We start from the raw sequence: 144,179 nt of genomic DNA on the forward strand, positions 1-144,179 counted from the left end.
GACCATGTAATGAGTGAGTGTGTGGTTTATGGGCCAGAATGAGTATTTGGTGAATGTTGTCTGCAGTTTGGTGTCTCGCTGGATCACAGCACAGCACAGCAAAGCAAGTAACCTTGCTGCACCGTTTGACAGGGAAAGAGCTGGAATGCACTGTATTTATGGCAATGCAATGTATTTCTTCTTTTTCTTCTGCACTGGCACCCTTTTGGCAACCTAGCTTTAACAAAGGCACCCTTACACCATGGTGCAAGGGAACCTGTGTTGGATGCAGGTTGTTTTTGTGCATGAAGGGGCACCTTCCTGCACAAAAACAATCATCGGAGGCATGTTCCTCCTTCTATGTGTGTTGTAGGATGCAGGACACATAGAAAGACGATGAACTGAGGAGAAATAGAGTCATTTCTCCTTGTTACGCCTCCCCTGGGAAGGCTTATATTTTTGGTACATTCACAGTTTTACCGGGCCTGTTAAATCTGGGATTGTATCAAAAACCAATGGAGTTGCCTGGGAACAACCATGGGACACCTTCCCAGGTCAGAATAACAGTGAATTGTGCTGCGTTCAGTACCTCCAGATTTATGAGGTCACTCAGGGCTGCTCAAAGTGGATTTGCTTGGCTTCATAAATCTTACTTAATGTTTCCGTGGTGCATTTATCAATTTGCATGGCGCAAATATGATGCAAACCTCCTCATAAATAGGCCACTAGGTATTCAGCAGTATTTTGGTTCTTGCTATGCGTGCATCAATTTTTAATGCAACATGTTCTCAGTTGCTAATACCTAAGCATGTTTTCAATTTGGGCCACTGTCTATTATTTCTCGACACAGATTGTTTTTTTATTCCTCATTAGCTGTTCACGACGTTGTGCTCTCCTATGTAAAGGGCAGACCTTTTTTTGTGATGTTGCATTCGAGCCCTCTTTGATACATGTCTTAGCGAGCAAGGGTAATTTCTATTTTTGCATAACTTAATGTGATGGTTATGGTTGAGTTTTTAATGTTTTCAATATTCTTTTACTGTGACAACGGTCTTTTCCACAATATTGGACTTTAGTGGTGTTTGCTATATGTAATAAAGACGTACTTTAAGATGGCCGTCGTCATCCAAAGTCTATAGGGCGAGTGAAGACACTCAGTGTGGCCGCCATATTAGTTGAGTACTGGATTTTTCTTTGGAACAACGACCGACCTACTAACATTCTGGAAGCTCATGCATACCAAAGGTTTATATTATATAACTATTGATGGCAGAGGTACAGGTGAAGTTACCTTTTCCTTTGGAACTGGAAACTGTATGAAGAGATGGGAACAAGAATAGGTATAAAACATCTGACATAAGATGGTACCAAACATACATGCCTATGTACACAAATCACAGGAGTACACTCCGAGCGTCTGAAGAATTTGGAATAAGGTACTATTTATTGGAGATATATGGATCAAGGGAATGTGCCATTTATCTCATAGTGGTGCATTTTAGATGGATTACAGAGTAGCTTTTACGTGAGAATGAGGATGGTATTTTGAGCTAAGTATTATGCAGTAAGAAGTAATAACTCTGATAAATGTGAAGCTAGACGGACTGTGATATATAACATTGGTCTAGGTACTTGAAGAGATGAAACACAGGGTCATATTGAATTAGAAACTGGCATAAACCATTCATGTTATGATACAGTGAGGTCACGTAACTAGTTATGTTTTGATTGCAGGGTGACACAACCGCCATAATCGGATTTCGGATGTACATAAAAAGATGGGGGACCTTTATAGTTTTGATTTGACTGATGGGCTACCTTAGAGGAATGATTATTAAGCTGTAGGAAATCTACTAGCATTGACTGATTACAGCCTTTATGCTCACTAACAGATGATTGTGGACCTTTTTAGGTCTCACCTACGCAGCGGGTATGAGCTACATAGGCAAAAAGACCTTTTGCAGTCGCTTAGGCTTTTCATCCAAAAAACGTGCACGCGTTCCATTGCCTTCAATGGCAACGCATGCACGTTTGCGGGAGCGAGCTTGAAACCATATGTTGGAAATTAACTTACAAACACATGGAGCCCCTGGCTCGCTCCCGCAAGGGAAATGCTTTGTGTGCTGACGGCCGCACTCCGCTCAACCCGGCAGCATCAAGTATTTCACATAAATGCTGCTTTGAAGTAGGAAGTGCAGTATTAACTATCCAGTAAGACTCCCCCCCTCTCCATGGAAAGAAACAACAAGTGATAACCGCCAGTCCCACGGTGAAGATGCCCTTGCGCCATAATTTGCTTTCCGTTAATTCCGTGAACAGGCGTGCAGATATTTCGGAAGGGTCCCCTGGCCTGAGAGACATGTATTCTGAGGTAAAGTACAACGCAAGCACTTCACACAAGGAAGCGGGCTTACAGAAGCAGAAATGAGGTACAGGCGGTCAACCAGAGCTGTGTCATGGAGGGGACCAGTCAGTGCCGGTTATCAGCCCCAAAACACTAAACAAACTTGGATGTGTAGTGCTGTTTCACTTCAAAGTTAGCACACGGACACGGGTCTGCTTAACAGCCCCACGTAGTTGCCAAATGCCCCGAACTGATCTGTTATATATTTAGCAGTTTGCCCCTTTGTGACCAACAAAAGCACGGTGCATGGCGTGGCGTGTAGGATCACGCAGGTTCCACAGTGCCAGATCTAGGCCCAGGTGTAGGTAATAGCTAATTACCGAATGGTAAATACCTTATTTTACCGATTCGATATTTACAATTCGGTAATTGCTATGTAGGTAAATAAATTGGTAAAAATACAGAATCGGTAATATTCGGTAATTACCTATTCGGTAATTACCGAATCGGTAATTGCCATTGATTCCTATGGGCCTTGAAGCCCATAGGATTCAATAGCAAATACCGATTTGGTAATTACCGAATCGGTAAAATTAACGAATTTACAAGGGGGACAGGGTGTCACCTTGACACCCTGTTGCACCCCTGTTTTTGGCTTGTGTGCCATGTGACACACATACATGCCCTTAGGACATGTCTGTGTGCCACTTGGCACAGGTGTACATGCACAGATGTGCATGTATGCAAGAATTTGTAGTTTACCATGCAATTGTATTGCATGGTAAATAACGAATTCTAAAGGCCCTGTAGCACTGTTAGAAGTGCTACCTACATAGGAAAATATAGATTCAGTAATTGTACTGATCGGTAAATTTACCGAATCAGTAAAGTTTACTGATTCTGTAATTTTACAGAATCTGTAATTTTACCGATTTGGTAAAATTACCGATTCGGTAAAATTACCGAATCTGTATGTTTTCAGTGCCCCTACATACCAATGTCAAAATATCAGTCGGAAACAGCAGAAAATCGGTATTTTCGGCCGATTCCGACCGGTATTTTGACACCTACATCTGGCCCTTGGTCCTTTAAAGAGTGCGGAGTGGATTTATGAGGAGTTGCATAAAGCATTACAGTGTCATACCAGCCCGGACAGTTTAATTAGATCCGTGTATAACTAACCTCTTAGTCCACGGTTTGTGTTGCTATGGCATTTAAAAAGCAGAAGGCTCAAATGAAGCTTTACTATAACATGGCGTAGGGGACAGGGTGACCAGAAAAACATTTGGAAAATGGCAGTTTAAAATACATTTGTGTTAAAAATATATATACAATGTATCACCTGTACGTTTGAGAAGGTGCAGAGCCCACGCAATGCAAGAAATCCACCCAGTTATGTTTTGCTGTTATCTTGTAGACCAAAGTGAAATATTTGCCCTACTTTCAATGGTAATTGGTACTCGCGAGTCATGTTTTGTTGGAGTAAACATAAAAATTCATTTTTCGCCGACCTCAACTCACAGGAGAAAAAAAGGAGACATACTTAGAAGGACGCAAAGAGGGGGTTCTTGTTATGTAGCCTCGAAAAAAGATGAAATTATTAGGCAAGAACTCAGTATGTATAGCACAAACATTCAGGTGCGAAATAAGACAAGCATGGGCATAGCCAATAGGTCTCCCCTTTGGGACCTTATAAGTGTTTAGTTATCCAGCACAATATTCTTGGTGCAACAACATTAACTGTTACATGGCTAAACACTTATAAGGTCCCAAAGGCGAGACCTATTGGCTATGCCAATGCTTGTTACTCAATGAGACTGAACAGAACAATCTACATATTATGTTATATTTTTTAACAGGTCAGCTGGTATGCATAAATCTAGACACACCACTAGCTATAAGGGTGATAAGGTGGCACCAAGGGTGGCTTTGTTCGGAAGCATTTTGGTTGTTGGTACAAATGAGTTTGGAACCTGTTTATAGGAAACTATAATTAGGACATTACACTAACGTCTAAATAGCATGCATATGGTTTCCTTAGGCACTTTGCTCCTTTCTCTGTTTTCTTAAATGAATATTAAAGGATCACAGCAAACTGGTGGTAACTTTAATTAGACATCAGGTTTCTGACTACTAACTCACCAGAGGTCTGGTTTGTTGTTAAAACAATATGGAGCTCGGTAGTTTAAGCTCTACATGGATAGAAGTATCTGACCATACTGTATTGATGTATTTTATGCAATTCGAACGTATGGTTTATTCTTTTGTACACTGATGAAGTCAATTTGATGTATGTACAAATGATGAAACATGTGTCGGCTACAGGATTGGCTTGAATAAATACTGAATTCCAGAAGTGACTTTATGTGGAGAAGGAAGAATAAAAAGACAAAGGAATACAGCTAAAGAACAAGAACTGTTTTTGTACTGACATTTGAATGTTGTGTTGCTCAGGGGTCTTATAATCTTGTCCATGTTAGGGGCTCTGTCCTCACACTATTTAAGGGAGTAGTTGGCCCACTTTCTCTTTGGAGAACCATAGAATTATTCTTGAGTTACATGGGGATACTGAAAAGTTTGCACAGTTGATACCAATGCCACTGGCGCCTTCTCCTGTTAAATATATATTAAGGCCTCAATGACTGTCTCGCCACTTCCCGCATGATTTAAAATGGGGCAGGGTCCAAAGGCAAGCCTGAATTAATCACAGTTAATATTTCCATAACTACTTTCTGAGATACACATTCGGAAAGCAGAAAGTTCCACCTCCGGATTCCTATTCACAGTGTTGTTAATTTTATTTTGAACATTATCCATGGTGAATGTGCTTGCTGAAACTGCCAAGGAGCAGTGGCCCAGGTTTCTTCCAAGAAAAAGAGTAGGGGGTGTGGAGAACCCACCCATGAGGTTCCTGCGGTCTGGGAGGAGGTTGATCTTGAAGGGGACACCGCGGTACCTACAGGGGAGCAGGTAGCTGAACTGGGTGACTTATCTGAGCTGACCCATCGGCAGCAAGATGGTGGTCCCACCAGAGAAGATTTCTGCAGGGAGCAGAAAGAGTGCCCTCTCTGAAAGTTTTGCGGCAGCAGGCTGCAAACCAGGTGCTGGTGATCAGTCGAGAACACACTAGATCTACTGGGAGAATGGTCTCTTGTACAGCGAGCCTAAGGGTACTAAGCCTGGCTCAGCCTGTGTGCTGGTGGTACCCCAGGGCTTCAGGACCTTCCTACTGGGTCTGGCTCACGGCTTGCTTTTGGCAAGACATTTGTGGTGGGACAAGACCTTTGACAGGCTCGTCGCCTACTTATTTTGGTCCCAAATGCAAAGGCAGTCAGATGGACATTGCAGGTCTTGTCAAACCTGCCAGGCAAATGGTAAGAGTGGGAGGAAGTGTAAGGCTCCTCACAAACCTTTTCTAGTTGTTGGAACCCCTTTTGAGAGGGTTGAGATGGATATTGTCGGGGCACTGGATCCCAAGACAGCCATGGGCAACAGGTACATCTTGGTCTTGGTGGACCATGCTACCCAGTACTCGGAGGCAATCCCTCTTAGGACAATGACAGCACCCGTGGTGGGCCAAGCATTAAGGAGGATCTTTTCCTGTGTGGGTTTCCCCAGAGAGGTGGTTTCTGACCATGGGACCTACTTCATATCTAGGTACATGAAATCCCTGTGGAAGGAGTGTGGTGCAAACTACTGGTTCAGCACTCCTTACCATCCACAAGGTAATGATTTGGTGGAGAGATTCAACCAAACCTAGAAGGGCATTATCAAGGGTCCAACAGAACCCATGAGACGAAAGTGGGATGTCCTCTTGCCATTCCTTTTCTTTACATACAGGGAGGTACCACAGAAGTCTCTAGGGTTCAGTCCCTCTGAGCTTCCGTATGGGCACCCTGTGAAAAGACGTCTTAGTTTGGTCAAGGAAGGCTGGAGAGCAGCTCCCAGGATAACTCCACAAGATGTATTTAGCTACATGCTGGCCTTAATCAACTAAAACTGCCTGATTCAGGAAAGTCGCTCAGGTGTACCTGGAAGCAAGCCAGGAGTAGATGAAATGCTCGTACCTCCAGAATGCCTCTCTGGTAGAGTTTCAGACTGGCCAGAAAGTGTAGCTCATAGTCCCTGTGGTACCTTGTGCTTTGCAGGACAAGTCGACTAGTCCTTTTGAGGTGGTGGTCTAGAAAAGTGGTCACCTACCTGGTGAATTTTCAAACACCCACAAACCCTTTGAGGGTCCTCCTTGTGAACCGCCTCAAGCCTCACTTTGAGAGGTCCAAAGTGAGCATGCTCCTGGTGACAGATGATAGGGTGAAAGACAAGAGGGAACCTCTCCCTGACCTCCTGTCCACCAAGGAGCAGAATGGGTCAGTGGAAAGTGTGATCCTCTCCCCTACACTAACTCCAGAGCAGCCGTGTGACTGTCACCAGTTGTAATAATAATAATAATTATCCACATTTGTAAAGCGCACAATCACCCGTAAGGGTCTCTAGGCGCTGGGGGCCGTTGGGAAGATTAAGCGAGCTATTGCCCAGAGTCACATGGTGCTGGGCTAACCTGCCGCCGGAGCCGGGGATCGAACCCTGATCCCCAGATTCCAGCGTCAGTCGCCCTGGCCGCGGCGCCACACCTCTGTATGGACAGTTCACCACACTGTTCATTTACAGGTTGACTGACTGGGTCAAGACCTACATCAAAGAGTAAGTCTCTAAAATGTTGGCATTAGGGGTAATAGAGCCCTCCAACAGTTCTTTGGCCAGCCCAGTGGTCTTGGTCCCAAAGGCTTCTCTACCCAGTGCCACTTCAGAACTACGGTTCTATGTGGACTGCCATGGGCTCAATGCTGCCACCAGGACTTTGCACACCCCATCCCCAGAGCTGATGAGATCATTGATCGATTGGGAGCTGACAAGTTCCTTTGCATATTTGATTTGATGTCTGGGTACTGGCAGATTGCCTCAACCGATGAGGCCACTGAGTGGTCTGTAGTCTTAACCCCAGAGGAGCATTACCCATCCTGAGTGATACTCTTTGGATTGAAGAATTCCCTTGACACCTTTCAGAGGTTTGTCAACCAGGTGCTTGCTGGACTGGAGGATTTCAGTGCTGCCTACCTGGATAACATTGCAGTGTTCAGTTCCAGCTGGGAACCTTTGCAGCACCTCTGGGAAGTGTTGAAGGCTCTGCAGAGGGCAGGCCTTACGATCAAGGCCAGTATGTGCCAGATCGGGCAGGGCTCTGTGGTGTACTTGAGACACCATGTAGGAAGCCACCAGGTGGCACCCCTACAGCCCAAGATTGACACCATTCTGGCTTGGGGGCCCCCGAGACCCAGTCAGAGGGGAGAGCCTTTTTAGGTCTCACAGGTTCCTACAGGAGATTGGTTAAGGGCTGTGGCACCATTGTTGTCCCCTTAACAGAACTTACTTCAAGGAAGCAGCCCAAGAAGGTGATCCGGACTAAGGCCTGCCAGAATACTGTTGATGCCGTGAAGGTAGCCATGTGCATGGTGCCCGTACTCAAGGCACCTGACTTCTCCAAGGAATTCGTAGTGCAGACTGATGCTTCAGAGCATGGTGTGGGAGCAGTGCTCTCACAATTGAACAAAGAAGGCCTAGACCAGCCTGTAGTCTTCTTTAGCAGAAGACTACTCCCCAGGGAGCATGGTGGAGCGCCATAGAAAGAGAAGCTTTTGCTGTGGTCGGGGCACTAATGAAGGTAAGACCCTACCGGTTTGGGAATCACTTCAGAGTTCAGAAAGACCACAGGCCCCTCAGATGGTTGATGCAAATGAGGGGTGAGAATCAAAATTCCTACAGGTAATGGACTTAATGATGGAACACCGCTCTGGCACAGGTTGACGCTGATGATCTGTAAGGGTTCTTCCGCCTTAGTGAAGAGAACTCCCAGGTAATCGGGTTGTTCACCCTACTTGCAGCTGGAGGGGACATGTGTTAAACCTGGCATCTTTTGGCATGTTACCCCGGTCTTTTTGATTTCTGATCTCCCTGTTTTGACTCTGTTTTGGCTGGTTTCGTGTCTTTGCACACTTTGTAACTGCTTTTTAGTGTTAAAGTGCAAGCGCTCCTATTGTAAATTGTTATTATGGATTGGTGTTTCCATGATTGGCATATTTGATTTACTGGTAAGCCCCTGGTAAAGTGCACTGTAAATTGAATGCTACTAGTGGGCCTGAAGCACTGGTTGTGCCACCCACATGAGTAGACTTGAAAGGGTATCTCAGAGCTGTCACTGCAGGGTCGGCACACAGTTTGTAACTGCCATGTTGACCTGGCAAGTGCGCCCACTTGACAGGCCTTAATCTTTCCTTTTCTTACATATATGTCACCCTTAAGGTCAGACCAAGGTACCTCTGAGGGCAGAGTGCTGTGTATGGTAAAGGTAGGACATGCATTGATGTGTGTTGCATTTCCTGGTAGTATGCCTGGACTCAGAATGCAAAAGTGCATCTTTTAGTAAAAATGATTTTTATGTTCTGTGGTTGAAAATACCACTTTTAGAAAGTAGGTATTTTCTTGCTTATCCATCCTGTGTGTCTCCGCTGGGTTTCTGGATTGACTGTCTGGCTTTGGAGTGGCAGAGGCTGGGGATGTGGATTCTCTTCAGACAGTCACTGGGGGTTCGAGGTGTGTCCTGTCTTTCCTGGATGAGTCAGGGATGGGCTGAATAAACCTGGGCTGCATTTAGGATAGTGGGAGGAGATTTCCTTGCACATGAATGGGCCTAGTCTGCCTTGAACATTGCTGTCTCCTCCTGCTAGGAAGCTGGGCCAGAGAGGACATAACTGGTTTGGACAAAGCATAGAAACTCCCTGCCTGAGAGAACAAAGGAATTTTGAATATAAATTAGGGGGCCCAGACCCCAGAACATTAGATCTTGCTGCTGGAAGCAAGGAACCTGCCAAAAAGAAGAGCTGGAAGACCTGACAGGAGGAGTGCTGCCCCTTTGCTGTGTTGTTGCTTTTTGGGTTAGCCTCTGCCTCTGCAGCTTCTGCCTTGGGCAATGAAAGGACTGAACTCAACTGTCTTTACTTGTGCTGAGTATCTCCAAGGGCTTGAAGTAGAGCTTGCCTCCTGTTCTGAAGTCTCAGGGACTGCTTAGACTTCACCAACCTCGGGGTACTGCTTCTGGAACTGCTGTTTCAGTTGTCAAAGAGAAGGGAAAGGCATGTGACCCGTCATCGACTCCTTCGCTGGCTCTGTGTCCTGGCGGCACCCCCGCATCTCACACTAAAGCTCTGGACTCACCAACGAAGACGACTGATGCTGCAGCCACCCAGCCACTGCTTGCACCATGACCTGTGGGCACTGCACTCCGCATCACCTCGCTGCACTTCGCCGCCCTGGTCTCACTGATGCCATCACTTTCTGCTGAATTCAACACCCGTGACCACATTGTGGCTGGGGGCACTGCTCGTAAATTTCACGATGCACACCACAGCCTGTACTATCTGACACCAACTTCCACTCTGTCGCCTGAATCGTGATGTGTCAGCATCGCACCGAGCACCACCTTCACTCTTCAACACAGCCCTGGTCTAACCAACGCTGCTGGGTGACTGTCACCGAACTGCTGCCTGCACCGTGCCTTGTGGGCACCACACTTTGCACCACTTCATTTCACATCACAACCAAGAGGGTTTGCTACGACCGGCTCACGCCAACGTGTCGGCCGCAACACAAAAGGTACTGTTAATGAGTTTGTCGAAAACCTCAGACTGACGCAGTCAGACAGAACTGTTGGATTCTGTTGTTTACAGCACCACGGTAGCCCCAGACCGAGCCATAGACTCTGAAGAAATTTGTTTTTAATGATATCTTGCAAAGTATATATTTCTAAGTACTGTATGTTGGATTCTCATTGTTTTGGATATATACTATTATTGGATATTTTTCTAAACTGGTGTAGTGTCCTTTTGTAGTGTTTTCACTGTATTATGGTTGGTAATGTGCAAATGCTTTACACAATACCCCTGAGATAAGACTGACTGCTAGTGCAAAGCTACCAAAGGGGTGATCAGGGGTTATTTTAGGAGTGTAACTCCCTTATCCTGACTAGATGGAAGGGTCCCTACTTGGACAAAGGTACAAACCATTGCCAACTGGAGAGAACCATTGCCAACAGTCTTCCAATAAAAGTGAGGTACCATTTTTATCAGGAGACTTGGAGGAATGCTGGTTGTGTGGGAGTTTGTGGCTCCTCACACAGATTCAAAAACGTTCCATCACAAAAATGTGAGAAAAATTATTTTTTTTTACAAAGTCTGAGGTTTGCAAAGGATTCTGGGTAACAGAACCAGGAGAGAGTCATACAAGTTACACCATCCTGGATTCCCCTGGGTGTCTAGTTTTAATAAAAGTACATGTTTTCTAGGTTTCTCTAGTTGCAAGCTGAGCTAGTGTCCAAAATCCACAGCTAGGCGCTTTGCAATAAAAGGGCCAGCTTTCACTAGAAAAATGAAATGGGTCCATGTTGTGTTTTGGGCCATTTTCTGTTGTTTGCACTAGGCCTAACCACACAAATGAGGTACCATTGTTATAGGGAGCCTTGGGGGAATGCTGGGTGGGTGGAAGTTTGCGGCTCCCCACAGATTCAAGACCTTTCCATCACAGACATGTGAGTAAAAAGTATTTTTTTTAATGTTTGAGTGATGCCGGGTAACAGAACGTGGTAAGAGCCACACAAGACGCCCCATCCTGGATTCCCCTGGATGTCAAGTTTTTATTACATGTACAGGTTTTATAGGTTTCCGTAGGTGCCGGCTGAGCTAGGTGCCAAAATCTACAGCTATTTTTTGAAGTAAAGGAGTTAGGTCCTTAAGATGTGGGACTGGCTGGACCTTATAATAAACTTAGAAAAAGAGAGAATACCAGCCCACCTTGTTTTGTTTGCTCCACAATTTAAGCAACAAATCAATCTTATTTAGATATGTTAGGTATATTTATTTTTACCTGTTATTTAAATTCAATTTTTTGAAAAAATCATTGGTTTATGTCAGAAAGACAACACTACACATATATCACATATATACAACAACCTGTACAAAACATTTACCAAAAAACATTAATACATAAATATATACATTCAATATACACAACATAGCTTGTACATTTCTTATCTGTTCCAAGGACAAATATCAACTCTTTGCCTTACTAACCATCAGTAATTATAGTAATGAGAACAGTAGTGAACAAAGTCACAATCAACCAGAGATATTAAACAATAATTCATAAATCAAAAATCATAAATAATTCAAATTTTTATCTCCGTTCTGCCGACGCGTTTCGAACACCAATAAACAATTATGGGTTCTCCTCAGGGCTTTGTCACTTTTATCTGCATGTGTGTAAAAGAAAGAGAAACACCAAAAAATATTTCAGTGTTATTTCTCATAGCCTCATATTTTTGCTTCCATGGTGGTATATGATAAAGCCATATTACCTTTTCTGTAGCCTTTATTCTCCTATATCTGAATCTTGGTCTTTGAGCTGCAATCTACAGGATATCAATGAAATCCTGTTAGAATCACACTCAAATTTGTCCAAAGCGGTTATTTTTACAAAAACACTGCATGACATACCTTTATAGTTCCGTGTATGGGCGTGCCCCTACAGCTCAGCTCCCTTATGACCTACGAATAATACAATGCTGGTTAACCACTTGAGGGCTTGTGTGAGTTAAAATATACTACAAGCGTTACCGGGGACATTCATACCTGGTTATGTCCATCGTTAACTTGGGGGCGTCTTACTTCAAATACTCGACATTTTAGGCATGCGGGTAATCTGTCAAGATATAACATACGGCAGATTCTTAGATTGGCGGGTTTAGATGCAAGTGGCTGCGTGCAAATTCACAGCACGTCCGTACTGACCTTGTTTGAATCAGTCTGCCGGACTCCCGCCATGCGCGCCACATTAGTCCATTCAGGTTGCTCTCGCAATCACGCACTGTTGGAAAAAACGGTGCACGGGTTTAATCCCTCGTCGCTTCACAATAACCGTCGGGTACCATACGTGTGCCCCACCGGCGCTCCTTACCTATTTACTGCAACGTCTCGCTCGCCTCTCTGTGGGTGACGGCGGCCCTGTCACCTGATAACTTAAAGCGATCATGTGACCTTTGTGATTCTGGGAAATGTAGTTTTAAAAAAAAAAAAATGTTTTGCGCACTCTAGCCTGAATGATGGGTTTGTATGTATTGTGTTGCCCACATTTTTGCCTCACTAGTGGATTACCGCTTTGAAGGAGGAATCAACAGTATCACATGGAGCTCCATGCAATTTTTCATTCTTCTGTACATTACAAACACGATACCTCAGAAAGCGTATTTAGTCCATGTTGTATACTATTGAATTTAAGGATCAAATATGCTTCTTTTCTGGGCAAGGTCTCATCAATGTCAATGGGACCTTTATTTCCCGATTGCATTATGGTACTCAATATGGTCCACCGAAAATCAGTTTCAGTATGATTTGAATCCAAGAAATGTTAGACCATTGGTGCGCTTAGCACCTTCTTTTTAATTCTGGACCTGTGTTGGGTAATCCTACTGTTAGCCTGCTGGGTGGTTTTGCCTATGTAAATTTTTCCACAAGTGCAAACCACTGCATACACCACATTACGTGTCCTGCAGTTCGAAAAACCATTCTTTCTCCGCTTTATCCCCCTGTGTTCAAAATCCACTCCCTCTATTGTTGAGTCGCAAGATATACAATTACCACATTTGTGGTGACCCTCAATGGGTTTAAAACCCCATTTTGAGAGTAGATCACTTTTTGGTTTGGGGATTAGTGCATCAGCTCTTATCACACATTGGCCAATACTCCTGTTTTTTTTGTAGGCGAATATCGGCCATGGAAAGGCACATTCAAGTTCTTCCAACAGATGCCAATTTTTAAGGACCATCTGTCGTACTCTGTGGGTATCCGGTCCAAATGTGGTGACACATACCAACCTATCCAGGTCATGTTTTACTTTTCGGTCGAGTAGGCACTCCCGTGGGGTGTAGTGTGCCCTTTTCCTTGAATGACTTAGCAGTTTCTTAGGATACCCTCGATCCTTCATCTCACCACAGAACATTGTTGCATGTTTTTCATAATCAGTTACTTCAGAACAGTTCCTTCGAATCCGAAGTAGCTGTCCATATGGTAAATTATCTTTCAGGTTTCTGGGGTGTGCACTTTAATGGTGGAGGATCGTGTTTTTATCCGTATTCTTTCTAAAAAGAGATGACTTTAAGTGACCATCTGTGCAGGTTATTTCAATGTCAAGAAACGTCATTTTTTCATTACTGGACTCCAAGGAAAATTTGATATCTGGTGCCTTCTATTAATCCACAGGTGAAAGTCCATCAACTCAGTGCGGCTCCCCTGCCACAGGATCCACACGTCATCGATGTACCTCAACCACTGTTTAATGTATTTGCTAAAGGGGTTGTTAGAATAGACGAATCTGTTTTCATACTCCGCCATATACAATATGGCCATTTCCGGCGCATAGGGACAGCCCATGGCCGTACCTTTGATCTGCATATAAAATTTGTCATTAAACCTGAAACAATTTTTCTTCAGTGTTACTTCTGCCAATTGCACAATAAATGAGGTTGGAACTCGATGTGGTCTTTCCCTGCTTTCGAGGTAGAGTTCTAATACCTCTAGCGCCTCATCCTGCGGGATTTGGGTGTATAGGGACGTAACGTCCATAGTCACCATCATTTCTTTCATTGGATCAAACTCCATTCCTTCAATTTTTAACAGGAAGTCGGTAGTGTCTTTCAAATATGATTTAACAGTGCCAACAAACGGTTTGAGAAAAAAGTCTATGTACTTTGAGAGTGGCTCTAGGCAAGACTCGCACCCTGAAACGATGGGTCGTTCTGGGGGCTCATCTGAGTTTTTGTGAATCTTTGGTAAGAAATATAAAATGGGCGTTCTAGGAAATTTCTTTATCAATAATTCACTCTCTTTTTGACCCACATACCCATTCTCCAGTCCAGTTTGTATAATTCCTGAGATTTGGCCCTGTATGGCCCTGACTGGGTCCTCAGGAAGTTCTCTATACCACTCGCAATTGTTAACCTGTGTTGCCCCTTCTTTGAGATATTTCTCTCGTGACCAAATTACCACTGCTCCGCCTTTGTCTGCGGGTTTGATAATAACCGATTGGTCATCCTTCAGATCTTTTAGGGCTGCACGTTGACCTTTTGTAATATTTTGTTTCACATATTTTTTATTCTTCTCCAGTTTGTTTATCGATGATAACATAATCTGTTCAAATGCAACAACCTGCTTGGGGATATTTTGATATGGGATAAACGTAGACTTGTTCCTCAAACCTGTTGTTTCCATATCAATCACTGGTGGTTTGTTAGCAAAAAAGGCTCTCAAACGAATTTTTCGACAAAAGGCAATAGTCTCCATTTTAAGTTTGGTGAAATCAGTTTGCTGACTGGGTACAAATTTTAAACCTAGGTTGAGGACAGATTCCTCATCCCTTGTCAGTACTTTCGTGGATAAATTGACCACTGTCGATGGTGGGTTTTCTATGATTTGTAAAAGTTTCTGCGCGTGCGCATTTCCCACGGAGGTTTGTATCGTGTTTTGGCCTGTTGACCTTTCTCTAAAAAAGGCACCTTCTTGTTGGAATTATCTCCCCTGTCCCCTGTACTTGACGAATTCGAAGAGGATGAAGTGTCAGAGAAGGTTTTGAAACGGTTTTTCGATCGACCTTGAAAATTATATAGGGCACCACGTGATTCCGTCTGAGTATAGTAGTCCTCCTTCAGGAACGGGTAAGTCCTCTCTAGGGTGAATGATTTTGAATCCCTCTCGTACTGTGCAGATTTGGTATTAATGGTAATGTCTTTAAATGTTAGGACGTCTTTTTCAATTTTTTCTAGCAGTGTTTTTGCATCAGTAATCGCAGGACTCTCTTGAAGACTTTTTGTTAAAGTCTCAATTTCTTCTAGTTCTTTTATACAGAGTCTCTGGGCTGTCTCGATCGTATGGATAATCAGATCCCGGCTACATTTGGTATTTATACCACTGAATCCTTTCTTATATTCTGTGTCCTCCGTAAATATGACAGGGACATTCTTAACCTGAAGCCCCCATGGGATGGTACCACCCCTAAGGTGCTTCAGGAGAAAATGCCCGTGGAGCTCTGTTCGAATATGCTTCTTCTTAAGTCTGATTAGTTTATCTGACTCGTTTTGTTGTTGTGCGGAGGTACTCAACGTGATGTTATCAAAGGCAGATGAGGCTATTAAACTTTGAATGTGTGATTCCGAAAAAGACAGTGTGTCTTTTTCCGACATTACCTCGGAGGGACCAAAGGACCCTCCGCGTTTCTAATACTGAGTGGTTAGGGCACACTATTTTAGTGCCTGTGTCTAACTCTCGCGGGTAAACACCCGCCCTAGACTTTTTGAAGTAAAGGAGTTAGGTCCTTAAGATGTGGGACTGGCTGGACCTTATAATAAACTTAGAAAAAGAGAGAATACCAGCCCACCTTGTTTTGTTTGCTCCACAATTTAAGCAACAAATCACTTATTTAGATATGTTAGGTATATTTATTTTTACCTGTTATTTAAATTCAATTTTTTGAAAAAATCATTGGTTTATGTCAGAAAGACAACACTACACATATATCACATATATACAACAACCTGTACAAAACATTTACCAAAAAACATTAATACATAAATATATACATTCAATATACACAACATAGCTTGTACATTTCTTATCTGTTCCAAGGACAAATATCAACTCTTTGCCTTACTAACCATCAGTAATTATAGTAATGAGAACAGTAGCGAACAAAGTCACAATCAACCAGAGATATTAAACAATAATTCATAAATCAAAAATCATAAATAATTCAAATTTGTATCTCCGTTCTGCCGACGCGTTTCGAACACCAATAAACAATTATGGGTTCTCCTCAGGGCTTTGTCACTTTTATCTGCATGTGTGTAAAAGAAAGAGAAACACCAAAAAATATTTTAGTGTTATTTCTCATAGCCTCATATTTTTGCTTCCATGGTGGTATATGATAAAGCCATATTACCTTTTCTGTAGCCTTTATTCTCCTATATCTGAATCTTGGTCTTTGAGCTGCAATCTACAGGATATCAATGAAATTCTGTTAGAATCACACTCAAATTTGTCCAAAGCGGTTATTTTTACTAAAACACTGCATGACATACCTTTATGGTTCCGTGTATGGGCGTGCCCCTACAGCTCAGCTCCCTTATGACCTACGAATAATACAATGCTGGTTAACCACTTGAGGGCTTGTGTGAGTTAAAATATACTACAAGCGTTACCGGGGACATTCATACCTGGTTATGTCCATCGTTAACTTGGGGGCGTCTTACTTCAAATACTCGACATATTAGGCATGCGGGTAATCTGTCAAGATATAACATACGTGAATTAGCGGATAGATGCACAGCTGTTTTTGTGTTGTTTCAGTGTTTATGAGTAAGGTTAGTTATAGTTTTATGGTGCCCCTAAAGGTGACGACGAGGGTCCAACGTCGTCTTGGATAATAGGATAGAAGTGAAACTAGAAGGCATCTAGTTTCATCCCTTTGAGGCACACATTTTTGTTGTCTTTCACATTAGAAAAAAGACTTCCACTCCGTTCATTATTTGTTACAGATGTGACTTTTTACTGGATTGAGTTTTTCTTTTCTGTGTATCAACTTCGTTGTGTTTTCATGATTCTATACATTTCAGGCAATGTCATTAAATGATATCCAATGCATTTCGGGCATTCTGTTCATGCCCTTCATCAGGGAATTGACACTCTAAGCATAATATGGTGACAATTATAATGTGGTTTATGATAGTTCTAAAGCATAATCACTGCTAGACATTTCATTCATTGATGGCTATACATTGTGGAAACGAAGGGGGTGCGATAATGTCGGGTAAGGGTCTACATATGTGTCTAATGTGGTTTCCAAAGCAAGGTGAACAAAATGATAGGGTGAGGCGCTAGAGGTATTAGAACTCTACCTAGAAAGCAGGTCCAGAATTAAAAAGAAGGTGCTAAGCGCACCAATGGTCCAACATTTCTTGGATTCAAATCATACTGAAACTGATTTTCGGTGGACCATATTGAGTACCATAGTGCAATCGGGAAATAAAGGTCCCATTGACATTGATGAGACCTTGCTCAGAAAAGAAGCATATTTGATCCTTAAATTCAATAGTATACAACATGGACTAAATACGCTTTCTGAGGTATCGAGGTTGTAATGTATAGAAGAATGAAAAATTGCATGGGGCTCCATGTGATACTGTTGATTCCTCCTTCAAAGCGGTAATCCACTAGTGAGGCAAAAATGTGGGCAACACAATACATACAAACACATCATTCAGGCTAGAGTGCGCAAAAAAATTTTTTTTTTTAAACTACATTTCCCAGAATCACAAAGGTCACATGATCGCTTTAAGTTATCAGGTGACAGGGCCGCCGTCACCCACAGAGAGGCGAGCGAGACGTTGCAGTAAATAGGTAAGGAGCCCCGGTGGGGCACACGTATGGTACCCGACGGTTATTGTGAAGCGACGAGGGATTAAACCCGTGCACCGTTTTTTCCAACAGTGCGTGATTGCGAGAGCAACCTGAATGGACTAATGTGGCGCGCATAGCGGGAGTCCGGCAGACTGATTCAAACAATGTCAGTACGGACGTGCTGTGAATTTGCACGCAGCCACTTGCATCTAAACCCGCCAATCTAAGAATCTGCCGTATGTTATATCTTGACAGATTACCCGCATGCCTAAAATGTCGAGTATTTGAAGTAAGACGCCCCCAAGTTAACGATGGACATAACCAGGTATGAATGTCCCCGGTAACGCTTGTAGTATATTTTAACTCACACAAGCCCTCAAGTGGTTAACCAGCATTGTATTATTCGTAGGTCATAAGGGAGCTGAGCTGTAGGGGCACGCCCATACACGGAACCATAAAGGTATGTCATGCAGTGTTTTTGTAAAAATAACCGCTTTGGACAAATTTGAGTGTGATTCTAACAGGATTTCATTGATATCCTGTAGATTGCAGCTCAAAGACCAAGATTCAGATATAGGAGAATAAAGGCTACAGAAAAGGTAATATGGCTTTATCATATACCACCAACGAAGCAAAAATATGAGGCTATGGGAAATAACACTAAAATATTTTTTGGTGTTTCTCTTTCTTTTACACACATGCAGATAAAAGTGACAAAGCCCTGAGGAGAACCCATAATTGTTTATTGGTGTTCGAAACGCGTCGGCAGAACGGAGATAAAAATTTGAATTATTTATGATTTTTGATTTATGAATTATTGTTTAATATCTCTGGTTGATTGTGACTTTGTTCACTACTGTTCTCATTACTATAATTACTGATGGTTAGTAAGGCAAAGAGTTGATATTTGTCCTTGGAACAGATAAGAAATGTACAAGCTATGTTGTGTATATTGAATGTATATATTTATGTATTAATGTTTTTTGGTAAATGTTTTGTACAGGTTGTTGTATATATGTGATATATGTGTAGTGTTGTCTTTCTGACATAAACCAATGATTTTTTCAAAAAATTGAATTTAAATAACAGGTAAAAATAAATATACCTAACATATCTAAATAAGATTGATTTGTTGCTTAAATTGTGGAGCAAACAAAACAAGGTGGGCTGGTATTCTCTCTTTTTCTAAAAAAATCTACAGCTAGGCACATTGCAAAAAAGGGTCTGTTTCCAGTGGAAAAATGTGATGTATCCAGGTTGTGTTTTAGGCAATTTCCTGTTGTGAACACTAAACGTTACCACACAAGTGAGGTACCATTTTTATTGGGAGACTTGTGGAAATGCTGGGTGGGTTAAAGTTGGTGGCTCCCCACAAAATCAAGACCTTTCCATCACAGACATGTGAGTACAAAGTATTATTTAAAACATTTGCAAGGGATTCTGGGCAACAGAACCTGGTGAGAACCACACAAGTTACCTCATCCTAGATTCCCCCGAGTGTCTCGTTTTCATAAATGTACAGGTTTTATAGGTTTCAGTAGGCGCTGGCTGAGTAAGGCTCGAGATCCACAGCAAGGCACTTTTTTTAAAAGGGTCTGTTTCCACTGGAAAAATTTAATGTGTCCATGTTGTGTTTTGGGCCATTTTCTGTTGTTTGCACTAGGCCTAACCACACAAGTACGGCACTATTTTTATCGGTAGACTTGGCGAAATGCTGGTTGGGTGTAAGTTAGAGGTTCCCCACAAATTCAAGACCTTTCCTTCACAGACATGTATGTAAAAAGTGTTCTTTTTTTGTACGTTCGCAAGGGATTCTGATTAATAGAACCTGGTAAAAGCAACACAAGTCATCCGTTCCTGGATACCACTGGGTGTCTTGTCTTCAGAAATGTACAGGTGTTCTAAGTTTCCCTAGAAGCCGGCTGTGGTAGGGCCCAAAATCCACAACTAGGCTCATTACAAAAAAGGGACAGTTTTTCAGTGGAAAAATGTGGTGGCCACTTTGTGTTTTGGGCCGTTACCTGTCACGACCACTAGGCCTACCCACACGTGTGAGGTACCATTTTTGGTGTTAGACTTGGAGGAATGCTGGGTGGCTGGAAGAATGTGGCTCTTCAGAGATTCCAGAACCTTCCATCACAGAAATATGAGGAGGCTTGGGGGAATGCTGGGTGGGTGGAAGTTTGTGGTGCCCCACAGTTTCCAGAACTTTCCATCACAGAAATTTGGGGAAAATGTGTTTTGTTGACAACGTTTGACATTTGCAAGGGATTCTGAGTAATGCAACATGGTAAAAGCCATACAAGTAACCCATCCTGGATTTAGCTGGGTGTCTTTTTTCACAAATGTATAGATTTTCTAGGTTTCCTTAGATGCCACCTGAGCTAAGGTCCAAAATTCACAGCTAGGCACATTGAAAAAATAGTGACCAGTTTTCACTGGAAAAATGTAAGGTGCCCATGTTGCATTTTGGACCATTTACTGTTGGGCCACTAAGCCTACGGACACAAGTAAGGTACCATTTTTATCGGAAGACTGCACAAGGCATCACACATGTAAACAGCAAAAACTAGAGAGAAATAAAGCATCTCTCCTTGTTTCGCAGGTTTAAGACCAGGTTTTCTCTGGTCTTAATTTTGGCACTGCCTCCTATTTACACCACCCTTGTAAATAGGGGGGAGCGTCAAAATCAATGGGTGTTGCGGCACCCATTGACCTCCCCTTTCACGCTATACACAGCTTGAAAACGTGCCTATAATACAAGGCAGCGTTAAGCCACTTTAAGTGGCTTAACACTGCCTTGTAAATAAGGCGAGGACCCAATCACTGAAAGTGTCTTTGTGATGGCGATAGGGGCTTGGGCTTGTAAATATGACCCCAAGTGTGTCTATCAGAATACAGTAGACAGCTATCTAGATTGGTGCTACCATGAGTGGGAGCAGTGGGTTATATGCTCAGCCCGTAGAAGGTAGAGCTGAGGATGAAATATATTTTTTTGTAGTGGTTCGGTAATCATTGATATTTTGATTGGTACTGATGGGTCACCATCTTGTTAAAATAGAGACTACCAGACAGGTAGAAAAAGAGTGAGAGACACCAGCAAAGAATGAAAATCATGCCCTTCCCTGTGGCAATGGCACTCAAATCGTTGCCTAGGGTGTTGGTCCTGTGTAGAAAAACCAGGACCAATTCCCTCCTAATGCCCTCCAGTGGCCTCCCCCACCCCATTGTCTGTTCAAACAACGTCTTTCTGTCTTCCTGTAGTCATGATCATCATATTGAAACTTTATTCTGGACTTAGACCATTAAAGTATAAATGCAGTAAATTACACACCAAGCAATTATAAAGCTATAAAAAATACAAACAAAAAAATCCAATTATGATATACCAATCCTGGCTATGTCTACAGTTCATAAGAGAATTTAACAGTTTTAAATATACACCTGGCACTATAGTGGCAAAATCCAATGACTATCCCCATTCGGACAGCATGGCCCATTATGCTGGCTTGTTCAGACTCTATTTACACACTCAACAGAGATCAAAAATTCTGAACTACATAGATCATACCAGCAATATTGGTTAAAAAGTACAATGTGGAGCTGTTCAATTAAAAAGTTTGACAGCCTATATAACAGTCTCAAGCTTTCAGCAAATGCCTTCTGATTGCCCACGTGTCCAAGAAGCTTGGATACAGAGCATATAATTGCAGAGCTAGTGTCTGATCTTAAGATGCGTAAATCTTTGGCGCAGTGTTGGGTGCCCAGTTGCTTGCAGATCAACCTCAACCATTCCATTTGTGGGCTGGAGTACTTGGGACAAACTAAAACAACACAGGTAATGGATTCTATTACAGTGGGACAGTTAGGGCAATGCTGGAAAGTAGTCGATATCTGTCACCATTAGCCAGTGAATGAATTACAAGGAAAGCAACCAAATCTAAACTGTATATAAAGCTTCCTATCCTGGGGTATGGTAATTATTTCAAAGTAGTATTCATATGAACCAGTCAATTTAAAGTTCATAAAAAGTAAGGTTGGGAAGCTTGATGAGGAACAGAGATTGGAGCCCTCTGGTACCCAGTCCCAATATTGCTTCTTAACTGTACCTTTGCTAGCCAGTACTGATGGATCCTTTGGGGCCCAGTAACTCTCAAGACCTATTGCACTTAACAAGGAAATCAGATTGCAAATCCATCCAATCTTCCTAGAATGATCAAGTGCTATGACTTCAATAAGACTGGCCATACAAAATTAATAATATCTCCGTATTTAGAGTAACAAATCAACTTTAGTTAAAGATTTGTTTGGTATTATTTATTCCCTTTTAGTTCATTTGTTTTTTAGGTAGAAATTAGTTTTAGACAAAAAGACATACCTTATAAATACAATTATTCAAAACGACAACATTTACATGACACATAATTTCACAATATTTAGAACAATATTTACATAAGACATAAATTCACCACATCTCAAATATACAATTGCACAATTATTTGTGTACCAACACAAATATTCATTCACAGTTGATTACCAATCAAAAACAGTTGATTTCCAATCGTAAGAATCAAGAAAAATCAAGAAAAAATCAGATGGAGAAAAGATAAATCAATATCATGCACAGTATAAATAAGACTGAAATGCTTAATCAAACTTTCAATCATTAAAGGGGAAATTTATTCCCAGATCTTTAAATGGTGCTTGTCTCCATGTGGCCGACGCGTTTCGAACTCGCTATAGTAATTTGCGTGTTCTCATCAGGGCTTTTTAATTTTCCTGCATGTTTTTGTGCAAAAAATAAATAAAAAAACAAACAAAAGTTTGTGTCAATTCCTCTAAAATAATACATAGCCTCTTTTTATCGCTCAGATATATGCGTTGAGAGCAAGGAGATTACCTTACTGAGGTGGTCGCAGTATGTTGGAGTTCAATTATTTTATAATGTTCCTGCCGGGGTGTCTGGAAGAGGAAAAACCTCATCAGTATAATGTTTCCAAAAGAAAGCGGATTATCCGGTGCCATCACGGTAAGCACCCGTACCTTGAGTCTTGTCTGTGTGTTCCCTTTTTAAAAGAATCCAAAGTCGGTAGGCATTCGATGTAATTTAGGTTTTCCCACACACCCAGGGGTCCCGTTTGTGAGCCTGAAAGAATTAGTAAAGGAGAGCTGTAACTCGTCCTCGTGGCATGGTAAAGTGCTGCTAGCATCCTTAACTGACGATCATTTTTACCTGTGCTCCAGGGCTCAGCTGGAATGTTCTCCCAGCTGCAGGCGGCGTAAAGCAGCGACGGCTCAATACAAGTTAGAGCGGTCCGCGATCTGTAACAAAGACAAGCGCTCAATTATTCTTCCATCTTATATTCCTGTGTAGAAATTCACTGCCCTCAATTTCTACACAGGAATATAAGATGGAAGAATGAGAATTTTAGTAATTGCAGAACCAAAAATGTGGTTTATGCAATCACGTGCAGTTGCGACAAACTGTATTTAGGAAAAACGAACCAGCAAATTAACACTCGCGTCACACAACACAGATCACGCATCAAAAATAAAGTTGCGTCTGCTCCCATGGTTCAACATTTTATTGAACAAGGACATTCAGAAATGGACTTTAAATGGACTGTTCTGTACACAATTGGGCATAACAAAAGAGTACAAGATGTTGATGATGTCCTTCTCAAAAAGGAAGCCTACCTGATATTGAGATTTAATAGCTTTCAGACTGGGTTAAATTCCATGTCTGAGATTTCCAGATTGTAAAATCCTCCTTAAAAATGAACTTGAACTCACCTAAAGCCCCATGAATATAGGTAGTGTAGGGGACTACATATCCCATAAACCCCACGCGTCAGGTGACTTGATAAAACAACCCCGCCTCCTTCCAACATGGCGCTTTGATGCCAGGTCGCCAGGAGTGAGAGTCACAGCCAAGTACTAGAGACATTGGGTAAGTGATTACTGCCCGGCAGCGCTGAAATTTGAACTCTGTCTCAGATGGCAAGCTGCTAGTAATTGAGCGCTTGTCTTTGTTACAGATCGCGGACCGCTCTAACTTGTATTGAGCCGTCGCTGCTTTACGCCGCCTGCAGCTGGGAGAACATTCCCGCTGAGCCCTGGAGCACAGGTAAAAATGATCGTCAGTTAAGGATGCTAGCAGCACTTTACCATGCCACGAGGACGAGTTACAGCTCTCCTTTACTAATTCTTTCAGGCTCACAAACGGGACCCCTGGGTGTGTGGGAAAACCTAAATTACATCGAATGCCTACCGACTTTGGATTCTTTTAAAAAGGGAACACACAGACAAGACTCAAGGTAGGGGTGCTTACCGTGATGGCACCGGAAAATCCGCTTTCTTTTGGAAACATTATACTGATGAGGTTTTTCCTCTTCCAGACACCCCGGCAGGAACATTATAAAATAATTGAACTCCAACATACTGCGACCACCTCAATAAGGTAATCTCCTTGCTCTCAACGCATATATCTGAGCGATAAAAAGAGGCTATGTATTATTTTAGAGGAATTGACACAAACTTTTGTTTGTTTTTTTATTTATTTTTTGCACAAAAACATGCAGGAAAATTAAAAAGCCCTGATGAGAACACGCAAATTAACATAGCGAGTTCGAAACGCGTCGGCCACATGGAGACAAGCACCGTTTAAAGATCTGGGAATAAATTGCCCCTTTAATGATTGAAAGTTTGATTAAGCATTTCAGTCTTATTTATACTGTGCATGATATTGATTTATCTTTTCTCCATCTGATTTCTTCTTGATTTTTCTTGATTCTTTCGATTGGAAATCAACTGTTTTTGATTGGTAATCAACTGTGAATGAATATTTGTGTTGGTACACAAATAATTGTGCAATTGTATATTTGAGATGTGGTGAATTTATGTCTTATGTAAATATTGTTCTAAATATTGTGGAATTATGTGTCATGTAAATGTTGTCGTTTTGAATAATTCTACCTAAAAAACAAATGAACTAAAAGGGTATAAATAAATAATATCAAACAAATCTTTAACTAAAGTTGATTTGTTACTCTAAATACGGTGATATTATTAATTTTTGTATGGCCAGTATTATTTTTTTCTAAGAATTTACTTAGGTCCAGCTGTCCTTACTCCCTAGGACCTATCTCCTTGTATACAAATGACTTCAATAAGGACATCAGCTTATGAGGACAGCTCTAGGGTAGACCTTATGTGCAGCCAAATCAGTAAGGGATGTAATTTAGCCTTCTCGGTGATGGTGGCTCTGCCCAGATCCAGCCTTAGTGGATGTAGCGGGGTGCTCCAGGGTAAAGAGACCAGGGACTTAAGGAACTTGTTCTTAGAGATCAAAAGGGAATCTAACTTCTCAAAAACCCCACAGTTTGCCTCCATTCAGTCCCGAGACTACTGCCTTGACCTCGTAGATCTGAAGTGGAGTAGCCACTGGTCTGCTAAAGGAAGAACTGTGTTCTTTTACAAAGGCCTCCACAGTTTGTCTGTGCTTTAGGATCTGTTTTGCTATGTGGGGCTTCATCAGCCTGCACGCCCTAGCCTCTCCAGAGTACATCCTCCTAGGGGATATGAACTTCCACCTGGAGAAAAACAACGACAGCAACACCACCACCCTGCTCTACAACCTCGCCAACCTCGGACTCAAGCAACTGGTGGACAAGCCCACCCACCTCGCCGGCCACACACTCGACCCAATCTTCTTCGCCAGCAACCACGTCTCCTTCAGCCACTCCTCCGGACTACACTGGACCGACCACAGCTGCATCCACTTCACCTTCAAAAAGACCACCTCCCACCACCAGACACCACAGATCCCCCGCAGATGCTGGAGCAAAGTCACCACAGACCAACTGACCACATCGCTGAGCCAGAACCCACCTGGCGACACCCCCGACACCAATGACGCAGCGCACAACCTCACACAGTGGATCACCAACTGCGCCGACGAACTCGCCCCTCTGAAGAAACCCCCAGGCAATACTAGCAACAGAAAAACCACATGGTTCACAGACTCCCTCAAAATCGCAAAGTATTTCGAAAAAGCCTGGCGCCACAAGCGGATACAAGAAAACATGACTACTCTCAAAAACGCCACCTGCGAATACCACCAGATGATCCGCACCACCAAAAGGACATCATTCAAAGAGCGGCTGGACAACAACGCCCACAACAGCAAGGAACTCTTCGATCATCAAAGAGCTCTCCAATCCCAGCGCCAGCAACAACGACATCTCACCGTTACAAGACCTCTGCAACTCCTCGCCACATTCTTCCACCGCAAGATCACAGACATACACGACAGCTTCGGACCCCAGACCCCGCCCCAACCACCAAACCAATGACCCCCACCTCCAGCCTCAACGCATGGACCCCCATCAGCACCGAAGACACCACCCGCGTCATGAACATCATCCACTCCGGCTCCCCCACCGACCCATGCCCTCATCATATCTTCAACAAAGCCGACACCTTCATCGCACCCCACCTCCGGAAAGTCATTAACAACTCCTTCATGTCAGCCACATTCCCTGAAAGCTGGAAATACGCAGAAATCAACGCCCTACTGAAGAAACCAACAACGGACCCCAAAGACCTCAAGAACTTCCGCCCCATCTCTCTCCTCCCCTTCCCGGCTAAAGTCATCGAGAAGACCGTCAACAAACAGCTGACAGCATTCCTCGAAGAAAACAACTCGCTCGACCCATCTCAGTCCGGATTTCGAGCCAACCACAGCACCGAGACCACCCTCATCGCAGCCACCGATGACATCAGGACCCTGATGGACAATGGAGAGACAGCCGCCCTCATCCTCCTCGACCTCTCAGCAGCCTTTGACACCGTCTGCCACCGCACCATAATAACCCGCCTCAACAACACTGGGATCCAAGGAAAGGACCTGGACTGGATCACATCATTCCTCTCGGAGAGTCCGCCTCCCACCCTTCCGCTCCCAGGCCTCCAAGATCATCTGCGGCGTACCCCGGGGCTCCTCACTCATCCCTACCCTCTTCAACATCTACATGAGCCCCCTCGCCGCCATCGCACGCAAAAGCAACATCAACATATTCTCTTACGCCGACGACACCCAACTGATACTCTCCCTCACCAAAGACCCCCTCACCGCCAAAGCCAACTTCCAGGACGGAATGAAACATGTCGCAGAATGGATGGAGCTCAGCCGTCTGAAGCTCAACTCGGACAAGACGGAAGTCCTCATCCTCGGACAATCCCCATCCGCCTGGGACGACTCCTGGTGGCCCACGATGCTGGGCACCCCACCGATACCCACGGAGCACGCATGCAACCTAGGATTCATCCTGGACTCCTCCTTCACAATGACCAAGCAAGTCAACGCAGTCTCATCCTCATGCTTCAATACCCTGTGCATGCTTCAAAAGATCTTCTGGTGGATCCCCACCGAAATCTGGAAGACAGTCATCCAGGCCCTCGTCATCAGCCGACTGGACTACGGAAACGCCCTGTATGCAGGAACCGCAGCCAAACTTCAGAAACGCCTGCAACACATACAGAATGCCTCCGCAAGACTCATCCTCGACATCCCTCGCCACAGCTACATATCTACCCACCTTAGAAACCTGCACTAGCTCCCCGTCAACAAGAGGATCACGTTCAGGCTGCTCACCCACGCACACAAAGCGTTCCACGACACGGGCCCCGAATACCTCAACAACCGCCTGTCGTTCTACACTTCCACCCGCCAGCTCCGCTCCACCAGCCTCCCCCTCGCCACCGTCCCTCGGATTCGCAGAACCACCACCGGAGGAAGATCGTTCTCTTACCTGGCAGCCAAGACATGGAACTCCCTCCCCGCACACCTACGACTGACCCAGGACCATCTCACCTTCAGGACACACCTCAGGACCTGGCTGTTCGAGCAGTAGCGGCACCCTCTCCCCCCTCCCTTCTACGCCTTAAGACCCTCATGGGTGATACCGCGATTTACAAATTGATTGATTGATTGATTGATTGATTGAACCACTCTGTGCCATAGTTTGAGGTCCACCAAAAAGTAATCTATATGGCTCATATTAACGGTCCTGTTGAAGGCGTTAGCACCCCTACTATCCAATTTAGTCCGTTTGCTGCCCTTAATCCGAACTCTAGTGTGAGGGCATTCAATTGGAGTGCCTTTTTTGACCATTTTTGTATACGGGGTAGTTCAAGAGGGGGATATGCCACATCACATCCTCCTCTCTAGCCCCCAAGGTTGCATTAAAGTCACTGGCTACAATCAATAGTGGCAGGGAGGCCCTATCATCCAAGTGTGCCTCAAACTTATCCAAAAGTGGTACAAAAGGGGGTGGTGATGGACGGAGCATCTGAATCAATCAAACACTCACACCCAGTCAAAAGACCTGGGTTTAATCCATCACCGTTCTTTAGCCCACTCTGCCACCCCAGTTCAGACATGGCTATATGCAAATCAGTCTGACCCTGTGCCTCATGGGAACAGTCCAGCCCAAACTGCCAAGCCATGTCTTCCCTGGACCGGAAACAAGCTTCTGAGGACCGAGGGATGCAAAGTTCGGCGAGGGGTTATGAGAGTGTTCAGAAATGTGAAGGCGCTCAACAGGTAGTGGTCAATGGGTAGTTTGTGAAGTTAGATGGTTGGTGCTACTTGATCTGAGATAACCCTTGTCTCAGAGAAAAGAAGGGGAGGAAATCTCAACCTTCTGTGTACATGAATGCAATGTCAAGCGCACACAACCTGCATCAGTATATCAATTAAGTAAGGTAGTCATATAATGAAAAGGATAAGATCCAACTCCAATGTTTTTGACTTGTAAGGGGGTTATTCATCCAATGTGAGTATTAGTTTCACAAGAAAAACCAGCCGACACGTGTTTCGTCAAAACCGGGGTAAACCCGTGACTCTTCAGGGCTGTGGAGTAAAATGATGTGAGCTGTGTCGTCGGACCGGTGATATTTCCAACCCGGTCCTAATCGGATGTGTACCCAGGAAGACGTGTGGAGGGTGTGCTTCTAGCGCGTCTTAGTGGTGTAGGGAGGTGGGAAAGACCGACGCCGGATAAGCGGTCGGAGGGAGCAGGGAAGCAAATCCGCTTGCCCTCGCTTATGAGCTTGTGGTCGTTGTATTGAGGTGAAAGGAAGTCCGTAAGTGTTCGGGTTTCTAAGATCTTACATGTAACTGGAGGGGAACTAAATCTGGCATCCATGGCTATCAGATTATGTGCCACCATCCCATCAATCAAAACGCAATTCAATGCAATCCATATGGCTGCTAAGATGGGTGAGCCTTCTAGCTCCTACTATATCTTCTCTTATGACTGAACAGCGGCCTCTCACATGGCAGATCCAATGGATGGATTTATTTATAAGTGAATCTTCCTCTTCATACCTTTGGTTGGATAAGAGTTTTGGAGCATTTATCATATAAATGCATTTAGGGGCCAATGCGGCGTCATTAACCTCCCTGTGGTATGTTTCTAGAGTGGGCATCCCTAGGATATATAGATGGATATTCGAAGGTGGAAGGAGGACTCCTCTGAGTTTGTGGGCCCCTCAAGGGTCGGGGCTAGTATCTTAGGGCCCCAGATGGATCATTAGGGGCAATTGCCTCTTTAGAAATATAACTGGAGTTAGCATTAGTAGCTCTTGGTTGAGACTAGAATACCGCTCATGTACAAATGACCATGACAGTTTTGTCATTACTCTCTATGAATACTTTAGTTAAGTCTGATTGCATTAGGGAGGATGGGGTAACACACTAGCGATAAGACAATGCGGGGGCTGCACTTTGCTAACACTTTTATCTAAAAGAAGATTGACCTGACCTGTAAGCTCTCTTATGGCTGATTTCAGCTCACTAACTTCCGCTCTCAGTTCGCAGAAGAGTCAAGCAGAACTGACTCTTCACAAGGGGGGACACTATCCTCGACCCTTGTTACCCTAACCCCAGGAGTCAAAGCCTCCCCCCCAGCAATCTCTCTCTTGCTCTTCCCTATGCTCTTGGTTGCCACTCTGATCTTGGAGTGGTGCAAACCTGTTGCTAAGTGGGAGGCCGGTGTCCCTAGACTTGAGGGCAAGTTGGGTTTCTTTTTGGGTTGCAGATGGAACTGAGTACCTGGTCACACTAATGTAGGTTTCAATAAGGATGGGTTGAGTCTGCTTCCTACTATGGGTGGCAAGCTTCTGAAACATTGAGGGGATATGTTTTGGGGGCTTTGGTTTAGAACCAAGTAGGGCCCCCTCCAAAAAGCGGGATGGGCCCGCCCCAGTAGGAGATAAACATTATTTGCATTCGACTAGTAAATTGTTGATGCAATCAATCACACAATTGCTCCAAGCATTCTTATGGGGCTGTTTTACTTCGTTGGATTTTGGATGCCACCCACAGTTCACAGATTTTCTTTTCCTCATAACATTTTTTCAGATGATTAGTGGTAGGGCTTGAGGTGATGATATACTATCTTCAGCCCTGTCGTTGGAAGCGTTCAAATGTTACCTTGGTATCAAGAGTAACCCCCTTCTAGGCGCCTCCCTCGCCCTCAACTCAAGACATAGACAAATTCTAAATAGCTTCAGGAAATGGCACATATTAGCAATAATTAGTCCCAGAAGGTTTGGTCATCAACATACGTATCTGCTTACAGTCTGATGATGAACAGTTTGGGGTGTCTTGACCTAGTAGAACACATCAAGAGGAGTACGGGTATACCCACAGAAGTCACATATTGCTTGGGGTAGGAATGGGAAACCCAGTACCTTGTGAAGGAGCAACAGCTGATCCCTGGCGGCTCGAAAATGCATAGTGCAATGGGGTGGCCCTGCCCTGCATCTTCCTGGCATGGACAGGCAAGGACAGGCCCGGGCACAGCCTACGCGTGTCCAGCACTGCGGGACCCATGACGATGTTTTATGCATCTCCGGCCACGGAGGAGATGGCAACCAGCAATCAGTGCAGTCTGGGCAATGAAGTATTGGCAATCCTGGCAGGCAACATGGAGCAGGTTCCCGGTTTGCAGGAGCCACAATGATGTTTTATGCGCCCTCAGGCGCGGCATTGGTGGCATTCAGCACTTAGTGCCATCTGGGTGGTGAAGTCTTGGCAGTCCTGGCAGGCAACTTGGAGCGGGTTGCACAATAGATTTTTTTCATAGATTAATTCTTTAAGACATGCAATCTCTCACACCATTTGTCATCATAGAATAGAACATAGGGCTCCAATCAGACCAAGCGGCATATTTACAATAAAGTGGCGAAGCATGTCGTTAAGCCAAGAAGGCTGACAACATGCTTCATCATTTTAGAAGTGCAGGGATACACCATATTTACTAGAATATGGTGCAGGCCTGTGTTTTCCCCCTACACTGGAGCTAAATTAAGCTGCCTAGAGCCAAAGCAAGCACCCTTTAATCATAATGCATGGGTTCCAGTTTTTAGGGGAAGATTGCTTATGTGCAGAAAGGCCCCCCCTTCCTGAACATAAAGAATCATTAAATGCTGTTTTGTAACTTCTTTGTGTGCTGCTTAATGCAGCACACAATGTAGTTGCAAAACTGAATTTTTTTCAAATGATTGCTGTTGGACTTGGCCCTTTTTGCAAGGTCATCCTGAACTTTTTGCCTTCCTCCTAGCCTTTTTTTCTGACAAGGAGTTAATGGTTTTAGTACTCTGGGCACTTTAGCACTGCTGTTCAGTGTAAAGTGTGCGTGCTTTCTGTGACAAACATGGTAAGATTGGTCTACACCTGTTAAGCATATTTAATTTACCTGTCAGTCCCTTGTAAAGTGGCATCTCAGATACCCATTTCCAGTACATTAAATGCTACTGGTAGGCCTGCAGCGCTGATTGCGCTACCCACCAAAGTAGCCTTTCAAACCTGTCCCAGGCCTCTGCCATTGCAGGGTCTGTGCGTGCAGTGTTACTGCCGCTTTGACATGGAACCTATAGTGTGTGTCATGTCTGTGACCCCCCTTTTACTGCATGTCAGTCACCCCGAAGATTGAAAAGCCCTTCAAAATAATTTGTCGTTCTAACCATCACCCACTCCTCCAGTGCATAACAACATTCATCCACAAACTCCCCCCAAGACTGGTGAGACAGTTTCTTACTGCCCCTGAATCTCAACCTGTACCTACCTCTCTTCCTGGGACCCAGGTACCATACCCAGGGAACTTGAAATGGAACTTTCTGCACTGGACTCCATATTGCTGCCACAACTGGACCCCATCCTTACTGGTGAATCCAGACTACTAAAACTGCACTCAGGGGGATAATCTACACTCCAGAGCTATGTTTCCCTCTGGCAAAGGCCCTCTCTTTCTCCGCCATCCTCTCCTGCGCTAGGACCCTCTCAGTCTCGAGCATTTTCACTTCAAGGCCCACTGCCCTGAAACGCAACTCCTGAGCCAACAATGCCTTTTTCTCCTCTGAGGCTCTGTGCTCTGCATCCAGCTGCACTAGCCCATGGCATGCATCCGTTGGAGCTTGTCTAAAGCCAGCTGATGCTCCCTCTTCTTCTGCCTGTCCACCAACTCCTCTGGGGGCCATGAAGAGGATTGGGCACTACCCCTGGCACTAGACCCAGCAAGGATTCCCTATCTATGGGGTCCTCAATCTCTACTGGCGTACCTGCCCTGTCATCTTCTTCCTCCTCTTCAGGGTTACCCTCAGACCCACTACCCTCTTGGTATGCAGACTGGGAACCCTCCTTCTCCTTGTCCTCTAATGCCCATTTTTTCTGTTGCCACCGGAGTAGGGTTTCCTGGAGATCTAGCAGGGTGTCTTACCCACTCACTGCTAAGTCTCTCTCCACACAGAACCCCCTCAACTCCAACATACAGAACCCCCTCTTCTCCAACATACAGTACTGCACAGATCTGTTATAATAAAGGCAGATCTAATTTTAGCGAGGCACCAAATACACAGGTGCAACACAGGAGATCCAGGCATAAGATCTAAAGCAACAGTACACAACTTGAAAATTGCACTTTCAGGAGAAAAAATAAATCAGGAAAAATAATCCCCAAAAATATGATTTCATTACAAGACCGGAGGCTACCATTATGCAAATACTTTTATTTGCTGCCCAAACATGCAGCCCTTTAAAGAATATCATTACATCACAATAAAATAGAACTTTAACAACATAACAACTCTGTTGAGCAGGCTCCTATCTTCCTCTTTTGTTCGCTGCTCTGACACAGATAAGTACTATTTTTTCTAGCATACCCTCTTGACTTTATTTATAGGTATTTTGGTATGTTTTAGATGTATTTTATGGCTCTACTATTATTAGATAACTAATGTTTACTTATTTATTTCAATTTATTGTAGAGTCTGCTTTAATATTGTTTAATTTAACATAATTGTAGATAACATTCCCCAGTCCAATTTATGGTCGGGTTTAGCCTTTCATTCCTGTTTGCTCTATGAGATCGGGAGAAATTAATTCATGGTAAGTATTTAAGTATTTTCTAACATTGACTTGTGTAACTGATTTGAGAACTTTCTAAGCATCAAGTGAAGACCTCTCGAGTGAGGACCCCTAAGAGATTAGAAGCGCTTCTCTTGTTCATAACAAAAAAACAAAAAAAAGAGAAAATTGAAGGAAAAGACGGAAACGCTGACATATTTATTTGATTTCCCGCGTCTCTTAGCAACATAGAGACGCGGGTACGTGCCAGCTTGACGACTGGCCTTGCGCATGCCCATTATGCTCCCTTGAAGCCTCACGCGTCTCCTAGCAACTAGCTGGGGGACGCGGAAATGTAGAACATCCTCGCGCGAACATCCTCGCGCTTCAATACACGTTTGAATACTGTCCTGGTCTCCATAGTTACACCTTTCTCGAGAGTGTAACGGAGACGGAGAGTACAGACCTTTTACAGAGCCTAAATCGGAAAGCTAACTGAAAAAGAATATTATTTACAGATTTAATACTGGAAGAAGATCGCCATCTACTGGCTTCTAAAAGAATCGGCACAGGAGTTTCTCCTTTTAAGATAAGTGAAGAACTCGCTATTACAAAGAAAGTCTTTTCCTGAAATTATTCTAAGGATACTTCCTTTATAATTAACCCTTGAGAAGGTTATTTAAACTTAAAATCTATCTGGAGTACAATTTTATTATAATTTACCTTAGTCGTCATGGAAGACAACACCAATGATGCAAATGTTTCCCCTAAGGAACCTTTGCCTGACAACATTAGAAACCTCTTTAGAGAAGAATTTAGATCTTCTATTAGAGAGGCTGTCGACGCTGCTCTCGCAAAGAGAAAGAGGGTATCACCTACGGAGGAGAATTACTTCTCACTCTCGGATGGGGAATCTCCTTCAATATCTGCAGGGCAGAAAAAAGGAGAAGTACTCCAAAAGAGAAATTATTCTATTAAAGCATCCAACAATGCATACGAGATTGGTGGCCCTCGTGCCACAAGAGTTATTGGTGCTCCTTGCAGCACAATAGATAGATCTCAATTACTTGAGGCAGGGAGAAGAGGTGTTCCTAGCGGCACAATAGAAGGCGGTACCCTCTACGGGACTAATGATTTTAATGATTATTTTGAAAGTCAACCAACAGACTATGATAATTTTGACGAATGTATCTTTGATCCTCAAGACTCATTTGAAGATATTGACGAACATTTAGAAAACCCTTCTACTTCTACCTCAGTCAAAGACCCATTTGGTGGGGAAATGTTTAATCCCACTACAATCCGTCTTCCCCGTATCACCGAATGGTGGCCTATGGATCATGTTGGTAAATATCTATCACAATGGGTTTGAAAACCCCTTGATATCAATACCCGTAATCTTTTAAGGAACGAATGCCCTCGTCCCTCTTCGGAGGACAAGATTTGTAATACACCTAACCTTGATCCTGACCTATCACCTTTCTGTTCAAATCTGGAAGGGATCCTAGAAAAGGAATCGAAAGATGTCTTAAACAAGCACAAGATAAGCTACTTGATGTAATGGGACCACTCTCTAAAATTCTGGATATGACCGAGGAAGCTAAAGCTAATGATTCACCTATAGACATCGAAGTACTTCGAGGATGGTCACAACGTGCTATTTGCCTTATTGGCAATGCTAACGCGAATTTAATCACTGAACGTAGAAAGGCTGTTCTCCTAAGGAGGAACCCGAAACTAGCTGATCTCTCAGCTACTGAAGATATGTCCAACACAAAAGGGCTCTTATTCGGAGACAACTTTGTTAAAATTCTCGGGAAGTATGTCTCCACCTTTAATGCCTTTAGTAGGGCACAGTCAAATATGCGTAGAGTCTTTGGAACTCGTTCACTTTTTGGAAGGGCTGACAGAAGGGGACAGTTTTATCAAGACAACAGAAGCTATCGTCCCTATAGAGTTTTCCGTGGAAACTCAAACTTCTATCCACAGAGAGGAAGGGGCTCAAGATCCCGTGGTGGCAGATCTCAATCGTCCAATCAAGGAAACTACGGTAAGGACAACCCCTTCTATCCCCTTAAAAGTGGCAGGATGATTGAGACACTTCGAAAAGAATTGGCTTCGAGTCACTCAAGATCCATGGGTTTTGGAGACTGTTGTGGGATTCAAAATAGAATTTTGGGAAGAACCCTTGCAGGAAAGAGCTCCCAGAGAACTCATTTTAGACAAGGAAAATTCGAAATTAATAGAGACAGAGATCTCCCAAATGTTAGAGAAAGGAGCTATTATAAAAATTCCACTTGCAGAGTTAACGAAAAGCTTTCTAAGTTCTATCTTTCAGGTCAAAAAGAAAGACAAGGGTTGGCGACCTGTTATAAATTTAAAAAATTTAAACAATTTTCTAATATACAGACATTTCAAGATGGAGGGTATCCATCTTTTGAGGGACATTCTTCAGAGCAAAGACTGGCTAGTGAAATTGGATCTGAAAGATGCCTATTTCACCATTCCCATGCACGAGGAATGTCGCAGATATCTCCGATTTACTTGGAAAGGAATTCTCTATCAGTTCCAATGTCTCCCCTTTGGCCTATCTTCAGCCCCTTGGTGTTTCACCAAGGTTCTTCGTCCGGTGGTCAGTTACCTAAGGGAAAGGGGGATTTGTCTTATAAAATATTTAGACGATATCCTCATCGTGTCTCAAGACAAGACAGAAATTTTGGAACACTTAGATATCACTATGAACCTCCTTTGGGACTTGGGTTTTATCATAAATTTGGAAAAATCTATTTTAACCCCAACTCAAGAAATAGAATTCTTGGGTTTCAAAGTCAATACTATTCTATCCAACCTGATCCTTCCCCACCAAAAGGTTACCAAGATCAGGAAACACGTTTCCTACGTCCTTTCAAAAGATATTATCCGTCTGAAAGACCTAGCCAGGGTTTTGGGTCTCCTTTCATCCTCTATACAGGCAATTTCTCCGGGCCCACTTCATTACAGGGGCTTGCAGAGATTAAAAGCTCAAGGCCTGAAGAAGGGTCTCTGGTACTAAGATTCCCTTCCCCCTTCAGAAGACGCTCGAGAAGACCTGCATTGGTGGTTAAACAACCTCCAAGCTTGGAATGGAAAATCTATATTTGGAAATGTACCAGATTTTGTCCTAGAATCAGATGGAAGCAACCGTGGTTGGGGTGCTCGTCTGAACAACTTAGAAACCGGTGGGAGATGGTCCTTTTTCGAACAATCCCTCCACATAAACTCTTTAGAAATGTTCGCAGCCTTAAATGCCCTTATGAGCTTCAGAGAAGTTCTGAAGAACTCCAATACTTTAATCCGTCTGGACAATTTTTCAGCTGTCTCTTACATAAATCGATTGGGTGGCACCAAACCAAAAAATCTCTCGGATATCGCAAAGAAAATATGGTATTTCTGTTGGGAACACAAAATCACCCTCAGAGCATATTATATTCCTGGTTCGTTAAATCTGAGGACAGACTGGAATTCACGTTTTCTTCACGATTCCAGCGATTGGATGCTGAATCCCAAATTCTTTAATCTAATTCAGGAAGTTTGGGGTCCAATTCTGATGGATTTGTTTGCCAGCCGATTGACGAACCAAGTTCCGAAATACTTCAGTTGGAGGCCAGACCCAAATGCGTCAGGAGTAGATGCCTTTCTCCAACCTTGGGAAGGGACGAAGGGCTACGCCTTCCCTCCCTTCTCAATGATTCAGAGATTATTATGGAAAGTGAGACTCGAATCATGCAACATAATTCTGGTGACTCCTTTCTGGAAATCCCAAGTATGGTTTCCCGGTGTAATGGAATTGGCGGTAGACTTCCCATCGTTGATCCCATCATGTTCGGGCCTACTACAAGGCCCAGACGGAGAAGAACATCTTTAGTCTTGGAGGGCAAAATGAACCTTCTTGTCTGGAGGATATCAGGGATTCAAGAAGATATTTTGAGCTTTCGGGAGAAGCTAAAAGCTTACTGGATGAATCATGGGCCCCTGGGACCAGAAAGAGATACAGAGGAATATGGAAGAAATGGTCTGGTTGGTGCCTTGAAAGGGATTTGGATCCCGTTCAACGTCCTTTACATTTTGTAGCTAATTACCTCGTACAGCTTTTTGAGTCAGGTCTTTCTTTTAGAACCATCAACTGCTACAGATCAGCTATCTCTTCAGGTCATTGTTTGATTAATAACTTTGCCATCGGTAGTAATCCACTTATCAAAAGGATCATGAAGGGTATTAGACTAAGGATACCTCCTAGGGCTCGTTATGAATCTCTTTGGGATGTTAATCTTATCTTTAATCTCTTCATGTCCTGGCCTGTCAATGAGTTACTTTCCCTTAAAAGGATTTCAATGAAATTAGCAACCTTATTATGTTTAATATCCTTCAGGAGGGTGTCTGATATTAAAGCTCTTGAACTTTCCTATAGATTTTATTCTTCTGAAGGTGTTCATTTCAATATCTGGAAAAGAACTAAAACGTTGTCAGAATCTATTTTCTACCCCTTTTTTCATGAATGTGAAAATGTATGTGTTGTTAATTGCATGAAGTGTTATGAAAATAATATTTCATTTTTTAGACCTGCTGGTTGTGATCAACTTCTTTTATCTTATGTTAGACCTTTTAGGCCTGTATCATCAGCTACTTTAGTGAGATGGATCCGTCTGATTATGCATGAAGCAGGTGTGGATCTATCTAGGTTTGGTGCTCACTCTTCTAGAGGTGCAATGGCTAGCAATGTATTTTGGGCTGGGGGTTCTCTGCCCGAAATACTTAAAGCTGCAGATTGGTCTAATGCAAGTACCTTCTCGAAGTTTTACTTGAGACCGATAGAACATGTTAGCGGTGCAGCTTTGCATGGCTTTAAACATGCATAATGGTAGCCTCGGGTCTTGTAATGAAATGACGATTCTCCAATTAATATGAAGAGAGAATCTTGATTTCATTAAAGACATACGGAGGCTAACATTATCCCACCCTCCTCTCCCTGAGAGGTTTGGGTTGATTGATGTCAAATGTTTTTCTTTTTATATCTGAAAAATGTGATTATTGTCTGTTGCCTTTTTTACCATATGGCATTTTCTTGTTCCTTCTCAGATAATAATCTTAAGGAATAACTTTTTGATGAAATTTCTTCACTGTTCTCCTGTGTCATCGCAGCCCACGAGGAAGATAGGAGCCTGCTCAACAGAGTTGTTATGTTGTTAAAGTTCTATTTTATTGTGATGTAATGATATTCTTTAAAGGGCTGCATGTTTGGGCAGCAAATAAAGGTATTTGCATAATGTTAGCCTCCGTATGTCTTTAATGAAATCAAGATTCTCTCTTCATATTAATTGGAGAATCGTCATTCTCTAAATGCAGAGTGTGGAGTGTAACTAGTTGTTGCTGTGGTACTTTACAAACGCAAATCCTTTCCTCACCGCTGACAACCAATGCTAGAAATGGGATTTCTGATTGGCTACGGCTTGCGCCTAAGCCAGGCAGAAACCACCACTCTAGTCAGGGCAAGGGAGTTACACGATGAAGATAACCCCTGTTGTCACCCTTGGTAGCTTGGCACGATCAGTCAGGCTTATCCCAGAGGCAATGTGTAAAGCGTTCGTGCATCACACACACACCACAGCAGCATACTACAAAAGAAACTCCACACAAGGTTATATAAAAGTAGCTTTTGTATTATCCAAAACACATTAGAATCATAATCACAAAATGTACACTGTACTAACTGGCACTAGGCAGTATTTACAAGGGGTTATATACAAATGACAGGGCAAATTGGGCCACTGTCAGAATCTTTAGAAAGTCCTAGTAACACATGTAAAACACAACCAGTAGCTACTGGCAGAATACTGTACTCAGCATTAGCATGAGTAACATAAACGCATTAGGTCTGTATCACAATTAGGCATACAACACATTGTGCATAAACTTACTAGGCATAAACACATTATGCAATAGGCATCATAAGCATAAACAGTGCACCACAGTAACACTGGAAAACTGGCCTTTCACTGGGTCTCAAAATGCCCTATGTACAGAAATATCATGCCTTGTATTGTAGGACCTTCCGAATGGCCCTCTGGCCTCCAAAGCAGCAAAAAGCAACAGCTCTGGGGGTGTGGGGTGCAACTCACACCTTCCTGGCACTAGAAACAACGTGCCCCCACCATTGCAATTGCCCCTGCTCTCGCGGTGCAGCTGAGCAAATAGACAAGTAACGGCACGTACTGTGCCTTTGTGAGCACCAACACGGCTCCAGGTACCAACAATGTGCCTCGGGGAGCCCCACTCCACAGAAGCTCTTCTGGGGCCGATCTCGGCACCAGCAAAGATCTCGGGGAGACCCCTCTTACCGGGGTTCCTCATAGGGATGGCACCGACAATGTGTTTTGATAGGTTCTCGCTCCCCAGCAAGTCACACTCATCGGGCTCCTCTGGGTTTCCTCCAGTCTTCCTGCGAGGGCTTCACCTCTCTCTCAGAGGCGGGGATAGGCCGAATAGAGCTCGCACTGCTCCGACTTCTCTGGCTCCCGCGGGGCTCTCTCCGACTCACTGGAGCCCTGCTCAAGTATCAGGCTACGACTTCGCCTCTCCTCACTGCCAGGTACCCCTTCCTGTGACCAGGACTTCAAAGTGGAGCCCCCGAGGCTCTGGACATCCGAGAGGCCATAGGCCCAACCCACAACCAGGCAACCTTTGCCTGTTTTCCGGCTCAGGCCGCGTCAGTGCTTCCCGGCTGCTCCTGCTAACTCAGTGGCATAAAAGCGGGGTGGGCTCCCGCTTTCAAAAGCACAGCACAAGGTGGGGTGAGCTCCCATCAGACAGGGCAAAACGGGGTTGGGCTCAGCTCACAGAACCCAAACGCGGGGTAGGCTCCCGCCTGCAATAAGGAGCGCAAAGTGTGGGGTGGGCTCCCGCCCGATTCCTGTGTCGTGAAGTGGAATCCACATGTCGGGATTTATTCAGGACACCTCTGACATGTCTTGGTAATGACAAACAGCAATTTTGGTTTCTCACTGCTGTGAGACTGCCCTCCCATAGGAATGCATTGGGGATTCCCTGATAAGTATTTCAGTAATAATTCCTGATATGAGAGGAGCAGCGTGGTCAAGTTTGGTATATTTGGAATAGTGATAATAAATGCTACGCAATGGTGTGCGCAGATGTATATACCTATTTTACAAATGCCACTTTTAGAAATTGGCATTTCTGTGGGCTATGTGTTTACCTGCCTGATGTGGATTGCATGTCTGGTTTTGGAGTGGCAATGGTTGGTGAGGAGTGTGTGGCTCCAGGGAGGGCAGCGTGAGCACTAGGCTGAATAGGGCATCTGCATTTGGAGTAGTGGGATGAGTAGCCCCTTGACCCTGAATAGGGCTGTGCCTCCCTATGTGGATGATGGTTCCGCCCCCTCAGGTGTGTCTGATGACGATCCCCCACCTGACAAAGGAGAAGAGGAGCCTTGTCAACAAAGTGCTCTAAAACCCCCCAGATCCAGTTTAGATGGGTACCCCCAAGCCCTGTGCCAGGGCAGACAAAGCAAATGTGGGTATAAATATTGGGGCTGTGACCCCATGAAAATGTTGTGCTTTTCCATGTGCTTATTTGGGGCCTTGTGCTGCTGGGCCCCTGGAGGAACCACCACGAGGACTGCCTCCCTGCTGGAGGCCTCTGTGTGCTGGCCTGCCTGCGACCAGCTGTGTCCCTGAACCCTAAGGACTCTTGCGCCTTGTGAGCACTTTACTTTTATTTACGTACACGAATGACGAAATGCACACCAAGTTTCTCCAGAGGGTTATAGTTTCATCAAATTTTGATCCTTTTGCGTGCAGTCCAGAAATAGTGGTTATTGCCCTGCAACCACTTTCCATGACAATTCGAACAAGAATGGAGCCTCTTTGCGCTCCTTTTCGGACGCACAGCTATGTACCTTAAAAAAGTTCCTTAATTTTTCACTTTTCTCTTTCTTTTTTATTGCCAAAATCCAATCCTTTAGACAGTACAGTTATGAGATGAAAATCACATGTGCAACAGTTCAATGTGTTCCCAATTTTTCAAATATTGCAGTTTGCCTAAACCGGCCTTTTCTTCCTGCAATACGACGGGTACATTTTAACTTCCTTAATCCAATGCATTTCGGATCATAATTTGATAAATCTATAACCCTCTGGAGAAACTTGGTGTGCATTTCATCATTCGTGTACGTAATTTGTTATATTTGCCTGCCGGACATATTGCACCTAGATACGGACAAAGAAACATTCAGATTAACCGCATGTCAGATAATAATGATATCCGTTTTTAAAGATTGGCATGGTTTTAAATGAACACGTACGCTCGTAATTTGTGGCCGCATGAACATCATGGTAATAAGTATTTGTTTTGTTGACATAGAAAGCGCTGAGGGTCCTATTTCATGTGTTGCAACATCTGCGGGAGGGTGGGGCAATAGATATGTTAAGCACCATTAGCATCATGGTTCATCGCATCGGAGAAGTGTTCAGGGGGATTCTGGGAAAAGTAGTTTGTTAGATAAGGGCAGTCAAATGATTGGATGATTAAGGGGGTGGAGAGAAGGTTCACGAAATAAAAAGGAAACGTTGTGAAGAGGTGGTTTACTAATTGGTAGAAAGGAAGAAAGGAAAACACTGTGAAGATTTGGATATGTAAGTACGAGATATCTTTTGACTGAGGGGGTGTGTAACAACATAGTAGGAAGGGAATAATCTAGAATCATGTTGTGATTTATAAGTGTTTTGGCGGGTGGGAGAAGTCTGCTGAAGTACATTTTTCGATGGAGAGCTGTGAAAAATAGAGGGAAAAAGTGCTATAGGAACTTAATATAAACTAGGCAGCGATAAGATTTGAAGTGAACTGATCAGTAGGCCATATGATGTAATGTTGTTTTTTTAAACATTTGCAGTGAAATTCCTGATGAATGGCAGATAAATTGCCCGAAATGCATTGGATTAAGGATGTTAAAATGTACCCGTCGTGTTGCAGGAAGAAAAGGCCGGTTTTGGCAAACTGCAATATTTGAAAATTGGGAAAACATTCAACTGTTGCACATGTGATTGTCATCTCATAACTGTATTGTCTAAAGGATTGGATTTTGGCAATAAAAAAGAAAGAGAAAAGTGAAAAATTAAGAAACCTTTTTTAAGGTACATAGCTGTGCGTCCGAAAAGGAGCACACTTTACTTTTATTGTCAGGAGAAGATGAGCGTCTGGCCTCTGCAGCACTTGGCTTCAGAGGCGTCCTGAAGGAATCCCAGCATGGGTATTCCCCAGCACGAAGCAGGAATCAGGCGTGAGCCCACCCGCACTTTGTGCACCTTATTGAAGGCGGGAGCCTTCCCTGCATTTTGGTTCTGTGAGAGAGAGCCCACCCCTTGTTTTGCGCTATCTGGCAGGAGCCAACCCTGCCTTGTGCTGTACTTTTAGAAGTGGGAGCCCATCCCGCTTTTATGTCACTGAGTTAGCAGGAGACGCCGAGAAGCACCACCGCTGCCCTAGCCAGAAGACAGGCAAAGTTTGCCTGGTTGTGGGCAGGGCCTGCGTCCGGAACCTTGCGGGCTCCATGTCGATGTCCCGGTCCTTGGAAGGGGGGCCAGGCGAAGTGAGATGAGGCAAAGTCGTGGCCTGATATTTGAGCGGGGCTCCTGTGAGTTGGAAAGAGCCCCGCAGGTGCCAGGGAAGTCGGAGCTGTGTGAGCTCCATTTTGGGCTTCCCCCACCTCTGCGAGCGAGGTGAAGCCCCGCAGGAAGACAGGAGGAAACCCAGAGGAGCCCAGTGAGTGGGGCAGGCTGCGGAGTGAGAACCTGTCGAGGCACATTGTCGGTGCCTTCTCTATGAAGAGCCCTGGTGAGAGGGGGCTCCCCCAGATCATTGTTGGTGCCGAGATCAGCCCCAGAAGAGCCTTCATGGAGTGGGGCTCCCAGAGGCACATTGTCGGGGCCTGGTGCCACGTTGTTGCTCACAAAGTCACAGTAAGTGCCAGTGCTTGTCTAGTTGCTCAGCTGCACTGCGAGAGCGTGGGCAGCTGCAATGGTGGGGGCAAGTTGTTTCTAGTGCCAGGAAGGGGTGAGTTGCACCCCACGCCCCCAGTGCTGTTGGGCACATTGCTTTTCGCTGCTTTGGCGGCCAGAGGGCCATTAAGGAAGGTCATACAATACAAGCGCTGACATTTCTGGACAAAGGAAATTTTGAACCAAAGTGAAAGGCCGGTTGGCCTGGGGGTACTTTTCTTGATGGTGCCAGGACGCAAGGCCCTAAGGTGCTGTGTGCACTTTTCCAGTGTTACTGTGGTGCACTGCTTATGCTTATGATGCCTATTGCGTAATGTGTTTAAGCCTAGGAAGTTTATGCAAAATGTGTTTTATGCCTAATTGTGATGCAGACCTAATGTGTTTATGTTACCCATGATAATGCTGATTACAGTATTCTGCCAGTAGTTACTGGTTGTGTTTTACATTTGTTACAATTACTTTCTAAAGGTTCTGACAGTGGCCCAGTTGGCCCTGTCATGTGTATATTAATCCCCTGTAAATATTGCCCAGTGCCAGTTGGCACAGTGCACAATGTGTGATTATGATTCTAATGTGTTTTGGCTAATACAAAGGCTATTTTTATATAACCTTGTGTGGAGTTTCTTTTGTAGTGTGCCTAGTGTGTTGCTGTGGTGTGTGTGTGTTCGACAAATGCTTTACTCATTGCCTCTGGGATAAGCCTGACTGCTCATGCCAAGCTACCAAGGAAGAGAACAGGGGTTATCTTCAGCGTGTAACTCCCCTGCCTTGACTTGACTGGTGGTTTCTGCCTGGCTTAGGCGCAAACCCTAGCAAACCAGAAATCCCATTTCCAACAATTGTTTATGTGCAGGAAGAGGGACCTCCCTGCACATAAACAATCATACGCAATTTGGCTTTTCCATGTGTGCTGCACAAGGCAGCACACTTAGAAACAACAAACCTTAGGAGAAATAGAGCATTTCTCTTTATTTTGCCTGTTTAAAACCAGGCTTTTCCTAGTCTTAATTTTGGTACTGCCTCCTAATTACACCACACTTGTAAATAGGGGGCAGCGTCAAAATGAATGGGTGTTGCAGTGAAACACCCACCACGGCACCCAGCACCCACTGCCCTCCCCTTTCATGCTAACCACAGTGTGAAAGGGTGCCTTTAATACAAGGCAGCATTAAGCCACGTTAAGTGGCTTAATGGTGCCTTGTAAATAAGGTGAGGCCCATATTGCCATCACAACGTCACTGAAAGTGACGTTCTGGCGGCGATTGGCGCTTATAAATATGAAAAAACACAGTTGATGGACAGAATGTAGAACAATGTCATACATTCACCCCAGTACAAGGATCTGGCCCTGAAGTCATCGGTTTTTTGCATTCCACACCACCCTGGGTTAGACACTGGCTATATGCAAATCAGCTCTGACCCTGTGCCTCATGGGAACAGTCCAGTCCGAACTACCAAGCCATGTCTTACCCAGACCGGAATAAAGCATCCAAGGACCGGTTTCCGGCTATCAGCCTTCATCAGCCTGGATAGCCTGACTCCAGTGGTGTGGAGAGCCTGGGACTCACGTCTGAGCATACCCAGCCCACTCGGGGTGAAAATTGCAAAAAAGACAGTTGATGGACAGAATGTAGAACAATGTCATACATTCACCCCAGTACAAGGATCTGGGCCTAAATCCATCGTTTTTTTGCACTCCACACCACCCTGGGTTAGACACTGGCTATATGCAAATCAGCTCTGACCCTGTGCCTCATGGGAACAGTCCAGTCCGAACTACCAAGCCATGTCTTTCCCAGACCGGAATCAAGCATCCAAGGACCGGTTTCTGGCTATCAGCCTTCATCAGCCTGGATAGCTTGACTCCAGTGGTGTGGAGAGCCTGGGACTCACGTCTGAGCATACCCAACCCACTCGGGGTGAAAATTGCAAAAAACACAGTTGATGGACAGAATGTAGAACAATGTCATACATTCACCCCAGTACAAGGATCTGGGCCTATATCCATCGTTTTTTTGCACTCCACACCACCCTGGGTTAGACACTGGCTATATGCAAGTCAGCTCTGACCCTGTGCCTCATGGGAACAGTCCAGTGCACACTACCAAGCCATGTCTTTCCCAGACCGGAATCAAGCATCCAAGGACCGGTTTCTGGTGATCAACCTTCATCAGCCTGGATAGCTTGACTCCAGTGGAGTGGAGAGCCTGGGACTCATGTCTGAGCATACCCAGCCCACTCGGGGTGAAAATTGCAAAAAAGACAGTTGATGGACAGAATGTAGAACAATGTCATACATTCACCCCAGTACAAGGATCTGGGCCTAAATCCATCGTTTTTTTGCACTCCACATCACCCTGGGTTAGACACTGGCTATATGCAAATCAGCTATGACCCTGTGCCTCATGGGAACAGTCCAGTCCGAACTACCAAGCCATGTCTTTCCCAGACCGGAATCAAGCATCCAAGGACCGGTTTCTGGCTATCATCCTTCATCAGCCTGGATAGCTTGACTCCAGTGGTGTGGAGAGCCTGGGACTCACATCTGAGCATACCCAGCCCACTCGGGGTGAAAATTGCAAAAAACACAGTTGATGGACAGAATGTAGAACAATGTCATACATTCACCCCAGTACAAGGATCTGGGCCTAAATCCATCGTTTTCTTGCACTCCACACCACCCTGGGTTTGACACTGGCTATATGCAAATCAGATCTGACCCTGTGCCTCATGGGAACAGTCCAGTCCAAACTACCAAGCCATGTCTTTCCCAGACCGGAATCAAGCATCCAAGGACCGGTTTCTGGCTATCAGCCTTCATCAGCCTGGATAGCTTGACTCCAGTGGTGTGGAGAGCCTGGGACTCACGTCTGAGCATACCCAGCCCACTCGGGGTGAAAATTGCAAAAAACACAGTTGATGGACAGAATGTAGAACAATGTCATACATTCACCCCAGTACAAGGATCTGGGCCTGAATCCATCGTTTTTTTTGCACTCCACACCACCCTGGGTTAGACACTGGCTATATGCAAATCAGCTCTGACCCTGTGCCTCATGGAAACAGTCCAGTCCGAACTACCAAGCCATGTCTTTCCCAGACCAGAATCAAGCATCCAAGGACCGGTTTCTGGCTATCAGCCTTCATCAGCCTGGATAGCTTGACTCCAGTGGTGTGGAGAGCCTGGGACTCACGTCTGAGCATACCCAGCCCAATCGGGGTGAAAATTGCAAAAAACACAGTTGATGGACAGAATGTAGAACAATGTCATACATTCACCCCAGTACAAGGATCTGGGCCTAAATCCATCGTTTTTTTGCACTCCACACCACCCTGGGTTAGACACTGGCTATATGCAAATCAGCTCTGACCCTGTGCCTCATGGGAACAGTCCAGTCCGAACTACCAAGCCATGTCTTTCCCGGACCTGAATCAAGCATCCAAGGACCGGTTTCTGGCTATCAGCCTTCATCAGCCTGGATAGCTTGACTCCAGTGGTGTGGAGAGCCTGGGACTCACGTCTGAGTAAACCCAGCCCACTCGGGGTGAAAATTGCAAAAAACACAGTTGATGGACAGAATGTAGAACAATGTCATACATTCACCCCAGTACAAGGATCTGGGCCTAAATCCATCGTTTTTTTGCACTCCACACCACCCTGGGTTAGACACTGGCTATATGCAAATCAGCTCTGACCCTGTGCCTCATGGGAACAGTCCAGTCCAAACTACCAAGCCATGTCTTTCCCAGACCGGAATCAAGCATCCAAGGACCGGTTTCTGGCTATCAGCCTTCATCAGCCTGGATAGCTTGACTCCAGTGGTGTGGAGAGCCTGGGACTCACGTCTGAGCATACCCAGCCCACTCGAGGTGAAAATTGCAAAAAACACAGTTGATGGACAGAATGTAGAACAATGTCATACATTCACCCCAGTACAAGGATCTGGGCCTAAATCCATCGTTTTTTTTGCACTCCACATCACCCTGGGTTAGACACTGGCTATATGCAAATCAGCTATGACCCTGTGCCTCATGGGAACAGTCCAGTCCGAACTACCAAGCCATGTCTTTCCCAGACCGGAATCAAGCATCCAAGAACCGGTTTCTGGCTATCAGCCTTCATCAGCCTGGATAGCTTGACTCCAGTGGTGTGGAGAGCCTGGGACTCACGTCTGAGCATACCCAGCCCAATCGGGGTGAAAATTGCAAAAAACACAGTGGATGGACAGAATGTAGAACAATGTCATACATTCACCCCAGTACAAGGATCTGGGCCTAAATCCATCGTTTTTTTGCACTCCACACCACCCTGGGTTAGACACTGGCTATATGCAAATCAGCTCTGACCCTGTGCCTCATGGGAACAGTCCAGTCCGAACTACCAAGCCATGTCTTTCCCTGACCTGAATCAAGCATCCAAGGACCGGTTTCTGGCTATCAGCCTTCATCAGCCTGGATAGCTTGACTCCAGTGGTGTGGAGAGCCTGGGACTCACGTCTGAGCATACCCAGCCCACTCTGGGTGAAAATTGCAAAAAACACAGTTGATGGACAGAATGTAGAACAATGTCATACATTCACCCCAGTACAAGGATCTGGGCCTAAATCCATCGTTTTTCTGCACTCCACACCACCCTGGGTTTGACACTGGCTATATGCAAATCAGCTCTGACCCTGTGCCTCATGGGAACAGTCCAGTCCGAACTACCAAGCCATGTCTTTCCCAGACCAGAATCAAGCATCCAAGGACCGGTTTCGGGCTATCAGCCTTCATCAGCCTGGATAGCTTGACTCCAGTGGTGTGGAGAGCCTGGGACTCACGTCTGAGCATACCCAGCCCAATCGGGGTGAAAATTGCAAAAAACACAGTTGATGGATAGAATGTAGAACAATGTCATACATTCACCCCAGTACAAGGATCTGGGCCTAAATCCATCGTTTTTTTGCACTCCACACCACCCTGGGTTAGACACTGGCTATATGCAAAGCAGCTCTGACCCTGTGCCTCATGGGAACAGTCGAGTCCGAACTACCAAGACATGTCTTTCCCAGACCGGAATCAAGCATCCAAGGACCGGTTTCTGGCTATCAGCCTTCATCAGCCTGGATAGCTTGACTCCAGTGGTGTGGAGAGCCTGGGACTCACGCCTGAGCATACCAGGCCCACTCTGGGTGAAAATTGCAAAAAACACAGTTGATGGACAGAATGTAGAACAATGTCATACATTCACCCCAGTACAAGGATCTGGGCCTAAATCCATAGTTTTTTTGCACTCCACACCACCCTGGGTTAGACACTGGCTATATGCAAATAAGCTCTGACCCTGTGCCTCATGGGAACAGTCCAGTCCGAACTACCAAGCCATGTCTTTCCCAGACCTGAATCAAGCATCCAAGGACCGGTTTCTGGCTATCAGCCTTCATCAGCCTGGATAGCTTGACTCCAGTGGTGTGGAGAGCCTGGGACTCACGTCTGAGCATACCCAGCCCACTCGGGTGAAAATTGCAAAAAACACAGTTGATGGACAGAATGTAGAACAATGTCATACATTCACCCCAGTACAAGGATCTGGGCCTAAATCCATCGTTTTTTTGCACTCCACACCACCCTGGGTTAGACACTGGCTATATGCAAATCAGCTCTGACCCTGTGCCTCATGGGAACAGTCCAGTCCGAACTACCAAGCCATGTCTTTCCCAGACCGGAATCAAGCATCCAAGGACCGGTTTCTGGCTATTAGCCTTCATCTGCCTGGATAGCTTGACTCCAGTGGTGTGGAGAGCCTGGGACTCACGTCTGAGCATACCCAGCCCACTCTGGGTGAAAATTGCAAAAAACACAGTTGATGGACAGAATGTAGAACAATGTCATACATTCACCCCAGTACAAGGATCTGGGCCTAAATCCATCGTTTTTTTGCACTCCATACCACCCTGGGTTTGACACTGGCTATATGCAAATCAGCTCTGACCCTGTGCCTCATGGGAACAGTCCAGTCCGAACTACCAAGCCATGTCTTTCCCAGACCAGAATCAAGCATCCAAGGACCGGTTTCGGGCTATCAGCCTTCATCAGCCTGGATAGCTTGACTCCAGTGGTGTGGAGAGCCTGGGACTCACGTCTGAGCATACCCAGCCCAATCGGGGTGAAAATTGCAAAAAACACAGTTGATGGATAGAATGTAGAACAATGTCATACATTCACCCCAGTACAAGGATCTGGGCCTAAATCCATCGTGTTTTTGCACTCCACACCACCCTGGGTTAGACACTGGCTATATGCAAAGCAGCTCTGACCCTGTGCCTCATGGGAACAGTCCAGTCCGAACTACCAAGACATGTCTTTCCCAGACCGGAATCAAGCATCCAAGGACCGGTTTCTGGCTATCAGCCTTCATCAGCCTGGATAGCTTGACTCCAGTGGTGTGGAGAGCCTGGGACTCACGCCTGAGCATACCAGGCCCACTCTGGGTGAAAATTGCAAAAAACACAGTTAATGGACAGAATGTAGAACAATGTCATACATTCACCCCAGTACAAGGATCTGGGCCTAAATCCATCGTTTTTTTGCACTCCACACCACCCTGGGTTAGACACTGGCTATAAATAAAACGATAAACGATAAACTATAAACTATAAACGATAAACTATAAATAGACACTGAGTAAATAAAACGAATTTCGTTGCGCGCACTGCATCACCAAATGCGATGCAGTGCGCACAACGAAATTTGTTTTATTTATTTATATGTTTACTTACCTGTTAAAGTCCGTAATCAATACATTACTACCCCCCACCCTGCCCCTCCTCCGCACGTCACCGCCCTGCAGTTACACCTACTACCGGCCGTGGCTGCAGACAGGTAGAAAGAGAGTGAGAGACTCCAGCAATTAATGAAAATCTTGATCCTCCCTGTGGCACTGGCACTCAAATCGGTGCCTAAGGTGTTGGTTTTGTGGAGAAGATACTGGTCGCTCCAGCCAGGAGCAATCCCCTCCTAATGTACTCCATTGGCCTCCCCCACCCCATTGTATGTTAACCACATGTCTTTCTACCTTCCTATAGTCGATGTCTTTCTACCATTCTATAGTCGGTGTAAGTGTTGTCTTCCCTGCTAAAGACAAATAAAATGTCTGCATAACCAACTGACTGCAAGTATTGGAGCCCCTGCTTCTTCCTGTTCCTGAATAATCACCATAACAATATGTCCCTTCCTAATCTCCGCTTATAAATATGCTCCGATGCTTTTCATCATCTGTCCTTCAAAATCTCCATGGAGGGTCGTCCCCTACCACCCTGTAATTGAGTATTTTATATATAAGCAGTTTTGGCCAATGTTAGTGGAATTCTGCTCTTTGACAACATTTGCACTGTATTTGTATCCATATGTATCCCGGGGACACCTCTTGAATTTGTAAGGTTCCCGTTAAATTTAGTACATTTGTTAGCCCCTTCATTGCATCATTTCCCTTCATGTCCGTTTTAATTAGAAAATGATGGCACGTACCAGGCGCGCCACAACTAATGCACTGCTTGAAATTGGGAACTTTTCCCTTTCTAATATTTCATTTTCATCCATATTTAATCGAAGTTTTGTCAATGTAATCACAAATTTCCTCCAACGTCTCAAATCACGTGACCGGGGACAGGTCACGCACAACGGTTTGCACGCTACTCAAGAATATGTATGATTACTTGGACTATATGCAAGGGAAGGAGTGCACCCTGGCCTAAACTTTTTTGCTCCGTTTTAATTAGCACATATGATTGAAACATGTAACAGAAGCATAACAGATTACATCTGTTGCGCAGGTTGTATTGTCTGACGATACATATGTTCAAATGTACTCTTTGTTAAAAAAAAAATACAGGCAATTAAGATAGCTCTGAAACACTTTAAAAAAATGTTTTCCGACTCTACTTTTCTGAAGATTTTCGGGCATACATCGTGAGATGCATCCTATAGTAGTTAAGTGTGCCTTCATAGAAAGTGCCAAATAAGTGTTCACCTTCGTCATCTTCCTCATCTTCCGTACTATATCGTGCTACAACGTACTGGAAGCAAAGTGTTGTTATGGATTCCTGGTGCTGTTTAATACAAAATGATTATATGTATATCTGGACATAGAACCAAAGTGGCGAAACTGGTATTTCACCGGACGGCTGGAGACCCTGTCACCTCTGTCACGTTCCTCTGTTCGCGAGAGGTTAGTGACAGCAGGCACGAGGAGTTCTCAAGAGACAGAGAAGCCGAGAGAGGGAGGCTAGAGAGAAAGCTATCAGAGAGAAGAGAGAGTGGAGAAAAAGAGAGAGCGAGAATAGATGAATGGAAAGACATTGCTCGAGGAGATGAAGGCAGCAGGCTATTTAGAGTATTTTTACCAGGGGTGCTTTGGTTTCCCAGTCCGGCACTGGCTGAGATGCCACCTATGGGAGTTGGACTTGTTAGTTACAGCCACAAGGATATTTTTCAAAATGAGCCAAGGCGATGTACCCCTTCCATAAACTGCCTTGGATATTTTACGAGTTTTATAAGTTTACGTTGCTTTCACTCCTGCCCTATGGGCTGAATATAGATGTTTGCTTAGGGCTGGAAAAGACTTGGGGGCAGATTTAAGTCGGACTTGCGCCACGTTTACGCCGCCGGTGCGTCACGCAACAGCGGCGTAAACGTGGCGCATCCCTGCGACCCATTTACAACGTGACGCATCTAGGCAGATACGTCACGTTGTAAAGCCCTGCGCCACCTGTGGGCGTTCCGGCGCAGGGTGGTCGTTCCGGGGCAGGTGCGCCTCGCAAAAGTGCCTGCGTGAAATCTACAAGATTTCACGCAGGAACTTTTAGGCCAATGCTGCGTCAAAACCCTGCGCCTGCTTCAAGCAGGCGTAAGGCTTGACGCAGCTTTGGACAGGTAGGGCCCCCCAGAGCATTGCTGGAGCTGCGTCGCGCTTGCGACGCAACTCCAGTAATGCGTCGCCTTTACGGCACAGATGCGTCACGCATCTGTGCTGGTTTTGCCCCACGGTGCGCCGCATTGTACATGCGGCACACCATGGGTGGCGGAGCTGCGGCGCACAATAACTGGCGCATCCCTGGGGATGCGCCAGTTATTGTAAATCTGCCCCATAGTTTGCATGAAAGTATATTTTCTTGCGTTATTGATAATTCAAAATGAACTCTCAATCTCGTGTGCTTCAAAGTCCCAAGTTTAATTTACTCATGTCTGCATGCAATTGAAGAACATGTGTCTCCTGCACGGGAGAGTTTACTTTAACATTTGAGTGGTTACATTGAGATTACGTTGCTGCAGTTAGAAGAAGACATTTGTAAATTCCTACATACTAATTCAAAACTAAGGGGCCAATTAGGATGGCGGACGGACTTGCATCCGTCCGCCATCCCAGAGGTGGAGGGACCGTCCGCATGGGCTGCGGCGGTCCCTCTGTGCAAATTAGGATGTGACCGCCACCCTGGCGGTCACATCCTGGATATTTAACATTGCGGCGGGTGCTGCTTCAAGCAGCACCCGCCGCAATGTTAAAAGTGCATGTTTAACATTTACATGCACAAAGCGGCAGGCACCGCGCGGTGCCTGCCGCTTTGTGCATGTAAATGCTGGGGGGTACCATAGGTACCCCCCATGTGCACCCCCCACCCGCCTACACCCTGGGGGCCCGCAACGGGCCCCCAAAATCAAAAGTACACATGCTTTTCCACGGCGGAAAAACCGCCGCGGAAAAGCATGTTTACAAATGTTTCCTAATTTGGCTGGCGGTGTCTGATAGACACTGCCAGCCAAATGAGAGCTTTTCCGCCGCGGTTGTAATCCGACCGCGGCAGAAAAGCAGCGGACAGAAACCAAGACCCACCAGCCATCGTAATGCAGCGGTGGGTCTTTGGTGACTCCGCAGAGGATTTTCCGCCTCCTCCGGGCCGGGGTGGCTTCCGCCGGCCCGGAGGAGGCGGAAAATCCTCCATCCTAATCGGCCCCTAACTGTAGTGATGTATGCTAACTAGGTTATAACTGGTATCAGCCAACCTGGCCGCAGTGACATAGTTAACACCTTTTCTTCTTTCCATGTTTGTGCTGGGTCATTCAACAGGTACCCTTCCACCTACTGGCCCCGCATTATGGCCCATTGATCTCTAAACACGAGTATCAATTTAACGCCACATCCGGCGTTGAGGGCCATTTTTTATGCCTTTTTCTTTCAGAGTGCATGTTTGCCCACCGGCCTGTGATTTTTAGGCCATTGGCTCTAGTACTAAAATATCCATTACAAACACCATTTGTTTGTTTGTCTAGTTATAAGCACTGCAAGCTGAGATCGGTCTTCTAAGAGAACTTATTAGACAGACTGAACTAATTGTGTGTTCTTGTCTTTTCTATATGTATGTATGTTACCTCTATTCTCTTTTCCAGACTATACAGGTCCCTCTGAATCTGAGGAAAATCCCCTTAACTTGTTGGTTTGTTCTCTTTTGTTTTGTCCTGCACTATTAGTTTTTACACTAATTTTAACTTTCACGTCCTCTGGTCAGGGTGGGCCTTAGCGTGTCCATACCGCCGAGGTACATTCCCCATGGTCCTGAAGAATGCACAGTAATCCACACATAAAGGGCAGAAACATGTCGACCCTACTATAAGTGGAAATATCCAGACAATTATTTTGGTAATTTCCTATCACATCGTTTTAATATGTCAGGTTGACCACCGAATAAAGTTTTTTATGTGGGATACAACCGGGACATTTTTAACCGCATGCGTGCGGCCGTGATTTTCGCGCTGTGCGGCTATTTACAAAAAGCCGCGTTACATGACGAGCTGAGCTCGTCATGAGCATGCGAGTGGCGCAACTCATGACGAGCTCAGCTCGTCATGCGCATGGAAGGGGTTAAACCTTTTTTCACACATCTTTCACAAAAACCAGCTCCGCAGTATCCTGGCGTAGTAGCACACCGGGGAGGCATTCGGCTTCTCCCGGTGGGCCCAATGATGAAGCATGTCACCAACCAGGGTGATGAGTGAGGGCTTCCAGAACGAGTTTTGTTCCTTTCACCTTTCTCCTTTTACGTGCTTATACACACCTATTGAATCACACTCTTTCGTTGTTTGAAATAGTTAACACCACATCACAGGTAACATTATGCCATCTGATGCAGTCGCTAACTATTTATGATCCACAAAATAATTATTTTTTCGTGTTCCAACGAATGTGTGGTTAGTGCATCTGTTCATGTTTGAAGTCGCTAATTCAAGAATGTGAAATCTTTGTAGAGACCAATGTTTTAGTGTTTTTTCTTTTGACTACATCTTTTGTGATGTGCTTATTGCCAAAGAGTATCCTGACCTTCTCTAATGTTTTTTAAAAATGTGAGACCTCAGAACGAATGCCCCTCTGCAGGCCCATTATGGCCGCCCCTCTTTACAAGTTACTAATACAGGGATTTGATCAAATCTTGGGGTGACATTGATTTAATAGGGATTACAAGTAGTATTCGGAGGGTCCCCTTAGTCGGAAGGTATTACCTGAGAAATCTGTAATTTCAAACCAGATTCTCTGGGTTATTCCTCAATACATGCCAATATTTTATAGGGGTTTTGGCAACTTCAATCACCAGCTAAAATCAGTAGTTGAAATACACAACAGTTTGATTTACCAAGGTTTCTGCAGGGCTGCAGTTATCAGGTGACCCACAGGGGCCCAGCCCACCTATATTTTTGTTTACCCCCATAGACAGCTACTGTTTCCTTAGTTTCCAGTTTCTTTTATTAGCTTAGCTGGCCCCAAGCGATCTCTCTGGGCATAGACTGTTATCTATTCAGGTCATTAACTGGATGGGGTAGGGCCAGTGGGTGAGGGCCCTGACTTATGTTTCAATGTCAGTATCAATTAAGCAGTGCCTGTGTGGTAGGCAGAATTGTTTTTGTGCCTAAGGGGCACCTTCCTGCCCATAAACATTGCCTGGAGGCATATTCCTCTATGTGTGCTGCAGAATGCAAGACACGCAGAAAGAGGAAGGAACGTGTACAAGTGAAGGAATTTCTCCTTGATATGCCTCCCTTTAGAAGGGGTAAGATTTTTGGCTCATTCCTAGGTTAACAAGCTCTTGTAAATCTGGGAATGCATCAAAATCCATGGGAGTTGTTGGGATCACCTATGCAATACCCATGGAATGTCTACACAGGGAAGAGTAGCGCAAGGAAGAGATTTGTGCTGCGCCACTCCAGGTTTATAAAGCCACTAAGAGTCAAGCAAAGTAGGTTAGCGTGGCTTCATTAATCTGTCTTAGAAGTTTGAGTTGTGCATTTATCACATTGCTTGCTGCAAATGCAACGCAACCCTCTTATAAATATGCCCCTAAGTGCGTATTTTAGGAGACGTGCTGCAGCTAATACTGCATTTGTATGTCTTACCCTTTTTTCCCCTTCCATATTTTGCTACCCATCCCTTCTGACTTGCTTTGAACTATTCTCTCCTCTACTTTGCTCAGCCCCTGCTCCTTGTCTTTGCTTCTCCATGTGCCTTTTCTAACCTGCTTTATTGCCATCCGAACCTTCTTTCTTTTCTGCTCTGCATGTGCCTATTAATTTACTAATCAGTCTCTCCTTGAACACATGGGCGATACTATGAGATACCTTTAAAGCCTACATTAGGGGGGTTTGTAGTGCAAAACATGCCTGAGCATTGAGAGACTTGTGGTCTACACTGTCCTGTCTCCAGCAGCAGCTGACAGAGCTGGACAGGTACTGCTTGACCCACCCTAGCCCAGAGAAGACTAAACAACAGATCACATTATTAACTGACTTCAGGGACGCGGCGGAGGGAGAATCCCATTTTTTGAGTAAATATGCGACTGCCCGCAGATACGGGGAGGGAGAGCACCCTGGTCGCATGCTGGCACTCAAGCTGAGGCCCCCATATAATAAAACCTACATTACTGAACTGAGGGCTTCCTCAGGACAGCTCCTCAATACCACTACTGAGATCCAGGATGAATTTTTGGACTATTACACTGATCTGTATTCCTCCAGGGCTGTGCAGGATTCCACTGCCCAATCTATCTGGCTGAGATAGCCGTGGTGTATTTGGAGAAATACATGCAGAATTTCTTGGCGGAACCCTTCTCGAAAGAGGAGGTCATTGGTGCAATGGAGGCATTGAAAGGCTCCACGGCACCTAGCCTGGATGGCTTCATGGGCATTTTTTATATGGTATGTAAGGATCTGCTGGCACCTAAGTTAATAGAAGTATATGCAAAATCGCTTGAGCGAAACATGCTGCCCCCTACGCTCAGAGATGCAGTCATTACACTTCTCCCTAAGCCAGGCAAAATTCCCCTTCATTGTGCCTCATCTCGGCTGCTATCCCTATTGAATTTGGGCTACAAAACTCTCGCAAAGATGATCGCACTCCGCCTCATCCTACTGATGGACAAGATCATTGCTCCTGTTTAATCAGGATTTGTTCCCCAAAGATCTTCCTAACTCAATCTCCACACCCTGTTTGCATTCCTACATAGAATAAACCCAGAGGTCCCTTCGGCGGCATTCTATTAGACACGGAGAAAGCTTTCAACTCCTTGGAGTGGACCTTCTTTGTGTCCGTAATGCTACTGATGGGTAAGCCCAAGGAATTCGTGGCCAATACGGCGATGCTATACAGTGGTCCCACTGCGAGATTGCAAAAAAATGGTTCCCTGTCACACCACTTCCCATTGTCGCTAGGCACCAGGCATGGCTGCCCCCTGTCACCGCTTTTATGTATACGTGCAATGGACCCATTAATACACCATTTTCAAGAGAAGCATTTATACTGGGGTCTGCAGTTTAATACTGGACCATTATTGGTTTCTTTATATGCGCATGATATTATTCTTTATGTGCGATAACCTCTGGAGAACCTAGACCTCTTGATACGGGAATTCATAGGTTCTGGACAATTTTTGTGGTTAGGTATAAATTGGCGCAAATCGGTAATATTTCCCCTAACATCCAGAATGGTACAGTGGGACTGTGAGTTCGCGCTGGGTTGGTGCACAGACAAATATTTGGGCGTGCACATTCATGTATATACTGCTCAAATGCTTAGGCTAAATTATGGTCAGCCGGCCCATAACTTGGAGGCGCAGGTGGAGAAGTGGCTGCACCTCCCCCTCTCCCTTGCGTGACAGGTTGCCCTGATCAAAATGATTGTGCTGCCAAAATCTTTATACCTCTTTAACAACATGCCAATCCCCTTACCGAATAGCTTCTTTTTAAATTGCGCTCTCATTTGATTAGACTGACATGGGTCAGGGTAGGCGAACGAGGATGAGATTGCAGGTATTGACATTGCCCTACGACACAGGTGGTATCAGCGTCCCGGATATTAAGCTTTATAACTTGGTCACCCAGTGCAGCTATGCCTATGCTTGGTATCATCCTGATGCTTGAATCCCTTATTTACGACACGAGGCAGACTTGGTTCTCCCAGACGCCTTACACGCTGTGTTGCCCAAGGGCCTGACCAGAGACCCCAAGGATATCCAAACTGTTTCCACCACTAGTTGTGCTTGGGACAAGCTGTGACGCACTGCTGGCGTCCCCTACCTATATTCCTCGGCACTGCCTATCCCTAATAATCGCTGGATACCGATCATGGAGGAGAAATTGGTACAGCGCACATTAGCCAAGTTTGACATTACTAAATTTGGGGACCTGTTCCCAGCGGGCATGTCTTCCAGGTGACAGAGGAAAAGGGTTTTCACACTGCCACCTTCATGGATAGATTTGTCATGGACTGGGTGGGATGTATGACGTTACAACGCATACTTTTACAACGACTACCTTTACAACGCATTTTTTACAACGCAGGATCCATTACAACGAAGTACCATTACAATGCATGTATTTACAACGCAGATACCTTTACAACGCATACTATTACAACGCAAGTATTAGTAAGTATATAATATTTTTTTTAAATATAAATTAATTAAAATTAATTTAATTTAATGTAATTTAATTAATTTATTTAATTTGAATAATTTAATTTAATGTAATTTAATATAATTAATTTATTTTAATTTAATTTAATTAATTTAATGTAATTTAATGTAATTTAATGTAATTTATTTAATTTAATTTAATTAATTTAATTTAATTTAATGTAATTTAATTAAATTAATTAATTTAAATAATTTAATTTAATTAATTTAATTTAATGTAATTTAATATAATTAATTTATTTTAATTTAATTTAATTAATTTAATGTAATTTAATGTAATGTAATTAAATTAATTAATTTAATTTAATTTAATTTATTTTAATTAATTTAATTTAATTAATTCTAATATAATTTAATTATTTAATTTAATTTAATTTAATTAATTTTAATGTAATTTAATTATTTAATTTAATTTAATGTAATTTTTTTTTTAAATTTAATTTAATTTAATTATTTAATTTAATTTAATTTATCCTGTACACCTTTACCCCAAAAACCCAAAACTGACCCTGAACCCTAAAAATACCCCTTTACCCAAAAACCCCAAACTGACCCTGAACCCTAAAAATACCCCATTACCCAAAAACCCAAAATTGACCCTAAACCCTAAAAATACCCCTTTACCCAAAAACTGAAAACTGACCCTGAACCCTAAAAATACCCCTTTACCCAAAAACTGAAAACTGACCCTGAACCCTGAAAATACCCCTTTACCCAAAAACTGAAAACTGACCCTGAACCCTAAAAATACCCCTTTTCCCAAAAACTGAAAACTGACCCTGAACCCTAAAAATACCCCTTTTCCCAAAAACTGAAAACTGACCCTGAACCCTAAAAATACCCCTTTACCCAAAAACTGAAAACTGACCCTGAACCCTACAAATACCCCTTTACCCAAAAACTGAAAACTGACCCTGAACCCTAAAAATACCCCTTTACCCAAAAACTGAAAACTGACCCTGAACCCTAAAAATACCCCTTAACAAAACCCAAACATATAACATTTTAAATATAATTATATACTTACCAATACTTACGTTGTAATGGTATGCGTTGTAAAGGTACCTGCGTTGTAAAAACAGGCGTTGTAAATACATGCGTTGTAATAGTTTTTGCGTTGTAAAAGTTTCGTTGTGATGGTACTGCGTTGTAAAAGTTGCGTTGTAAACGTTGTTTCCCACTGGGTGTGCTCGGCTCTTTGGGCGACATTACCCAGTTTCCCTATTGACCCAGATTAGTTCGCCCCACTCACAATGACAATAGAGAATGTCAAGGACGCGCACTTGACTTCTAAGCTATACCACGAATCCATGTCCATAATCCCAATCACAGATGATACACTCAGTAAGGCATGGGAGCTGTGGGTTAAATGCTGTTCCATGACAAAAACGGTTTCCTTAAATGGCCGCCATAAGCTAATTCGTTCTAAATTTCTACAAAGGCCATACGTTACCCCAGCGACAACCCACAGATTAGACCCGACTAGACCACACTCCTGCTCAATGCGGGGCTCCGCAGCACGACTATGCACACCTAACCTGGAATTATTGGGAAGAGGCACATAAGGCATTAGGGGACATGATAGAACTGGATGTGGTGCCCACACCAGAGGTGGCACTGCTGGGTTACAAAGCCTGCTTTCCAAATTCCGTCTGGAAATTTGTCGCCCTCAGCCTACTGCTGGCGAAAAGAGAGATTGCCCTACACTGGGGTGGTAAAGCAGCTCCTAAGTGTAAGAATTGGCTGATAAGCTTAACATATTGCAAAACAAATAGCGACTTATGCGCCACCACCTTGCCACGTTCTTCACGGGCTAAAGTCATCTGGTGTCCACTCAAGAACTATGAGGCCATTGAGAGACTGCACCCTTCTACACTACTTGAACAGTGCAGGGTTCCAACCTGGGTGGGTTAATGACATCAATGGGCTGGATAAGACAACTTCTTTAGTCCTCTAGAAATGGAACTGTAAAGCTGTACACAGGTATCATGATGGATCAGCAGCAAGTTATTGCATGGACTGCGACAATGTTGGGACGATTGCAAATAGCCTTTGGGATGATGTTTGATATTATTTTCCGGTGACTCTATATGCCATTATTGTTATGCTGACATATTGTGACAGTGAGATAAATGTTTTAATTTCTGATGCTGTAACATGCAAAATGTTAAATAAAGTTCTAGACACAAAAAACAGTCTCTCCTGGCACTTAGCCAACGTCTTCGAGACTACTTCAAACCTCACCAAGTCTTCTGTTTTCTTTTTTAATCTTCGGGCCCTGGATGAATGGATGGTTGACTTTTTCATGCCTTTAATAATTAGGGACAATTAGTCTCATGTCTTATCTGCTCCACTGGAAACACAATGCTGTACATGCACTGCTTCACGTGTTTGTATTTATGTGTGTTTGTATTTATATAGCGCCTTCTACCCAGAGGTCTCGTAGCGCTGTATTCATACCGCTGTGGAACCCTTCCTGGCTTTCCTGTGAGATGTCCACTCATGGGCACCCCCAAGGTGAAGCCAGGCATCCAAGCGCTGCTGGGGCCGTTGTGGAGATTAAGCAAACTATTGCCCGGAGTCACAGAGTGGGACCCATGGTTAGACTAGGCACCGAGGTGAGAATTATCAGGTCCGGGGTGATTGAGTCCAAGCGGGAATTGAACCCTGGTCCTGGACCAGACCTCTGCATCAGGGTCTGCCGCTCTAACCATTGAACCACGCTTCTCCACATGGGCCGGTTTCTGTGTTCTTATGTAGAGCTGCTGCATATTCAGCAGTTAAATGCCTCAGAGAGCCAGACACGTCTGTAAGAGTGACACTTTTCTTTTCTAAGTGCTGCAAATAACGTCACTGTTACCCAAAAAGAATGAAAGCTGATATGGCTTTGCTGTGAATTCAAAACAATCTCTTGAGATCACAAGGTGTCAGAGGAAAGTGTTTACCTCACTGAGCCGTCTTGCTGACTCAGTGATTTAAGCACAAGCCACTGTTAATGAACACGTTTAAATCCATGCACTGAAAACCTGACCTTTAGCTGTACAAAATTAGTAAATTGACTACCAATAAATTGGCTAGTAGTAACAATGACATTTACATGACATGTTTTTATACAGATAGTATATTTCGGCATACATCTGAGACCCTGGTGCATTTTGGCACTGTGCATTAATCAGATATTTTTGAAGTGGTTATTGTCTGGGGTGTAGTAAAAAGTATTTCTGATATTACTTAAGCAGATACCTATTCTCAATAAAATGATGTATTGTTGAACAATGCAGTGCTGTGTCATGTGTACTCTGCGTTTTTTACACACCTTATCCCAGATTTATGAAAAATTCATTCTTTTTGCTGCATTGCATGAAAGGAAAAGAGCAGAACAAAAAGGGCATTGTTTCCTCTCTCCCTGCACTAGTGCTGGTTAGGCTGCCATGAGAGAATGCACACACTCTTGCACCACAGTGTAAGGGTGTGTACGTTCTGTAAGGACAGTTTTTGTACACTCCCTCTGTTAGAACTGCTTCTAGTCAGGGTAACGAGGAAACACTCTTTAGATAACCTCTGCTCACCCCATTGGTAGCTTGGCACAAGCAGTCAGGCTTATCCAAAAGCAATGTGTAAAGTATTTGTACCAACACTCACAGTAACACAGTGAAAACACCACAAACTGACTCCACAACAGTTTAGAAAACTAAAGGTATTTAATCTAAACTACACAAGACCAAAACCACAAAAATCCATTATAAACAGTTCAAGAATATGGTTGCACAAGAGTTCTTAAGGTTAGCGATAAAATTATCCACAGTTGCATCACGTTTTAGCCACAGTACCTTAGTTAGCGATAAAAGGTTCCAAGCACAGAAGCTGTAGCGGTGAAAAACCAGTGATGCATTGCTCCTGAGACCCTGGGGAGGCGTTAGCAACAGCCCCGCTGCAGCAGCGGGCGTGTTGTGACAAATCCGGGCTGTATGGGGAGGAAGGCAACTTGTATGGATTCCGGTGCATAGGTTCTGTAGGAAGTTTTCTCCCACAAAGGCACGATGCGATGATTCTCGGGTGTTGCGACGATCTCCGGGGTGACGATGTGCGGTCCAGCGGCGATCTTTCTCTCGCAGCTCCTCGATGCAATGGCTCTGCGACGATTCTCGCAGCGACGTGATGCGATGATTTCACCCAGGGATGACAGGCTCTGCAACGATGTTCGCAGCGGCAGAAATCTTCCCGCTAACGAAGGGTGCGACGTCTTCAGGCAGCGGTGACAGGCGCTGCGACGATCTCGGTCTTCGTAGTGGCGGGAATTTTCTCGCTCGGACGGGATTGCGATAGATTTTCTGTAGCAAAGTCTTTAAAAGCTTGATTTCCAGCTCCCCGACACAGGTACAACTTCCAGAGGCACCAAACATGGGCCAAGCACTCCAGGAAGGACAGAGCTCTCTCAGCAGAGCTCAGGGAAGCTGGGGGTGAAGTTCTTTCATTCCTGGGAATTCAAAACAGGCAGCCAGCTCTTCTCAGGCCCTTGGAGATTCCTTCAAGCAAGTGGATACAGCACAAAGCAAAGTGCTTCCCCTCTCCTTGGCAGCAAAGCAACAGCAGGTCAGTCCAGCAAAGCAACAGCAGGACAGTCTACCTTCTTCAGTTTCAGATTTCTCCTTGGCATAGGTTCCTTCTTGATTCCAGGATGATCTAATTTTCTGTTTTCAGGGGTCCTGTACTTATAACCCTAAAAGTCTTTGTTCTCTTTGTGCAAGTGGGCCCGAGCCCGGTCTGAACCAGTTCTGGGTGTTCCTTTGCACTTTGTTTTCTTGGCTTCACCTTTCCTTTCAGAGAGAGGGGCAGGGTCATCAGCCGCTCAGCAGGAGGTGGAGCCAGCATTGTGGAAGGCAGGCACAGCCCTATTCAGGCCCAGGTGCTATTTCCTCCCACCACTCAAGTTGCAAATGCAGTAATTCAGTCTAGGGCTGACCCAGCCAGCCTCCTGGGGGCTCCCCAGTCTCTGTCACTCTCAAACCAGACAGTCAATTCACAAACAGACCAAGGCACACAGAAAGGTCAGACAAGAGAATAGCAACTTTCTAAAAGTGCTGTTCTCAAACACAGGATTTAAAAACAACCTTTCGCAAAAGATGTGTTATTAAATTCTGAGTTCAGGGATACCAGACTTGTATGTCCTATCTTGTTGCTATGGGAAGATTTGCTAGTAGCCACTGTAGCTAGCATCCCCCATGATAGCCATGAAGCAAGATAGCCTTGCAGCAGTGAAAAACGAAAATGGCTGTAATTCACTACCAGAGCATGTCACCTGCACAAGTACATGCTCTACCTTTCACATACACTGCACCCTGCCCAATGGGGTACCTTGGGCCTTCCATAGATGTGACCAATGTGCACAGAAAGGGAAGGGTTAGGATTGGTCAGTGGGGACACTGACCAGAGGACATGGCAGTTCACAGACTGCACACTGGCACTGCGGTGGCAGGCCTGAAACACCATTTTAGGGCTACTCATGTGGGTGGCACAATCAGTGCTGCAGGCCCACTAGTGGTACAAAAGGGGGTGGTGATGGACGGAGCATCCGAACCAATCAAACACTCACACCCAGGCAACAGATCTGGGTTTAAACCATCACCGTTCTTTAGCCCACTCTGCCACCCCAGTTCAGACATAGCCATATGCAAATCAGTCTGACTCTGTGCCTCATGGGAACAGTCCAGCCCAAACTTCCAAGCCATGCCTTCCCTGGACCGTATTCGAGCTTCCTAGGACCGGTTTCTGGCATTACAGCCGTCTTCACCCAGGCTTGCTTGAATCCAGTGGCAAAGTGAGCAAGGGCACTAGTAGCATTTGTCATCATCAGCCCTGGCACACTCAGTGCACTTTACTAGGGACTTCTTGGTAACACAAATATGCCAATCAGGGATAACCAATTACAATAACAATTTACACAGAGAGCATATGCACCTTAGCACTGATCAGCAGTGGTAAGAGTGCGCAGAGTCCTATTGCCAACAGCTACAGGTCAGGAAAAGTAAGGGAGGAAGAAGCAAAAATGTTTGGGGCTTCCCCTGCAAAAAGGGCCAGTTCTAACACCCTCTCTACTGCCTTTCTCAATTGAAGGTGGTCTTGGATGTTTCTAATCTTTGTGGAAAAATGTTTCCATAGTTCTAGTGCCTATGCTGAGAAGGAGGATTCACTGAGACACTGGTTCTTCTACATGGAATGATTGCCAGAGCTGCCAGTCTAGAGTGGAGGGTGTGGTTCTTGATTAAGTTTGCAGTTGATCTTCGATAAAAGATTGTCTCTTGTAAAGGATGACCCTGTGCACCAAGATGACTGCCTTGAGGGCATAGGGCCTGATTCCCAAAGGGCTTCTGCACTGGAGGTGGAGGCCTGTAGCTGTGGGGAGTCACTGCACCCAGGGTGGAATCTGCAATGAAAATTCTCATTGTGGAGATTCCGCCCCAAATGAGGAGACTCCACAACAACTGCAGGGCCTTCACCACAATTGGTGGGGAGGCCATTTGTGAATTCAGCAAGACATGTCTAGCCACAGGTACCAATTAAAGAGGTTGGCTGATTTGTGTAATGTGGCCCAATAGCTGAAGGTGTAGGTTTTGTCTTGTTGCCCCATAATGAAATGTTCAGAGTAGTAGGAGTGAGGCTGCTGAGCAATGTCTATTTATTAATTAAACAAATGGAGGAGTACCACCATAGAGAATTCGAAAAATTCCTAATGGGGTGTGTAGAAGACAAAAGGAAGGGATTTAACCTTTTTTAAAAAAAAACCTCACTCACCAACCTAGTTGTGACATGCTTCATCATCGGGGTCCACCCTGATGACCTAACCGCACCAGGGTGTGCTACAACACCTGAATTACAGTGGAGCAGGTTGTGGGTGTAAAGTGCAAAAAAGGGTGTTAAAAATTGTCCTGGTTTAACTTAGTGAGAAGATAACTTTTATTTACAAGTAACTGGACAATGTTCAAAAAAAGGTGATGAGATACTGTAAGGGTAGATTATGACCCAAAGTATCTATGTATGTGATCTGGTCTACATGTTTCAACCTTAAAGGAATGTGCCAGGTTTTCGTCAGGACCAAGAACAAGGAAGGTGGACGGTCTGCACCCATTAAGGCGCACCCAATCCTATCTCCTTGTGACCATGTAAGCAAAAAATCGCTAATGGTGAAAGCTCTAACCACACTGGGTGAGCGTGGTGAATAAAAGAAAAAATACCTGTAGGGAAAAGAGAACAGACATCCGTCAAAGGTGAACATTATTACATGCCTGTAACGTTGTGCAGTGTCGTATCTCGGTGTCAGCATGCTTCATGCCACTCCCATTAGGATGTAGTGTTAACCTGGCTCGTGGATTCAGAGCTCGTTAGCTTGTACTCGTGCCAGTTCAGCGTACAGTACAAGCTAACGAGCCCTGAATCCACAAGCCGGGTTAACACTACATCCTAATGGGAGTGGCATGAAGCATGCTGACACGGAGATACGACACTGCACAACGTTACAGGCATGTAATAATGTTCACCTTTGACGGATGTCTGTTCTCTTTTCCCTACAGGTATTTTTTCTTTTCTTCACCACGCTCACCCAATGTGGTTAGAGCTTTCACCATTAGCGATTTTTTGCTTACATGGTCACAAGGAGATAGGATTGGGTGCGCCTTATAGGGTCGCAGACCGTCCACCTTCCTTGTTCTTGGTCCTGACGAAAACCTGGCACATTCCTTTAAGGTTGAAACATGTAGACCAGATCACATACATAGATACTTTGGGTCATAATCTACCCTTACAGTATCTCATCACCTTTTTTTAACATTGTGCAGTTGCTTGTAAATAAAATGTATCTTCCCACTAAGTTAAACCAGGACAATTTTTAACACCATTTTTTGCACTTTACACCCACAACCTGCTCCACTGTAATTCAGGTGTTGTAGCACACCCTGGTGGTGTTAGGTCATCAGGGTGGACCCCGATGATGAAGCATGTCACCACTAGGTTGGTGAGTGAGGTTTTTTTTACAAAAGGATAAATCCCTTCCTTTTGTCTTCTACACACCCCATTAGGAATTTTTCGAATTCTCTATGGTGGTACTCCTCCATTTGTTTAATTAATTGATACTCAGGGGAACAGGAGTACTCTCCGTTCACTCAGTGTGAACACGATCCCTTGCTCTCTCTTTTGTTATTCAATGTCTATTTATGCAATCTAGATGAGACATGACAAAAACAATAGACTCTAGGAAAGACTATGGAAACATAGATGAGAGAAGATGCTTTAAAGAATTTGCATATTGATGGAATCATTTCTTGTTACTTGGTTTATTAGGAGGACAAATGAAAGATTGAGATTCTTGATCGCACTAACATTTCTTACTTCAGTTGATATCTGTGGTGTTCAGAAAAGTCTCTGAAGCCAGAAGATTGTGTGCTGGTAGTTCTTCTAGTCTATGCAGGTTAGGATCTCTTTTTTTCAATGAGTTAAGTTTAAGGTTGCTCCTCTGCATCCATAATTAAAAGCTTTGAGTCTGTAACCTAGTCCATTGTTATCTATCGGCCTAATTACGACTACGGTGGTCCGATGGACCCCCATAGCCACTGTGGTGGTGGAGGCACCACCGCATGGGCGGTCCGACCACCCTATTACAAGTTGGGTGGTCGGAACGCCATTGGACTGGCACAACAGTCAGGGATTCAGTGTTGCAGCAGTCTTGAGACTGAAATCTGCTTGAAGGTGCCACTGCAGCACCGCCAACCATATTATGAGTTCTCTTTCTGCTACTGTTTTCATGGCGTTGAGTCCGCCATGAAAAATGTGTTGGGGAGGAAACAAAGGCCAGAGCAAAGTAAGTGGTTTTATTTATTTATTTAACATTTCTTATCCCGTTGTGATTAGGTTTCCTAAAACCCCACCCCACCCCCACCCCGCCTCACTGCTCTAACCTGTGCAAGCCAGCACTGCAAATAGCTGCAAGTGGAGGTAGGAAGATGTCATTCCAGTGGTGGCTTGTACAAGTCCACATACATTGCACTCACAGGAAGTCATCAACTTATGTTTCGACACCGGTGACAGCCCATCTAATTCAGTGCCTCCAGGTGTTGTGAGTTATCTACAAATTTACAGTCGCTCTCTGCTCTCTGGAAGCTCACACCTGTGTCAGCAAAGGGAATGAGTGATGCTCAGCAGCCGCTTCAACCTGTGCAATTGATATGAAGGATATCAGCTGCAATGCAAGAAAGGGATTCGTTTCTACAGTGTAAAACTGTGAAAAATTCCTCTGGTCTGATCCAGCATGTGATTCATCAAATAAGCAGTGTTCGGAAGGAGGTAGAGTAAAATAGGTAATTGGCTGAATGCGACAGATCCAAACCCCACTTTTTGTGTATTGTTCAGACAATGCCTTAGCTGTACCAAATGTATTTATTGTTTTATCTTGCACTAGCACACACTTGAGGCCACTTTAGACTGTATTTGAATGTATATGAACAGTGGGTGTAGTTTTTAAAATGCCATCAAGTTGGAAATAGTACAATTGGCACAGACAGTTCCAGATTACATAGATATTTTGCAGTGACGTTCAAACTAACATTTATATTGACCAATAATTGGAAAACGTTGGACTTGTGGATGAATCAGTCAATATAAATGTTCAGGCATGTTTACAAAAAGTCAGGCAATGCAGTGCAGCAACCAGAGTTGATGTCCTGCATTGCATGAGAAGGAGAGACAGGACAATCCCAAAGCTTTAAAAATAAAAATGTGCGGCTCCCGTCCCTAGAGCTGGTGCACAATTAGTCTGCCTTGCCCCATGCACGCCTTTGCACCTTAGTACAAAGGTTGAACGTGATTGCTAGGATTGTTTTAATACTGAAAGGGTTGCATTCCCTTTAAAAAAAACTATGCTCCGACATACGTTTACACTTTTCATGTTTGCTATGCAGTGCAGAACACTTGCCGTGGGTAAAATGTTTGGAGGGAAATATTTTTCTCGCACTTAGGACCTGCCTAAATGTGGCATAGTTTTTTTTTCTTTTTTACAAAGACTGTGTCTACAAATATTAGCAGACGGGAATTTGTGTCAAAGTCCATGGGTAGTAGTGTGGGAACACCCATGTTCCACCCATGGGATGCCATCTTGACGCAAAGTAATGAAAAGTAGTAGATATCACTACTTTGCTGTACTTTTAGGCACAAATAAAGTTTTGCCCTGAAAAAAAAACAACAAAAAAAATCAACCCTTTGCTTCGGTTTCTATTACTATTGGTGACTTTGCACCGGCACAGAGTGTTGATAATTCTGTCGGTGCCATATTTTAGGACTACATTGCTCTCTATATGATCGTTTTTATCCAAATAGAAGTAGGTAAAGAAAGAGAAAACAGCACATTCGACGCGTTGCCCTGAAAAGCTAACATATTCTACATAATATCTTCAACTACACTATGAAAAAAGAAACACAGATAAACACACATACAACTGAACGTGCACTCTCGAGTAATAAGCTACCAATGACAGAAAATGTGGCCTCTCACCACATGTATAAAAAGCATTCGAATGGGAATGCAACTTGTGGGGCATAAGACAATGTTACCTCAAGTGCTTACATTTCCATATTAGTTGTCTACAGTACACGACAATTTTATTCACCACAAGTCCAGAAACAGTCAGAAAAATTAACCAACGCACGATCAAGCGCCCATATAAACCGTGCAGTTTATTCACTTCACAGACTGTATGCGACAGAGAAAACCTGCGAGGCATTTCATTAACGCCAGAGGTGGATAATTAAAAAAGTACAGCTCAATTATTCAAAGAGCACATACGCTACAACCCTGATAGTATACGTTGTGGAGCGAACCCGCACATTGATTATTCAGACTCAATCATGAAGATGCATTGCAACCACAAACTATTCGCTTCGATTCTAATTAATCTCCCTTTACCGACACATTCCTCCACTTTTCAACCAAAAATCGTGCACTGTTGTTCCGGTCCCGTCGCGTAGAAAAACACCTATAAAAGCCTGTGAGACCGAGTGAAGGAGGCCACCAGGGGCCCTGGAATTAATATGCGGCATAGAAAATGAAGTACACTAAGGCAAATAATAATTAAACCTGGGCTTTTATTAAAATTGAGAAATTTGAACAACAAAATACTAATTGAACCAAGCAGCGTCTGTAATCAGTGAAAATACTTTAGTAATTAATTTGAAAGGAAGTCTTAATGAGATGAGACATTTTTTCTTGTGGATACAGGAATCAGAAAGCGATTACCTGCCACTGTCATCGAAATAAAAATCATGTAAGTTTCCTGATCAGATGCTTTTGCTCAAAACCTTTATAACATTAGGGCTTTGAAGGTTGTTAACCGTAGACTGAAAGGGATGCGGCCACTCAGACCTGCTTGGTAGTTGGAGTCGCGTGTCACTCAGGCAGGGGCACTGTGCTACTGAATCCAGTTGCTTTAACCTCCTGTCGAGCGACTGATGTTTTAGACATTGATACATTTGGAAAATTATTTTGTATTCTTCTTTGACTTCGTAAAAATCAATGAAGAGCAGTTTTGTTTAACTTGCTGCAGATGGAAGCGACCAAACATCAGCTTTTGCACTTGTGGTTGCTGGGAAACATTGATTAACCGCACAATAGGAAACTGCGGAATAAAGGGATCATTTTCAATCATCTGATTACAAATGTGCTAAAACCATTTCCCCGTTCATGACATACGATTATCCATGTTCATGTTCAAACAAGCTTTATTCGACAATTGTCATAAAAGCATAAAATCCAGATAAAAAGTACAGGTTAAAACGAATAAAAATGAGCAAATTCTATATCTTTAAAAAAAAAAATTGGAGGTATAACATTGATATATTTACATAATGAATTAATTAGCATTACATCATAAGGGATTTAATAATCACCTGGAAAAAGTTAATCTATTAACAAATTACTTCTGATTGTCCATGCCCACCCCAAAAATGTTGCCACTGCCACAAATACAGTCATATTTGTGCAGGTACATATTATTCTAACTGCAGCCAGGCTACTATCCGTGCCCAGCATCCTGCATATTGGGCGTAGCCACATTCGTCGTGGGGCCGCATACGCTGGGCATTCAAATAATAAGTGACCAACAGTCTCAGAGAGCGCCGGACATGCTGGACAGCCGGCTTTGTCCCCCCTAGACCACTTACAGGTAAAAGCCCTAACAGGTAAGCTACCAATTCTCAATTGGAAATAAAGTTTGTGGTCTAAAGGTTTTGAGATAACATCCCAGAAATCTTCCAGGAGCGGTCCATCCTTAAAGTCCATAAACGCACCGGTCAGCGAACAAGGGGCTGTAGACTTGAAGGTCTTAACAGCCATAAGCTTCCAGTACTGGTCCTTTAAACACTTCTTCGGTGGGAACCTTGCATTTGTTGGATCTTCCCACAAATCTCTTAAACCTAGATCAGTCAGAACATCCCTGATGTGTACTAACCAATTAATTCCATGAAAAAACCACATCTAATTATATCTAACAGACCCCTTCTATACGTCTCTAGTTCTGGGGTAGTCCAAAGCCGTCTCCAATATAAAATTGGTCACAAAGAAGCAATGAGGGCTATTGGGGACAAACCCAGGTCATAGAGAAGGGGATTCAGGGGGGTACTCTGTTGTAGTTTTATCAAATTCCTAAAAAATACATTTTCCGAACTTGTCATCCCCCGTAGGTTCTCAGGTCCCCAAAGTTCTACCCCGTATAAAGTGGAACTAACCACTTTTCCATTGTAAACCGCTAATACGGGAGCTATTGGTTTAGTAAGGGACCTGGAATGCTCCAGACTCAGGGCACCAGAGAGTTGGCGATGTTTCAGAGTAGCCAGCTCAATCTGTTGTTTCCATTTCGAGTCGTGCTGGATACAAACGCCCAGATAGGTAAAAGCCTGGACCCTTTCTAAGGGACGCCTGTTCATAATCATAGTACCCTTAAAGGTTTTTGGGGCATTAAAAGTCATAAATTTGGATTTTGCTACATTAACTTCCAAACCCTGGGCGGAGCAGAAATCATCAAAAAGCACCAAGGCTTTCTGCAACCCGCTCGGAGTTTTTTACTACTAAGAGACAATCGTCAGCAAACATTAAAATAGGAACTTTTCCTCCAGCAAGGATAGGGGCATCAATGTTGGAATCAATTAACATTTTGGCCACATCGTTAATGTATAACGAAAAAAACGAGGCGCCAGGACACAGCCCTGACGGACTCCAGATTCCACTGGGAACTGGGGCGTAACACTGCCGAGACCACCCCACCTGATCTGTGCATAGTTTTGTTCATGGAGTCTTTTCAGAAGCGTAAGAAGGGGACCCGGAAGACCCATTTCATTAAGGACTTTCCACAGGGTAGCGTGCGGAACCAGGTCGAATGCCGCTCTTAAGTCTATAAACGCTACATACAAGCTACCATGCCCAATCAATACAGTCTTCCAGTGCAACATTGTAAAATGTAGCACCTGGTCGACCGTACTAACTGAGGTCCTGACGCCAGCCTGTAGATGGGATAAGATGTTGTTGTCCCGCTCCCACTCCAGTACTTTATTTAAAATCAGCCAGCCAAAATTTTTTGGGGAGGTGTCAATCAGGCTGATTGGGCGATAATTTCCTGGCTGGGACTTGTCCCCTTTTTTATACACGGGTATAATTTCGGCCCCGTTCCATGAACAAGGTATAGGGGCACCCCTGGCAATCATGTTTGCTAGAAGGAGTATGTAGGAACTCCAGGAGTTTTTGTCCTGTAAAAATAAGTCAGCGGGGATGCCATCAATACCAGGTGCTCTGCCAGGAACCACTAGATCTAAGGCACTGCAAACCTCTTTTAGGGAAAACATATCCTCAGTAGTAAAAGTGGTTAGCGTCTCTGTAATTGGTTCTGAGTCCTTACCCCTCGCGTATTGTGGCTGGAAATAGGCTACCGATTTATCTTTGGGGACCCAGTTCTGAGGCTTTTCTGGGTTTCCCTCCACCCCCCACCTGTACACATTCCAGAATCTCCGAGAGTCTTTATTGTAACCTGTCTCCTTTAACTCTTTCCACCTAGTCTCGTCCCAGTTACGTTTAGCTCTGTAGACAGTATTTTTGTACATGGATCTGGCTATCCGAATATCCTCACATGACTCACTTTTAATGGCTTTGCCCAGGTCCAAACGGGCCTGTCTACATTCCCCTGAATACCAACGAGGTGGTTCAGGTATACGTGGGGCCTTATTTGGACAGGACTTAACGAAAAGGCTTTTCAATTCACAAAAAAAGGCCTCATTGACCCTTGTTCCTTCCTCTTGAGAAGGAAGGACATTATCCTTTTCAACCAATTCCTCTAGATCACGAGTTGCTTGAGCAAGCTTTTGATTTATAAAATCAATATTAACTGGATTTATAGAAACTTTCGACCATCGGACATGTCGCATATCGTTCGATAGGACTGCGTCCGTAATGGGGGTCAGAGACACATCCTTACCGGGAGTACTCCAGTAGGAGAGAGTCAAGCACAGGGGATTATGGTCACTCTCTATCCTATCTATAATTAGCATGTCCTGGAGAAATCTCCATGTCCCCAGGTTGAGCAGAATATAATCTATTCTACTTTCTCTGGTGCCGCTTTTGAAAGTGTTAGCCCCGTCTTTATCACCCAGTGATCTTCCATTTGTAGCTCTTAGACCATTGTTTAGACAAATAGAATTCATTTGAATGACTATATCTGACCACTTTTTAATTGGTTTAAGCTCAAGTTTAGGTATCCACCATTCTCTATCTCATCGTCCGATATATTCCAGTTATCACATACAATGGGTTCGAAAGTAACATTAAAATCTCCTCCCAAAATTGAGTTTGAATAAGGAAGAGGAGAATGAAGCATCTCTTCCAGGAGGGCAAGTACTAATGACTTTTTCCCAGCTGTGCTTCGAGCATAGACATTATAGATGTTAATCGGCTCTTGGTTAGGGAACACAAGTCTTAGGACCTGTAGATCCCTATGAGTGGAGTGAATGACTTTAATAGTAACACCAAGGTCCTGTCTGATCCAGATAGTTAGGCCACCAGACGGACGACCCTTGCCTATCTTCTCTGCCGGAATGCTGTAATTTAAATAATTAGGTAGGTGTAATGGGTCCAGTAGCCAGGTTTCCTGGAATAGGCATATGTCATGCTGGCTAATAAATGACACCCACTCCGGGGATTCAGCTTTAGATTGAAGACCAGCTATATTCCAGGAAAGAACAGACCCAGATTTACCAATGGTAGACACGGTATATTCCTGCTTTGTTGACAAAGCAGCCATAGATGAGGGCGCAGCCATACATGTCGAGTACGGGAGCAAGGGTGGGACTTCAAGAGAGATGTCCAGATCATTAGATAGGTCGGGGCCTAGGGCTTTGTGGTTAGTTAAATCACTACTCACCCCGTTAGAAACTTTAAACTGGAGTCAATCATTATGATCCAAACTCGAGTTTGCCAAAAAATTGTCCTTACCAATATTTCTTCCTTTAGAGAGCCAGGCTTGAGGAGGAGTTGATCTCATCTGGATCCTTGAGTGATCCGGGGAACATGATCTAAATTCTAAATTTAATAATTCTCCGGCTATCGTCGGGGTTTTTAATATCTAGTTTTATGCAATCGTGTGCATCACCCTGGGAGAAAAGCCTCACTGCACGGGAAATGTCCTCCCTGACGACTGACCTACAGCCCCTCACGTACCTAATCCAGTGAATTGCTTTGTTGGTAAGTGCTTCAGGAGTTTCATGAGCCCTGCCAGTAGGCAGCTTGGGAATATTAATCAGGAACACAGGGGGAGATTTACCCAGATAAAAATTAGATGGCATAACATTTGGGCTTGGTGGAACAGGTCTTGGGTACTGTCGGCTTGACACAGGTTGCCGTACAGCCTGACTTGCTCGATAACCACTTTTATTCCCTGGGTTCCAAGATAACCCACTAGTTGGGGCAGTTAACACTGGACCAGTTCTTTGGGTGGCGTGGTTGGTTGTAATAGCTGCACTCCCTGTTCTACCCGTGTTTGTGGATATGTGGCTTGGATTCACAGGAGTGTCCTGAGCAGTGGACAAGTTGGACAAGGGGGGAACTTTCTCTAGGCTTCCTTCTGAATTTGCAGTTTTACATTTACAATCAGCAAGGTTAGCTACCGCAATGCCTTTGACAGAGCCCACCCTTAAATTACTTACAGCAATACTAAGTTGGTCGATCTTGGTTTGCATATTTACGACCAAGTCACACAAATGATTTACAATTTTAAACAGGGGGTTATTGGTTGGATCAGCTAGCCCAGGCGTCCCCAAAATAGTAGCCACATTCAGAATATTTTCTACTGGGGGTGGACCAGGCTCAAGCGCCTCAGATCTACTTTCAGCATTGCATTTTTCAATTTGTGCTAGAACAGAAAACCTGTTGCTGCAGGGTAATACGCTCATATCAACAGAACTATGATTGGGATGTGTGGGTATTTGAGACTGGTCTGTAATGAGCTCTCCCGACTCTACCAAAACCGTTTTAGACCTCGTGGCCCGCTTGTTGGTAAACATTTCTGGGATAACAGCAGCCCCTCGCTTTTTACTATTAGCTTCCGGGGCACTCACAGTACTACATCCCTCTAAGGCTCTTTCCCCATGATTGGGAGCAGATGTTAACAGATCTGTACAGTCTTGCACCAAGTCCTCAATTCTGTCAATGACACAATTAACTCCCGCGTCTGTCTGCCACTTTCTAACTGGTTTACACGTGGATCTCTTGGCTTGCTTCCCTCCCTTAGCCATCACGCCAGCACAGTCATTTAAATCCTCAGTGGATTTCCTCATCCCCATTATTGCAATAGATCAAGGCCACAAATAAGCAGGAGGTTGGAAATGAACAGTACCTTGTGGTCGAAATTCGAGGGGGGTGGCCCAGTCCAGTCTCCGTCAGGCCCCGGACGGCCACAGACGGCCCGCCCTTTGCCCGGGCAGCCCGGCACCGTCCCGTGCGCGTCCCGCGGTGCGGGTGGGTGTACACTATTTTATCCTTCCGGTGAGTGGAGGGAGGGGCAGGCTGGCTCCTGCTGCCCCGCTGGCCTCTGGGCTCCGCAGTCCGTGTCTGTGCAAAAACTGGGCTCCAAGTGCGAGTGTCTCAGTTAAATAGCACCTGGTGAGTGGAGGGAGGGGCAGGCTGGCTCCTGCTGCCCCGCTGGCCTCTGGGCTCCGTAGTCCGTGTCTGTGCAAAAACCCTTCGATTATCCATTTTTTTATGTTCCATCAAGCATTGCAGATATTCCAATTATACAGCTACACATGGTTTTAATGATTTTAACCAGTCAAAAGTTTGCAATTTGGGATTTTGGGCAGGTCCTTAGGAGGTATACTTTTGTAATCTGATCAGCAGAAATGCACTTGTATTCATTGTTACATTTATGTGGGCAATTCTATGCCACAATGGATGCAGCAGACTGATTTACAACTGCTCAACTGGAATTGACATATTGTATTCCAGACTAAAGATTTAAAATTAAGTATTGACCTTTCATTTATTAAAATCGTCTGTATTGTTTTATAGAATGTTTTGGTGCCTCTGAGTAAAGTAAAAATCTCTGGGGATCAGCGAGAAAAGGAAGAAGATTATCACTCAAGCTATTAATTTCAGATAATATGTAACCTCCAAGTGTACAAACTATATAATTTAGAAACACTGCAGTGGGGAACCAATCTGCAACACAAGATTTATAGGCAATAATGTGCCAAATTGCACACGGTCTTCTATCAAAATGTCATAAAGTATTGAAAAAATGATTTGGTGAACAAAATATTTCAAACAACACTCGAAATAATTATATTTGTTCTATGTATGTACGTTTATGGAATTTCTATTTTGCGAACATAGCCACAAGTCTGTGTAGCACTGTAAATGATCTAACTCAGGCACAAGATCAACGAGTCATAGGAGTGGAAGCTAGATTGTCAACGGTCAATGCATTGTGATGAGGAATTCTTTAAAGAGAGGAGCCTTCAACTTTTTCCTAAATTGGAGCTGCATTGTGCTAATCATGAAGGATAAAGGGATACCATCCAGATCCTGGATGCATAGCTGGAAAGGGTCTGTTGTCTTGTTTTATCAATTTTCACATGTCTTCATCTGCAGCTTGATGGTCCTGGCTATGGCCGTGATTCACGGGGTGCTGATTGTGATGGGTTTGTAAATGATACCGCTGCTTTTAAAGATGGTGCAGGCTGACAAGGGAAGCCAATTCACTGCCATTAGGAAAGGAGTGATGTAATCTAATTTTTTCAGGCCCTGGGTGAAACATGCTCCGGTGTGTAGGATGCACTTATGGAGAACCATTCTGGAAACTGGAAGGCCATGGAGGACAGCATTACCACCACCTCAAGGCAAAAGTACAAGGACATGAACAACAGTTCTAAAGTTGCTTTCCGGAAGAAACACTTTAAATTTCTTTCGACGAGAAATGTGACCAGGCCATCTGTGTTTTTTGACATTGAGTTCCTTAATGATGTGACTAGTTTCCAGGTAAATCCAAGTGACTTGGCAGTTGGTGAAAATTGGAGTTTGAAGTCATCAAGCATGTTTGTGCCATTGAGCCAGATTTTTTTTACTGTATCTAGTTTGTTGTTCTTGACATATAACAGGAATCCTGTCTTGATTTGCTGAGCTTAGGGTAGGACCTGAATATTTAGCTCTGGATGATGGTCAAGCAGTGTTTGAGGCATTGATGGATGAAACAGAGGAGAATTCCAAGTAGAGATTCAAGTAGTGTTGTGTATTCTATCTTTAGCTTTTAAGAATGAAAAAGGACGAATAATAGTAAAACCCATGGCAGGAAAAAAAAATATACTGATGGGCATGCTATGCTCTATTAAATACCTATAATATAACCATAAAACCATGAGGCAAGGAGATGCAGCAAAGTGGGGATTTGATTTGCACAGCAGGAGTTTGACAAAACATGAATTATTGTAATATTTTTCTAGACTACAGTAGGGATATTCACTGATCTCTCTCTTACATCCCCATGTGTTCATAATACTGCAAATCATGCTGGGAACTGAAGCTAATTTGCATGTCCATTTTTGTCTTTTCAGTGTGAATCTAGTGTACAACTTCTTCAATATTCAGCCTGAGACTCAATGCTGCTATTATGCTGACCTATGTTTAGTTACATCTCCTACACCCTCATTCATAATACAGACAGAAAGGCTGAGGCTGATTTTGAATTGAATGACATCTCTCATGCACACATCTTGTGAGCTTTTTAAACAGAGGGTCTCATTTATGAGGTTTTGGCACAGGGCAGCTCAGCAATTCTCTGTTCTGCCCTACTTCATAAAGAAAGGGCAGGAATGAGCTGTATTAATGAAATACTGCATATCTTCCTATCCTTTCTGCCTGCACCAGTGAACAAATTGGTGCCCATTTTTAAAGCAGGCACCATGCAAGGGCATCTGCAATGTTGCACAATTGTTTTTGTCTGCACAAAATCAATCAATGGAGCTATTTTCCTCTCTCTGTATGTGTGCTGCAGAATGCAGCGCACACCGAAAGATGAAAAAGCCAGGAGAAACAAAGTTATTTCTTCTTGTTACGCCTCCCTTGGGGAGGAGCTCAGTTTTGACACATTCCCAGGTTTACAGATCCTTGTAATCTGGGAATGTGTTAACATCCATGGGTTTTGTGTGGGAAAACCCATGGCAATGCCCATGGAACACTTTCTTGGCATGGAGCTTTGCTATTCAATGCTTTCCAACAATCCTAGCTTGGATTTGACTAAGTTTCTGAGTGGAATGTTGGCTGTTGCTGATTGCATGGCTGCTAATTGCCTGTGATTGAACTTTAGTACATCTGAATTTCTTCTTCTAGTAAAGATATCTATTCTTAGGGTGACCATTGGTGACCCTCTTCCCTGTGGTCTCATCCACAGCCTAAGTTGGTGGTAAAAAAACTAGGTGCCTTAGTGGACAGTGCTTTAACTTTTGAAGCATAGGTGAAATCGGTGGCAGGAACGTCCTTTGGGTTTCTACTTGGGCTGAAACCTATTCTTGGATTTTTAGATCCCCACACGTGACAAGTTATCTTTGAGGCTCATATTCTTTCCAGGTTATAGCATTGCAATATCTTATACCTGGGAACCAACAAGGTGATGATTAGAAGACTCCAGCTGGCCCAAAATGCTGCGGCAACGGTCATGTTTTCTCTACCTAAGTTTTTCAGTCTCTGGCCTTATTCTCAGATTACATTGACTCCCAGTGGATAAGCATGTTCACTTTAAGGCACGTGCATGGCTCACAAGATCTTCTTCTCCCTGACGACACATATTCTGGCCAATTTGTTACTTCCGTATCTACTCCCTTGGCCACTGAGCTCAGCCAACTTAAATTTGGCATGTGTTCCCTGCATTAAAAGTGTCAAAGATGGCGGCTGCTCTCTCCGTGCCAAAGCTCCTGCCCTCTCGAACCCACTGGTTTTAAATACCTGGTTGTTTTCCGCTTAAGTGCTCCTGTGGCAGTTTCATGTCTGGTCTTCTTTCCACAGTTTCTTCTTTTTGAGACTAGAGATGGGATGTCCCATTGCTGGGCTAGCCATGCGCCCTACAAACCTAACATTACATTTGCGCAGCCTTGCCTTACTCCATATCAATGAGGTCAAGCAAAGCCATGCAGGGTGGTTTTGCATCACCTCATAGATATGATTGAAAGGCTGGCGCCACCGGAGAGTCATACTCACAGGAGAGGTCATGCCTTGGACCTGGTCTTCGCAGACGCACAACTAGTAGTGGTCAATGATATCCTATGTCAATACTGGACTGACCACTCACTGGTTGCCTTCTCTCTCTGCCTGGGGGAATACTCCTCGGGGGAGGCCGGCGCCGGACAGGCTAAATTGGGCAGACCTTGGTCTCGACTTCTAAACTCATCGTCGCTGCCTACCTTACTACCAGATAATTTCTGTCTGAGTAATTCGGCGGAGGAAAGTTATATCACCTTGTGCCGGTCCATCACGAATACGTTGGACAAGGTTGCGCCTCTCCGTAAGTCTCGAGGTAGATTGAACCGGGCTTGTCCCTGGTATACGGAGGAGCTGCGGCAGCTGAAGTTGAGCTGCCAACGAGTCGAGAGAGCCTGGAGGAAGCAGTACTCGGACTCAGCGAGGGCTTCGTTTAGGCTGGCACTGCAGGAATACAAGGTGCAGATCAGGCTGGCTAAGGTGGCTTTTCTGGAAAACACCCTGAACCAGGCGCCCAACAAGTCACAAGCCCTGTTTAAAATCGTCAGGGACTTGACCCACCCCGTGTGCGTGGCCAACACTGTCCCTGCGTCGCAGGCCTTGTGCGACTCCCTGGCGAGTGCCTTTGAGGAGAAGATCGCTAAGATCATGGAAGGCTTAAAAAACCCAGTGCCTCCTGCTCTCGGCTTGGGAGTTCCGGCCAGCCTGTCCAATCGACCCCGGCCGGATGTCTCTGACTCCGGCTTGGGAGCTCCGGACGGGTCACCCAGTCGACCCCTGCTGAGTGGGAATGCCCTCGGTTTGGAGGCTTCGGGCGTCGTGGCCGGTCAAACCCCGGCCACGACGCCGGGTGGGCCTGCCTCTTGTCAGGCAGCCCGGGCAGCCCCGGACACTTCGCCCAGTCGATTCCAGCCGAGTGGTCATGCCTCCAGCTTGGGAGCTTCGGAAGCTGTGTCCAGTCGACCCCAACTAAGACACTTCTCCATTCCCTCCTTTGAGGAGTTTTGCAGCCTGGCACGAACGGTGTCATCGGGTTCTCCGCTTGATCCATTGCCACCCAAATTCTGGAAGACATTTCAGGCGGAACTCTTCCAGCCTCTGTACTCCATCTGCCTCCAGTCTTTGGACTCGGCAACAGTTCCCGAGTGCTGGAAGCTGGCAGTCGTGTCACCACTGCTTAAGAAACCGACTCTGGACCCCGCCTGTCTTTCCAACTATAGGCCGATCTCCTTGCTCCCTTTTCCTATTAAGATCGTGGAAAAGCTGGTGACCCGCTCCCTTTCGGGCTTCTTGGAAGAAATCGGGTGGCTCGATGAGACACAGTTTGGTTTCCGTCCAGCGCATGGGACAGAATCCGCACTGGTAACCGTACTTGACAATCTTCGTTCGCGTGTCGATAGTGGTCGGGCAGCCTTTCTGGTGCTGCTCGACATGTCGGCCGCGTTCGATACGGTTTGCCATCGGACCCTCATCAGGAGGCTGGAGGAGTGTGGGGTCACAGAGGGGGCAAGAGACTGGCTGGTATCCTACCTTAACAACCGGCAGCAGATGGTCGCGCTTCCTCCTTTTCGATCGGAGTTGCGGAAAGTAGGGCAGGGGGTCCCACAGGGCTCGGCCATCAGCCCTATACTTTCCAATCTTTACCTCCGCCCTCTGGTCCAGCTTATAAAATCTTTTGGTATCTCGGCTTTTAATTATGCTGATGATGCCCAGCTGGTCTTCTCCCTGGAAGGAAATAATGCGGTCCCACTGGAGACGTTCCATCGCTGCATGGCAGCTACAGTGGATTGGCTTCGGGCCAATTCCTTGCAATATAACAGCACAAAGACCGAGGTGCTCCATTGCTCCATGGACCGGATTCCTCGGGTACTTCCGGAGAACTTCTGGCCTTCTACTTTCCCCTAGACAGTGTCGGCCGCGGAGTCAGCTGGTAACTTGGGGGTGATTTTCGACCCAAATTTACAGCTGGACATGCATGTTAATAAGACCATCTCCTCGTGCATGATGCTGTTACGCATGCTGCGTAAAGTCTTGCCCCTTCTCCCTGTACAGGCCAGGCCGGAAGTAGTGCGCAGGACCATACTGAGTCGCTTAGACTACTGCAACGCGCTGCTTCTGGAGGCCCCAAAAAACCTGCTGGGGAAGTTACAACGGGTGCAGAACATGGCCGCTAAGCTGGCTCTCTCTCGCCCTAACCTTAGCTCCGCCACCTTAGCCTTAAGGGACCTACACTGGTTGCCGGTGCACTTGCGTGTATTGTATAAAGCGGCGTGCCTAGTGTTTAAGGCGGTACATCGACAGGGCCCAGTGCCACTGCAGAATATGTTCACTTGGTACTCTGCCTCGCGGCCCCTTCGCTCTTCTTCGGCACAATTGCTTGTGGTTCCGAGGTTCCAGAGAGTAAGGATGGGTGGCCGCTCGTTTAGTGTCGCAGCGGCCAAACTCTGGAACTCCCTGCCACTCCCTTCGAGAAGTCAAAGGGACTACTTCCCGTTTAGGAAAGCCCTAAAAACGCATCTTTTCCCTAGGAATGTTTGAGCAGTGGAAGTGTTGTTGACCGGATCTCAAGCGCCAGGATGCCCTTCGGGCGACAGGACCGCGCTATACAAGTATACCTACAATACACAACAATACAATACAATTGAAATGCACTAATTATGAACATCATAGCACTATACAATAAATATGGTATGTTCAAAATTTAATTTAGCGCTTATACAGGTGTCCTGGCGCTGAGAGAGGTGTAGAACTGAATTAGGAAGGAACAAAATGAACTCTAGTGCTCTATTAGCCAGGTGTTCAAGGCTCTCCAAAAGCACAAGAGTTCAAATGTTCTGATGAATTTCACAGTGTTTGCATTCCACAGTTTGACAGCTGATACTGAAAGGATCTATCACCCAAAAGAGACGATTACACGTTGAAACGTCCAATAATTATCCATTATTAGAGCGAAGAGTACTGTTGGTGACATTTGGAGTACATTTCTTTCTATAGTAGATGGGTCCAGTGTGATAAAAGGCTCTGTGGAAATGACAGAGGGATTTTTTGTAATCCTCTTATCCAAAGGAGGAAAATGAAGTGTATCCAATAAAGCAGAGACAGGTGTGTAAGCAGGTAAGCTTAGAGCTATTTTAGCTGCATTATTTTGAATGCACTGGAGACTTTTCTGCAGCCCTACAGAAGCTCCCCGAAAAAGTGAGTAGCAGTATGTCATGTGGCTCAGAATGGTTGCTGCTACCACCACCTGACATATGGAAAAGTAAAGGAGTGGCAACATTTTCCTCAAATCTTGAAGCAGAAGAAAGCAAGTGGATGAAAAAGTAGGTATCCGTTTTTCAAGGGATACATCTAACTCCAGATCCTACTTCTTAGTTGGACCAGAATGATCTGACCAAGATCGGGGCAAAAATGAGGAAGGAGATGCTGCACAGAATTAATCTGGTTCATCCACAGCTCCTCAGTTTTGTCAAAATAGATTACAGCAAAAAGAACAATTGATGGAGAGAATGCTGAACAATGTCAAACACCCACCCCAGTCAGACATCTGGACATAAATCCATTGTTTTGAAGCTCACCACGCCATTCCAGTTTGGACCCAGCCACATGCCTATCAGTCTCAACTCTGCTTCCCATGGGAGCATTCCAGTCTGAACTGCCAGTCCAAATCTGGGCATACCCATCCCAGTGGGGTAACAAAAGCAAAGTGAACAAATGATGCTCGGAGTGATGAACAATGTCAAACACTCACCCCAGTCAGATATCTGGGTCTAAATCCATTGATACCCCGAAACTGGTTCTAGAATGCTCATTTCCAATCCAGGGAGGACCTATTCTGGCAGTACGGGATGGGGTGTTCCTATGGGGAGCAGGGTCAAGACTGATGCCACATGCAAATGAGTCTTGACCCTGCTTCCCATGGAAAAAATCCAGCCCAAACTGCCATGCCAAGTCCTCAATGAACTGGAAGCAAGCATCCTAGGACTGGTTTCAGGGTATCACCCCTCTTCAGCAAGGATAGCTTAAATCCAGTGGCATGGTGAGCACGGGATACGTGTCTGGGCATTCCCATCTCACTTGGGATGACAAAAGCAAAAATAACAATTGATATATGGAATGCTGAACAATGTCAAATACTCACCCACAGTCAGAGATCTAGACATCATTGCATCATTTTTATTCTCAGCACGCCATCCCTGTTTGGACCCAGTCATATGTAAATCAGTCTTGACTCTACTTCTCATGGGAACAGTCTAGCATGAACTGCCAGACCAGGGACTCCTGTCAGACTTAACAATAGTTGACTGTAAAGGATACACAGGAACAGAGATGCTTGATCCCAAATCCACCCGGAGAGCAACTCAGAGCTTAATTCACAAGTCTCTAAGAATGCTATCAAGGGGGAAGGGGGAAAGTGGATAAAATAACAAAAGAGAGAAGAGACTGTTCTGATGGGTTCCTCTGGTTGGTCCGTCCCGCAGACTTCACCGTCGGTGCAACATGTAGGCAAGGGACAACATTAACATACCAAGTCTAATCTACTCTATGTTATTTGCTTCTCTTCTGATCTAATCTCCTTACCCTGAATTCTCAGAAACCTTGCTCCTCTTCTATTCACTTCAATTAGTTTTTTCTTCAATGTATTTTATTTGGTCTGGACTAGGTCTCTTTTCCTTTAAAATAAGAACTCTTATTATTAGTTTTAGTGTTTTCTATTTAATTTTCTACCCTACCTCTCCCTATTGAGTCCTACTCACTTTTTCCTTGACTTCTTTATTATTTTCAGCTACGTGTTTTTCCTGTATCTTCTTCGCAGCCCTTTTTCTGTTCTGCCTGTCCACTCCTATAAATCTATAATACAGACACACTAGCGTTAACCTCTTTGACCTAAGGAGATATACCACTTTATTAAATGAAGTAGTTCTAAACTTACTATGTAGTTGGTTATTCTCTTGTCTATTACATTCTTCACCTTTTTTCTCTCAATCTTCTTTTTGTTCCTTTATTTTACAGATTCTTCCTACTGCAGTTAAGCCAGTTGAATTGCCCTGTTCCTGAATGCTGGCTATTGCGGTAAGTATTGGCTTATTAACACTTGAACTGTTACTTAAAACTGAGGCATGAATTACTTCATGAAAATAACTTGTGACACTTAGCTTTCATCTGTTTTCTGCTTCACAGACGAGCCGAAGATTAATTGCCCTTCTTTCCGTCAGCAGCTGACACCACAGTCGAGTGAAGCCGAGAGGCGCCGTTCTCACCCTCACGCAGCACGTCACAAAAAAAACTCCGTCTTCCTTGCCGACTGTGAAAATCTCTTCTTGGAGGTAAATTATGCTCAAACGGTTAACTCGTAATTTAACTACCTTTGAGAAAGCCTAAATATGCGCTTACAAGCACAACTATGGACGTGAACCTCCAGTCACGAAAAACACTCCTGAACTCCGTAATTCTCTCGGTGAAGTGCGCAGTTCTAACAAGCGCGCACTTCACCTGGGCTCCGCCGTGTTTACGGCGGAAAGCTAGACTGCTGACTCTAACTCATTTTTGGCGACCATTCTAAGGCGCCATTGCCGAGTTAGCTCTGCCCTACTGCACTGTCTTTGTTGTAGAGTACTGTAACCTTCCTTCTTGTGCATCAAAACTCCGATTTGGAGTCTGGGAGTCCTGACAACTCCCTGGAGTGGAAACAAGCATCCTAGATTTGGTTTTTAGGCATTGCCCTTCATCATCCAGGATAACTTGAATCCAGCAGCATGACAAGGATGTGACCCACTTCTGAGCATATCCATCCCACTTGGGGTGATAAAAGCAAAAAGAACAAGTGATTGCCAGAATGCTGAACAATGTCAAATACTCACCCCCCTTTTAAGGGATCTGGACCTAAACCAATAGTTTTTTTATCACTACTCCAGTTTGGACCCAGCCATATGAAAATCAGTCTTGACGCCGCTCCCCATGCCAACAGTCCAGCCCGAATTGCCAGGCTATGTACTCCCTGGACTGGAAACAAGCATCCTAGGATCGGTTTCAAGGTATCACCCCTCATCAGCCAGGACAACTTGAGCCCAGTGGCATGGCAAGCACCGGACCAATGTCTGGAGCTACCAGGTAAATCCTGATACTGTGTTATAATGCAGTTCTACATTGTTTTCTGAAAACAATATACCACCATGGGGAAAACATACTCTAAGTTTTGGACTTGGCCCTAACTGCAGGGTCCTCCCATTCTTCACTCAAACTCCTGTTGTTGGCTTTTGGTGCACTTTACCACTGTTAACCAGTGCTGTAGTGCATGTGCTCTTACTCCTAAACATACAGAAATTTGCATAAACCAAATTGGCACATTCAATGTACTTTTAAGTCCCTAGTAAAGTGATGCTACATATACCTAGGGCCTGTAAATTAAATGCAACTAGTGGCACTGCAGCACTAATTGTGCCACACACTTAAGTAGCCTTTTAAACATACCATGTCTACCATTGCAGCATGTGTGTGCAATTTTATACTGTCATCTCGACCTGGCAAAATAAACCTTTGGCAAGGCCTAAACGTTCCTTTGTAATACATAAATCACCCCTAGGGTAGGGCCTAAGCAGTCCATAGTGTACGGTGCAGTGAATATAAAAAGTGGGACATCTACTATTAACTTTGACATGTCCTTGCAGTGACATCTCTCCGTTTTCCATTACTGTAGGGCCTACCTCTTGCATTGGATAGCATTGTTTTACCTTATTACATTTAACAAGTGCTAACTTTCAATTGGGAGCAGGCAGGAATATCGAGTTTGGGATCTAAATATTTATATTTTAAAGCCCTATTTAATGGTAAAGTTAGTATTTTGTTATCTCAACCATTTGGTGCCTGCTGTTTGTTCTTAGGTCACATGACTAGGTTTAGCTGGCAGTTGGTCATTGTGTATTACTCCAAGACAGTGAGACAAAGGGAGAATAGGTGTTGGCAGGATGGGCCATCTCTGACTTAAAAGGGGTTGGAGCTGTCACCAACCACACTTGCACATCACAAAGAATATGCCTCAGCACACTCACAAAGGGCTCCACACGAGTATTGTTTGCCCCCAGGATATTTCGGGCCAGGGCAGGAAAAAAGGAAACTCCAGACACCTTAGAATGTCCCCTTTTTAAAAGTGGGCACCAGCTATACATTGTGGACCCTCAGACCCAACTCATCAGTACACAGCTTCTTAATGTTCTATCTTTTAGGGAACATTAATTCACAATGTGCATTGTCCGTTATCTCTCTCTGTAGAATGAGGTGAGATATAACTGAAAATCTTATTAAAAATATTATATTGTAAGTGTGAGAAAATTGCCCTTTTGCATGGTTACACCCATTTTGTTGCTTTAATTTCATTGCTGCTTTTCAGAATGAGCACAAAGGAGTACTGCTGTTTAGTGTTGTGCTCAGACCCATACAAGATGTAAAAAATAGCTAATCCTTCATTGGAATATATAACTCTCCTGTAAAGTCATAGTATATGGTGTAAAAGCTACACCCCTGGCAGGAAAAGTTAAATGTCACCTGTGGACTGCAGCACTTATTGTACAGTCCACTACTGTGACGGGCAAAACATTGCTTCTGGCCTACAGTTGGAGCAGTTTAAACCTACAGCTTGACTTGTCAGAATTACCCTTTTGATATGGGATGACTTTTCTTTCAAATACTAATGTCACCACAATGCTGTCCTTTTAGCCCATAAGGTAGGTTGTATGGTATTAAAAAGAGGAATATGTAGACATGTAATGATACCAAGTCGCTGCAGTGACATGCCTAAAAGCTATTTTAACTGTGGAAGGCTTTAGCTGTTCCATGAGAAAACTTGAATACAGATTAAATATGAATGCAACCTACCTTATGGGCTAAAAGGCCAGCATTGTGGTGACATTAGTATTTGAAAGAAAAGTCTTTACATATCAAAAGGGTAATTCTGACAAGTCAAGCTGTAGGTTTTAACTGCTCCAACTGTAGGCCAGAAGCCATGTTTTCGCCGTTACAGTAGTGGACTGCACAATATGTGCTGTAGTCCACAGGTGACATTCAACTTTTCCTGCCAGGGGTGTAGCTTCTACACCATATACTATGACTTACAGTCGAGTTATATATTCCAATGAAGGATTAGCCTTTTTTTACATCTTTTATGGGTCTGAGCACAACACTAAACAGCAGTTCTCCTCTGTGCTCAGACTGAAAAGCAGCAATGAAATTAAAGCAAAAAAATGGGTGCGACCATGCAAAAGGGCAATTTTCTCACACTTACAATATAATGTTTTAAATAAGATTTGCAGTTATATCTCACCTCATAACGGACAATGCACATTGTGAATTAATGTTTCCTAAAAGATACAAGCAAACCATATGAAAACAATCAAGCAGATTTGAGAAAGGAAACTAATATTGAATTTATGCAGACTAGAACAGTAAACAAATGAACATCTATTTGCTTCCTGCTGAAACAAAATGATGTGAAACAATGTACTTGAGCCCATAAAGGCGAATGTGTAGAATGAAAGTTGCTTCCTGCCTATAACAGTGGCTGTTCAAGGTCATTCCTGCGGATAGGCAGTGAAATCCACCACAGTTATTGGCTGTTAATCAAGGCTATGACCGGCATCCTATAAAATGATTGAATGCCTCTCATATGTTCTACTGGGGTGTCTAAGTTAATCTTCTGCTGCTCACAGTGCTTTTGACTCTCATGCTTGCCCTTTTTCATTTGATTTCCTTCACATCATCAGACAATCCCTGAGCCATTCATACCGTGATCCCGTGCTTTCAAGGACATGACAGCAGTAAATGCTTTCACCATCAGTGCGTTTATGCACAGAACCATTTCAAGAGTTTCAAAAAAGAATAGTTACAAGTTGCCATAAAAACCTAAAAATGAAAAAGAATAGCGTAATAAACTCCACTTGCATTCCCTCAATTGTGAATATTAATGAGGTAAGTGACTCCTAGTACTGGTAAAACGTGGCAATGTGAATACTCTGAGAGTCAAGCCATCACTGCTGAGACCTACATGCAACTTGTCCGTCACAGGTATACATCACTCAAGAGCTGACTCTGTCTTTTATTCTTCTGAAGTTGATAAAATGAGTACCACTAACTTAAGAAATCTTCCTACCCGGTAGCAACAGCACTATACCAGCCAGATTCATCAAAGGAAAATCGGCTCGCAAATGGCCAGATTCTGAGAATCTGGCCCTTTGCGAGCGCTATTTTTGCATTTGGGATTCATCATCCCAAATGCAAAAATCGCATTTGTAGAAATCGCAAATTTGCGTATAATTGCATTTAAGGAATCTCAATTAGAGATTCCTTAAATGCAATTCATGAATCATTTAAAAATTGCGATTTCGCAATCTGGGGCCGCTATTTACCGCGAAGTCCGACTTCGTGGTAAATAGCGAAAACTTAGAAAAATGCACTTATGTGTATTTTTCTAAGTTGTATGTTACACACACACATGTCCTTTGGACATGTGTCTGCGCAACACCAGTGTACATGAGCATTTCCTTTGGACACCCTGGCACCCTTGAAATCGCTTCCTTATTTGCGATTCGCTAATTGCAAATCGCAAATAAGGAATGACTCCCCATTCATTCCTATGGATGGGCCTTTAGGCCCATAGGAATGCATGGGAATGCCATTCCTTATTTGCGATTAGCAATTAGCGAATCGCAAATAAGGAGGCAGTAGAAATCGCTATAATTATGCGATTACTACATGAATCCCGTTTTGCGAGTCTTTAATAGCGATTCCTTAATAATCGCTATTAAGGACTCGCAAAACAGGACTTTGATGAATCTGGGGGTTAATCTGCTAAATCCACAAAAGTAAATAAATGATAAGATAATAAATGGTTAAGTGCTACGAACTCATTAATAGGAAGGAGACGAAATCAGTTCATACAAAAAAATCTGTGAAATAAGATCTTCATAAACATGAGCAAGACAGGTGTGTAGAGCACTAGAATGTGCACCCCCATATGAGGTGGAGATTCATAAACAGTCGGGATTATTTAGGCCCTGTCCCAGGGTGCATGACACGCTTTCATATTGCTTCTATGTATCATCTTCCAGAGTGCAATACCTGTGTAGCTTCAGGAAGTAGCCAGGAAATCTTTATAAGCTGGGACTGCATATGACTGACAAGCAGGCATCATTCAATCATCCTCATACTTCAACATTATCTAAAGCTAACTTCATATTGTTGTGCTTCATACAAGTTCCACAATGCGGTTTCAAAACTGGGAACTGCACTAAAGTGGAGCCGAAAATCAACATCCTCAAAACTTACAACTCATCAGAAACTATGTTTTGATATCACAGATGAAAGCCTGCAGATGCCTGCTTCCCGTATACAGGATCCATATGACAATCTTAAAACTGGTGCGGTATCTATTCCCATGCACATCCAGAAAGTCAACTGTCCAAGAGAACACCGTTCTTCCTCACAGTCTCAGGTGAAATCTGCCAGGTCAGGTGTCATCTGCCATTTTTTCTTCCAACGCAATTACCAGCGTGCCAGAGATACTGAGGCAAGCAAAAAAGGCAATTATATCGGGTCAAATAAAGACAACTCCTTGATGAGAATTGAGTGCACCACAGCAACCTTAGCCCATGATGGACTGAAAATGTACTTGGAAATGATGCTCAGTTTCTGAACTGTCAGTGGATGAATTATATTGCTAGCAAATGCCAAAATACTGGAGTCTTTTGAGGATTTACAGTAGATATGTGTTAACACACTAGCTTTTGAAACCATAACACGTGAGGAAGTAAACAGTTTAGGATTATGGTAGTAGTGTTTAAATGTATCCCACAAAGTATAAGAACCAAGTGAGCATGTATGGCATGTCAAGAGCAAACTGAAAGATTTCAGGAAATAGGGAACAGAAAAAGGATAGATGGGGCGAAGGAGTAAAAATAAATGGAGGGCAGAAACCACAAAATTAGAGATGACTACGTGGGCATCAGAAGTGGAAATTTAGGGATTCTAATTCTCAAACAAATACAAAAAGAAGATAAGCATTGAGCGTGTGGTGCTAGAAGGGAGGAGATTGGAGTGAGGAAACAGAAAATAGTGTACAGAAGAAAGATCGATCATCCAGAGTCTTCTGTCAAGGAAAGGAAGAATAAAACACAGGGGACAACAGTGCAGTGGGTGAGAGAAAGGGTAGGCGAGTAGATTTATGTGAACATTTAAGAAAAACAAACTTGTAGAATGTAGTGCCGAGATACAGGCATTTCATATATTAGATTCTAAAATTTGGTGACTGCCAGTTATCTTGGAAATTTTTAGGAAATAATGTAATAGAAATTAATTATCACATTTAAAAATTTAAGTGAGATCTTCCAAAAGCAAATCATGTGTGTTGGTTATTTCAGAGGGGATGGGGCAACCATAATTTGCAACATGCCAATCATAAAAAAAAAACTTTTTTATTAGAATTTCCTCCATTTGACAACCGTGAAACATGGGACTGTGCTTGAGTAATAGTAAATTAAATCGTGATCATGAGGGCTGTTCGTACATATATGGCATGTCAACGTTTTAACCCCGAAAGTAGCGCAAATGTAAGGTGCATCAGAGCGGTTTTTTTTTTAGGACTATAGAGGGATGAGTGGACAGCCAAATGAGCTTTCGGAGTCGAAACGTCGACGTGCCATATATGTCTGCACAGCCCTCATGATCATGATTTCATTTACTATTGGATCTTGCAGCACATGTGCAAAAAGAAACAGGACAACACTATTTCAAAATGTCCCCTCCCCTTTTTATTCTACATGTATTTGTCTTGTATATCGTGTACTGTTCATATCACTTAATCACTATATGTCACTTTATTCACCGTGGACACTTATTGTTTGTTGATGCAATTGAATTTGTTATTTTGACAGCCATTAGTATTTGATACTCATTTAGAATATACTATTGATTTCTATTTCGTGTGTGTTTTTTCCTTTTGTGAATTATTTTTCCTTTTTGTGAATCAGTGAAAAAGTAATTGCTCTCTGTATCCATAAACAGTACCCTAAGCAATTGTTTATATCCCGACAGAACCAATTGTTTTTGTTTGATTTCACTTTGCATGAGCCAATCCAGCCTGAATTTACAAGGTGGGTTGAGAGTGACTCCACCGCCTGCAGGGGATATGTAGGAGATCCACAGGACCACATTTCCCTCCTTTCTAGGGGCGGGGGAATTTTCAGTGACCTCCCATCAGATACTTTGCATGTGCACTATTGTGTAATACAATGTGAGTGCAGGCAAAGGGATTGCTCACGTGCAGAGGATCATGCCTTTGAGATTGCATCAGTGCATATGTACAACGTTCGGTACAGAAGCGGCAGTGCAAGCATCAGCATCCCCAACTTTAATATCAAAGTATCAAGGGGTGGAAGAAAGCAGGAGCACATTCCTGTTAAGCCTCTTGGGCACTCAGGGGCCAGATGTATGAAGCATTTTACCAGTAGCATATGGCCCATCGGAGAGACGTTTTAAGGCATGGGCAAAGTGGGCTCTGGCCCAGGGCTCCAGCCTTTTAGGGTCCCCCCCCCCCCCCATAGAGCCAACTTGTTTCAGAAGAGAGTCTTGCCCTGAACACCTTTAATAATTCTCAAACAGATTGTTTTAAATACTGTCTTTGCAGAGAAATGTGTTTATTTCATGTAACAGGCATAAAACGTGTGTTTTAGATGACAATACGACCTCACAGATGAGAAATGGGAGGTTGTCACAGACATTATTCGCGGTAATATTGGTGAGCCGCTGCTCTGGTACAATTTAAAAACACATGTCGCTATCCCTGAACATTAGGTACAAACACATTTAGAAATTGTACCAGTGTGTCTTATCAGTTACTCAATAAGTGTCGAAGACAATACTTTTCCTGGCGGACAAAGATTTCAGAATAAAAACAGCTGTAAAAAAACACACATCCGGATCGTCAAGTGCAAATAAAAGCCTCATAGCAGTTTTGATAGTGAACACAGAATATTTTTTAAAAAGCGGCTTATGATAGGCAATACGGAGGTGCAAGTACAAAGGACAAATAAGTAAAAAGTGCTCAGTGCTCTGCTTCGAAATTCCAAAACATGGGCAGTGGATAGATGGGTGCTTTTTTATCGAGGGGAAAGCCACCAGTATATGTACGATACCTAGTCTTAACCTGGTAAGGACATACTGGTGGGCTTGCTTAGTAACCACCTTCAGATATTTTGAAAAGCCAGGGCTATTCAGATTGTAAGAATAGTAAAATTGATGGGTGGTGAGCTTGCTGGTGGCCTCACCCCGCAATACAGCTTTAGCCTCCAAATCAATATTTTTAAGTTCCTTTTGGAGATATCAGTTGCACTAGCGGGGTCTGCAGAGACATCCAGGTCAAATATGTCTCTGAATGAAGTTATGACATAATTAAGCCATGGGATCAGGTTACAGTTATCCAGGCGTAGGCAATCATTGATAATTCTCCTGGTAAAACCAGTTTCTTCCTTAGCCCAAATCGATCGCCAGGCCATTAGCGGTCTTAAACCAATAAGGTCTGTCAAAAAGACCAACCCAACTTCCTGGTGTACCAATCCATTAGGGGCAGATGTTGGGAGACAAAGAAGTCTTTTTAAGAAACTATTTCCCTCCACTTGCAGGTCCCCGTGCCGGCAATGGCCCCAGACACCTCAACCATAAAGTGCAACTGGGGCACATCTATGGCGATAGACGTGCAACATATTGCTTGTACGTCTACTTCCTAGTTTGGAGGCAAATTTGAAGACACCAAAAGCACTTTTGCCCATCTTGGCCTTATCATTGGATATTTCCTGAGCCCACATGCCATTGCTATGTAAAGTAATGCCAAGATAGCAGAATTTATCGACCACTTGCATTTTCTGGTCTTCAATCTGAAATGTTCGTAATTTCCTGACCTTTTTCCCGCACGCCATAATAAATGTTTTAGAATTATTAATCCTTAGTTTCCTCCCCCTAATGAAATCCGAGAATCTGTCCATTAGTCTCTGCAGACCAATAGGAGTTCTAGAGAGGAGGACCGTGTCGTCTGCATAAAGCAGCACGGGGGTCGCATGGCCCTCAACTAGCGGTGCATCAGAATTAACAGATTTCAGCTCGGAATGAATGGCATTGATGAAAAGGGAAAAAAGTAGTGGAGCAAAAACACATCCTTGTCTGATACATGATTTGACCTTGATGTCATTGGTGCATTCCCCCGCTTGACCAAATCGAATCCGGGCTGATAATTTGGAATACAATCTGGCCAAAAAGTTAATGATGGCGGTTGGGGCCACCAGTTCTAATAGTGTAGACCACAGTAACTCATGGTCCACCAGGTCGAATGCGCTAGACAGGTCCGCAAAGCAAAGAAACAACGAACCATGCTTGGCCCGTGTGTATTTGCCTATAATCAGGTCCAGATTAATGCACTGTTCAATAGTACCAAGGCCCTTGCGAAACCCGTACTGGGAATCTGCTAGGATACCATTGTCCTCGGCCCACTCCTCCAGACGCCCCAACAGAACCCTACTCATTATTTTCATGGAGGAGTCTAGAAGGGAGATAGGTCGATAGTACTTAGCCTCGCATCTATTTCCCTTCCTGTATATAGGGATAATTATAGACTCACCCCAGGTAGAGGGGATGCTTTCCATAACTGCCGCATTAAAAACTTTAGTCAAAAAGGGAGCCCATAGTGTTATATCGGCTTTATACAAGTCAACGGGCACCCCGTCTGGCCCCGGAGCCTTCCCTCCCTTACTATTACATATGGCTTTCTCCACCTCTGTGACTGTAATATCTAGGGGTAGTTTTTGGCTATAAACTTCAGGCCCAGGGTATAAGACAGCATCTCCCCCTGGGTTAAAAATGCCAGAAAAATGCAGGACCCAACTTTCCTCGCTAACCTGGGCTGTTAAAACAGGGAATTCCTCCATTTTAAGAAAGAGGCTATTCACAGTATCCCAAAAGAGCTTACTATCAGGAAGCTCTGCCACCTTAGAAAGGTTGTCCCCGGCTTCCTCACGTAGCTCTTGCTTCCTACGTTTCAAGTGGTTTTTATAGTTTGCCCTGAGAACTGTGATAGCTCCCTTGTCCCTAGTGCTACTTGTTAGAGCTTTCTTTAAATCTTGTAGGGACTTGGTGCAGGCTCCATCAAACCACCCTACGTTTACCCTCTTTCTACTGGCCTTGGCAGTTGTTAATATCTTTTTGTTTAACTCGTTAATGTTCTTAAAACCAGCAAGAATGCATGCAGGGCCTGCATTGACATCTAAACAACTCTGCAGCTCCTGTAAGCTAGCCGCCACAATTTTAATCAGCAGACTCTCTGAATTGTCGCTGCACCACTTAATCCTAAAACCATTTGGCCTACAAGGGGCTATTTCGGCAACAGTCCTTCGAGGAGCTTGGTCCTTCAGTCCCCAGATGAAAATGGACATGGTGATACAATTATGGTCGCTGTAGGCCAAGTCTAGAATAATCGGGACATCACAGTAAATACTAATAAGACTTATTATATACTAGCACTTATTGTATCAGGAACACCTGTCATGAGTGTTGTGTGAGGTCGGTATAGATAGGTATTTCCACACTTTTGTTTCGGTAAGCAACCTGCTAGGAAGGGAAGTAGCATTGTATTCTGCTAGTGTAGTTGGCAACGACCTTCTTTATATGAGTGTATTTTCTCACTCACATCGTCAGGTCTGGCTGGTGTAGAGCACTACCCAGCCTTGTTAGTGTGTTGATCTAGTATACTATTGGGAGTCATATTGGGGGTTGTCAATCAATTTAGTCTCTATGGTAGTGAGATATGTTCTTCAATCTGGAGAATTATTTATGTTTGGGCGGACCCGTGAGGAATCCCTGGTTTTCTCTAGTTCAGCTATTAGCACTAGGCATAGATCGTTAAGCCAGAGTGAGATTGGGGGAGATGGACGTGCCTTTCAGCACATGGGCAGTCTGTGTTTAGCAAGTACCAAGGTTAGATCTAAAATGTATTCATTGGTTTGTGTTTGGATGACTGTTCAGTGATTCCGAATAGAAAATGCTGCCCAACCAATTGTAGCGTCAAGCAAATGGCTTCTGTCAGTATATCAGCTATGTCTGACCAATATGTAGTTATTTTTAAACATGACCATACCATGTGTGTGAGTGTGGCCGCGGGGGTGTCGCATCGCAGTCAATTATCTGTGGCCCCTGGGTACATCTGGGCTTTCCTATGCTGGGGTAAGTATGTATGATGAAGGTAGTTAAACTGCATGTTTATAAGCCTTGCATTTATTGAGATGACTTTCAGGACTCCCAGACATTGTTCCCATTGCTTGCCTGTCGGTGTAATTTCTAACTCTGCATCCCAATAAGCCCATAGTGTCATTAATGAGGGAGTTCCATTTTGGTGTATTGAGGTATAAAGCTTGTGGAAAGATAATCCATGAATAGAATACCTCTGTCTGCCGATATTCATGTGCCTCTATGATGAAAATTACCCTACCACCTCTTGCTGATAGTCCATTTTCTATCAGCTTTATAGCTATTATTTTCCACACATTTTCTGGGATGGTTATAGCATCCACATCATCATGTCGGAAACCTGTAGTGTCAAAACCTGGTTGGTTTGCATTTACTGCAGTTCCACTGCCCCCGGTTTGTCATTGTCTGACATTTTGTTAAGAAGTTTTGCAGAGCAAGTTTCAAGAAAATAAAGATAAGGTGCACAATATTTTAGAACACTGTACCCTTCAATGTGGAACAAACCAAAAATTAATAAATAGGATTTTTCGTCCTACTCAGTTGTGGCGGATATTTTATCCTTTTAACCCACTCCAGACGTCTATTGGAATATTTGAAGGGAAAAAGGGGTCTCTGTGAAAAGCACGACTGAGTTACTCTAGTATCTAGTGTTAAATTAGTGCCTTACCAAACGTTGGGTGCCATGTAGTGTAGTTCCTATATTCCCAATAGGCTCTGTGCATTGGAATAATATATCCTATAGATGTGAGGTAGGACTTATGTCTACTAGGTCTTTATCGAGTATATTATACTTAATTGTGAGTGCCAGCTAGCTCAGAGTTCACTAGAAAGGTTCTCGAGTTCACAAGAAGGGATTTAGTTTCTGACAACCGCATAAACATTAAAGCTTTGTTTCCCCAAGATAAAACTGATCTTCAGAGTCGTGGAAACAATAGATAGATATTTTACTCAGTCATTGGTGCATGCTTTGTTTCACCTGAGTTTGCAGAGAAGTAGATAGACGGGCATTTTCAATAAAAGTATTTATTGAACAGTCTTCTTTCTCAAGCAAAAGAAATGAACTGCTACAAATCGTAATACTGGTTGCAAAGTATAATGCGTACAGTAAAAAGAGTAGGATAAAATAATACTGTAAAAGCATTGTATGGCTCCTAGACCATAGATGAATACATACATAAATAACAGAGGCTAAAAAGTACTCAACTAGTGCGTCTAAAATATGCCTACCCCAATGTATCTAACCTAAGCCTAGTACGAGGGAGGAGTAAGTGAGGTGTAGCATAAATGTAGTACTTTATGCCAAGAATCTATCCAAGATTTCTCTAAGAGTCTAATCAGCTCCGTACCTTGGTTTAGAATGAAGAAGGTCAGTTTCAGGGCTCGATTTCCCAACAACCCCCAAGGGTAGCTTGGAAACACTGGAGCTGGATTTCTCGGCAATAGAAAAGACAGGGTCTCGCTCAGTGAGTCTGCTGGAGGGTCGGCTTCCTTCAGCACTTGCTGTAGCAGGATGCGTCGGGCAAGTAGACAGTCGAACTGCTCCAAACCACCGTGTGTTTGTTACGGCAAGTGTGAGCATATTTATACCTTGAAGGTGCCGAGTTTGACGTAAAGGTGGACATAATAACGTCATCAAAGAGTCTCAGTTCTTTGAAAACTCCATGAGTTCTTGTACAAGTCAGTGTTCGAGCAAGGACAAGTCCCTAGCTGCTGAAGCCGAGTTTTCAAAGAAATCGTTGTGGATTTTCGGAACTAGTTGAAGTAGCCCTGCCGTATTTGGAGTGCATGACCTATGTCTAAATATGGTTATGATTTCTATGCCTATATAAGGATATGGTGATTTATACCTATGTAAGGGCATGAATCAGGAAAATTACAGTAGGGCCCTAAAATGCTATACAACAGGCCAGGATGCTACCAACTTTATCTCTTTCCGTGTGTGGTCTGGCCATGCCTTCTATAGTCTATGGCTCCCAGGAAGTCTAGTGTTTCCTTGAAATTTAATTTAACTTCTGTCAGTTGTACTGCCTTTTTTGAAGTACCAGGGATCTCTTGTTCTATTAGATCTATCTCTAGTTCCAATTGTGTTAGTTCTTTATGGAGGGTTATTTTAGTACCATAGACCGTCTTGAGCATATGGCCTTGAAATACCACCCTAAATACGACCCATTTAGTCCCTAAGTCTGATGCAGTTCCTTCGTTGTCTTGGAAGTAAATGTCTCTGGATGTAGAGAGAGAAGTGCTTTGAGCGTCTCTGTAGCAATTGCCATGTGGGAATTCTGGGCCTACTTGTGCCCCATATCAGTCTTTACTGTAATGGACTATGATCTGACAGAGTGTGCCCCAGATACTTGGGACACACTAATAAGAGCTTTTTACGAGCCATATACCATATCTCTGCTGGTGTGTAGGTCATGTTTTCCGAAATAATAGGAGTATTCCCTAGGATTTGCATACAGTTCCCTCCAGGCCTCTCATACCTGTAAAATTGTAGCCCATTGTTGTAGACCCTGGGCCAGTGTGACTGATTGTGCGCCCGAAAGTGAAGGACTTGAACAATCTTTTTCAAGATTGGGCGTCCAATTAAAAACTCCTACCAAGAAAGCGGTGGCCATTGTGTCATGTAGCAGAGTGGGCATGAGAGTATGTAAAAAAGCAGTCTAATTGGTGAAGTAAAGTTATACCAATGATACCCAGAGTTCATTTAATTTACCCCACACCACTACATAGTGGCCAACTGTGTCAATGCGAATGTACTGGATCTCTAGGGGGTCTCAGAGGCAACCCAAATCAATACCACCCTGGCACAACTAGAGTATGTAGTTCCAATAAGATTACCTCTCCAGCGCTTATGCATAGCTACCAATGTTTGTGCTGTTAGATGAAATTGCTGTATCAGGGCTATATTTATCTTGAGTCTCCAATGGTATTTGTATATTCTATATCTTTTATTGTACCCTGATAACACACTGACATTCCAAGATGACAGTAGTATTTCAGATTTCAGATTATAAGTCGGAGGTTGCATTGTGACATTAACAAATGTTTGATCCCCTGGTGGGATCCTTCTATTACCGAGTCATTATGTGTTCCCTCCTGAGATAATGGTGCATACATTCTCCCCCTTCATGTGCATAGAGTCAACCTCTGTAAATTTAACAAACATCTTAACAGCAAGACCCAACTCCCACTCCCGGGCCATTTCACCAACGGGCAGCCCGCCATTAGCACTGTAATGCAATAATAACTAAAAAAGATAAGGGTAAATAAGTGACAAATTGTCTTTATAGATGTGAGTGTGTGTTACTTTGTGGCAGCCATCGGCCCATGCTGTAAGATATAGTCCCCAGTTCTTAGGTGAAGAGTATATTTTGGTGCCATCATCTTGCCAACAATTAATCTTAACTATCCTACCACCCAACCTGACTCAAAACCTGCTCAGGGCTATGTCACATCAATTCATGGGCTGTTTGAGGTGTGACCGCTGAGCCATCTGACATTGCTGTGGCAAGCTGGGTGCGAGATACCCTTAGGATGTCATCTTTTTATGCTTCTGAGGGAGAGGAGGCAGTTACATGTTCTTCCACATCTTTCACCGCCCTGGCTTTCCATTCTGCAGCCTGTTCCTTAGTGGGGCCCTGCCACTGTTTCTTAAGTCGCATCCGTCGTTGCCGCTGTGTCTGCAATGGTGGAGCAGAGCCAGTTCCCTCCCCCTTAAAGGGGATAGGCCCTTTTGTTTGAGCCAAGATCAAGCCGCTTCTGGAGTCCTCCAAAACAGTGTGGAGCCGTCATATTGGACTTGTAGTGTAGTGGAAAATTGCATTGCATGTTTCATACCATGGTCCTGTAGCGATTTCTTTACTACAAAGTAAGAAGACCTGTGCTTTTGAACTGATTTATATTCTGTATGATATATACTGTTGCCTTGAAGGCACACTTACCCAACCATTATTTAATTTAGGCCTCATTATGGTGGTTTGGACGATGCAGACAATAGCTATAAGTTTCTCCCTGTGTCAATTTATCGCAGGAGAGAGAAGTGGTAACAGAGATAAATCCGGTGCAACAGTTAACGGCATAAATACTCTTGTTCCTCATAGTGGTGATTTCATCTCAACCCGTTCCTCGCTTCTAATGTTGAAGAAAGCATATCCACTCTTCTATGGTCTGTTATTACAGCGAGAAGGGAAGTTTGGTTTCTGTTTCTAGGCCATATGTCCCATGGAGGAGAGAGGGAAGGCAACAGGGTTCAATAGATTGGTGAGGTTTCCCAGACTCCAGTGGTGAAAGGCATGCCCTCAGCAGCTCACCAGTTCAAACACTCTCAGACTGTTCTTCCAGCCTGATCACTGCCTACCCACAGGGACCAGGAACTCACTCGGCTGTATGGGTAAGCAAATACCCAGGGAGCATTCAACCACTGACCATCCGTGCTGTCTGATCGGCCTCTCGTGTTGGGCCTTTTCAAAGGTTCAGCCGGTTTATTCCCTGCCTCTCCGCTGAGGTGTCCACGATTGTAAGGGGGGAGGAGGGCTGCCCAGGCCCCCCCACTTCACTGGTTTGGCCGGTGAAAGTACAGGCCTCCATGCCCAGCGCATTCAATTCCCCAGTGTTTATCCATTGCACCTCAGTCAAGATGTGTGAGAGGAGGGGAGAGAAATGGAGAAGAACCCCTATGTCCTCTACCCCCACCCGCCATCTGGCATGCAAACCAAGCAGCACGGCCTCACCTGTTCTCTCGGTCTGTTCCCCCTAGTGATCAGTCACACCACGTCCCTCTGCAGTTTTGCTGGATTCTAGAGGAGGTGGAATCTATGGCTCAGCTGGGAATCAATCTGGCCCTTGGTTTCCACAATCATCTCCGTCCATGTGCCGTTTCTCACTCCTCCTCAGCTACTCACCTACGCCGGAGCCGTCTGATCCACAGGGTTGGCGGGTACCCAAGAGGATCTAGGGCCCCTCCCCCTCAACACAAGAGTCGAGATACTCTTTAGGTTGTCCACTCTGGCAATCTGTTGATGGAGTTGTGCTTGGTGCTGCACCCCCCCTCTGCAGCCCAGCAGCGCTCCGTCGCTGAGTGGGTATGCTCTCTGACTTCTGGGCACCAGAGTCTTCCCAGCACTTTGCTTTTCAGAGGTTCTCCACTGCCACCATTCGTCTTAGGGCCTCAGCGATGTTTCAGGCAGGGTGAGTAGGGCTTTCAATAAATCTCTGAGCTTGGGAGGCAGGATTAATGGGGTATTATTTAGGGCCTGGCGTGGAACTTTTCAAAGCGCGTTCATCCCGACCGCCATCTTGCCCACACCCCCTTGGGCACAAATATGTAGCCAAATATTTGCATAAAACGGATGGAATTGTGATGCATGATGAACTTTGAATGCACAATCCTGAAATAACATTGTTGAAGCTTTTCAAATGAAAAAAGAAAATGCTTTGTTTAAGTGTTCTGGTTGGACATTTGTAGAATGTTCAGAACAGAAGGTGTAGTGTACAACCATTAAAACACACATTTGGTGCCACCTCTTAATACAGCATTTCTAATTAGAAAGATTGGTAGGAATTTGTTGAAAGTTATTTAATTTAAAACATCTTATATAAAACACCACATTTCATGAAATGCCACCTATTTTGAATAAAGGGGACTATATAACACTGTCAAAGAATGCAGAGACTGTTCAGTGTTTTGTGAAAGACTGAAAACGAATCTTGAGAGCTGGCTTTGTGGTAGTTAAAAACCAGATACTTTTGTCTTAATTTCTAGCAACACCATGTGGGACTCAGATTTCATATTAGAGAATTTTGGAAACTTTTACGAAGTCTCAGCAGAAGTATATTTTGTGTTCAACCCACTGTAACATTCATTTTGTGGTAAACAGCATGACACATTTTATTTACATTTGCATAAAAAACCTCTCAAATGTTGTAAGTTTCTCAAGTAGCTAGCTGATGCCCGGCCACAAAGTACTTCTGTAACTCATGAGGAGTAGAAATTACTAAGTCAAAACATAACAGGGGGCAAGACTTCAAGAACCAAGACAGCGGGCAATCCATAATTGTGCTCTGCACCAAATCCAGTAATCTGACTTAATTTACACTGCTCAGGCTGCCATAAGCCCTCCTGCTGCATTGGACATCACTTCCCTGGTAGTGGTGGAGCTGGGTTGTTGTCCGAGGCTCCTTGGGAAGCAGCAGAGGAGCGCAAGGACTGTGGATTCACTCCTCCTGCCCGCTGGTGTTTCTGCGGCCTGGTGGTGGGGAGGGCTGCCTCCTTCCCTGAGGGGAGAGCAAGGCTGGGACATCCTGCTGCTCCAGCAGCAGTGTCTCTAGGGAGGCACTGGCGGCGCCCCCCTAGCCACAATGTAGAAAGGTGTGGACCAACTCCTTACCTTCCTTCCGCTAAGTGCTCTGAAGAACTGCGGCATAGGAGCCTGTCTCGTCTCCTGTGAGATTGCGCGGGCCATGGGAGCTGGTGAGTGCAGCTGTACTTCTTCATGGTGGGGGCCTTACAAGGCCCTTTTACTCAGGCAATATGCTGTTCTGTACTGGACGTGTTGATCCTGAACCTGATGCTAGCCTTCCTGGGGGGCTCTGCAACTTGGCCCTCCTCGCACTGCAGCCAGTCTCTGGAGACTGTGCCCTTGCCCATCAGTCCTGGCTAGACAGGGCCTCACTTAGCGGCATGTCCTGGGGCCTACAGCTGTGGTGCTGCCTGCATTGGCACATGCAAGGTCCCCTGCCCTGGCAAGCCCACCTCCTCGGACTTGAGGGCTGGAGCAGACTGAAGGATCCCAGCAGTGTTGACAATGGTAGGGGCAAGAGACGGGACCTATGGGGCTCTGGACGCAACCTGCAGTGGAGTTGCCCAATCCTGAAGAACCTGGATTTTGCTCCTTGACGGCCCTTGAAGTGAAGAGATGCCCTGGTCCCTAAAAACAGCCCCACGAGAGGTATTGTAAGCTGGCCTCGTTTTATTCTGTTGGACCGGGATTGCACTGCACTATCTAGTAACACTTTTAACTCTGCCACCTGGGTGTGTTCACATTTCCCCGGGATATTTGCGTATTTTTCTCCCCTGAGGCGGAAGCCGGGGGATCTCTGCTCTTTTCTGTGCCATACTTGAAAACTGATTGTATGCCCGTTATTGATTTAATAATAACGAAGTTTTAAAAATTGTAAATATTTTAGCCAGCAAGTTTTAAATTTCACTCCCCACCTCGGCGCGAGACTTGCGTCGCTCCGAGGCTGCTCACCGAATTGCCCTGCCACAGCGCTGCTGTTACTAGGCGCTGTCAACCTCACTTGATCCACCTTAGCCGCCATCTTGCTCAGGGTAAGGCTGACGGTCTAGTTGTTCGTCCCTCCCACCCTCCTCCAGCTTCCTTTGAACATGTATAAAAATAGTATACCTCCCCGTCCGCGCAGCGGGCGGGCGCAGCGGGCGCGCCGGCGGCGCACCGAAGGCGCGCCAAAGGCGGGCCCGTCTGAGCCCGTCCGCGCCTGGACCGGGCCGAGGGCTACTCCCCCTGGCCCAGGCGACCCAGCCTCACGACGTACCTATTCACCGACTAAGCTCTTACAAATGCGTCCCCATAACTATCAGGAATGCCAAATATTTGATCCATCATCCCGTCTTGGCAACCCTGTTCAGTTCTGCTCTCACTGTAAGACTTCATTGCCTCCCCACATTAAATCCTCCTCCGGTAATGTAAATGTAAATGTAGTTGAGCTTATATAGCGCACAGCTACCCGCAGTGGGTTTCCCGGCGCTTGCTTAGGGAACCCGTCCTGATATTCCCCTGTGAGATAGCAGGGTATCCATAAGGTGAAAGTCAGGCATCCCGCCGCGAGGGGCCGTTGTGGAGATTAAGCAAGCTATTGCCCAGAGTCGCAGAATGTGAACCCGTGAGTCGAGGAGGCACCGGGGCGAGAATTATCGAGTCCGTGGAATTTTTAGCCCAAGACCCGCCGAGGCGGGGAATTGAACCCTGGTCCAGGACCGATCTCAGCTTCCGGGTCTGCCGCCTCTAACCCCTGAGCCACACTTCTCCACGGTACCAATAACAATTCACCTAAGTCTATCTCTATAGCCCTCTCTAATGTCCGCTCGCTTGGTAAACACCGACAGGACATAGCTGATCTTATAGAGGACAGAAAATTAGATATTTTATTCATGACCGAAACCTGGATGGACAACTCATCCGATCCAGACCTAGTGATTGCTGTCCCAAAAGGTTTCTCCATCTACAGATTAGACAGACAGCGTAAAAATGGCGGCGGCGTAGCAATTATCGCCCGTGACTCATTTATCGTAAGAACTAATGTGATCCCGTCACCGTCCTGGAAGCCCTACAATTCACCATTAAGTTAACTCCCTCTTACAACTTTAGATGGATTCTCTTGTATCGACCACCGGGCTCAACAGCTGGTTTTATCTCTGACTTTAGTTCCATTTTTCAATCATCTGCCCTCGATAATTCCCTTACAATCCTCGGTGACTTCACTTTTCACTTAGATAAAATAGAAGATAAAGACACTGCATCCCTCATAGCGGATATGACAACCTTCGGTCTCCCACTATTGGTCAATTCTTCTACGCATGACGGAGGCCACATATTGGATGGCATCTTCTCCAACTTAGATGAAATACACATATCTCAAATCCTTCCCCTTACTTGGTCGGACCACCATGCAATTCTGGCCTCACTGACTGTTTACAACTCTGTCTGCCCCACATTACCTGCTAAACCCCGACAGTCGTTTCTTGCTTGAAACGACATTGACAGCTCTAGTTTGAAATCGATCCTGATTAGTTCTTCTCCCTCTCTTTCTGCTGACCCTAATATCGCCACAACACAATTTCATGATTGGTTGGGTTCTGCTGCCACCCCACTTGCCCCTGTCAAACAGATGACCCGTAATAGACTTGCCCCCTCGGCTCCCTGGTTTTCTGAGGAGTTAAGAACCCAGAAACAACTCTGCAGGAATAAGGAGAGGCACAGGCGGAAGGACTATACTGAAGATGCCAAAAGTCGCTACAAGGAAACGGTGGCTTTATATAAAACCATGATTAGTGATGCCAAGAAAAAGTTTTTTAGCAAAAGGATTGAATCAGCCAAAAATTCTACTAAGGAACTTTACGATACTACCAAGCAGCTAGCCGGCCACTCTTTTAACTTGTCCCCACCCCCCTCCCAATCCCTCTGTGACGCTTTGGCCAACTTCTTCTTCAGTAAGGTCAATGACATCTTTCTGGCTTTCTCAAATAACACCAACTCCCTCCCCATAATCACCACTCCAAACCGCACTGGTCCTACATTTACCCAGTTTACAGACATCTCCACTACTCAGACGGCGGACATCATCTCCACGATCAAATCAGGTTCTGCACTCGACCCTTGTCCTTTTAAAATACTTCCACCTATCATTGATGTTCTCATTCCTGCTATCACCTCAATATGTAACTCCATGTTTAGAACAGGTATTTATCCAGCCGCCCTAAAAAAAACTCTCCTCAAACCGCTACTAAAGAAGCCACATCTTGACATGGACGAACTGAAAAACTATCGCCCAATTGCCACCCTTCCATTCTTGGCAAAAATCGTCAAAAAAGCAATGAACCAACAACTGTCTGCTTTTATAGAGGAACACCATCTACTCGATGAAACCCAATTTGGCTTCCGTCGATTTCACGGTACAGAGACGGCTCTAATAAAAGCAGAGGATGACATCAGATCCATCCGAGACGATAGTGGAACAGCAGTATTAATACTGCTAGATCTGTCGGCTGCTTTCGACACGGTCAATCATTCTACTCTGATCGATCGTGTCGAAAACATGGGTTTCCAACACACAGCCAAGCAACTGCTGGCATCTTTTCTGGCTGACAGGACTCAGGCTGTCACACTGGGCTCCTTTCAATCAACCAATCTGTCGCTGCCATGTGGGGTACATCAAGGTTCATCCTTAAGTCCGACACTTTTTAACATCTATGTGTCGGACCTAGCCAATATCATTCGAGCATACGGGATGAGCCTTACCTCCTACGCAGACGACACGCAGTTGGTCCTCGCCATTAAAAACAACGGCCACAAAATAGCCGAAGACTTCAAAGAGGGCATGTTGGCAATTGGGGACTGGATGGCCTCCCATTGTCTAAAACTTAATTTCCGACAAGACGGAAGTGGTCATCTTTGGACAACTGACTCCAGATTGGTCCTCTGTTTGGTGGCCGATGTCCCTTGGACCCCCCCTTAACCTGTCAGTAAAGTGAGGAACTTGGGAGTGATCTTTGAAGACCGCCTCAACTTTCTCCCACATGCCAATCAAATTGCTTCCTCCGCCTTTCACAAACTAAGACTTATAAAGAAAATCCTTCCCTTCCTCCCCGAAATGGCCGGTAAAATCTTGGTAACTTCGCTGGTATTGTCCACTTTGGACTATTGCAATGCTTTGTTCATAAATGCACAAGAAAGGGTTATAAACAAAATGCAAGTTATCCAGAATTCAGCAGCCAGGCTCCTGGGGAGAATTCCTAAATATCAATCTGCTACAGAAACCATTAGACATCTTCATTGGTTACCTATTAGAAATAGGATTAAGTTCAAAACCCTCTGTATTGTGTACAAGGCGCTGCAGAACCAAGGACCTGCTTTCCTCACACAAAATCTGACTCCTTACTGTCCTCCCAGATTGTTACGCTCTTCCACTCTAAATGACCTAATGGTTTCCCGAACCAAATCGGTTTCTTGGGGGGATCGAAGGTTCCTGGTATCAGCCCCAAAACTATGGAACACTTTGCCTCATTCGATAAAAATCAGCCCTTCACTCTGGTCATTTCGCAAACAGCTAAAAACTTGGCTGTTTAATCAGTAAATTCAGATCCTCCCCTCCTTGGAGTAAATACCTGCAGATAATCAGCGCCGAGACGCCCTAGGGCCATTGTTCACGCTTTATAAATATTATTAATAAATAAATAAATAATAAATACATGATGCGGTGGATCTCTGAGATAGTGCTTACTTGCCCATGGGACAATCCAATCCCCTAGGATCTTTGCCTCCACTGCAATTGAGTGCCTCTGTCCTATGCACTGCGGTGCTACTACACTTTGAGGAACATTTATAGGCATAATAAAGAGATCTGATTTCTCTGACCCTCTGCAAAAGGGTCCATTGACTGCATAGGTGAACTCTTTAGATTGCAGCTAAGCTCCCTCATGGTCACTACCTTGCGCTCTTTGGTGGCTGTCTGGTGTACCCTGTACTGCAGCCTCCAAGTTGTCACTGCCTCTGTTAGACCTGTCATCCTTATGGTGGTCTTCCCCAAATATGTTGCCTGCTTTCCTTCACTTTTTGCCACATCTTTTGGTTGGCCTTAAAACTCTGATCACTTTACCACTGTTGACCAGTCCTAAAGTGCAAGTGCTTCTCCCCAAAACATGATAATATTGGTGTTAACCTGATGGGTATAATTAGTTTACCTGTAAGTACCTTGTAAAGTGGTATACCATGTACCCAGGGCCTGTAACTAAATGATGCTAGTGGGCTTGCAGCACTGGTTTTGCCACCCACACATGCAGCCCTTCAACCTTTTTTCAGGCCAGCCATTGCAGGGCCTGTGTTTGCAATTTACTGCCACATTAACTTGGCATTTAAACACATCGGTCACCTCTAAGGTAGGCCCTAAGTGACCTTAAGGTCGGGGTGCTGTGTAACTAAAAGTCAGGACATATACTTTTAGGTTTTACATGTCCTGGCAGTGACAAACAGCTAAATTCATTTTTCACTGCTATGATGTCCACTCCTCTCATAGGCTAGCATTAGGGATTATTTAAAAACCTTTTTAAGATGTAATTCCTAATCAGAAAGGATTAGCTACAGCATGTTCCATATCTTTGGAGTGGTGGTGATAAATCCTCTTCAGTGGTAAAGTTAGATTTGACATTACCATTTTAGAAAGGCCACTTTTAAGAAAGTGGACATTTCTCTGCTGTTAACTTTGCTCTGTGTGCCTGCAGCCTGTCTCCAATACACATCTGGGCTGGGTGACAGCTACACTTTGTGCATTCCCTCTAGAAAGCCACAAACACAGGAAGGGCTGAGTGTGACAGAGGACTCATCTGAATTCATTTGTATTCTGTTAGCCTTTCTGAGCAGAAAGGGGGACACTTACATCTAAATATGCTATGTCCTGTCCTCACACAAAGAACTGATTATACCCCACAGATAGCCTGGTAGAATGGGATCATTGTGCATTTCAGAGAACTCCTCCAATGTTACCCTCTACCGCAAAGGCACTTTTGGTTATAAGTACTAGGGCTCCGACCCTACCAAATCACTACACTACTGAACCTGGGAAGAACTCTGCTGACGTAAAGACTGCTATGCTGTACGGATTGCCATACTGCCTTCACTGACTGTTCCAAGGAACTTCTTCTCTGCTTTGCTGAGCTGCCCTGCTGCCTGCTGATCTTTGCTCTGCTGAGGACTGCATCTGAGCCCATCTCACTGAAACTTGAGTGTCTCCTAGGGAAGGCTTGGTTGCCTCCTGTTCTTCTGAAGTCTCAGAGTTATCAATGACTTTGCCTTCCTATCACTGCCATGAGACTCTGGAAACAGTGAGTCTGGCAGTTGAAACCAAAAAGGACCAGCAGTTCGCTCTACAAATGCATTCTCTGAGGATCAGACCTTCACTCTAGAAATGATAAGCATTCCATTCTGTGAGGATCAGTGCTTTGTTCTACAAATGATAAGCGTTCCATTCTGTAAAAGCCAGCACTTCAGCCTTCAAAATACCAGCGCTCTCTGCCCCACCTGTAAGTGCCTCATATCGAACCTGTAGCAGAGTTTCAACTTGAGCAATGCCTCAGGCTGTCTGAAGAGCAAACTGGTCAAATTCCTTTCAGACGTGTTGCCTGGGCAATGGGAGGGGCACCGACAGCATCAGCGCCACCTCAGCTCATCTTTGGGAAATCAAGGGACACGTGGTGCTACCACATCAGCCATTCTCTACAATTCAGAGGTGAGAGCCCAGTGAAGAGAAAGATCACTGCCCCAAACCATGAGGTGGCCACCCAGCTACTTCAGCCAGAGAAAAGGTACTGTGTTTGGGAATCGGAACTGCTGTCATATGGCCACATTAAGGGTCCGGGTAGAAACACCGCCATTTAACATACTCTCATTTTTAAGTTGCCTTTTTTTCTTAAACACAATGAATTCTTACACACAGTTGCTTGCATGCCTGTGCAGTATAATATTCTCTGAAACAGCTTTACTTACATTTCTAGTTTAAAGGCATATTCTCAAATACCTTGCACATTCTGTACAAGGGCGAAGTTCAATGCACAAAATATTGTTGTTTATTCTTGTCCATTCTGCGACTGAGCTATCTCCATAGAATGAACAATAGCGGCCTGACTGAGACTTTGGCATGACCATATGTGCAATGTTTATTATATAAACAACATACCTCGCTTGTTTACCTAGAGAAGCATTTTGCTGGCAAAGGCAGTTCGCCCAGTTGATTTCTCTTTACTTCCTGCGAGGGATGAAGCCCATCTCTCTACCAAGATGGGCTTCCTGATAACACTTACCCTCAGGTAATGAGGGAGTTAAATCATCCTACAGGGATTTGGCCTATGCACCCACCCTGGCCACTCTAAGATAGGTTGCACTAGGTAGGAGAAAAATATAAGACTATTTATATATTTGTGCATATTCTCTGTAAACAGCACGATGGTTGAATTATTCCTGTACCAACTAAATTAATTGAGAAAGTGCTGAATAGGCAATTGGTTGAATATACTCAGACCAATATTTGTCTGGATTCTGCTTAGTTCAGTTTCCGTGCTTATCATAGCACAGAGACAGCTTTATCTAAGCCTCTGAAGAGATTAGGAGTGCTCTGGATCAGGGAGGTAGGGCTGCCCTTATTCTACTTGTTCTAACAAAGGCCTTTGACACAGTCAATCATGAGCTACTGATGGATCATTTGAGGGGTTTTAGGAGCAGCTGAAAATTGATGAACTCTTTTCTTAATGACTGGCAACAAACGGTGAACTTGGAGTATTACTCCTCCACTGCTTATTCCCTTCCTTGTGGGGTCACCCAGGAATCGTTACCCAGTTTGACACTTTTCAATGTAAATGTTACACTCCTGGCTGAGCTTATAAGATCATTTGATTTCTCCTGAATATCATATGCAGATTTCACACAAATTGTTATGTCTCTAGGTCCAAGGGACTCAGGAAATGACTCCAGATTCAATGATTGCATTCAGGAAGTAAGTCGGTGGATGGCCAGTAACTGTCTTCAACTGACCTCAGCTGAGACTGAGATTTTGATCTTCTGGGCTAAACCTTATTTTGGTCCCCATCTGGCTGGCCATCCAATTTTGGCCCACCCCCAACTCCAGTTAGGACAGTAAAGAACCTGGGAGTCATTTTTAATGACTTACTAACATTCTCGGATCAAGACAATGCAGTTACATTAGCAGCGTATTACAAGCTCAGGCTGCTGAAAAAGATTTTGCCATTTATTCCTGGCCATTTGCAGAAACTTGCTGTTAACTCATTGATGATGGCAAAGATTAATTATTACAATTGACTATATCTTAATGCTCATCAGCATGGATTAAACAAGCTGCAAGCACTGCAAAACACAACAGCTTGGCTTTTGTTCAAAATTCCAGTCCATCTCTGGGTTTGCAAGGAAACTAGACTGGCTGCCAATCAGACACAGACTTAGCTTCAAACACTTTGTATTATTTTCCAAGCCCTGCATGGACAAGGTCCTGACTTTCTTAGGAAAAGCTTCAATTTGTATACCCCCTGGAGGCCTCTTCGATCAGCATGGGCAAAATTAGTAGTAGTGCCTAGCTTTCATCGATTGTCCTAGGGATGCAGAAGCTTTGTGCTGGAGGCCGCAAAAGACTGGAATATGCATCCATTAGATATTAAAGCCTTGCCTAAAGTGCTGGCCTTTAGGAAGGTTTTGAAAATGTGTTTTTTCTTAATAATAATCGCTTTATTGGATCCAATATCTGACTGTAAACTTAGCTAGTGCCAAGATGCCTTTTAGGTAATCAAGCACTTAAAAGAAAAATAACATAGCATCTTCTCCATCACTCTTGTATTGCTGATCACACTATTCTTTTTCCTTCTATCGATTATTGCAGTGCACGTATTTTATTCAAGAATCCCAATGCTTAAATAAATATTAAAACATCATGTTGTGTATTTTTTGTGCATCTCTTTGGGTATGCACTCTTTGCTGTAGTATATAACAGAACACACGGTACACGCTCATTAACTGTTTTTTAGCAGTGCTTTCACACGTCCAAAACGAGTACAGGGCAGCCCCTGCCCCGAATTTCGGGGATAAAGCTGATGGGCAACTTTGCCACAGTATCCCCCATAATTGTAGGTAACATTAAAGAGGAATCAGAAGCATTGGCTAAATGCCAACGACTCATAAATTTAGCTCCGGAAGGCCAGGAGCTCGAATTACCAAAAATTATTGAGGATACCCATTTAACAATAGGTAGAGATAATTTGGGAGCCAGACCAAGTAAACCACAGATTAAGGGTAATCCTAAAAAAGATATCTCGAAACAGGAACAGAGTCTTCTAAAAATAAGTGAGATGATAAGAAAAATAATGACAAGGCTAAAACATGGAGTGGATCTCCTCAACAGGAGTCCTCAGAGTACCGCTACAATGGGTGCAACTGTGATACAATTAAAATGCCTGATAGGTATCAGGATACTGATACATGTTCCTCTCGTTCCTTTCAGGATTCATCTGAAAAATGCTCAGAGAAAGCGAATGATTGGAGCACAGATCATAGGAGTACATGAAACCATCAGAGGACTCAAAACACTTGTCTGAGTATGTAATAGAACAGGAAGACAAACCTAAACAGTTCCACCCTCAATTCAGGAAGAAGAAGGAAGCTGGCATTAAAGTCAAGCATTTTTTGAATGGAAGGTGCGAGACATATTGTCACGACCTGACCCAATGCACAGCTCAAATTAATTTCGTCTACTTTTCACAGTTCAGCTTGATATCACTAAATAAATATATGACTCAATGTGCTTATATCATTTGATGCTTGTATTTCAGCATTTTCTCATAGTCATACATACATACTTCGAACCAATGTACATATAAATCTTGTATTTACACCATACAGATTTTTTTCATAACATAATTCTTTAAGCTTTGTTTATCATTACCAGTGTATCAAAATCCACCTCTTTGGAGAAAATCCACCGAAGAATGCGATGGTTTCTTGACTGGCATGATGCATTTTGGGACATATGGACCCTTCTTCGGGGGCCTCTGTTAATAAAGAACATAATCAGAACCAACTGAATTCTGTTGCTTAATCACATATTTCTTTTAAATACACTTAACATAGCCACTAACTGTCAGATCTCTCACTGTGTGTAATAATGGAATCCGTTAAAAAATCAGTATTGCACATGCATTCTGTTATTAATACACACAAAATACTGCTTGAAGTGTGATATATCATCCGTGTCAAAAACGGGTGAAGGTGCTATCTTCTCATGCTGTTAAAAGACTATCAGGTGCTTACTGTGCTCGTTAAAGGGCAGACATACTATGCTGTGGTGGAGACCGGGTGCTAACGGTGCTCGTGGGTGAGACCACAAGACAACGAGGCGAACAATGCTGAAGTCGGTGCTCAGTGCAGACAGTGTTAATACATGAGTCCGAATACAGCTAAACGAACGGCACTGAGGTCAATGCTCGGTGTGTGATATTAGACAGGCTAACCTTTGTCTCGGTACCAGGAGGACTGAAGTAAGATGGCACTGCGTGAAATGTACAGCTGCCGCGTTCTATAACGTAAAAAATAAGCGGTATACAAAATTAGGGACCTGCGTGATAATCGAACGAAAATAAAGTGCCACGTAAAAACAAACTGACCTGAAATTAACTATCCTTTAGGCTGATGCCGAAGCCTGCAATGGGAAAATAATGCACTCTCCGTTAAACCTGAAATACTCGTATTTCATCCGTTACAAAACGAAAAAAAGAGTGCTTCTGATCAAAGTCAGGCCTCGATTCTGGCTTACCTAATCACAAAGAGGAGCTGCCGTAATCTTCCTTTCCACTGTTTGCCGATGCGTACAATGAAGTTGCAAGCAGCAAATTAGTTCCGTTGGCTATTTGAATCAGTTCGGGGGTGGCGATCATGTGGTTCGCCATAGGCATAGAAACGACTGCACAGTGCTGAGAGTCCCAAAACTGGCGGCCATGTTGGACGAGGCTGAGAGAACTTAGTTTACACTTCGGAGGTGCAAACAGGTTAACAAGAAGGCTTGCGAAAAGGTGCCAAACGAACATGGTAATGGAGAAAAAACAAAAACATGTTCTCAAGCTCATATCCATCGAGAATAAATGAATTATGCTCAATGCGATTTGTTGAAGGGTGATGGAAAACACAACAATGACCCTTGCACACTAAAATGGTACCCGAGATTCTGATTCACATTCAGTTGTGCTGACAGGTAAACAAGAGGGTTTGCAAAAAGGTGCCAAACGGAAATGGTGGCAGTAAACAAACAAAAACATGTTCTCAAGCTCACATGCTTCATGAATAACTGGATAATGCCTAATAAGATCTGTTGATGTGTGATACAAAATACGACAATAAAATTTGCACAATACAATTATGTCCTGAATTCTGATTCACATGTATGATATATCTAAACACTTAAATGCATGTATATGCTTCATATTGTGTGTGCATCTTGTTCTTTACAGAAAACAACTCAGGTCTATTTTGTCATTAAACCCTTGGGGTTCCATAGTTTGGAATTTCTTAATTAAACGCACTTCTCTTTGTGATAAATGCTGGCTGGCATTTTTACCTTCTATGTTAATTATTTTTCAATAACCATGAATCTGATTTGGGCAATGTTGTGTTGGTGTTTAAGCCAATGGACAACAAGATTTGAATTGGTATTTTTATTGCGGATCATGCTTTTGTGTTCACCTATCCTGACTTTTATTTTTCTTTCTGTTTTTCCTATGTAGAGGAGTCCGCATGGGCATTTAAAACTGTAAATAACAAAATTAGAAGTGCAGTCAGCTGTGAAACGTAGTATGGTTTTCTCTCCAGTTCTGGGATGTGTTATGAAGTTTTATTGCATAACATTGTTGCAGTGTGTACAATTGTTGCATTTTCTCATGCCTTTGTGTTGTACTGTGTCGGTGGATTTGGATGAAGATAACATTTCTTTAAGGTTCCTGCTTCTTGTATATGCGAATACTGGACGTTCATCAAAAATGTGATTAAAATCATTTTCCTTTTGCAGTAATTCCCATCTTCTTATAATCATTGTTTTGATGCTCTGTGCCCTAGTGGAGAATTTGGATACAAATACATTTCGATTGCTGGTAACCTGTTGGAGTTTGGGTTTGAGTAAGTCTGTCCTCCTTGTGATTTCTGTTATGGCTTCTGCTTCATCAATGCATTCTTTGGGATAACATCTGTCTAGAAATCTTTTTCGTAAGCCTGCAAGATCTTGTTGGTACGCCTCAGTAGTAGATGCTATTCTTTTACTTCTCAACATTTGTGAAAACGGAAGGTTGTTTATGAGTTGTGCTGAATGAAAACTTTGCTACATTAAAGCATTGTTGCGTTATGTTGGTTTAACAAATGTTTGAGTGTAGATCATGTTGTTCTCTTATTTGATCATTACATCCAGAAACAATATTTCTTTATGATTGATGTGGTATGTGAATTTAATCCTGCTATTTTGATTGTTGAGAATCCTGATGTTTTCTTCCAAAGATGTTTCGGTACCCGACCATATAAGGAAAATATCATCAAGGAATCTACTGCACATTACCAACTCTTGGATCCATTCTTGGACGCTCAGGATGTGTTTCTGTTTGAAGGCTGCCATAAAAATGTTGGCGTATGTTGGAGCTCCCCCAAATCCCATACTGGTGCCACTTATTTGTAAATAAAAATCTTCTTCAAAATGAAAGTAACAGTGTTGAAAACAACACAATAAAAGTTCAAGTAGAAAAAATGTATTGGCTCCCATCTGATCCATTTTTAACAAAGCCCATTTGATGGCTTCCATTCCTTCTTTGAGGGGGATACAGGTATAGAGAGACGTGAAGTCAATAGTGCATAGAATCCACCGATGGCTGTTTTCTGTGTTCATATTATTTAAAAAGTTCAGAAACTCTGTTGTGTCTTTGATGTACGTCTTCCATGTTGTTACAAACTTTTGTAAAAAACGGTTGATGTATTTACCTATTGTTTCAAATATAGATCCTACTCCTGACAAGATAGGTCTGAACGGAGGGTCTGTTGGATTCTTATGAATTTTGGGTAACATGTATAGCCTGGGTCGTTTCGGGTTACTGTTAGTCAAGTATAGTTTTTTTTTTCTGAAATCCAGTCCATAGTTTGAGCGTGTTCTCATATAGATGTTAGTGTTTTTGCTATTTCTTGTGTGGGATCAGAATCCAATTTCAAATAGGTAGATTAATCGGCAAGGTGTTCCGCTACTTTTCGTTGATAGTATGACGTGTCCATAATAATGAGGGCACCACTCTTGTCAGCGTGCTGAAATGTAAGTTCTTTAGTTTTGGACAACATTTGCAGTGTATTTCTTTCTTCCTTTGTTATGTTGGGTTTTCATGATGTTTGAATGTTTAACGTTTGGTGGTCTTGAAGAACTAAATTCTCAAAGAGATCAATGGTCTTGCGGGAGGTAGGTGCCATGAAGTACTTTTGGGTTTGAATTCAATGTATTCTGTTACCTCTTTCGGATTCTGTTCAGGAATGCTGTTTTTAAAAATATGCCGTAATTTAATTGTGCGTCTGAACTGAAGAACACTATTTCCGTTTCTGGTAGATTGGTATTGTAGGTGGTTATGAAAGATGTGCCTTTATTCAAAACGTTCATTTGTTTGTCTGTTAGTTGTTTGGAGGATATGTTGATCACTATGTTCTTTGACTCCTCAAGTTTGGTTTCCCCTTTTCTTTTTCTTTTGGTTTGTCCTCGCCTTGTTTTGGCGCGCTTCCACTGACTTTTTGGGCTGTTAAGTCTGGTGGTTGTGCTGGTGTTTGTCCTTTCGATAAAAAAGATCCTGTGTTTGTTGTGGATCATTGTTGTGAGGTGTCACTTTTCTCTTGTCGACTAGTCGATGGTGCTTCAATGTCATCAGTTTGTAATGGTGGTCTAGCTGCTGATAGTTCTTGATCTGATACCACACGTTCTTCTGATGAGGTAAATTGTTTCTTCTAGGGTCGACGTTGAGCATACATTTCGGCCCCAGTGTAAACCTCGTTCAGGCGGTAGTCTATTGTATCCCTTTTGAATTTTCTAAGTTTTCGTTCTTGTAATTCATTTCCATAGCTTTCAAGTTTAATGTTGATGTCTTCCAAGTATTTGATCCATTCGTCGTTATCCATTCTTGCAGATAGGTCTTGTTGGGTGTTGAAGATTTCTTCCTCTAGATCTTTCATAGATTTGGACAGTTCCTCAATAATTAAAAGAATAAGATCAAGGGAACATTTATTGAGAACCGCATGCCATTTGTCCATGAATTGCTTGTTATATTGTAACCAAAAAAGAAGGGGTTTAATTGCCAGCCGTAAGCCTCTGGGGATTCGTTGGTGTTTGTGATATTGAATAAGTGTTCTTGCATGGAGTCTCTAATTAAGCTCGTGGCACATTATGAATTCCAAGTGTTTTAATTGTTGGATTGTGGAACCTTGGTGAGATTCGAAAAGTTTAGTGGCTTTGATAAGCGCGTAAATCTCCGTTGCTTGTTCGTTGGTATATGCCTTTGTTTCTGCACGATTTTCTGTAGTGCCCGCTATGCTTTCAAAAGATGCTATTACCAGGGTTGGTGGGTGCTTGTGAAAAAGTGGGGCAGTTAGAAGTATCTATAATTGGATAGTTTTTATCACTAGCACACCTAAATATTTTGAAATTGAACTCTTTGATTGTGATATGAACACTTTTTTAATCCTACTGTTGGTGCTATTGGGTGTCATAGGGCTGCCTGTCCCTAGATTTACTCAATTTTTTTAATGGAAGGTGCGAGACATATTGTCACGACCTGATCCAATGCACAGCTCAAACCAATTTCTTCTACTTTTCACAGTTCAACTTGATATCACTAAATAAACATATGAATCAATGTGCTTATATCATTTGATGCTTGTATATCAGCATTTTCTGATAGTCATACATACATACTTCGAACCAATGTACATATAAATCTTGTATTTACACCATACAGATTTTTTCATAACATAATTCTTTAAGCTTTGTTTATCATTAACAGTGTATCAAAATCCACCTCTTTGGAGAAAATCCACCGAAGAATGCGATGGTTTCTTGACTGGCACAATGCATTTCGGGACATATGGTGAATATGTGATTAAGCAACAGAATTCAGTTGGTTCTGATTATGTTCTTTATTAACAGAGGCCCCCGAAGAAGGGACCGTATGTCCCGAAATGCATCGGGCCAGTTACAGTAGGCCTTAAGGGCTCCTGGGTAGTTACCTTTCTCCTCTCACTATCCTACAGGAGGTCCCATTGGAAGCTTTGATTGATAATGGAGCTTCTTTTCCCTAGCTGGAGATGGCTAACTTCTTTCCATTACACCCACAAAAGCCATACAATCTACATGTACAGAAGAATAAATTTCACTTCGGCAAACAGACAAAGATGTTATCTACCTCAACGTACCACCATTAGACTCTGCTACCAGTTCTACACAGCCTCCAGAACTACCTAAACTGGATCGAACTGCCTCTGGCTACTTCATTGACTTTGATGACTTCCTTTCAGATTTATCTGGCCCACCTCTATTGCCCAAAGGTAGACTGCATGAATTTTATATTTGGCTTAAAAAACATACTTTATCACTTCATGGATATACTTCTGGATTACATTTGCATCACTTTTCCTCTTAGTCTGGATTGGTTTTGGGACTGTCTTTTTTTCTGCTACTGAATGGACACTGTCTTCCATAATGCTCTGCTATTGAACTGGTGAATGTGGTTTTAACACCTCATTTTTCATCACACATAGTGTGAAGAGACTATTTCCTGGTGAACATTTCTGCTGTTCCGGTTACTGATGGAATTGTTTGGGGTAAGGTATCATATGATATATTTGGACCAACTGAAACCCTACAGTTTCCATATGTAGTTAGAATTTCTTTGCATGATGTTATCACTCCTAGTAAACTCTGTGCTCATTGGGACATTGATACAGTGCATGAAATGCTAGATGATCTATGGTATTCAACTGGTTTTAATACTGAAGAAATGCATGATGGTAGCTCCAATTGTGATGAATGCTCTGCTTTCAATATCATGGTCACAACTTTATGCATTAAGCAATACTCCATGTCTAGTATTTAATTACACACAATGTGAAAACTGGCATACACTACCACAGGACAGTACACAGTCATTTGTACTGACGTTTGCATATTATTCCAACCACAAACCAGCTGACGCAGAGCCATTATTATTATTAATATTATAAACTAACACCTTCAAGGGCTAAGAAAACTATACTCTTTAACACCAAGCTGATTTATTCTGCATCTTTCATTTCCCAGCTGTCTTTACAAGGATTTGACTATCGGAAAGACAATGTCGATTCAAAATCTTTATGGGGAACCAGAGATCGGCAGGTTCAGGTGAATGAGGCTTTATTTAGAGCATGCCTTATACCACACCAAATGATTTTCCTGACCAAAATTGTGCACCAAACATCCTGTCTTAGCCTTGTCAAGATAAAAAAATTAAACACACCAAATAGTTTCACATTTGTGCAATTTGTGAATTGGTAAGGATCCACAAATTACACAGAGCAAACATTAGACAACATAAAAAGTTTCATGAACCAATCAGGACAGATGGTTAGTGTGGCCGTTAGATACTAACGGATGTCAGGCACATTTTCTTGACAATACCAAAGCTACTGACCCATGCTACATGCAGACATATCACTCGCGTTGGTAACAATATATAGTGGTGAAAAGATGTTCCTTGATTGGTTTAAACATTCAATGTTGTCTTAGGTGAAACAACACTTGCCCCTTCTTTCTGATCACATGGGATTACAGGACTTCTTGTTGGGTCCTTGAAGACCACTTCAAAAGCAGTTTGTGTATGCTGTATACATTGAAGTGTGAAAGGCTTCACAGCAGGAAGCTGCTGTGGGACTATGTAAGATTGACAGGGCAAATTTAGAAGGGGCTCTATCAGTAGTCAACAAAGGTATGACTACTTTATCCACAGGATATACTCTCTGGGTAATATTGTGTCATCTGCAATCAACATCATACAGAGTGACATTTCTTCTTCACGGCATGGGCAGTCACTGCTTAGGGCTATCATATCAATGATTTGGACTTTACAGACACTTTGTGTTGGTCAAGTTTCATGGAAGCACCTCAATGTCACTAGCTTGTTTTTACCATACAATCTTACTAAACAACAGACCATCATGGTAAAAAAGGATGCAACATACACTACATATCACATAGAGATGCCAGAAAAACTACCATTTACTGTTGCCAAAATACCTTTTGTAGATTGGATAATCCAGTGCTTTATTTCTCTGCCAATTTCAATGTTTCACTTCCAATACTGCTTTCAACAACATTAAGTGGGCAGATATGAAGCACTAGGAGATGGGTATGTACCCAAGTCATGAAACTTACCATTCAGGTACCAATGTAGGAATGGTGAAACTGAGGTTTTTCTTTGTAGGACTGACTGTGAGAGTACTTTGAGACATTCTTTGGTTTACAGGGAGGTTTCCCTCCATGGTGCATGTTATGTCTCTAAATAAAACTTTTTGTGTTATCTGAAGGGTTCTCCAGCTGCTTTGATTTGTCTGGCATTCCTATTGCTCTAGAATGATAGCTATTTGATGTTGAAGAATCAGGGTTGCTGCAGTATGGTTTCTGCAGTCGTGACTTGTTATGCGCAAGACATGTTTCAACTGCCTGGACAGTTAGGGATGCAACGCTTTCACCTTCAATAAAGCTTTTGAATGTGCACTTTGATGCTTTGAGCAGACTGAAAGCCTTATTGTTTCAGAAGGATGTGGCCTTAACATCTGCAAGATAGATATTTTATCTTCAAGTTTCAAGTTCTTCTTCTGAGATACGGTTGATACTCTGCACTCATTTCCCACACCTTTTTCTGGAGCTTGTACACCACTTTTTTAACATGTATATTACTGTTGGGGTAGTGCTCCTTTTTAACTCAATTGACTCTGGGTTGGTTAGTACCTTCCAGACAGTCTTCTGAACTATTCCATCTTTCATGCACTCCATGAGGGGAAGCATTTTTGGGGGCTTACCGCTGGTCCTGTTTCCAATTGCAGGACTCTGATTTTATTTTTTTTGTTCATCAATGGATGTTCTATCACGTGGCCAAATGGGGATGACACTGCCATACGTTCTCCTGTGTTGTCAAAGAATAATATAGTCCTCTGGCTCACCTTTGATCAAAGAATGTATAACCGATTGGATCTTATACTTTCGGCCTGTCTGTCTACAATGTGTGCAGCCCGTCTCCTGCTGTCTGCTGTGCACTTTTGAGTGTGCCCTGGACATATGCTTTTTATGCAACTTGTTCAATCTACAGCAGAGGTCTTCAAACTTTTGGATGCCAAGACCCACCTGTCAACATTTTGAGGTGTAAGGACCCCCTCCTGACAAAATGTTCTAAACCTGTAGGCAGGGCTAATGGAATTATGAGGAAGATGAGGACCAAATTACGTGACATGCTAGACTAAATTTTGTGGGAAGAAAATGAAATTGATGTTATGTGATGCCGCGTATTTTGGGCTAGCATTGCTTCATTATTTTGAAATTTTTTTTTTTACACACAGTAACACTGAGGAAAGATGTTACCCCATCAGTACCTGTTTATAACCAATATACAGCAATTAACAAAAGAAAGATTTCTTGTCCACCTTTGTGAAGGGCCTTCCACTCTGCAAGAATACGTGCTGCCACATTAGAAGCTCACCTGGCCCTGTCCGGGAGAAGCAGGGGTCCCTTAAAACCCTGGCCGTTTTGTGCAGAGTTAAGCAGTTTACCGATGCCGCTTTACTCTCACCCCCTCCCTTCCATCCCTCTCTCCTCTCCCAACCCCGTATTCCTATCTTACTTTGCAGGCCATTTTCTTTCACCCCTTTTTAAAACTTCTGAACGCTCTCCATTCAACCTCTCACTTCACCTTCAATCACCTCTTGCCATTCTATCTTTTCACTGCCCTCATCTCTCTCACATTTATCTCATGCCCTCTCTGGCCCCGTCACCTCTTGTGCCCCTCAGCACTTCTCATTCACCTTAAGTCTCTCCATTTAAATGTTTGTCTATTTGTATCTTACACCTCTCTAGTCCCCCATTCATCTTTCATATCTCCCCTTTGTTCTAACAGAAGCCCCCACATTTGGCTCACACTCACTTCTTGTGTGTCCACACTTCTCTTATGCACTTCACATTTCCCCTCATCCCTGACCTCTTCAATCAAATTCTGTCACTCCTTTGCCGTCCTCTCTTATCCTCTCATCTCTCCTCACCAAGCATATGGGTCAGATCCGTATGCTCCTCTCGGCCTGTGCCACTCTGCTTATTGTACCCTAATTCAAGAAAGCATGAGTTGTCTGTCTCGCTGTTTTGGTGCAGGCGGCGCAGATATGGACCTTGCACCCTCCTTTGCTTCACCAAGAATCTATTATCCTTTAGGAAGACATAAAAACCTTTCTCTATGCTCTGTAGGTTACCCCATTTGGCTGGTTCTCCTTCTCCTTCTGTGTGTTTCTCATTTGCCTTCAGGCAGCGGGTGGCTATTACCCACAGGACACCTTTTGGTAACAGTAGCACACTATAAATGTAAATATTATTAATAGGCAGAAGCAGGGGAGCCACTAGACCAGACCTTTGGGGGGAGCTAACACTCCCACCCAGGTCTGGCCCTAATAATGGTTGCACCCGGTGCAACAGTCTTTTTTGGTGCCCCACCCCCATTTCCTTCTTCTCCATCAATTCCCTCACTACCTCTCACCAACAATGCACATCATCTCTCTGTGCACCTCTCTGACAAACATTTCATTTTATGTAGCGCTACTCATAGTTTACTCAAACTCATTTCTGTGATCTGCATGGTACATATTCTTTGTAGCAGGCCCATTAACCCTCTGCACTGTGTGGGTGACAAGAGTGTCCATTTGAGTGCACGGTGAGGGATGCAACAGTGTGAGAGGAGGGACTGCAGGGTGAATGAGGTGGCCGTACAAATTTGGGTGCAGATGCAATTTCAGAATGGGACGAATGAATGTATGATTACTGATGGGCTTGTTTGAGTGAGTTGCATATTGTGCAGTGAGGGGGACTGGTGAATGAAGTGTCACATGAGTGCAGGATAAGTAGTGCACTTGTGTGACTGCAGGGTGAGGTATAGGGTGAATAGCACAAGTGAATTGTGAGTGCAGAGTGATTACTGTAAGTGCAGGGTGAGCGGGTGAATGGTGTGAGTGCATGGTGATCAGTGTGAGTGCATTGTGATCGCTGTGAGTGCAGGATGAAAGTGAAGGGCGGGAATGATGAGTGAGTTATCTGAATGCAGGATGCATTCCCAGACACTTGAAGTAACTCAGCATGTTATTGACGGAGGTGTAGGGTTTAAGATCTAAGTTAAACTATTGCTATCATTGGCATTAATCGGGGCTCCAGGGTGGAGGAAATAAATATTGTGCTGATCTGCAACAATCTTCCTGTCCTATGGTTAGGGTTGCCAGCAGATTAATTTGATGGCCCATTCAGTACAAAAATAAGCAGTCACCTAAAGCTGTATTTTAAGCACTTATCTGTGCATACTTTGAACAGCAAATATAAATAGAAAGCCCTGTTAATTGTGTTCTAGGGCTGCCCCAATGATCCATGACTGATAATTAAAGAGAACAAAGACAGGAAAGTCACATAATGAATGAATACATATTGTTTTATTTATAAGTCTATTTAGTGCCAAGAAGAGGTCTTTGCAGGCTCTTTAAACAACACATGGCAGGCATTTTTGTTTTGGCAGTCCTACTTTATATTCCTTTTCATGAAATGTATTCTCACACTACAGCAGTAAATGGAAGTGAATGTAAAATACAAGTGTAAAGAATAGGCAGAGTGGGGACCCAGGGGGTACTGGAACCAGGAAAAAACACTAAGCCTCTGTAACTAGTTTACAAAGGCATGTAAATACGCAAATGATCTTTAAATACCCATGAAAAACTTGGACGGGGGTGCCAGAGATAAGACTCCAGACACTGCCCAGCTGAACTTCCAGCAGCTCGAGTTGTACTGCAGCACCCGGGCTGAGACACAGGACAGGGGAAGAGGGGGGCTGAAGCCCTTGGGCCTGGGCAGAAGTGTGACTGGGAATGCGCAACTCCCTTTACATTGCTCCCCGCCCCCCCTGGGGTTCGCTCCCCACAGTTTGAAGACCCTTGATCTACAGGCATAGAACTGCTAGTGGGTTCCCCAAAGACCCACTTGTATTGATGCCCTTCGCGATTGCACTATCCCAATATGGTGCTTACAAGATACGGTGCTACAGGATCCTCCATTTCAGGCTTACCTCAGTAATAGCATATCAGAGTACTTTGACAGTAATAATGACGCTGCTTCATCCTGTCTAATCGAGTGGGATGCATTCAATGTGGTGACCAGGGGGCATTTTCTGGGAAGTGCCCTTAATATGCACCACCCGCTCGATAGTGAAATCTCCAAAGTGGAGAAGGCATTGTTCAGCTATGTGACACAGGAGCAATCTTCCGCATAGCGCAAGGAGGGCCTAAACCTAGCAACTTGTGAACATGCTGCACTGCGGAAGATATTTTGCTGTCTCAATCACGTCTCATTCTGCAAAGACACATTCTGAGGCATAGAAATTGGGAGTGCTGCTTGCCTTACTTGTCCGGCAATATCTGCTACAACATCCCATTATCACCATATGAGCATATTCTGGGCCTCTCATTCATGCACAGAGGGATATACATGCTGCATTCATGCAGCATTATATTTCCCTGTACAGGTTGGCATCCGGTACATCAGTGGTAGAGTTTGAGTCCTTCCTAACTAATGCACCTCTTTCCCAAGCGCTACCTGATCTGTGGGAGGAACTTAACAGCGACATCTTACTATGCAAGATCAACTAGGGTATACGTGAGCTTACATATGGCAAGACTTCAGGCCCTTATAGGCTACCACCTGAGATCTATAAACTATACACTTCTCTTCTCACACCTTGCCTGAAGGTGCTCTATGATGAGTACATGACAACTGCTTGTCTTCCACTGTCGCTTCACAAGGCTCTTCTTATCTCTATACCTACACCTGGCAGAGATCTGACCGTGCTGGAGTCTTATCGACCACTTGCAATCATCATTGCAGAATACAAAATACTTGCTACGATGTTGGTCCATCATCTGGCCCCTCTGGTTCCACATATGGTCAACTCCCAAACAGAGGTCCATGGATCCAGAGGTGTTACGAGAGGGAACGAAGAACCCACAAAGACCCCACGCAGAAGCCAGCCTGACTTGACTTGATTAGCTTTATTCGATTTCAGTATAAAAATCATAAAAGCAACAGCAACAGCAGTACATAAATATACACCAATACATTAATACATTTCATTTCATAAAAATTTGCGTCTGTTAAGAAAAGATTAAATCAATGGAATAATTCAGCTAATCAATGAGCAGCAGGAAGAGTGGACAGATTAATTAAAAGCAGGGGAGAGATGGCCACTCAGTACAAGACCACTTCTGGCCGCCCGGAAATTACTCTGTGTTGCTTGACATTGCGACGGGACAAATAATATTCTGGGGTAGAGTTCACTTAGACTCCACACAGATATAGGTCCATCACCTATTTGTGGCTGTCAAGATTGGAGATATGGGACGACATATTTGTTATTAAATTTTACGAGTACCAAATCGCCCGTAGTATTTTTTGGGAGAGGTCCTAACCAGCCCACCCTTCTAACGCTTAATATAGTGCCTCAATTTCCATCTTGATGAGGTCCACGCTAAGGATACGTCATCACTGGTTGAATCGCTTGGGGCCTGCGATCTTATTCAGCTTGTTTCCAAGGCTACTCATACAGCAGGTCATATTCTTGATGGGGTTTTCTCTAATGATCTTAAACTCTCCTGCGGGACACCTCTACCGCTGGTGTGGACTGATCATCTTGCGGTCCCCCTCAAACTAGCCTTTTCCACCTCTAATTTGAGCAAGAAGGGGACTAATCCCTTTGTGTCTAGGAGAAATTTTAGAGCTCTCACCAATGAGGCCATTGCTCCTCTTATTTCTACACCAGAGGCCCTCTCCCTAAAAGATGCGGATGAGGCAGCACAAGATCTGCAGGACTCCATTACTAAAGCTGTAGAAAATCTTGCCCCCGCATCCCTACAATATGTAGCCCGGCTGAAACCATCGGTGCCATGGTTTTCTGACCGTCTTAGACTACTTAGACAGGGCTGCAGAAGTAGTGAGAGGAGATGGAGGAAATCCTGGGATCCCATAGACAGGGAGGCACATAAGTCTGCTCTGCGGGAGTATAAGCAAGAAGTGGTAATAGAGAAGCAGAAATACTTCTCTAATTTGACCAGCTCACTCACTTCTTCCAGGGAGCTGTTTAAAATTGCGGATTCATTATGTTCCCTTCAACTCCCTGATCCCGTAGTCAGTTCTCAACGGCTATGTGACGACATCGCAGACTTCTTTCATAAAAAGATCTTTGATATACATACTTCCTTAGAGGCTCAACGTCTTTCTCTGGATGAAGATAGTCTATTGGATATTCGCTCCTCCGAGTCACTGGCTACCACTCCTCCTAGCCTCCTCTCTGATTTTCCCCCTATGTCCCGGGAAGGATTGAATCTTCTCCTTGACAAAACGAAGTCCTCCTCTCCATTGGATCCACTGCCTCTAAAAAAGTTAAAGGAGTGCAGGGACAGTCTCCTGCCCCCTCTACTTGAGGTGATGAATAAGGCCATAGCCCAGGGCATTTTTCCATCAATTTGGAAGAAGGCCATCGTGAGGCCGCTTCTTAAGAAGCCCTCCCTTGATCCTGGTCTCTTGAAAAATTTTAGACCGATTTCTCTGCTCCCTGCACCGGCTAAAATTTTGGAAGCACACTTGAATTGCCACCTTTCTTCCTTTCTCGAAGCTGCGGAGTATCTGGATATTACCCAGCATGGATTCCGAAAACATCACAGCACAGAATCTGCTCTCACCTCTGTAGTCGATAACATCCGACGCAAGGTGGATGCGGGACAGACCACTGTTCTTGTGCTATTGGACCTCACGGCCGCATTTGACACCTTGTCTCCTGCCATCTTAACATCTCGGCTTGGGGAGGCAGGTGTCACGGGCTCGGCCCTGAGTCTCCTTCATTCCTTTCTCCTTGATAGGGAACAGAGAGTGATGCTCGGCAACCACCTCTCCCCAGCCACATCCTTGCAATGTGGGGTGCCACAGGGGTCGGCATTAAGTCCGACCCTGTTCAACATCTATGTGGCCCCCCTTGCTAGGCTGGTAAGATCTCAGGGGATGGAGGTGGTATCATACGCCGATGACACCCAGATTATGGTTTCATTTACTCAGTCTTCGGTCGTATCATCTGCCTCTAGCTTCAGGTCCTGTATGCAATACGTTGCTGATTGGATGGTTGCCAACTCCCTGAAGCTAAATGGCGACAAGACTGAGGTCTTGGTCTTTGGAAAGGACCAAGATATTTGGTCGAGTGAGTGGTGGCCCACTTCTCTTGGCACCTGCCCCACTCCCTCACAATCTGCCAGAAATCTGGGTGTGATATTCGACACTTCACTCTCGATGTCCCTACAGGTGAACCGGACCGTCTCGACCTGCTGGGGCGTGATTAAGACGCTCAACAGAATCCGCAGCTATCTGTCACTCCAAGCACGCAAGCAGATTGCAGTTGCCCTTGTTGGTTCCAGGTTAGATTATTGCAACTCTCTCTACATGGAATCCAACAAGGGCCTCATACATCGTCTGCAAATTGTGCAGAATGCTGCTGCACGTTTTGTCCTGGATCTTTCCAGGGCCTCTTCTGCTACTGCTGCGAGGAGAGATTTGCATTGGCTTCCTATTCAGCACAGAATTGATTTTAAAATTCTGTGTCTAACTTATAGAGCTCTCGAGGAAGGTTCTAAGAACGCTATCAGTCATCTGCTGACTCGCTATCACCCTACAAGGTGTTTGCGTTCATCGGGACTTTTTCAACTTGTTGTCCCTCGTTTCAAGCTTACCAGATGGGGAGCCAGGGCCTTCTCCATCGTTGCGCCACAGCTCTGGAACATCTTGCCGATGGAGCTGAAGGTCCTCCCCTCTATAGCGCTCTTTAAAAAGGCTTTAAAAACGTGGTGCTTTGCGAGAGCTTACACAGGTTGAGCTGCCTGGTTTTGGTCGTGAGCTGGATTTGGAATTAGGCGCCTTGATGCCCATTGGGCTAAGTCCGCGCATTATAAGATCCCCTTTATTAATATTATTATTATTATCTATATTGGGTGGCAAAGGTCTATTTTTAGTAAGCCAGAACACTACCTTGTTCCTTAGGTTCTGCTGTGTTTCATGTTTCCCCTTTGGGAGTTCTGGTATTCCTGAGAGGACACACACGATAGGAGCTGCCTCTGGTGGCAAATGTAGATGGTTAGTTTTATGTGGTATAGTGTCATAACTAGCCGCTATTATTTTTTGAGATGATGTTTCTTTATTCTGCCCAGCCCTAGGGTAGGAACTCTGTGATGTTGTGGCGGCTTTCGAGATATTTAAGGTTTTCATGTATGGGGCAGCGGATTGGTTACGGATGGTCTTGCTTTGTATAATGGAATTAGGCATTTCTATGGGGGCTGGGCGCTGTAATTGTACGGATCCTCCCATGGTTTTTGTAACTATCGACTTAGCTTTTATTGCTTCCTCGACACCCATGAGCCTGTCCCCTAAACTAGTCATTTTATCGATCAACGGGGATATAATTGACTTCATCATATTTTCGAGCACGGGCAGTAGAGAAGTCTGTGTAGATGCTTTCGGTGTAGCAGTGCTAGGAGTATTGGGTAATGATGGGTTTCGGTTTAATTTTTGTTGCTTGGCCTGACTGCCCGTTTGTTTAACCTCATCTCTCTTCCTTTTGGCAGAGAGCACCTGGGTGGAGACTGTGGGAAGAGAATTTGCTATTGGTTGTATTGTGAGGGGCGTAACCTGTAGAATTTGAGTTAGGTGGGAAGAACAACTAGACCCAGGATTAGTCGTAACTATAGGGGAGATTGGAACGGTAGTTTGTGCAATTTCTAATTCCACAGGGGCATACGAGGAATTACACATATGATTTAGTTCTTCCAATAATGATATCGCTGAGACTGTATCAGCAGTCTGTGGAGAAGAACCCATAGTGAGAGAACTGTCCATGGCTGGAGATCGTTCAATTATCTCTAATTCACTAGCAATGGGCAGTATTGCACTCTTGATAAAATAGTCCATTGTTCCCCTAAACAAGTCACCCTGGGAAGAAAGTTTACTAGTGCCCCCCTTGCAAGACATAGCGTGACAGCTTATACCAGTAAAAGACTAAGTCAATATTGGCTACCGAACTATAGTGAACCTGTAGAATGAACCGGAAAAAGTCAGTGGGTAGCGGTACCTTAAGTCAGTGTTCTTCGATTCTTGGTTCGGAAACAAGGGAGGTACCCCGACCCGGCCTCCTCTGGCCTACGATGGCCTTAGATGGTCCCGCCCTTGATGGCCTTAGATGGTCCCGCCCTTGTCCTGGGCTTCTCCTGGCGCCGACCCGCACGAGGTCCCGCGACGCGGGGGCTGGTCTGCTTATCTAGCGCCTCCTGGCGCGGGATTCGTGTGTGGCATTGCGTTGCGCCGCTAGGGCATCTGGGTATTGGAGTCCGTGTCCTCTGTGCTCCCCTCACACTGCGCCCGCTGTGATGGACTTGTGGCGGCAGTTAGGAGCTGCGCGCTGGCGTTGGGTAAGTCCCCCACAAGTGTTCAGCTGTCCCCCCCACTCCACCGGGGCTGGTCTGCTTATCTAGCGCCTCCTGGCGCGGGATTCGTGTGTGGCATCGCGTTGCGCCACTAGGGAGTCTGGGGATTGGAGTCCGTGTCCTCTGTGCTCCCCTCACACTGCGGCCGCAGGGATGGACTTGCGGCGGCAGTTAGGAGCTGGGCGCTGGCGTTGGGTAAGTCCCCCACAAGTGTTCAGCTGTCCCCCTCGCTCCCCTGGGGCTGGTCTGCTTATCTAGCGACTCCTGGCGCGGGATTCGTGTGTGGCATTGCGTTGCGCCGCTAGGGCGTCTAAGGTTTGGAGTCCGTGTCCTCTGTGCTCCCCTCACACTGCGGCCGTGGGGATGGACTTGCGGCGGCAGTTAGGAGCTGGGCGCTGGCGTTGGGTAAGTCCCCCACAAGTGTTCAGCTGTCCCCCCAGAAGCCAGCCATGTTCCTGGAGGACCTTGGCCCTCATAGGTACTAGAGCATTTACGGGGCTTATGATGAAGGCGGACCTCAAACACCATGTAAGATTAGTCAGGATAAACTTCCCTGTGTATAGGGATTCCCACTGACTGGTGACGGTCTCCTAGTAAGGTGGAGATTATCCCAACACTACCCTTCCTTTCTGCCTTTGTACATCCGCAATATAGGCCACTGATTCGGGTTCCCCGGTTTTCTTGTTTTCTGTCTATTTTCCTGCGGCACTAACCAAACTAAGGTCCAAGGAGACTTCACAAGACAACAATCCTGTGACAAGGAGAGACCGGAAGACTTGAAATTGACTTTTCCTTTGAGAGAATATAATAAATATCCTTCAAAGAACCGCACTGTGCTGTCAGTCCTCCCTTATTCAAGAGCCAATTCCCTACATGCTCGTTTTAAACAAATTCAATACTACATATTAAACAGGGCGCTACCAAAGGGGATGATGGATGGAGCGTTTGAGCAAATCAAACACTCACCCCCAGTCAACTGATCTGGGTTTAATCCATCATCATTCTTTAGCTTACTCCACCACCCCAGTTCAGACATGGCCATATGCAAATCAGTCTGACCCTGTGCCTCATGTGAACAGTCCAGACTGAACTGCCAAGCCATGTCTTCCCTGGACCGGAAACAAGCATCCTGGTACCGGTTTTGGGTTCATAACCCTCATCAGCCAGGCTATCTTGAATCCAGTGGCCGAATATTAAACAGGGCCTACCTCAAACCACACAAAATTAACCTCTGCTTTCACCGTAAAGACGCAGTTTGCTCCACGCCTCTTGCCAGATGCTGATGTCCTGCATCTCTTGTGGACATGCCCGCACTCTCCTACTGCTGCTTGGGTATCGCAACTCTCTTAACTCGCTATACAGTGAACCCTTGCAGCACACATGGGAGGTGTGCCTGCTGGGTATTTACCGATGCACCCGAAAAGAACAAAGTAACTGTGCAGTTTTTGTACTGGCTCATCTGCTAGCTAATGTTTGATTACTCGGAGATTGGAGGTTATCCACCCCTCCTCAACTGTCCAACTTGACTCACTCCTTGGATGCCTTGGCTCAGGCTGAGAGCACTGTGTTACACCGAGAGGATACTAAGGGCCTGCACAAGTACCCTATCTCTGATGGCTGTGACACTCCGCTGACAGAGCTACAGAATTCCTTGAAGGATTACAACCTTCCTCCTTGATTTGAATGCATCTCATGCCCTGCCCGGTTCTTAGTTTTCCCGATTGACACATTTATTTTTGAGAGATGATGTCCAACGCTCCATTTCTGGTCAAATGTGTTTCTGCGCTTTATATTGTGTGTATGTATGGGCTAGTTCTGTCGCATGAAGTTGAGATCTGTCCTATCCTTTTACAATTCTAGCAAGTATTCGCCCTCTTTGCTCGGATACTGTAGTCTGCACACTACTATTACCTACTGTACTGCAAATCCTGGTATTTTTTGTTCTGCCATTAACGGAAGTGTATTGCTTGATGACGTTGTTACCTATATGTTATACTTGTAGACCACATACTACACAGTATAAGTAAGGTCTGAAAATGCTTAATTAAAAGAGTTTTCTCTAAATCAGTGCAAGACAATACAATATAAAAGTTCCAATTGGTTTTTAAGCATCCTAGGTAAGCACAGAACGTTAACCTCCATATAAATAAATTACCCAATACATTTGCTTGAAATACGTATTACACAATGCATGGCATGTCATGCTTGCAGTGTGACGAACTCTAATCCTTATATATGCCTAAATATATACCACTGGGATCCCAGCAAGCAGAATGCTGCCTGTCCTCAAAGTGCTTCAGCGCTTCCTTGGGGATAGTAGATGCAACATAAATGCTAATATAATACCGTGCAAATGTAGAACACATAATTGTTCCACTCATGTTAGGGATCACTAATTGGGATCCTTTGCAGCTGGGAATATTTACAAATCCATGGGGCCTTTTGGCATCGTTATTTGAGACCTGGCAGATGCACTGTAGATAGAGCACAATGTTAGGCTTCACCAATGTGACAAGTAGAGCAAGCAAGTGCTTTCAACAAAGATGGCTGTCAAAGCTGCACCCTGGCATAATGAAACAAGAGGCAACTTGAACAGCAAATAACTACCAGTAGAGAGTTATACTATTCTCTACTTGACCAGAGTGGTAGTGGAGGATACTGATTTGATGCCAAGATGGCGGTGACAAAACAGCGCACTATGGTGTTATGGAGCTGGTGCGTTCTATCTTACTCATGAAAGTGCCAACAAATAACCAGTTAGCTAGTAAATGCAATACAACATGTTCATAGACTAAGAGCAACTTGCTAAAGCATAATTGCCATATATAACACAAAGGGGTATATTATCAAGGGGTTTATCTCCGCTTTTTTGGCTTTAAAAGCCAAGAAAGCGGAGATAAAATTATCTCCCTATTACCAAGCTGTCGCTAACACCAGTTAGTGACAGCTAATAGGAGATAGCGACCATCTTGGGCCCTGCTTTGCATGTCAGTGATATTTATCACTAATGACATGCAAAGTGGGCGTGCCAAGATGTTAGCGACTGGAAACAGTCGCTAACATCGCTATCTCCTATTACCAACTTTTGGAGATATTCGCGCTAAGCGCGAATATCTCCAAAAGCTAACACCTGCCCTGAGCAGTTCTTCACCATGTTATCCAATGGGAGGTGGATAACATGGCTAAGAGCATTTGCTCGATAATGCATGAATATCGCTGACTTTTCAGCGATATTCATGCATTGCGGCCGTTTTTTATCGCATTTGCGATAAACCTTGCTAATAGCAAGGTTTATCTGCGATAAAAATCGCCGATGTGCGGTGATAATTTTTGTCTCTAAACAAGTTAGAGACAAAAATTATCGCTAGTTGTTGGTAATATGCCCCAAAATGTCTTATTGTGAGTAAAAGTAGATATGTATACTTTTATCGCACGGTTATGAAAGGTAGCATGGTTAGAGGTTTACAAAAAGTCTCAACTACCCTTTTGTTAGAAGCTGAAAATTAGGAATCTCTTTTAGCTTTTAAAATGTTCTTTATAAAAGGCATACAAAACACACACAGTTCCTGATTTAGTTCAATGCAGTTGCCACCTGCAAAACACATGTGTGGGATGCTTAAATCAATTACAAGACTTAAAATGACAAAACTGTGGGTCTTTTTCAACAATATATATTCATTACAAAACAATCTGTAACTCTAGGCGCATTCCAAAAATAATTCTTTATTTATTGGCAACAAGAAACACCTGTTGTTTTTCAAATGTGTCCCCAGCTGACAACAATGCGCTCAATTTTCTCCCAAGAAGCTCTCTGCTGAGCAACCAACACTGATATAATGGGAACAGTTTGATCCCATTCTGCAGCTCAAACCAATTTACAGCACGGATCTGCTGAAGTGCAGACACCTACCGTAGCGCTCTGTTCCATCTGGCCATTCCCCATCACCTTTACACTCTTTCTTAAAACTCTCTATTCCACATTTTAAATTGTGCATTAACAAAGTCACATTTTTTACCGATGAAATCATTAGGTGTTCCTGCTGATGACATTAGGCTTGTTAGCACCACACGCTATAAGTAGCAAGGCTCAAATGTCGGAGCCCAGCTGAACCTTTTCTTTAACCATTTCTGTGGGCAGAAAGGCTGTATGGTTCCCGGTGGAAGCATAGCACCCTAGGTTCCTCATTAAAGGTACTTTGGTTGCATCATGATGATCTTGCTGGTGGTTCTTATGTACATTCAATTCATTTAACCTGAATTTTCTCTGAGTTAGTGCTCCATATTCTACTGCAGATTGGAAATAGGGAACAAGATTTGCCTCTTCATGTTTTTGAGCTCTGCTGTTTAAAGTATGCGCTAACTCCAAGAAATATCATATTCAATTAACAGCCGCACTGCGCCCATTCCAGGAACTGTTCCATACTTATGTATCTGTATTACTACACACAGCCAACAGTCATTGTTTTTGTGGTGGTTGTTGGCCGCAGTTTTATTACTCATTCTATACGTCATATTTGTACAACTCCCCTGGACACATTCTCGGAGCCGGGGTCATAAATCATTATCACACATTATCACAAAATTGGCTATCATTCAATGTCATTTGGACATTATAAATCTGGGGTCATAAATCATCGAGTATCATAAATCGTTCGGTCACAAATCTGTCATCATTTTGTTGTCATAAATCATTCTGCATGGGCATCATAAATCATCAGCCATATATCATCGATTGGCCATAAATCACTGGTTAGTCGTTTGCTCATTTGCATATCCTAGGGTCGTAAGTCACCCTGATAGCTTGTAGATTGTTCTTTGTTGTTTTCCACATCCCTTTGCATGTGTGGGGTAGCCTTTCCCCGGAGCCAGGCCCCAACTCGTTACCTTGCTAGTCTCTCCTACGCCCTGCCATCTGACCGGGGCTGGGCTGCGAGTGCCGTCTCCCTTTTCTACCATGATTTTTTTTGTTAGGCACATTCACCCAGCCGTGAGGCATCCCAGAGTGAGTAGCCCTCCTTCTACACACCGCCCTGTTGGTGTGTTTCCATAATCAAACCAATACACCTTTTGTTTCCGCTACGCCGCCAGGGAGGCTTACGTCTTCCTGCATCTCCCCCTAACCTGTGTCGTCCCTTTGCACCTCCTGGTGCTCTTTCTGTAGACCTACCCATGCCATCGCTCCACTCGAGCGCTAGGATACCCACCTCTAGCTGTAACTCCAGGAGGCTGACATCTGGTAAGCTCTGACGGCAATCCTCCCACCAATGCCATGGTGTGCTCTGCTCCGTCCTTGCCTTGTCATTATGTTGTGGAACGCTTGTGTCCTGTTCAGAGTCTTACAGCACTGTCTTCTCTCACCATGGGTCATACATGAAATCGAAAATTGGGAGACAGTCAGATACTGCTCGTGGATGCATGACACAAAGTACATTGCTTTAAATAACATCCTCAATCTTTTCCTCTTCTTGTATTGGCAAGTCGTAACTTTTTTTGGCATATTTATATGGCGCAAACTTGACCCACAGGTATTGGAGCGCTTTACCTGAGCACCATTTACGTCACTCAAGGACACATCCATACTTTTTGTTGGCCCGGGAAAATAAAGTGATTTTCCCAGAATCACAGGATGTGGCCAACATGTGTGTGACATGACCGAACCCCAATGATGGTGTTGGCAGCATAAGAGCAGGGCTCCTTGCACTCTGCTTCTCTGCTATAAACAGTGTGTGTTTCTCCCTGTTCTTTTTGGTACTTTTATCTGTGAAATCTTTCTCGAGCAAACTACCACACCCTGCCAACTGAGAATAATGACTGTGCCGCTCCATTGGTTCACACTGCACCCTGAGCCCACACCAGAGACTCAAAAACACCACCTGCCCTATCAGACAAACTCTTTATGAAGGTGATTGGATTTGCTTCCAGTTTGGATCACAGTCCATCGAGAGTTGTGCAGTAGATGCTCAACCCCCAATCTTCTGTAGCACTCTTGCTAATTGCTCACCAGCTGGTGAAACAATTGGTTGCGTTATTTATTTATTATTTATTATTTATGTATTTATATATTTTTTTAACTAGTGGCATGATGAACAAAGCAGGTCGTGCTGCTGGTCCCTCATTCTGTGATTTACGATAGCAACCCTTTGAGCCAGTGTAGTGCCCATACTTTTCGGCTGAACATTTGCACTCAAAAAAGGGGGCTGGGAAATTTGCAAGGTACCTGGGGGCATATTACCAACAACTAGCGATAATTTTTGTCTCTAACTTGTTTAGAGACAAAAATTATCACCGCACATCGGCGATTTTTATCGCAGATAAACCTTGCTATTAGCAAGGTTTATCGCAAATGCGATAAAAAACGGCCGCAATGCATGAATATCGCTGAAAAGTCAGCGATATTCATGCATTATCGAGCAAATGCTCTTAGCCATGTTATCCACCTCCCATTGGATAACATGGTGAAGAACTGCTCAGGGCAGGTGTTAGCTTTTGGAGATATTCGCGCTTAGCGCGAATATCTCCAAAAGTTGGTAATAGGAGATAGCGATGTTAGCGACTGTTTCCAGTCGCTAACATCTTGGCACGCCCACTTTGCATGTCATTAGTGATAAATATCACTGACATGCAAAGCAGGGCCCAAGATGGTCGCTATCTCCTATTAGCTGTCACTAACTGGTGTTAGCGACAGCTTGGTAATAGGGAGATAATTTTATCTCCGCTTTCTTGGCTTTTAAAGCCAAAAAAGCGGAGATAAACCCCTTGATAATATACCCCCTGGTTTTGCTGTCTGGCTCGCACATACCCCGAAGGTACAGGAGTGTTTTACACTAGCACCAGTTTTATTACATGAGGGAATTATATCATGGGGTCAATTGATGAGCCCAGCAACCCGGGATGTTCAGCATCAATACCTCTTTAGATGGGCCCCAGTTACCTCGCGCAAGGACACCTTCATTTTTAGTTTTTTTGTTTTTGATCCGCGTGGGGAGATGAAGTAAATTGCCCAAAATCACTGGTCCGTTAGCAAAATTGGAACAAAGCGGGGCGCTCCCACCCCTCCTGACTTTCTTTCCCACAATTTTATATATCGCAAACTCAACCCGCAGGCATCAGACAGCTTTACCCTAGTCTCGGTTGGCCGAATTTTGAACGCAGTGCCCCTGTATTGAGGTGGATTGCTCTAGCTGTATGCGATGGCCCCTTGTGGGCAACACTGGGAATGATTCTCCACTGAGAAGACGTAGCATGGGGGCATTAACCAGTGTATACTTTTGTTCCTGAGGGACCAGCCAACGCTCAACAATCCAGGCAAGTATTAGGTTATTTGGCACGTAGTCAATTGTGGTACCATGTGCAATGTGTGGGTCACCATTTCAAACCAATTTGTGTGCATTGGCGGTAGACCAGGTCCAAAACCCATAGCGGTCCTCACGGAACTTCGTAAGTCCCACCATCATGGGGAAGATCTATTATAATACCAATCTACAAGAAAGGCAACAAATCTGAAGCAAAGAATTACCGTCCAATATCGCTTTTGAACTCCTCAGTAAAGGTGATGAGTAAAGTGTTACTCATGAGACAGGAAGATTGGGCGAATAAACACTTGTTACTCTCAGCGGCACAATTTTGGTTTAGAAAAGGAGTGTCAACCCTAGAGCAATGTGTAAACCAAGATTTATTGATAGGTAAATATACTCAAAGGTGGTAGATTGTATCTGCTTTGCGTATTTCAGCAGTGCTTTTGACTTAGTCGATCACACGATTCTATGGTCAACCCTGCTTGCCATTGGTGCCCCGTTGATCATTTATTACATTTCTTGCCAGGCTATATGAGAAATTATCGAGTACTGTCCGCTCTGGCCCCCAAGGCAAATGTACTGATAATTTCAAGGTCAAGAGAGATATTCGACAGGGCTCTGTTCTTGAACCTTTGTTGTCTTCTTTATTCATTATTGGGGTGGACAAGGGCCGAAAGGCTAAAAATGCAGATGCCCCCCAAGTCGACGGGAGTCCAGTACCAGGCCTACTGTATGCGGACGATGCACTTTTGCTGGCTAGGACCATGGTGGGCCTACATTGTCTAATGAATGCTTTTGGCAAATTCATAGCTGCAAGAAAACTAGTGGTCAAAAAGAACATAACCTATACTGTGATCTGTGGAGCCAAGCAAAAGAAGTGGCAAACTTTTTTTATTGATAACACCCCTGTAACTACAATCGACACTTTTTGCTATTTGGCTATTACCTTTGCAGGAAATGGCTTATGGTCACACAAAATTAATAATGTTAAGAGTAAGATGAGTAGTAGTGCTCATGGAATTTTCAGGTTTTCAGCAAAGTTATCCACCCGGCCCATAGAAGATATGCTTGGGTAGGGTATTAGCTATTACCTCATATGGGGCGGGAGTATGGGGCCACACAAGAGCACGGCCCTACAGATCAAGGAAAATAGTTTCTTTGAATGCTTGTTGTGCCTCCCTACGTCCGCCACTATAGAGGTAGTACATAGCAAGGTTGGACTGCAGTACCTAGCTGATATAACAACACTCTACCCTTTGTTGCTCTGGCATGCTATCTGGACCAAAGAAGAAACTTGTTTTACTAAGTCAATTGTAGAAGATTATTTGTCTCTGGAGAAAGCACTGTGCATCCCCTGGCAAAGTTACATTAATTCCATCTATATTGATCATTCCAGGTGCCAATCCTGCCTAATCCTTGATCAATATTAACACTCTCCAAATGATCTATTAAAGATACTTTTCTGTATTCCAAAAGGGAAACCAGGATGAGAAGCGAGGGAGGGAAACCAACTGTTGCACTTCATTTCTCGCTTCCATTAAGGAGGGCCATCAAAGGTATTTAACCCATGTTTCAAATTTATCGTATTGTTTTTTAATAACAAGATTTAGATTAGAGATTGTCCACCATTTAGTTGGCTTTCCCTATATGAAAACTTGCCACCTGGCACGATTCCATGTCCTTGTGACAGCCAGAGCAACAAAGCACCATGCACTTTATGCTGTTCTGTGTCTTATATTCCAATTTTAGGTGCTACTAATTAAAATCAGTTTTGCTTACACAAGATATTAGGTCCCATATTGTTGGCTTAAAATATTTGCTTGAGCTTAACAACTCCAGGCTATGCGTTAATGTTGCACTTTATATCTCAAAAGCAATTAACACACATAAAAATATTGTTTTTCATGCTGTAATGAACCCTTTGGAGACTGGTTGGCAGCCTATTATTACTTTAAAGTATGTATCTCTGGTAGTGATGACTTTGATCATAATGAATTGTTATTTCTGCAGTTTTTATTTTTCAATTTTAGGTATATGTGATAGTTTTATTGTGATTGCTTTTATGAGTGTTCATTTTAACATATCGAATAAAGTATTTTTTATTCGTGTGACTGATCAATATTTTCCAATATTGTCATTGAGAGGTTCTGGTGACATGATAAACCATGAGGCCGAAGGTCACTTACTTTATGAATGTCATACGATCCCTAAATTATTAAATGTTTTGCCAAAATCGACTGAAATCATCACCAATATAGAAGAACACACCATACAACGACTAAACAGTTAGAAATTCTTAGATAATGAGTATAAGCACATACTATTCAAATAAATTAAAAAGATAGGACCTTCTGACTAAAACAGTTTTCAATACATTAGGAATTTCTTGAGACACACACTGATTAAATACTAGGATCCTGAGAATGCAGTGTAGCAGGCATAGAGTCTCAGAAATAGTATCCAGCTAAAGTATGCACATGTAAAAATCAGAGGTTACAATACAGATATTATTTACAATTTGTCCTTTGTCTGATGGCGAACCATAGAATATTTAAAGTGTACAAAACAATATCACTAAAAAGAAGTTGTAAGAAAATAAAATCTTGTCTGACCCTCTTAAAGCCCATTTTTTTAAGATAGGGATTATAAATGACCTTCTGGGAACAGCATAAAAAGTGCAGAACATTAAAAAGTGCATCATGTCCAGTGGAGATTCTCCTTCGCAGCCACAGGGCATGAGGCACTGTCCTCTGTGAGAACCATCAGGGTATGCCAATAAGTAGTGGAAAAGGTCAATCCAGAACCTTGTCAGAAGAAAACGATTGTGTATGCTTTTCAGCCCTAGAATATAAGGCTCCGTGAAAGGCACGGTTTTCAGTACGATATAATTGCGCACACTGGGCTCACAAGGCTCGTTTGCTTCTCTTTCACTATGTTGGATTCTTAAAAAAGACTCCTCGGCCAAAATGAGGTCCCTTTTACCAATTCCTTCAGGATTCTTAAAGAGATCAGCTCTTCCTAGTCTAGCAAGGCCTACTTTTATATACCGGAGCCATCGAATATGTGAAAAGTGATCAAGAAAAAGGCATTCCCGTAGGTCGTCTTTGATAAGTATGCTCTCTTGCTTGGCCCATATTTTAAGCCACAAGGCCAGAGGTCAAAAAGAAAAGTCCTCAGAGAGATAAGGTATCCCCAATTATTATTAACACGCTGTTAGTAGCAGTTACACGAACACTCTCTGGATCAGAAATATGGGTCAAAAGACATGTTTCCTTATAAATTGGTGAAACAGAGTGAGAGAAATATCTCTGTTAAGGACTCAATTACATGTAATAAATGGATTTGATTAGGTTTTCATAAAAGGGTACATCTAGAGCTACCTCGATAAAAGCTGTAGTATCGTTAATTGATCATAGATAGCTGATATAAATTAATTTAAATAAAATTGCAAATTCACAATAAAACCATCTGTTAATATTGCAATCATTGATATTTTTACAGTGCCAATGAACATATAGAACATTGGAAAAATTAATTCACAACTTTACTCTTATAATAATGGACCAACATTTTTTCTGAGGTGAGTTACATTTATGTGACAATAATTAATGGCGATTTCAAAATTATTGGGAAGATGTAGTGATATCCTTTTTGCATTCTTGACTAGATCTTAAAGGCAATAATATCAAATTGACGGAGCAGTCAAAGAATCACATTTTATGAAAAATAAGAAGCACTAAAATCTTTAATACGGTGAGCAATTCTGTAATGCAGATATGGGGTATCTAATTTTGAGAGATTAGGAGATCAAAAACAATTGTGTTTTTTCAAACTATCACAGGATTCACTATCTATTCAAAGGAAGTGACACTTCCTAGAAGCCATCGCCTAAATCTCGTGCTAGGGTAAGATTAACAGGTAACTAATATGTACAGTTCTTGTGAATAGGATAGACCCTCAGTCAAGTCCTTGTGTAGTCCTAAGAAGTGCCACTCTTCTTTTCTCTTTTTATCTTCGAGTTTTCTGTTCTGGGATAAAAATTGTGCTCATGTAGCATATATCGATAAGTGTACTCAATTATGAGGTTTGGTCACAGTGCTGTTTTGTCACAGATAGACAACGATGAAGACAATGTATATAGATTGATTTATAAGATGTTAAGATTGATAGCCCTTCATGTATTATTTAGGGATGAGATGTTTTCTCCTAGGTATTGTAGTACGTTTATTGTGCATGTATATGATGTAGATACATTGTATTTTATTTGTAATTACAGATATCCATACAGAGGGCACTATTTGTTGTGAAGAACTCTGTTCTGTCAAGGGTCCAGAGGAAGGTGGTCCGATCCCACCGAAACGCGTCGACCTAGCGTGACAGTTCACATTAATATCTGTGACTCCTCAGATACGGAATGAAGAATCTTTTTTGAAGGAATGTATTAGGATGTGTGCAAGTTGTATGAATGTTATGGTGTGCTCTTAGTAGGATATCGTGTATATCGAATTGATTTTCTCATTTTAATTGTCTGTATATGTTTTGTAAATGTTTTTCTATAGATTGATTTCAAGAAACATTTTTCGAAATATGAATTTGAAATGAATATGAATTTGAAATTAAATGAAAAATGTATATATTTAAAAAAAAAAAAAGATGAATACTAAATAAAAATATAAATGCAATAATTAATTGTACTTGCCATGTTTTGAAGGGCATTCATTTGTTTGAAAGTAGGAACTATAGGACTAGAGTAAAATAAATAAGGTCACGGGGGAATATCTTTCTTGTTATATCCCCAATTACCCATGCACAACATAAAATGGGGTGCCTTGCAGGAGACAAAGTGCTCTTCGCAAAAATGAGTTTTTGGTGCTCTGCAGATCACCAAGAGCGGTATGGCCCCATATCTCGCTTCCATAACTGACCTTTGAAATACATTTCGCTTGGTAAATCTTCAGCATGTCCCCTATTGGCTTCCCTATCACTCTGCTGGCAGATTTAAAAAACAGCAGTTGAAGCTTTCACTAGCTCCCCTTTCTTTCGGTTAAGCAGGGGGCTCCAGCTCAGTAAGTCGTCAAACACTACTCCAAGATAGGAGAAAACATTTGTTTTGGGTATTAAAGGTTTTCCTAGTTTATAGGTGGGCTGCTTAGCCTTAGCCTTTCCCGGGCCAACCTGCATAATGTATGATTTAAAATGGTCCACAGACAGGTCCAGCTCCTCCATAAAAGAGGCAAAAGAGTTTAGGAGAAGTTGTAAGCCCCGCGCAGTCCTCACCAAGAGGACTGCATTGTCCGCATATAAGAAGACTGGCAGGCTACGCTTGCCTACCTGGGGACTGTCAGCTTTGGTTACTAGAAGGGCCTCTTCTAGGGAGTTGATGTATAGATTGAAAAGGAAGGGTGCCAAAATGCACCCCCCTCATGATATTAAACTGACAGGATACTTTCAGGTCCTTAGAATGAGGTACAGCCGCACTAGGATCTCGGTGAAGGTCCCTCAAGAACCAAATGATGTCTTTATCAATGCCAGTGGATACCATCAACTGCCATAACTTGGACCTGTCCACACAGTCAAAGGCTGAGCACAGGTCCATGAAGGCTAAATATATGGGGAATGAACGAGCCACAGTGTACTTATTCAGAACAAGATGTAAGTGAAAACACTGCTCTACAGAAACCGCCAGCTAGCGTTTCCGTAGCTGATAAGCCTTAGATAAAGTGTAAGCATCACGTGCAGGCCATGCTCGGGCATGGAGCAACACGATGCTGGCAGACTCAGTTGCCTAGCAAAGGGGCTTGGCGGCTGCTGACTCGATGCAATTCTTAAGTGGCTTGACTTCAGTGTGCCGGCTTGCTTTTAAACTGTGCACTAAGGTAGTAGCGCACATCCCCTTCTCTGTGTATTGAGTAACTGACTTGACATCGAGTCAGCAGCCATCAAGCCCCGTTGCTGTACAACGGAGTCTGCCAGCAACATGCTGCAGCACGTCCGAGCGTGGCGTGTAGTCAATCGCGGGCTTACGCTTTATCGAATGCATATCAGTTACGGAGACGCTAGCTGACACATCGCAGCAGCTTGACAGGATGCTTGCCTGCCGCCGGCCAAAGTATTTGACTTCGAGATCAAGCAACAGATTTATTCATTAGGTAAGACACTCGGACGATTCAATCAGGAAGCAATGCAAGCAGGATAAATATTAATTTTCCGTCCTGCGTCCACTTCTCCCACAGAATTAACTTCAACTTTATGCCCAATATTTGTGCCTTTGTTAATCGGAGATAAAGAATTAACCCACGTCCTCCCTCTCCCACGCCAGTCCAGAGGGTGAGTGTCATCCTTGTATCTTGGTGCTATTAATTTGGCACATACTGCAAACCAACACACTTGAATATCAGTGAAAATGAATACCGACCAGCTTGTGTGAGGGGTCCATGACCATGCTGACCTAAGACTTTTTCCCACAGAATTAGATTCCACTGCGAGCTCGGCAAAACGTGCTTTCTTCATTTGGGAAAGTGAATTTAACCCATTACTTCCCGTTCCCTTAACATCTAACTAGGTGAGTTTTTACCACCTTAATTTAGTTAAACATTAAACATAATCTTTGAGTATTGGGAAAATAAATCCCAATCCGTCTTTCTCAGAACTTATCTGATGGGGCTATGACCACACCGACCTGAGCCCACTTTCTAACCATCCAGGATTCGCTCTGGTTATACTAGGTGAGTCTTGAGCCTATGTACTGTGTTGGTTAGTTGGAATACACCCGAATGCAACATACTTAATCCACATTCTACTCTAAATGTCACTTGATCACTCGTGGTCACAAAATGTCACCTTTTAGACTGCTTTATTTCAAGTATGGGTAATTTATAAATTATGTAATTTATAAAAACAATGTGTTACCCAGCAAATTGTGTTCCCTTTCGTGTGTTCTGCTTGTACGAAATTGCTTTGTTGTTTCACAAGTAATAAGATAATTTATTTAACCATACAAGAAATTTGTTATGCCTACCCGACAGAACTATTGTTATTTCTTCAGTCTGTTTACTGTCAATGCCATTTCAAAACTCAGTTCAGCCACAAAGTTCAGTTGAAGGAGGCTCAGTTAGATTCGACTTGTAATACCAAAATGTCCAAATTTCTCCCTCTCAATCAATACCAGCAAGGTATGTCCATTCAGGTTAGGAATTTCTCTGACAGGGTACTCTTTTTCCCTTTGATGTCCTTACTACTGGCCCTTCATCATCACTGCCACTAAGGCCAGATTCCTCAATATATATTCTGGGATAGTGTGTGGCACACATACATTTCATACAAATTTTCTTTTCTTCCCTCCTGTCCTCAGGCACTACTAGCGTTTAATATGGCACTAGCCCCTTTGCCTAGGTCTGATTTTGACACAGACAACACTACAGGATGTGACCCTCTTGTACTCACATTAAGTGAAGACTCAGTCAGACCCTCCTCAGGCCAAACATGTGCTGTACCAGACTTTTGCTGGTCCCGAACAGCTTGACTAACCTGCTACTTTTGTCTCACTGTAACTGCTGCCATTTCAGGGAGAGGTACAGTTACATAATCAATGAGACACAGGACTCTGCGATTATGTGCAGTGTGCATCCTGTTGGAGAGACCTGTGCACTTTACTGCTGTTGTAGTGACCAAGATGACTTAGTAAAGTCCTCGCTACCGAGGTTCCAAACACGTTTGGAACCTTGGCGGCTTCTTCACAATCAGCCAGTGGTCTACGACTTCGGGCAGGTATAGTCACAACGAGGATTTACTGTTAATTATATGTTTGACAAAGTGCTAACTCCCATCAACTCTCAGTCACACAAATAGACCCATTGAATAACCAATGGTAAGAGGGTTGGACCAGCACTGGATCAACTGGTTGCAGAGGATGGTTTCATCAAGTGTCTGGAGTATACAACATTTTAATATGGTAAAGGCACACAGTGTATATGATTACTAATTCTACAGTGATTGCACTTCTGTACTGAGTTCAAGTGCAACACTTTACATTAGGAAAGTTAGAACACACCAAGTAAGCAGTGCTAAGTGCATATATAATGCATATTTGTGATGTGTAATGGTGGAGTCAAAATGAAACTGCTCCATTCCCCTTTCCGATGTGGAATCATGTGTGGGAAGGTCACTCGCCAACTGAAGAACTAGAGGAATTATGGCAAGTATCCTTATGCACACTTTATTCTTTAATGAAGACCCCTGAATTAAAAAATAATCACTTCTTTACCCTGCACAGAATCTACGATGAGAGGCGGTGGAGAGGGTATGTGTAAAAGGTGTTGCGCGCAAGAAGCAGATGACATTCATGTGTTTGCCAATTGCCCAGCACTGGAGGAATTTTAGAGGTAAGTGGGTAAGACAATATCCA

The sequence above is a fragment of the Lissotriton helveticus genome, chromosome 1_1, assembly GCF_964261635.1.
Source record: "Lissotriton helveticus chromosome 1_1, aLisHel1.1, whole genome shotgun sequence".
In the NCBI taxonomy this organism is placed as follows: Eukaryota; Metazoa; Chordata; class Amphibia; order Caudata; family Salamandridae; genus Lissotriton; species Lissotriton helveticus.